The sequence below is a fragment of the Rousettus aegyptiacus genome, unplaced genomic scaffold (assembly GCF_014176215.1).
Source record: "Rousettus aegyptiacus isolate mRouAeg1 unplaced genomic scaffold, mRouAeg1.p scaffold_m13_p_1, whole genome shotgun sequence".
Taxonomy (NCBI): Eukaryota; Metazoa; Chordata; class Mammalia; order Chiroptera; family Pteropodidae; genus Rousettus; species Rousettus aegyptiacus.
Genome location: NW_023416284.1, coordinates 152,674,554 through 152,818,732, shown reverse-complemented (window position 1 = coordinate 152,818,732; position 144,179 = coordinate 152,674,554). Strand labels below are relative to the sequence as shown.

The following is a 144,179-nucleotide window of genomic DNA, read 5'->3' as shown; positions in this document are numbered from 1 at the left end:
CTTGTCATTAAGAAAGTCTCAGCATAGTGAGGAATAGAAGAGGTAAAAAATAGCTAAGGCGAAATTACTATATTACTATAAACACGATTGTATAAAATGCTATGTGAGGAAAGTTATGAAGATACTAAAGACCATAGATTAAAATACTATGAGTTGGAGGTCTGGGAATATATAGAAGTGTGAAATAATGTCCAACATAGACAAATGGGAAAAATTTCTTGCTTGACATTTATTTTGGATATTGGATAGTACTGAAGAATAATTTAGATTTACACAGACACAGATGAGGGAATAGCATAGACAGTAGATGAATCTGTGGAATAATAAGAAGCAGTTTGAAGCAGTAAAATAGTTGTATAGATAGACATATGGATAGAAATAAAGTGATGACAAAAAATAAATGTAAGAAAAGTAATCATAGCACGATTTCATTATTTGATAAAATATGCAAACAAAACAACAATAATTAATTTAGAAAAACATACAAATTAAAATACAGGAAAAGTTTTAGTATATGTGTTCATTAGTTGTAATTGGAGCAAGAACTAGAGGTGAAAATAGAATAAGCAAATAAAATGAAAAGGCTTTTGCATTTGTCAATTGTAAAAATATTTCATGAACTGGAATGTATAATTAACCATCTAAACTTCAGATTTGAGGTTAAAAAAAGATAAAAGATAAAAGTGTTTTAAGAGCTTTAAGTCTATACTAAGTGAATCTTGAGTCACAGGGAAATTATAAGCTAAAAGTGTAGAAAAATCAATAAGATGTGAAAATATTACATATATGACTGTATGATAAAATTAAAGCTGTGATTAAAATTATAATTGTAAAAACTCATGAAAATATGTGATTATAATGTATAAATAATTTTTTAATTTTTAGGAAAAAACAAAGTAATTTGGTTGAAACAAAAAAAAGAAATATAAAAGCGAAGTTAATTATAAGACAAAATTAAAATTAATTATTTTAATCAACCAAATTCTTGACATGATTTCAACCAAGAAAAAGAAAGAAGAATAATAGAGAAATAAATTATTGAATCAGAGTAGTAAAAAGAAAAAAAAATGGAAGATTAATCTAAGAGAAATATAAGCAAATAAACCTGAAAATCTATGCGAGATGATACATTTCTGACAAAAATTGATCTCAACTGAGCTCATAAGACCAATTTCATAGGAGTAACAAAGTTCTTACAGGACCATAACAAAAAGCAAAAGCCGAAGATGCTTTCATAGAATTCTATTAAAACATCGAGAGTGCTGATTTCTCAACATCCTCACCGACACTAATTATTTCTGCTTTTTTTTTTATAGTAGCCACCCTAATGGGTGTGAAGTGGTATCTCATTATAGTTTTGATTTGCATTTCTCTAATAATTAGTAATGTTTAGCTTATTATTTTCATATGCTTATTGGCCATTTATATATCATTTTTGGAGAAATGACTGTTTCAGTCATTTACCTGTTTTTTAAAATTAGGCTATTTGTTTATGGTCTGGAGATATTTATATATTACATGTGTGTGTGTGTTATATAAAAATATATAGTTATTTATACATTGCATATACGTGATACATACAAATATTAATGCATTATATCATCACATGTGTGAAACATGTATATTACATATATGTAACTTATATGATATACATATGCCGTGTAATATTGAGACCACCAATCAACAGCCAAAAAGCAAAAATCTAACTTTAAAAAACTGAACCATCTAACTTTATATATATGTAGTTCTTTATATATTCTGCATATTAATATCTTATCAGGTATATCATTTGCAAATATTTTCTCCCACCCCATGGATTGTTTATCTTTTAGTCTGTTGATAGTGTCCTTGGATGCATGAAAGTTTTTAATTTTTATGTTGTCCAGTTTACCACCTTTTTGCTTTTGTTGCCTGTGCATTTAGTATCATATCCAAGAAATTGTTGTCAAATTCAGTGTCATGAAGCTTTTCCCTATGTTTTATCTAAATTTTTATAGTGGCTTCAGATTTTATTGTAGATATCATTATAAACTTATGAATGTATATGTGTATTTCTCTGTACTGACAAAGCATAAAAGAAATGAAACCTTAGAGCAGTGTGTAAATTTAATACCAGAATTTAGTTTCCAAATAACATTCTCTACTAAAAGAAAATTGAGACTTGGCTAAGTAGCATATTATATAGATCTGGGTAGGAAACGTAACTGGTGGGCCATGGTCATCTGGTTTCAGAAACAAGGAGTTTCTAAAACTGATGGGTCCATAACAAAAGGGCAAAAGATTTAACTTAATGGGGCCATGGCTGGCCAAACTTGTAACGTTTAAGCATGAAAAAAATCTTAATGGTAATATGTCATAAAACATTAAATTTTAAAAAATATGAGTCTACAAAGATGGAAAGAATGCAAAAAAAAAAGCAAAGTAATATATTATTTACAGAAAACAAACTAGTGCAATTTGCACTAAAATCAAATCTGAAATTTATCATTTTGCAACCTCCAATGTAATAATTCTTTCATGAAACCTTTATCAATATTTATGAATATTTTTGTGTTAGAAACAAAATAGTCACTCAAAATATCAACATCTAATACAAAGGTTAACTTTAAAATGAAGATATGTCATTTTTATCATGTTAACAAAGAGTTCAAACTTTGCATTACCAACAGTATTGATATTATATTTTGTATTTATATATTGTATTTTGTATTATATTCTAACAAATAAAATATATAATACAATATATCACAATAGTGAATCTAGCAATGATACTCACTTTCTGATGTGATACAATAAGGAGTACAAGTCATTACCTGAATAATATTCTCACTACAATTGTTGGAATGAGGGGGAAAAATACAGAATATAAGACATTCTGAAACAACTTCTTACAAATTCAATATCATGGAAAAAATAGGAAAAAAATGATAATTATTCAAGATTAAAAGGAATCACATAAATATAACAACTAAATGCAACAAATAAAGCTTCATGCATCCTAGACCTAAAGAAAAAGTTACCTATACATACATTTTTAGAGATAATGAGAAATTCAAATATGCATTATAGAGTAGATGATATTATTGAGAAAATTTTATTTTTCTTAGGTGTGTTAATGACACTGTATTAAGGTGAAGAATGTCCTTATTTTTATGAGTTGCACACTGAAGAGAAGTATCATAAAGTGTGCAATTTTTAGTTGGGTTAAGGCAAAAATTGTGAGAAAAAAAAGTGTTTACTGTGCTATTCTCTCAAGTTTTTTGATGTATGAAAACTGATTTAAAGTTGTAAGAAAATAAAAAGTACAGTCTAATCCAGGTAGCCAGACCTGTTAACTCCCTTGATATGAGAGCCTGGAAAAGTTACTGAACCTATCATTGGCTCTGAGTATTTCCAAAATAGGAAAGATAATGAAATTTACCAGAAGGGATTGTGGCAGAGATATAAATGACATAATACATAAAAAAAATCCCAGAACATTGCCTGACATATAGTAAGTCCTCAATAAATGTTCATATTATTACATTTATTAGTAATATTATCAGATTCGAATTTTATTGCTTGGGAATTTATGGCTGAGGGGCTTGAAAGTTAGTAATCTGAAATCATCCATTAATGAGATATATATGGGCAACAACCAATATCACAGAAGTAAATATAACAATACAGAATTGATTTTATATATAAATCTATAAATAAGTTGCAATGTTTTAATGAAAGATTAAATCATTTTCAGCTAGCCAGCTAAGCACTCCTCATAATCATAAAATGAAATTTAATACTAGTGAAACCATTGCCATTGCCTTATTGACATCTGTCAAGAATAGAAGGCACCATCAGCAACCTAAGAAACAACTTGCAGAAATTACCCCACCAGAGGCCTTGGAGCCAAAGGGTAATTAAAGTTGGGCTCTGAGCCACATGTGGAAAGTCTGTTTTATCCTCTTAATTAATGACTGCATTACTACTTCATCCTGCTGTGGCATGGGACCCCAGAAGAATTACCACCACTATAAACCACATTAAAACACATTTCCATCGGCAGCATAACTAACACAAAGCTAGTTTAATTTTATGAGGCAATAAATACACATATTATTAAATATCAACATTGATGTTATCACTTTATAGGAAGAAAGCGGTTAACAAAACAGGAATTTACAACACACTTGGAGGTGCTTCAGTTCCGAAGATGTTGATAACTGAGAAAGCTGCATGCTGTACACCACTTATTTTCTATTGCGCAGATGCTGGACAATTTAAATTTATGTTGCATAAAATTTACCCAAATGATCCTTTCCATTATTGAAGAGTAAGTTAGGAAGTCTGAGATTTCTCTAAATATTTCATTTTTAGTTGTTCCATTTAATTCAAAACCATTCACTTTAGCACAGAGAAATTCTTCACCATTATCTCTATCTGTACAATTGAGGCTTATATTTACTGGAAGACTTTTTTGTTGTTGTTGTTTTGTTTTTTGTTTGCTAGGATGATTTTTGCTCCTTTCAAACATATTATACCCAACCAATGAACACAAATCTAAAACATTATATCTCTATTACAGTTTTTTTTTTTCAAACTCAATATTATTTTTTTGAATTTCAAGCTCAATTGATATTTAAGATTTGATACTTCCTTCAACAGAAAAACTTTGAATGGTTTTCCACAAAATAAAAATTAAAATGTACAGTCAATTCTGTACAGTCAGGTCATGCTTTTTTTTGAAAACATTAATTTGTTATAATAAAATTAATGTATTAGAAAACAATTTAAACATTACTGAATTTTCATTTGTTTATATGACACTTCATGCAGAAGAAACACCGGATGAATGGAGAAACCTTAATCCAGACAAACCAAGCTGAGTAAAAGTGCACAATATACACATACATACACTTCCAACATCTACCAGATACATTGAATTATACCAAAAAGAGGTGCATATGTGTTTAAGATGAAAATGAATGTAGCATGTATAAATGCTTATTGCGAGGACACACTACAGATAAGAAAGACGTTGTAGAAAAAGAAGAAATATCAAATAGGAATGAAGTAAGAATTCAGAAAGATGACAGAGTATAAGATACAGAGAAAGGCATTCTGTTCCATGCAACAGAAAAAGAAGGTGGGTAGGGTCCAAAGATGACTTATCATCTTGGTGGTAAATGTGCTGATGTAGCTTTTTTTTTTTGACTATCTTTGTGGAATAGAAGTAAAATTTGTCTGCAGAGAATCTTGACAATAGGAGGAATCAGAAGTTTGAGGAGGGTGAAACAGATCTGAAATATTGAAAATGGTGATTAGAGGGAGAATGTAGTGAACCTGCTGGGCAGTGCTCAGCTGAAATTGGTGAATGAATGGTAGTACCAATATGTTGGAAAATATAGTTATCATTTTAAATAAATATATATATATACTTATATAAATACATATAATTTTAAATGGTACACATTGGTATATATACATATATTCATATACTAATTTGAAATGATAATATCTATAAAGAATTTTCCATGTTATTAAATATTATCTTCTAACACTATGTTTAAGGGCTGCATAAATTTTTTTTTTTTTTTTTTTTTTTAGGCGAGGCAACCCTTGATTGACCTCACAGATCGCAAGGAGCTTGTCAGTTTACAATCCTTTATTTTTTACATCTACAACACCTGGTTTTCCTACGGGGTCTCCCATCCAAGTACTAACCAGGCCTGACCCTGTGGGCTGCATAAAATTTATTTAACTGAAACTTTATTAGCAGTTCAAGTTGCCTTCCAAATTTCCTTGTTTAGGCAGTTAGATAAACATCCTTTTATCTCTACTTTTGTACTAGATTGCAACAATCTTCTTAGGATAAATTCCTAGAAGTGGAAGTGCTAGATCAAATATAATGTTAAAATAATATAGGTGCACATTTTAAAAAATATTTTTTAGGGTTTATGATGAAAATAGTAATTCCTTGCCCCCAAACTTCCCTATCTGAATTCACACTTCCTCAGCAGAAGTTTCTATTCTTTTATTTTTTTCTTTTCCATTTTTACATTATTTAATGCTGCTCTGTGTTGACATTTCAATTTAGACATTTCTTGTCACTTCTTAAACCAGAAAATAAATATCAGGCTTTCTGATGTACTGCATGTCCACACATACTGTAGACAGATAGATTAGATGATTGATGATAGATGATAGATAGATGATAGATGATAGATAGATAGATAGATAGATGATAGATAGATAGATAGATAGATAGATAGATAGATAGATAGATAGATAGATGATAGATGATACAATATACACAAACTTCTTAAATCAATATTTAGTGTTTAGGCTGTTAATACAATAAAGTATTTTTTTAGTAATATATATTGCATGCTATAATTACATTTTATTTTTTATTCAACTATTGATTTTTTTCTTGGATTTAATTTAATAATCACTTCAGTCTCAATTTTCCTACAGAACCCTAAAATTTCTAGATATGGTCAAATATATCGGGTCATGCCAGTTTACCCACCTCCTTTTTGTACTTTTTTTTCCTCTTTCTTTCCTGCTGGGAGATTTTCCTTCAGTCACCTTATGGCTTTGCTTTGTGCTGCAGCGGTGGATCCCTTCATCTGCTTGACAACTGAAGACATGGGACGTCAGCATTCAGTAGGTTCCTTTGTCTTTTTCCTCAATTTAGGAAAAGAAGTTCTCTAGTTGCTTCCAAAGAAAGGGTGCATGAGAAGAAAATATTCTGAGTTCTTGCACATCCGAAAATTTTATCCTTTGACTTGATATATGTGTGTGTGTACACACAATTTCTTTCTCTATAACTTCTGTTTTTCCATAAATTTTTAAAATTTTATCTTTAATCAAATCATTGAGTATAGTCCTTCTTGAACTCTTTAAATTCATTTAAATTTGTTTTTTTTCTTTGTTGTTTTGCTTGTTTTGGGTTATACCTTTTAAATTAAAGGTTTCCTTCAAACATCTAGTAATTCTTAATTTTTTGTCATATTTGAGACTAAAGCATGAAAAATGTGACTGGGATTTGTTGACTGAAGGTATCTTGATATGGAGAGTCTCTTGTTCAATTGATATAAATTTGGAGGCAGAAATCTGATTTATGATATTCATCTATTAAGTAGATTCTACTTAATTGTTGCTCCATATTTTATTTTATACTTTATTTTCATAAAATGCTTATTTTTTAGCTTTAAACATCTCTATTAGCTTTTTAATCTATACTTACTATTTGCATTATTTTGAGAGTTTAGAATATTTTTTCAACTTTTTATAGTTCTAATTTAGACTTAATTTTGTACCATTTCATGTAAAATTTAATAATATTGTGCCTAGCTTCATATAGCCCTTAAACATCTTTTAAGCTAAAGTATAAACAATATAAAGTTATATATTTTTCTTAAGTTCACAGTTTAAAAAAAAAAAGAGAATTAATCATATACTTCCACATACATTTATCATTTCTGGTGCTCTCCATTTCTTCTTGAGAATCTGAGTCTTCATTTGGTCTCATTTCCTTTCAACCTGAAGAATTTCCTTTAGCATTTCTTATAATATAGATGTTCTGGCAACAAATTCCATAAGGCTCTGTTTATATGAAAATATTTTGCCTTCATTTTTGAAGGATACCTTCACTGAATTTAGAATTCAGTATTGACAGTTATTTTTCATTATTGTTGTTTAAGCCAACCCTTTCAAGTTATTGTTCCACAGTAGTCTAGAATTCTTCATATTATTTTTTTCACTCAATGGAACATAATTTTTTTTCCTGACTACTTTTAAACTTCGTACTTTCTTTTTGGTTTTTAGATGTTTAATTATGATGTACTACAGTTGGCTTTCTTTCTATTTATAATTTTTTGGTTCTTGTGTGCTAATGAAACTTAATTTTTTTCATCAAATTTGGGAAACTATTTTATATATATATATATATTTTTTTTTTTTTCTGCCCCACTTTCTATTTTGTCTTCTCCTGGAACTCTGATTATATATAAGTTAAAATAATTGATATTTTCCCACTAACCACCAGGGTTCTATTTATTTATTCTATATTTTTTCACATTTAAAAATTTCTATTGATATCTCATCTATGTACTACTCTTCCTTTTGTCATTTCCAATGACTTGTTAAACCTAATACAATATTTTTTTAAGTTATATATTTTTTATTTTTTTTAGAATTCTAATTTGTTTCTTTTTGGTAGTTTCTCATTCTCTTCTGATATTCCTTATTTGTTCATTTGTTATGAGCATGTTTTCCTTTAAGTTCCTGTATATGATTACAATAGCATCTTTAAAACCTCTATTAAATCAAATATCTCATCTTAGTCATCTCTGCATGTTTTCATAAATTGCTCTTTTCTTTTTCTTGACAGATCATATTTTCTTTTTTTCTTTAATTGTCTATTTTGTTTTGGATTGTGTTTGAACAATGAAATTATACATATAGGGATTTTATATTTTCTTAAGTTTTTTATAAATATTATTACATTTAAAAAATTTTATTTGGACAATGTCAATTCCAATGCAAATCTTAACAATTTTTAGAGACAAGAAAAATATGCTTGGAAAAGTAAACCATAAAATAATTAAAGCAAGTTATACAAAGGGACAGTAAGACTCAACAAGGGCAGGTACTGATAAAGTAAACCCATGGTTAAACCCACTGTGCTGGTTAATTTTATGTCAACTTGACGGGGCCACAGGGTGCTCAGACATTCTGTCAAAGATTATTCCGAGTATGTCTGTGAGAGGTTTCTGGATGAAATTAACATTTTAATTAATAGACTAAGTAAAGCAGATTGCCCTCTGTATTGTGGGCAAACCTCATTCAATCCACTGAAAGCCTGAATTTGACTCTCGCATGAATGAGAGGAAATTCCTTCTGTTTGACAGTTGATCTGGGACATGGGACTTATCCTGCCGTTGGACTTGAACTGAAAAACAAACATTTTTTTTGGTCTTGATCATACCAGCTCTCAGTCTGGAATTTACACCATTGGCTCTCCTGGTTCTCAGGCCTTAGAACTTGGATTGGAACTATACTGTGAGCTTCTCTGGATCTCCAGCTTCCCAATCTCAGATCTTAGGATGGAGCAGCCTCCGTAATCATCCATATAATAAGTTTTATTATATAAAAATATATTATTTATAATGTTATATAATATATATTACACGTATATCCTGTTGGTTCTATTTCCCTGGAGAATCGATTAATACAGATTTCGGTACCTAGAGGTAGGTAATAAATAGCCTAAAAAGGTGGAAGTGCTTTTGGATTGGGTAATGATTAGAGGCTGGATGAGTTTTTATATGCATGCTAGAAATATGGACATTAAAGGTGATGCTGGTGAGATTTCAGACAGAAATTAAAAAGAGTTTATTGGAAACTGGAGAGAAGGTGATTCTTATTATAAAGTGACAGTGACTTTGTTGTATTGTATTCTAATGTTTTGTGAAGGATAGAACTTAAGAGTAATAAAATTAGACATTTAGCAGAGAAGATTTCTAAGCAAAGTATTAAAGATACAACTTGGGTCCTTATTTTTTATAGTAAAATGTGAGAAAAAAAAGAGATGAATTTAAGAAGTTGTTAGGCAGAAAGGAACGAGGAAAACAAATAATTTGGTGTGCAGTTAATTAAGCTCAAACTCCAAACTGTATTCCTTGTGACAGGAACCAGCCGAAACTTTTCTTGGTTCTTTAAGCTTCAGTGGATGCTTTGAGTCTACCACATTAATATATAATTAAGAAATTTGACATATATTTGTTTAGAACTTATTATAGTTCTCTCCTTTGTGGATTTCCCAATCTTCTTTTGTGTTGTCCTAAAACTGTCCTCTGATTCCTCAACCAACAAGTTGACAGTGTTCTCCCTGAGTCTTGGCTGTCCCCATAAGACACTGGTTGCAGATTCCAAAAAGCCATAAAACTGGAGAACTCATCCTGTTCTAAGTCTTCCTATTGTCAATTTCCCAATTGTCAATTTCCTTTCCAATTGTTAGTTTCTTTCTTATTTTGTTATGTTTCAGTACTTTCACATTTGATTTTTCTTAATTTTGTTCAGTTATAATTACTATCTACAGGAGAATTGATATGATATAAATGATTTCACTATTTTTATGTAAGCTACCATATCTATCCAGTAATTCAATTGCTAAACCTAAAAACTGTTTTAGCTTTTTCTTTCAGTCATGACTACTATTTCATATAATCTATTAGAAAGTTATGTGATTTCTGTCTCCGAAATATGTACCAAATTTAACTGCATCATTTCCTGTTATTTCCCCGACCCAAACTACTATCATCTTTTTTTTATTTTTGGCTTATACAATAACTTCTTAATTGGTATCATTGCTTACATTTTTTCCCTACTACAGTGTGGTCATTTCTGTTATCCAGAATAATCTTAAAAAAAATTATATCATCTTTCTGCTTAAACCCAGCCCTATTTGCTATTGTCATTCAAATAAAACCCAATCTCTATATTGTAACTTTTAAGTCTATAGAATTAGTATATGTCCATGTCCATGATTTAAATTTCTAACTCTCTTCGCATCTTCATTATTCTCTATTGGCATTTTCTTTTCCTCACATTAAGCCAAATCATACCTGCCCAGGACTTTTACTTTTTCTCTACTCTGTCCAGAACATTCTTCCACTGGATGGATACTTTCATAGCTGCCTCTCATTATTCCTGTTGTTGATCTCAAAGAAGACCTGAGTACCCTGGTGAAGGTAGATACTGCAATCCAGTTTTCTCTACCTCATTTTCCTGTTTTATTTTCTTCAAAACAAAAATAATTTTCTGGCTTCATTTATTTCTTTGTTGTTGTTGTTGTTGTTGTGTGTGTGTATGTATGTGTGTATGTTAATATACTTATTATCTTTTTCACAACTTATCACCAGTGCATAGAACACAGCTTTGAAGCATGATAGATGCTTAATAGAGATTTTAAGAATTAATTAAAGTCTGTCACACTGGTGTTATAGTAATTCATAATTCTATAAATTTTGTTTAAAAATTATTTGTTTCTTCACTATTTTGAATTCTTCAAAATCATTCAGTGATCTAGAGATATAACTATGAGTATCATATTATTTTATCTTTTATTGTGTTATGTCTTCATAGGGAAAAGTATTAACTATTAAAATGAATTCTAATAAATTCATAGAAAAATTTTATATTCAAATGATCACATCTAGGTTTAGTGTTTATAACACGTATCTGGTAGTTTTCCTTAATTTTTAATTATTTTTTATTAATAAACACAATTTAAGATTCTAAATATTTACTTATTAAATAAAATGAAAATCTATTAAAATATATATTCATTTGGTAATTTGAGATGTCCCTTGAAATTGATGTATCAAGTTCTATTTGTTCAAAGTCAACTGCCAAATCAATAGAAAGCAGAAAAAAAATATAACATAAAGCCCTTCGACAATGAACATATAGTACACACACTTATTTTCCCACAATTTAGCAAAAATATTTTAATTTATTTTTTAGATTGCAAATATAAAAATATTTGCAGCTATCTTGGCATTTCTTCTTGAGAAAATTATGAGGTAATAAATTTTATAGGGTAAATAAATTAAGAAAATATCCAGAGACATAACATAAACATAATATAATTGATTTACCTAGTTTCTAGTCTTCTAAAGCAGAGCATCAACATTTAAAAACTGATTTCATTTGTTCTTCACAAAGCATAGTGTATTCCCAATGTTAGTCTCACCGGACATTAAAATGTACTGGCAAGTATTTTATAACATTTCACTCTTCTCTGGAAAATTCTCCCATTTTTGAATGTGTTAAGATAAAGGTATGTAAATCTCTTCATTGGTGAGTTGATGATGATACATACACATACACACATGAACATACACACATATATTTTGTAAGACAAAATAAGTCATTAACAAATATTGTTCTGCCACAGGCATTACCTTTTTTTAGAAGTATTTCCCCTATACCATTTTTATGTTATGAGTGGTAGAGAAACCTCCTTTGCCTGGTTTTTAAGTTTTTCAACTGTTGGTTTTGTACTTGAGAGCAGAGAGAAACTCAGTTTAATGGCAGTTTGACAGCTTTTCTCCTGGTGATAAAATAAAATTGATCAAATGTACATTAGAGCTCTTAGAGTCTGAAACATTCAGTAACCCACAGGGAATTCTCCTTGAATAGCATATGATTTATCAAAACTACTGCATTTACAGACAGATTGTTCGTACTAAAACTCCAACCTACCTGGATCATGTTGTATTTCTTCTTTTTTATTTTATTTTTTTTCCACAATGACTTATAATGCCTCTGAAGTGAGCTTTTTGTCTCATGAGAATTTGAAGTTTTATTTTGCAATGTGCAGACGCTAAAAGGACTGAAGGCATTATCTTCAAACTTAGAAAACAGGTGATTCAATTCCACATAATCGTACTTCAGTTCTCTAATAAGTTCTCTTAAGATTTGCTAGACATACACATTTATTACCTAGAGAGATAGAGGTAAAGAAAAACTACCTAATTATATCTGGTGATATGCTTTTGGTAATATTGCTAAGGGATTATATGAACTTACTTTATAATTTACAAATAACCCACTTCATTTATATAAACCCTTCACTTCTAGCATAATTATGCAATAAACATTCTAATAATAAAACAAAGAAATTGAGAACTGGGTTATGTGGTGACATCACTTTTGTCATTAGACACTCTTTAAAACCATTTTTTAACACTGTCATTTAAGTAAACTTTTCATGAACAAGGTATTATTGATGTGAAGTGATAACAGTGTGTGGTATTTTACAGGGTATGTTTATAACTTACATTTGTAATAGACACAGCCTTTGAAAGAGAGATGGAAGATCTATTATTCAGAAAGATATCCTTCATTTATGCGGTATTTTCTCTTCCCATTATGCTGACAGAATCATCACATTAATACAATGGTCTGCATTATGATGACAAAATTATGGCATTATATCAGTAGACCATAAAGAGATTGGTCTATTAGTAAAAATATTTCTTTACAAATTGGATTCCTTTATTACCTTTTGTAGAAAGGATCTCTTATATGAAAATATTGCAAAGTACTTCCAAATCTAATGACGTTCTTTACTTGTGTTTAACTGAGTGATTATTTCCATCACAATAGTAATGAAAACATCCCTTCAGTATTTATAACTTTATAACGCCATTTATTTATACACAGCTTTAAAGATGATCCATCAATTGTCACACTATCCAAAAGACAAGTGTCGTTCTATTTTTTCATACCAATCTCTCTCTTACTTCTCTCAAGAGAAATATTTAGGAACTTCAGAGTATGATATTCCTGGATCCTATTACATTATGGTCCTCAGAGAGCATATTGAAAGGATCTGATTTTTAAAAAGATCCAGAAGGAGATTGTCCAAGCTTTCCAATTTTCAAGTGAATGAAAAATGCCTTTTCTTTTTCAAGAAGGTTATCCATATTATTACAAACTGTGGACAATACAATTAGGGCATGGTGATGCCTAAAGATCTGGACACACCAACACACTGAAGTGAAGACAGGTAAGAAGAGAATTTTTTTCCTGAGTTAATGGTAGCTCACCTCATTCAGTTACCTATATCTGCAACGACACTGAAAATTCTATGTGCAGATGTTTTAGATTGACAGAATGTCAGAGAAAGTAAATTTTAAAACATTTTGCAGTTCCATTATGTGCCTGTGTTGGAAATTTCACTCTTTTTCTGCTTAGCTATCATTCTGCCCATTTTCTGATAAATAAGTTGTGATCTTGACAAAGGTAAAATCACAAGATAACTAATAATTGTCCTTGATTTTTTCTCAAATTATTAAAAGGGTAATGCTCAATCAATAATACAAGGTATCATTTAAAAATTTGGATTTGCAAGTAAATATTCATATACTTCAAGAAAGTACATATGCCTTTGAAAAAAACAGTTTTATTATAATGCAATATTCTTATCATCAAAACTGAGTAATAAAATAATTTTTATTAAAATATTTTATTAATTTTCTAAAGATATAATAAAAATACAAAAAGCATTGCACATATTATAAATACCTTTACTAGTAATGACATTTGTGTGCTTTGAAAGTTTCAAAACTGAATGAATTTGATCTGGTTTAAATTGTTCATAAGTTATTCTATTCATTTCCAAGCTCTCTTAGAAAATTTGTTTTACTCTAAAACGATAAATGAGCAGAAACAGGATACTGCTGATTCCAGCCTAGTTTTCTTCATTATTGCATTTATCACATGTATATCTAGTGCCTACTATTTACTAAGTATAATGTTGGATATATGTCTATTTGGAGATAAGTAAATTCAAAAGACAAAATTCCTAAACTGTGAATTCAGATGATATATGTAATAATGGAAGACTCTAGCTAGATTTATGTGATATGTTCCATGTGGCACTAGCAGTAATAGCTTCATCAAATATCACACAACCTTGATATACTGTTTTATCAGTTAACGAGAAACTGAAGTTTATGTTATTTCTTTAATACAAGTCATCCTGACTTCTTTACATTTTCTTATGGACTCAAAATATGTTACATATACTTGTTTACTTGGCCATTTTTGTTTTGAATATTTTCTTTTAGATATCCTTCTTTGAAGATTTTTTTTTTTACTTGTAATTTTCAAGTGTTATTTGTGAAGTTCTCACTCATAGGTATCAGAAAGTACAAAATGAATAGAAAATGACTAGACGTTTAAAGCAGAAATATAAATAACCATTAATAATTTAGTCCACTGAGTAGAAATCTATATCCTCTTGACATGTAAATGCTGCCAATCTCTTCCTGAATAGTAAAGAAGAAAGAATGAAGAAAGGAAAGAAGAGGCTGCTGGTATGCCAAAGCTATTTAATTTATGACTCATAAGAGGGTTTATGTTATTTTCAAATGTACTTAAAATCTTACAATGTTTAAATAATAAAATGTTACATAAATCTTGACACTAAATTTTCTCTTAAAAACTAATTTTAACTTCTATTTTCCTCCAATGATAATTTCCCTTGTAAGTTTTCTAGAAGAATTTAGATGTGTGATTTAATTCTTTTTTATAATATAGGATAAAGGCCAGTCAGCCTAATCATAAGCATTAAAGTAAACTTTTAATTTTGGCTTAATTGGTAATTCAAGGTCGAGATAGTTAGATCCAAAGATAAGGTGCCTTGTGAGTAAATCATCCATGAGGCAGAATAGAAATTTGAAAACCAAATAATGTGCACATTTAACAAGATATAGATAATAGAAAAGATTAAAAAATATTAAAGTTAAAAAGTAACATTTAGTCTTCTAATCCAAATCACTGTGAAAACAAAAGATAGCTTTGGGAGAGAAAAAGGAAACACTTGATAAAAGACAATGTGTTAATCCCATGACGTGCTTGAACTTGCTTCATTTCAAAGGTACTCATAACCTATGTGAATTGAAAATGTGTCTCTCCTTAACACCATGTTGTAGGGGGAAAAAAGAGTAATAAAAAATAGATGAGAGAAAAGAGGTTTTGTTTTGTTTTGTTTTGAGATGCAAATAGTTCTAGAGGTAAAGGTCAACAAGCCTGTGAAAGAAAATCATTTGGGACTATGAATGAGTGCTACAAATTTATTTTAAACAGTTTTTTATGTGTATAAAACATATCTTTTAATATTCATTGTCCATAAAAAATAGAAATCAAATTATCTCCTTTCCTCCAGGAGTGTTTGCTAAAAGAGTAAAACCAGAAAATGGTATCTTGAAATAATCCATGAACAAGCTATTCTAATAGAGTACAGCTTGGTTGACTCTGTAAATAGTTTAACCAAATATCCTTGAATTTCCTGTGCAATTCTGCACTTCAGTACTTCTGGTCTGTACTGTAATTTGGGCAGTATGATGAGGATACTATAACTTTTTTAAGTATGGTTTACCCAGGTAAAACAAATAGCAAAGGAAACATACTACATATGTTCATATTCTATGACATAGTATGTTCCTTTTACTATTTTAATTACTTGAGTAAACAATACTTGAATAAGTTAATATATTTTTCTTATTATAGTAAAAGTCATTATATAATTTTTTTCCAAGGGAAAAGTGTTATTCTTCCACCACTCTATCTACAGATTAATCACTGCAATAAGCAAAATGCCCCCCGACTGCTTACAAAGAAGATTCAATTGTCACTGTCATGGAATTCAGTCTCACATAATCTAATCTTAGATTTCTTTCTCAAATGATGTTTCAGACCCACATATTCCAACCACTATCGATTGTCCCCTTTTTTCTGTATACATTTCTATCTCTCTACAACTCACTGTAATTTTCACAGAAATATACTTCACTCCATTGTCCTCCTATTAAAATCCACCTATCTATCAAGACCTCGGTCAAGTTTAATGGTCTCTCTGTTATTACCTCAGCATAATTCTTTCTTCCATATTTTTGACTCACAGTCTTGTGCACTCATACCATAGTATTTAACGTGCTTTTTTTTGTTTTTAATTGCGTTACTTATGCTTATGCCTTTTTCTATTAGGAGAATGCACACTGTCGAGGGTAGAGAATGCCATTTATGTGAATCTCTCAAAGTATTTAGCATAGTGTCCATAGGAAATAGTAAATTAATTTATTTTTATATATATTATATGGTGAATATTTAGTTTTTAGGAAATCCTTTTCCTTGGTATGACATTCCAGTTTTTGCACCTTTCTCTATTTGAAAACACTTTTGTTTGTGGATATTTTAGTAGAAATTCTGAAGAATCCCATGAAACTGATTTTAACTGCTTAGATGCACCAGCAAAGTGTTTGATTAGAGATAGATTTAAAAGATTATAGAATGAAAAAAGTTTGAGATCAACTATAAATTACATATTGTTCATTGTAGTAAGGAGGTCTTGCTTTTGTTTTTACCTCTGGGGTGGTAACCTTTAAACACTTTGAATTTCCCAAGTGATAGAAATATCTCTGTAATTCATGATGGGACCACACCTGATAGTTTATGCTAAAGAGATGACTCAGGGTGGCGCCATACACATACATAGGCTTAGAATGAGGGCTAGCCATGACAGAAAGACCAAGTATATGATTAGAGGTTTGGGGCTTTGGACTATGTGAGGTTAGTCCAACTTTCTGGAAGAGTAGTGGGGTGCCCATTTGTATGTAATCAATCAATCAATCAATCAATCAATCAAAGCCCTGGACATCCAAGCTTGGGTGATCTTCCTAAGTTGGTAATACTCCAGATGGTTATCACATATTGATATAAGTGAATAATGTGTTTTAACGACCACAGAATTTTGTATTTGGAATCCTTCCAGACTTTGGCCTATGCAGCTCTTTCTTTGGCTCATTCTAATTTGTATCTTTTCCCTGAAATGTATGTAACCATGAGTATAATAGGTTTCATTGAGTTCTATAAGTTTTCTAGAGAATTATCAAACCCTAGGGAGGTTTGGAGAAACCACCCAACTTGCATTTGGTGTCAGAAGTGAGTGTTGTCCTTTATAGACTCTTCCTTCTAACTTTGTAGCTGGACCCTAACTCTTTGCAGTTGGGGTCAGAAGTCTTGGTTGGGCAGACTTAGTCTGGGGTCTAGATCCTTAACCTCTCAGTTTCGCCAACTGCAGATAATAGTTTATAAAGGCGGAGAGTCTCTGAAATATACATCTATATCTTATAAAATTGTATCTTTTGTTCCCCCTCATAATTTTTATCGCTTATGACCTTGTTCTGGGATTTATCTGTTGATATATTTGTTCATCCCACTAAACTGTGACTTCTTTAAAGCAAAAGATGGTTTCAAACTCATTTCCATAATGAGTGCCTAACTCAAAGTAGGTGGTCAATAAGTGTTTACTGAATGAATAAATTATTGAATCTCTTGAATGGCACAATTTTAATGTAATTTACTCAAGATTGCTACACTTAGTTTCCATCATTAGTATGTTGAGATTTTGTGGATTGCACTCACAATATACCCTCTCTTAAATAAATAAAATTAATTCACATAATTTTAGAACAGTTATTATAGAGCTAAGTGTCATCTTTTAATTAAGATGGCACTGATTTGAGATTCAGAATAATAGAGAATACTGAGCTCTGTTATTTAACAGTGTAGCCCTGAGGAAATCACTTCACCAATTTAAACTTCTTTTTTTTTTTTTTTTTTAATCTGTAGAAAGAGAGAAATTAAGGCTTTCTTTCTTATTGTTTTATATGCTTTTTAAAAAATGTCTGGGGATATTAATATTCTATTTTATTTTGCCTTAATTACAGAGTAATTAAAACATATATGCATTATTCTATTTGTTTCCCCTAATTACTAAAAGTGTAATTAGAATATGCATGATGGAATATGCATTGGAATATATATATCTAAGTATAAATATTTAGCACTTATACATTTATACAAAAATCATATATTTCTCAGTGTTATAAACACTGCAGTGAAGGTAAATAATTGATAAAATATTTATTAGAACTTATCAAGGGTGGTTAAACATATCGCCATTTTTGATTACCTCTTTCAAAAGGGTCTGAAATTTGAAGAACCATTTTCCACCCAAAAAAATATGTAACTAAGGCTTTTACTAAGAAGTTAAAATTAATTTCAACTCTAGGCACCACTGTTCCTAGTAATGTAAATTGTTGGCTGTATTAGAAACCACAGACTTATTTTCTACTCCTATGGACTTTAATACCTATTCATTTACTTACTGACTCATTTATGCATTTATTTATTCAGTCATTCAGCCAAACATATATCTAGCATCTAGTGTGCCTCAGGTACTGTTATACTTGGTGATGAGGTTACAAAGATGAATTAGATGGTCTTTAGCTTCAGGAAGTAACCAAGTCACAGCTCACTTTGTTGACTTTTATTAAGTTCAGATACATAAATGATAGCTTATACATATGCAAATAAACCTACTTTAGAATTTGTAGCCTTTTGTCAGCAGTTTTGGTGAAGAAAGCCTGAGAGAAATTTACAGAATAACAAAGTTGAACTCCCATTGCAAGACCCAGAGTTAAACTTTCTTTAAGTCTACTAAAATCTTGAGTTGTTAATAAATATTAAATATGTGGATGTTATCTCTATGAGACCAAGTTAAAATAAAAGTGTATTGCTTATAGATGTATATAATTCATGATAATAGTTCTCCAAATGACATTTAATAAAATCTAATGAATTAAGCTAATTCACTGGCTGACTTCTTAAACCCTGAATGTGTGCTGTAATATACATACATTCTCACACAAGTGAGCAGATGCAAAAGGTAAGCCCAGCTAAAGTAGATTATAGTAATGGAGCAGCCTGAGAGGGCAACCGATACCAAAAAACAACCATTTCTCTATTGGTCTAGGGTTTTCCATTGCAATTACTACAATCTGTATTGTTGGGAAAGTGAATGTCACATAGCAGAAACAGAAGTGTTGGGATTTACTAGCACTAGATTTTTTTTTTCACCCTCTCTCCCAAATCTACTTGGATTCTAGTTAAGCTAAATAAAATGGTCTGATGTGTTCACTTTTATGTAAATGTGTATAACTAAAAATTTTTGAAATATGATCAATAGTTATTCTCAGTGCAAAAATATACTATTTTACTAGTCAAAATTCTTTTTATAGTTAAATGAGATTTTTGGGAATCCTACATTTATTACAGCACTCTAAGTCAAACACATATAACTAAAGAGTTTAAATTTATATATATAAAGTTATATAAAAAGGTTTGATTAAGCAGTATTTGGCCATGAAGTCAAATTTTAACAAGTTATAAACCCATCAGATTTTTTTTAAAGACGTAAACTGTAAAGAATAACTAGATATATCAGACTTTAAAAAGCTTCATGTAAGTTTTTAAATCGTTATAAAAAATTCCACAAATATAACTAGGTTAATGAAAATTACCTAACTGTAAATGTTTCATAAAAAGGTGAGGAAAAGATAAATCCTCTTTTATCTCATTCGATATGCAGTATGATGATGTAAACATCATGATTGACTTTGGATTAGAAAGTGCTAAAAGGAAAAAACATTTTCTAGAAAAGAGAAGATTTTCACCTGTCTCAACAAGAATCAGCCAGCCACTTGGGAGTTAAAGATATGTTTATCTAAAACCAGAAATATTCGTCTTGATGAGGGAAAATAGTAATCACGTGTAGGTTGCCTTCACTGAATCAAATATTTAAAAGCATCTCCATTATTACATAGCAGCATTCCTTTTATTTACCACATAAATGTGTATGAGATGCGAGGTAATAAGCAAGTGACTAGTTGCATTTCTTTATAATACAGTAAAATTTAAAGTCTGCTGCTTTTTAAAACCATGGATTTTAGAACTTGACAAAATAGAAAGTTTGATAATTATTTTTATTGTTTCATTTAAACATATATGTAATATATTTTATTAATTGCTTCTTTAAGTGGACTAAAAAAATATGAAATAAAAGTTTGTACCAAAAAAAAGAAAAAAATAAAAAAACAGTTTATATGGTCATTAAGCTAGATTCTGTTAGGCTATAAAAGAGAGCTTCACCTCTCAGATATTTGTGTTGCCACATGGTAAATTTTATTCTAAAACCATATCTTCTGTTTGATTTTAATATTGATTTTATTTTTGTTATTTGAAATCTATATTTGGAGAATACTAAATGTTAGAGTTTTCATTGTCTGTTATTGCTGAGTGTTCTTAGACAAGTCATTTAAGCTCTCTGAACCTGAATTCCTTTATCTATAAAAATGTCTGTGTGACAGGTATATTATGAGAAATACAAGAAGTAAATGAATAGATTACAAACATGAAGCTTCTAGTTTTAAATTATCATTCAAAATAATTTTAAATAATTTAAATATTTATAGTCTACATGCCTTCAAATATGATTTGATATGTTTCATCAGTAAAGCCACATCACTTAAGCTAATATGATTTTAAACATTAAGTTTAAATAGTTTTATGTGATTCCTATACATTAAAACAAAAGAATATAGAAATTCTCTCTGAATTTCTTCATGAGACACTGTGTTTCTTGATCTTCAAATATATTTTTATAGATAATATATTTTTTTATTTATCTGACCACTTTCAATTTGGGGCATAGCATTAAAAATACTACCCAATGAGGAGGGTTTGTTTGTTCATTTGTTTGTTTGTTGTTTATTTGTTTGTTTTAAAGATATTAAACAGATAAACTCTAGGTAGGTCATGTGCTTGTTCTAAGTTAATGAAAAAAATGTTACATAGATACCTGTCTACCCTCAATGAACAAATGTTAACTACTTCTGTCAGCCAGAAGTTGACAAGGACTCTCTTAGATAATTCAAGTTTAATTTCTCTGCTGAGCTCCTAGTTCTCTAGTATCCCAATAATTTACAGTGCTTTTAATGTTTTTCCTGCCTGCCATTTTATTAGTTAAAGATTAAATAAATAGAAATACAATGAATATCTAAAAAGATGTGATCAGGAAAAAAGGATAAAATGGTCACATACTATCAGTCAAAGTACCAAATCCGAGTCAGCAGGTCATTGCAACTGAAGTGATTCTAAGTGGCTATGTGATTTCCTATGAAACCAGTAGAGAGGCAATAGTTGAAGTGCCCGGGGATCCCAAGGCACTGTGTCTGCCAACTCTTACATTTCCGCTTGCAGAGTTCTTGCCTAAGACCTTCGTATATGTATTTAACACCCACAGAGGAGTGGAGTCTAAGCAGCTTAATTTTAGTGGAGACTAAGGGCATGTCCTGCTGAGCCTTCCTCAGCAGCTTTAATAATCCAAAGACACTTCCAAAAGCCCAGTACCTTCCACTTGGAACAGGACACTGCCAAGGACACAGCGGAAAGGTATTTTTTTTTTATTTTATATTTTGAAAGAAATATTTTAAGGTAGGCTAGGATAAATTATTGGAATCAAAAATAGAAGAACATTAATTCACGGGGAAAAAGACTACGGGAAATCAAAACAGAAAAAGTACAACAGCTGGACAAAGACAAACTGCAGAATCTGCCTGAATCTCCCTGCAGAATGCAGAACATGCGCATCCATGTGCATTGCAGTACAGAGGACACCATGACCGCTGCATCAGGCATCTAAATATTTAAATGTTACATATAAATTTACATCCATGCTCCTATCCACATTCCCACTCCAAATTCCCAGCCCACTCCCTGGTGATGATCTCTGCAGTCAGAAGCCAAAAAGAGCTCTTTTCTGCTGCCTGTGACTCAGTGAATTGGGCCTGCTGAGATAAGACAGGGCAAAAGCTGGACTCAGATCCAGGTCTCCTGGGCAGTGACTGAACCCACTTGTATTTGGGGCAGGTGACAGAGCCGACAAACTACACAGGCAGTCAAGGTCAGTGTGTTTACCATCCTCTTACTTCTTTTTCTTAGCTCAAGATTTTCATGTTGTCCTAATTGCCTCTAAAAGCAGAGGAGAAGGAGACACAATTGTCTGGCTGTTGACAGAACCCAGTTTGACAAGGCACCCATCATTTGATGACTTTGCATAGCAACTTTATATAAATTCCCAAGTTTTCCAAGGCAGTTGAGATTTTTATCCCACCTCCGCTGGCCCCTCCCCTGGCCTAGGGTCTCTGTTCCTCTGAAGTAATCTTCTCAATCAATTAATCAGTTACCGAACTAAACAAACAACTTCCTCAATCTTTCCCCCACCCCGCCAAAAACAAACAAACAAACAAACAAACAAACAAACAAACAAACAAACAAAACACTTCTGAGATGACTAAAAATGTCTTTAGGTGTCTTGTCTTTGTGATATGGGGCTACTCTGAAGTACAAGGCATAGGAGAATCCTGCTCATTTGCTCTAAGGTCAGTGCTATTGCAGCAAAGCATTCATCTTTAGTTTTATTTTGCACTTTTTTTTTGACTTGTCTTATATTGTTGATTTATTTCCAAAAAACCTTGTCATGAAAATGAAGAATGTATTTGGTCCCTTGAAAAAAGGGGGTTTATTCTCTAACAGGGCAAGCCTCCAGATTTGATGTCCTTGCTTTTTGTTATTTGAGGTCAACAAGAAATAACTACAAGAAAGTGGACCTAAGCAAACTCAAACTGTTATTAAATCTTAATCCCATGTTTGAGTTTGCAGACCTCAGATAACCAATAAAAATAAAAAAGAAACTCTCCTGTTCATTTATTACAGAGAATGTTCTAGGTGTAGGATTTTAATATCATTGTTTTTTTCCCCCTTTTATCTGCCAGTACCATAGAAGGATTTATAAAGAAACACTGGTGAAAACCTACCTTAATTTTAGTAATAAGTTATAAGTAGAGATTTTACCATTATTTCATACCAGAATTTATTTCCATAAATTTTATAGTATTTTACACAAATATAAAAGTGAATAGAATGCTCTTTCTTGAGTTTCGTGTTCCTAAACTTTATTACTTCATGGTGAACTTCACTATATCTTATCTTTATAATTATATTTTTAATTGTGGTAAGAACACTTAACATAAGATCTAGCCTCTTAAATTGTAAGTGCACAGTACAGTATCACTAACTAAAGACAATGTAGTACAGTTGATCTCTAGAATTTATTCATCTTGCATAACTGAAACTTTATGCCTGTTGAACAACTCCCTTCTCCAGCCCCTGAAAATTATTATCCTATTCTCTGTTCTATGAGCGTGACTATTTTAATTACCTCATATAAGAGGAGTCATGAAGTTTGTCCTTCTGTGACTGGCTTATTTCATTCAGCGTAATGCCTTCCAGGTTCATCCATGTTGTCACAAATGGCAGGATTTCTTCTCTTTTTTTAAAGCTGAATAATATCTCATTGTGTGTGTGTGTGTGTGTGTGTATTACATTTTCATCATTCATTAAGGGACATTTCAGTCATTTTAGTTTACTGGTTATTGTAAATAACATTGCAATGAATATGGCAGTGCAGATATCTCTTTGAGATTCTGGTTTGATTCTTTTGTATATATACCCAGAAGATTATATAGCTGTTCTATTTTTAATTTTTGAAAAATCTTTATAATGTTTTTTTGTAGCAGCTTCATCATTTTATATTCCCACCAACAAATACCAGGGTTCTCTTCTCTCTACATCTTTACCAATACTTATCTAGTTATTTTGATTAGAGCTATTCTGACGGGTATGAGGTGATATCTCACTTTGGTTTTAATTTGCATTCCCCTGATGATTAGAGGTGTTGAGCATCTTTTCATATATCTTTGGGCTATTTGTATGTCTCCTTTGAAGAAATGTTCTCTTTAAGTCCCTTGTTCATTTTTTAATTGGATTATCTATGTATCTATGTATCTATGTATCTATGTATCTATCTATGTATCTATGTATCTATATATGTATCTATGTATGTATGTATGTATGTATGTATGTATCTATCTATCTATCTATCTATCTATCTATCTATTTATTGCAGTTGAGTTTTGCAAGTACTTTATGTGTTTTGCATATTCCTTTTTTATCAGATTTATGTTTTCTCCCATTCTGTTGGTTGCCTTTTTTCTTCTGTTGATTACTTCCTTTGTTATGCAGAATCTTAGTTTGATGTAGTCCCACTTGTCTTTTTGCTTTTGTTACCAGTGCTTTTGGTATCATATCCAAAAAGTCATTGCCAAAATAAATTTCTTGAAGTTTTTCTCCCATGTTTTTTTTTTTTTTTGTAAAAGTTTTATAGTTTCAGATCTTATGTATAAATCCTTAATCCATTTTGAGTTGATTTTTGTGTGTGATGTATGATAAGGGTTCGATTTCATTCTTTTTCTAACAGATGTCCAGTTTTTCCAGCATCATTTGTTGAAGAAACAATCCTTCTATAATGTATATTCTTGGCATCCTTGTGGAATATAAATTGATCATATATGTATGGGTTTATTTTGGGGTTCTCTTTTTTTCCCATTGGTCTACATGTCTATTTTCATGTAAATACCATATGTTTTAATTACTGTTATTTTATAATATATTTTTAAGAGGAGAATAAAGTTGGAGGCACCAAACTTTCTGATTTCTAAATAATCTTCATAATTTTAAGTAAGCAAACATCCCAAGTCTCTGGGATTTACCAACACCAAGAAGGTCTACAGAGTTTGGAACTAAACATTGGACTAAGAATGGAGTAGAATAGCACTTTTTTTAAAAAAGAAGTTATTCCAAGGTCAACCTATTTTTTTTATTTTTTTTATTTCAGCTTTTTAGATTTCTCAAAGATGTGTTAAAGCAAAATGATGTCCTTTATAAATGCAAAGTCTTTAAAACATACATTCTTTTCATAGTAAGTCACATTCATTTTAAGACTGAGGTGTTCCTTGAAAGTAATGTATAAATGAGGAGGGAGGCTCTATACCATATATTGGGTAATGATAATGACATATTGCCATATTAACCTTTAAGTTGAGCTCTGAATTTAGTAATTTAGTAATCTAGAGAGACATCATCATCAAGAAATAAGTGGGAATAATAATCCTGATCTCAAAGGAATTGCATTTGATTGTCTATATAAAACATTTTCAACCTTCTCTAACACTTAGAAAAGATACAATATATAGCAACTGCAAATATTGTCGAAAGAAGATAGAAAATGTGTAGTTTGCCTCTAGTCAACATAAATAACTGCAAAATCAAATTAAAAAGAAAAACATTTTAGGGGCTATGGAGTAGTTTTAAAAGCAGTGGGTTTGGAATGCCTGAATCTGTGTTAAAGAAAAAAATAAAAAAGAAATGACTAAGCAATTGTTTAAAACTGAAGGCTATACCTGAATTAATGAAGCAAATTTCATTATGGACTATCTAAAAATTTCAGGCTACTTTTTATTGATCCGTTGATGCTTTTTAATGAGTGTGTAATTATAACCTGAGAATGGGAGGTTTTTCAACTTTCAAATTTACCTTAAGTCCTAATCACAATATGGAATGTCAAAGTAAGCTTAGTTATTAGTTTAAATAAATCATTCTATAAATTAAAATTTTTATTGTTCTCATGTTTATATTTGATATTATATAGTTTGCACCTACCTTGGAGTCCATTTCTCCTGTCTGCTAATTGCCAATATTAGAACTTTAGCATTAGTTTAATTTTTTAAAAGGTACTAGTTTACATGATTTTAAAAATAAGAGTACATGTAAACTCTAGTAATGGAAATTTATTTCTCTAAATGTGTGCTATATCTAGGAGATTCTTCAGAGATCCCAAAATACTTCTGTATTCCTTTACAGAAATACCCTATTACCTTTTACTTTGCAAATTCAGATTAGATCCATTTCATTTTTTATGGGGATATAAAAGTATCTTTAGTTTTCGGTTACAATTCTACCTTTTCATTTTACTTTTCTGATGATGATTAATCCCTTTTTCTAAATGTTTAAGTACAATTCTTTCTTTTTTATACTGATAAGAAAATATATGTCTTAAACTTCAGTTAGAGGAAAAACGCAAACTTTTCCCCAAATTTTAAAATTTAATTATGAAACAGTTTATAAGTTACTAACATATTAAACATACTTTTACACATTTATTCAGTCATAATAATATAGAATTAATGTCAAATGTTACTGACGTTGTCTTGCTCTCACCTTTGATCACATTATTCTACTTAAATTATTTCTACATATCTTTCCATGTTTCTAAATTTGGTCTAAACTTTTCACTGAGATCCTCAGATTTATTCATATTACTGCTCTGTATTTTTGTCATAATTTCTCTGAAAAATTATAGCTACCATAGGGAATCAAAATTGACCATTGACCATCATGTCCCAAAGCAGCTCTTCATGTGAGCCACAACTTTCTCTCATGAGGTTGCTCTAGGTTCAAAATAACAAATAAAAATACAATAGTTGTGGTTAATTCTCTCTTTTTCTCTCATGTCTATTCCGCTGAGATTTCAATCATCTATGCAGAATCACACATGGCTTCCTATATATGATATGTGGAATTCGTCACAGTTATTTTGCCCAAGTCTATTTTAATTTCATTTTACTGTTGAAAACTGACGGGCAATGCATACCTCAGAGTTCTCTGTTGGTTTTGATTAAACAGATAAACACTTCTAGTTGACAGATAGTAAATTGCAAGAAACTTGAATTTTTCTCTTTTCCACTTTCATCATAGAAAATGTAGTAGTTCATAAAGTAGAGAAAGCAAGAAAGAGTTCAGAGCTTTGGGCTTAACATAGTGATTGAAATGGAAAGCCATGTAAATCCTCCAACAATGTGTTCTTCCAAGAAAGGCAGAGAATTGTGGAGACACTTTACATGATGGGATATATAAGTAGAGCCCTGGAGGTTCAAATGTGAAAGCAAACTACTGGAGTTAAGCACTTAGCTGAAAATTGCTTTCTATCATCTGAGCTAGAAGTAATCAGAAGCCAGGCATAAAAGATTAAAGTAAAATGCTTTAGGTGTATATTTGGCTTCTCAAAGTGTGAATTTTATTTTTTTCTTCTTTTAATGCCCAGGCTAATAACTGACTCTCACAATTTGCAAAATTAAAGTGTTCCTATGATCATTTATTTTAAAAAATCAGGGAAAGGAATGTATTCGCATTAAAAACAACTCTCCAGAACTTGTTGACTGTTGTGGAATATTGTATAATGTTGGTACCTTTCATCTGAAGAATCACATTCCTAAAAGAGATTAACAGAAGCACATGGTCCCAAGCTATAATGTGATCTATAAGAAAAATGAGGCCCAAAAGTTCGTGCTTTAATCTTATGCCCATCGTCTTTAATCCTGTAGTCATATTATTCAGATCATATTATTAGGGGAGAAAAACAAAACAACTAAATCAGAATTTTGCCTGGCAAGGAATAATAGATAAGAGATCACCTGATAAAGAGCCAAGGCTGTGGTAGCCAAGTAGTTTTCTAGTCAATTCTGATGTCAAATATTTGTCTCTGTTATTGTTATATCTGTGATTTGTACTTTGAAAACAAGTCATTCTCTACTCCTAAATAACCATGACCAGATGACACTGATTTAAATAATGCACGATTCTCTATTATAGGTTCTTACTTTCTTCTACAGCTTTTAAGTTGAAATGTCTTTAATTAATGCCTCATAGTATAAATTAGACTTTCTAAAGATATCTGTTATTAAGTTATAGTATAGATCCTATTTAGTGGCCATTTAGGGAAAACACTTTGCCAGAAGTTTCTAATTTGTTACAACCATTCTCTGAGGTTGTAACAAATTTTTTCCCAATTTACTGACAAAAAAACTGAGGCTTAGAGAGATCATGTGACTTGTCTGTGATCACACATATTGGCAGAACTCTCCAACTTCTTTTTAGAAACTCTCCTCTCCTATTCCATATTATTTGGATGAGACTGTCATTGTACTTGTCCAGGTTACTCACTATGGAGCTGAACACATTACCCTACCCAAACATTGGAGCCTTTTGGGGAGAATTGATGTGAATACTAGAAAAGGAAGGTCTCACCCTTTCTGAAAGGCTAGCTGTTAACAACTACATAAACATGGGGTTTGCTGAGGTCCATCTCTCCTGTATATGACTTGAGGAGAGCAATTGCCAGCTAAGAAGAAGGCAATACTAAGAAGAAAAAGAAAAAAAATTATGATAAGAGCATTTTAGTCTTTGGCATAAAATCCATTCCAATCCTGGGACACCACAGCCATATAAAAACAAAAGGCAAAGTCCTAACAATATACTATTACATCTTAGCCAAGGTATTGTTTTATAGTCCTATGAGATTAAAAGCCAAATTATAGCAATGTTTTACTTCACCTCATACAATGGGCTGATTGTAAACTCTGCTCTGACCTTTCTCTCTAACTGTATTCTGAGCCTCAGACATGCCAAATCAGCTCCTGCCCTAGAAACTTTGCATTTCTTATTTATTCTGCATGAGGCATTCTTACACAGTAAAGCTTATTACTTGACTGTGTAAATGAGCCTGAATGAGGCTCATTCCCTCATTATTGTATTTCAAATATTATCTTCTCTGTTGGCTTTCCCCGACAAAACTATTTGTCATTGCATCCTCCCTAACTCTCTCCAGCCTCTATTATCATTCTCTCACTCCCTTCTCTGCTTTATATTTCCTCACAACACTTATTATTATGTCATAGCTTATTTATCATGTGTATCGTCCCCTTTATCACCACGATAATCTTCAGGAGGGCAGGAATTTTGTTCTCTGCTAAGTCTCTAGCATCTAGTACCTGGTCTGACACATAGAAAATGCTCAATAAAGATTTGTAGAATGAATGAATGGAAGTCAATAAGCTATATTTTGGTTAAGAGTAGGGTGGGGTAGTTAAGATAGTTTGAAGGGGTTCTTGTAATTTACAGCTTAAAGATTCCTGACTAATAAACAGGCATAACAGTGGATCCAGGATTCAAACAGATGTTTGATTATATGATTATATTAATCTATATCGTTGTTAAACATTTTTAATGATGACATTTTTTACAACACACTGAACAAGTTGGGTCTCCAAGGAAGCCTTAAAAAGATAGCTAGAGAGCATTTAAATATAATTATCTATTTATTATTGCTGATAATAGAAAGAGTGCTATATACCATAAAGATTACAAATACTTTGTAATGATCTTATTTATTATCAACTATAAATGCTGCTGAAAAATGAAGTAATTGTTTGAAAATACATTATTCTCTCCCCTCAAGCAAGTTGTTTTTGAGAGTTCTTAGCCTATGATACAGATTTATTTTTATACACAATATTTGTATGCATACGAATTGTAGTTCAAGTAAGAGCAAACTGAGTCATTCCTCTTGAAATTATTTCAACACAGAGGAAATTGTGTATTGAGAACAGAGAAGGGAAATAACATAAATGTTAGATAATAAAAGATTTTTTAATTTGGAGTTTTGAGGAAGAACTGATGAAGGAAGTAAACCTAGAGGTTATAAATATCTCCAGTGGTGTCTGGAGAAGAGAAGAAAGATGGAGGTACAGAAGAGGGGCTCACAGTAGGAGTTCCAGCATGAAATTTCTCACCAAGGTTCCTCTGATGGCTATAGACTGTGAGTGCTGGCAAGGAGGACTGTTTTCGTCCGCTTGGACTGCTACAACAAAATACCACAGACTCGGTGGCTTATAAACAGCAGAAATTTATTTCTCACAGAAATCTGGAGGCTGGAAGTCCAAGATCATGTTTGAGTTAGGGTCCTCTTTCGGTCTGCAGACTTCTTGTTGTATCTTTACTTCATGGAGGGGAAGGCATCTCTCTGGAGCCTCTTTTATGACCTACTGATTCTATTCAGGAGAGTTTCATTTCCTAAGAGCCCCATTTATTAATACCATTACCTTTTGGGTTAATATTTCAATATGTGAAGCTTAGGGAAATGTAAACATTCAGACCATAGCAAAGGTAGGCAGAGATTATGGGAACTCCATGTTCCTAACATCTAAGTTACTTTGTCATCTGAGAAAATATTATAACCTGGAATGGAGGGGTTTACATGTAAGAAGGCCCCAAGATGTAGAATAGCAAAAAGGCAGGAGCCAACAATTCAAGCAAAATGCAATCGATGTTAACTTTAGTTTGCTAATTTTTTTTTATTTTAGTGGGTATAAAAAGTTCTAAAAATTGCCATGAAAAATTTTACTTTATCACCCATTTCCATTTTTCCCATAAAGTCTTATATGATTTAAGACTCAGTAGGTTTAAGTAAGAAAAGCAACCAAAGTGTCTCAAGGAGACAAAGGAGCTGGATATTATCATAATTCTACCAGGTTGCCTTAAAATTTTAGAATCCCAGGGGAAGAATATTCCCAGGACCCAGGGTTGGATGGTGACAAGAGATAGGAAACAATTAGGAACATGGGTAGAGATCATGTTTCTGCTTCTCCCATCTGCCTGCTTGCTGTTTTCTCTCTACAGACACCAGCTTTCTCCTCCATTTTTCCATCTTTACAGTAGACTATAACTGCCCTATAGTTCCCTAGATTACATGTTAAAGTTCTCACCATATACCATGACTAACCATCTGTTTTGAGTCTCTGTTCCAAATTTAACGGACTTTATTTAAGTATTTGTAGATGGGAAAATGGCATTGCAAAGTGTTTGAATAGCTATTCATAGCCCAACTCTGAGGGGTAAGAAATTCAGACCAAAGAAGACCTGGGTACACATTCCACAGGGCACGATGCCAAACATTTTCAATTTTTTTTGACAGGCCTTTTCAGGTACCTAATCCTTCCTGATTGTTGACATCTACTATAGCAGTGTTCCTTTACTTTATTGTTTGTATATTTCTTAATTCAAACTATTAATTTATTAGAAAACTAGTTTTGGAGCAGAAGACATTTATTAGTAAAATCTATTTCAACTGAAGCAATAAAAAGTTTAAATCATAATGTGAATTCAGAAAAGAATGATGAAAATTGGAGTTTTATTTAACTAATTTTTCATGAAACTATAAGATAAAGATTTTTTTTTTTTAACAATGGCACATGTATTAAATAGAGATAAATTACAGTTACTTGATGTGGTAACAGTTTTTACGTGTAATATCTTAGGTACTCAGTTAAAGTTTGTTAAATTTTGTAAATTATGAATATCTGTGTGTTTTAATTTAACATGTATTTTAAGTGTTTATTAATATGATTGGCTATTTATGTCTAGCCCACGGAATTGAAAATGAGTATAAATGCTTAACCCACATTTCAGATATAAATTTTAAAAACTGTCACTAGCTATGGGAAACAATATTTGCCAGAAGCTAATGGATGTTTTTAATATTGCACTAATGTAAAATACCAATATGTGTTATGTATTGAGACACAATTTCTTTACTCAAATACTGATTCTGACTTTGCATTACTGGTAAAGAGTTTAGTGGTCAATTCTGCTGAAGTTACACATAGCTGAAGTCCTGTAGTTCTTTTTGAATTAATTTGTTTTATTAAAATTAATTTGTTTTGTTAAGATAAATCTTAACTTTAGAACTGTGACAAAATTAATGAAAATGTATATGTGAGAGCCTCCCTGTATTCTAAAGGAAAATAATGATATAATTAAATATTGCATATGCTTCATTAGATCTTGAAATGATCTTATTTAAATATTGAACATCCTTTAAGAATATCGAGATAGCAATTTCCCATGATTAAAAATGCTATCTTCATTCTTAAAACTTTAATTCCAATCATCATGCTGTTTCAATCATCGTTAGCTCTTTTTTTCTTCAGGGAACAGCACAAAGTTTATGAATAACTTCTCAGATAAAGCTTAGAATCCATTAGATCATTGTGTGGAACAGTTCTGCTTTAATGAGTGTTCATAATTTTTAGTATTTTCCCTCAGGAGAAAATGTTCTGTGAGCAACAGCATGAGTACTCCATTAATTCTTTGGCAATGAGTATAAGGAGGTTATCAAAGATATATTAGATTATTTGTAATCAAATGAATAATGTTATTCTGACTCCAGAGCAATATTGCTTGATGATACCAAGATGACCAATGTATTTCCAACCTAAGGGAATCTTTAAGAGAAGCATGAGATATAAATAAACATGTATTTTTCAGTTTTACATCTCCTTTTCTTAAGCAATTTAGAGGAAGCAAGGTTGTTTTATTTTTATTCCTTATTTTTCTAAAAAGACAATTCTCTTTCCTCAATTTACTTCTCAAGTATGCTCCTTGCATTTTCTGTGAAGGCTCCCCGATGTGATACAACTCTGACTATGTCCTTCTGCATGTGGGCAGTAATGAAATCCCTTTTCAGACAGAGCAGGCTCAAAGGGCCATTGAGTACCTAGGCCAAAGAAGGGTTACATTTCAACCTTCTTGACCACTTCTTTCTAACCCTTGAAATTTCCTTAACAATTGAGGCAGTATTTTATTACACATGAGGTACAGTATTTTAAATAGAGCTATCTTAAGAGAGGCAGCTTTTAAGCCAAGGATCACATGAATAACAGCTCTGTCTTTCCTTGGGAATAAGCAGCACTATGTCTATTTGAACAAAGTGTTCTTGGCCTATTCTAAGGATAATGCTTCAATATTATCTGAAACTATAGTTTAATTATTTCTACATAAAAGCATTATAGTTTCTTTGAGTCTCTCTAGAAAAATAAGAAATTTTTCACAGGCCATTTGACTCCCTTTAAACTACAGAAACAGCCAAACATAGGTTGCAAGGGCTTGTTTGATAGCAGAGCCCACAGGTTACAAGTTGAGATAACTACCAGCAGACAGTGCTATTGGTTTATTTTTGACTGAGGCGGTGACCTGGTCTCTAAAATAAGAATCCAAAGACAACACTGTTAGTTCTGGCAATTAAATATCATAGGCTCCGACCTCTTTGAACTTCAGTTTCTTTATTTTAAAACTGAGGTAATAGTATTTGCTCTCCTACTTTATAAATCTGATTGTGATTACTCTATAACAACAGATATGTGAAGACAATCTGAAATATTAAATATGATTTAAAGGTGAAGAAATAGTTAAAGCAATTGGATGGAAATCAATTTACTCACTTTACTATAGGGATACCCCAGGAAAAAGGAAAAGAAGGCAGGTAGCCTGGTCTAATTTTCTTGTGCACAGGACTTCTGGGAAAACAGACTAATGATATTTGCCAAAAGGAAGAAGTCTTGTCTCCAAAATGCCATGGCAGATTGGTTACCCATGGTAAATATTATTCATAGTAAATAGAACACAAGATTTGGATAAGATTAACCACAGTAAATAGAACACAAAGTCTGTGAGGCATGGCTCCCTGGAGGATGCCACATAGACAGTACAATTCTCTGGGGTTATAAAACAGATGTTTGATAAATTAAATGATCTCTCCTGTGTGAGGAATGCTGCAGACCTCATTGAGAGACTTCATCTATTCTGGGCCAGAGGTACATGACCTTGCAGAAAGAAAGGGCCTGGGAGAAGCTCTCAATGTCCCAGATCTCTATCTGTTTCTTCTAAACTATTTTATTATTAGTATCCTTAAAATTATTTAGTAAAGCTTAATGAGTAAAATTTCTCATTTCCATGAGTTTGATTTGAAAATACTGTCCTACATGATTACAATATTGTTTTGGTAGCAATATATGTAAGATTTTTTCTTATTAATTGTAAACATTTAAAATTTTATGTGAATGGTATTTGAAATAAGTAGAATTTTGACCCTGAGCTTCAAACTTAGGGCTATTTGTGGGGTTTCTTTTGAGAGAACTGTCTGTACTACCTTCAGTCCATCTTACCTCTAATATATCTTGAAGAGATTTATTAAATTTCTGTATGTAATAGTTGCCTTTTTGGAATTTTTATTCTTTGTCAGATTATTTCTACTTTTATAATCAATTATTGTCTTAGTTGGTGTTGTGGTGAGTGGGGATCTGCAAAGAGAAGTGTATATAGTTAAACATGTAATCTTAGTTCACTATTTTGAATTAAATATTTTAATTCCATTTTATCAGCTAGAAAATTAAAGCTCATTAATGTTGTAAAAGGCTCAAAATAAAACAGCTATAAGTAGTGGAGCCAGGAATCAAACCCTTAAATTTATTGGCTTGAAAATCTATGTTCTTTTCATTATATTACATTATTTCTGCCCACTTTTAAAAAATCAGGAGAATAGATAGTTCTTTAAATAGTAATAATAGTTTGATAAGGTAAAAGAATGGACATTAGAATATTTTAGCAATAATACAAATAAAATAATAATTGTGATTTTTTTATATATTCAGAGAAAAGTCTGAAATAATAACTGATGTCATAAAATAATACTGATGTCATAAATTGAAAATTTATTATAAGATTTAAATAAAATTGCTGCTATTCATATGAAATACAGTTTTTAAAAATTTAGATTTCTTTCTTTTAGGTATTATGTTTATTTTTAAGTGGCATGTTTCTTGCAGAGTATTGAGTATGAATTGTCAGCTAAGGATTCTTTAGAAACCAGAGTTTAAAAGTATTAACTCCTAAAGTTAGCACTGAAATCTCTCCCTCTGCATTAATCCATGTTTGTAGGCAGGGATGCATGTTGTAGACACTACTGCAATGGGCAAAGGATGGTGTGATTGATCTTTATTGTGGTAGAGCCCAATAGACTACATGGAGCATTTAGAGGTTGAGGCCACTCATCACAGTGCTCCTATGCTGGGGTTATGGACGATGGCAGAGATCCTGGGAAATGGTGCAGATGTTGGAAATAAATTGTCTGTCTGTCTGTCTGCCTGTCTATCTATCTCCATTGTCTATTTTTTCTTTCTTTTTATTTATCATCTATATATGTGTGTATATACATATGTGTATGTGTGTGTGTCTATATATATATATATATATATAATCTATCTATCTATCTATCTATCTATCTATCTATCTATCTATCTAGTCCTCTTCCTTCCCAGTCCACTACATCTCAGTTAATTAAAAAAAAAGGAAACCTGTATAAAAACGACAAAACAGATTTTGGCATTAAAAAAACTCACAAAGAGTCTGTGCTACTCTCCATATTTCTAGTCAAAAAAACTGATAAAAGAAAAAAGAGTAAGAAAGCCGACTCAGAGTTATGGGATAATTCCTTTTTCAAGTAGCGAAGTATTGAATTTCAGACTGGCTTTTTACCACTGTGTGATACTTTAATCTGGGAGTGATCATAATGTCTCTGTATAATGTCTATCATATTAGATCACCTCACCTCCCTGATTGGACAACTCATCAGCATGTCAATTGTGAAGAAGAGAGTGCCTCTGGGAAATGACATTCTTAGATATCATACGTGAGAGAAAGTCTTATTTGTGTGCAAGTGAAAAGAAGACATTGATTAAGAATTAAAGATAAACTGTTTACCTCTGAGTAAATATTTTAAAGGGATCACTGGAAACAGAGGAAGGGAGGTGCAAGTGTATCAGAGATTAGATTGGTGACAAAAATAAATGATTTTTACTTTGAATTTTTAATATCAGAAGGCCCATTACCTTGGCATTAGAAAATCGGATGTCACAAAGAGCAAGTGAACCACAATAAGATTCGTTTTGTGTTTCATACTCTGCCTTCAAGATATTGCAATTATAGAACTGTAGTTATATAACTGTTATGTGATATAATGTAGTTATATAACTGTAGGTTACACTTTTAATACATTGTTAAATTGAAAATTAATAACTTACTATATCCAAAAGATATTGTTGACCTTTTGTCATTACTTAGGGCATTTTTAGCATGGGAGGAAGCAATTTTATCAGGAGAAATATAGTAGAATCCTCAAACTTAATAGTATTAGGAGCAATACCTCTCTAATATCCTTAGGCAATCGCCAATTACTCTTGTTCTATCCTGGATGACCAGAGGGGCCTGTAGCCTCCTCAGGCCATATGTTCTAAGTTTAATTCCTAGAAGAACAGAATGTGGCAGGGCATTTTAGGACTTGTGGCTTGGTTAAGGATAGTTCCTTCTCCTTTGACTCTCTTTTCCTCCTCTTTTTCTTTATCCTCCCTTTTCCTTATCCTCCTGCTCTTATAGGTAGTTCTATAGAAATCTGGCCATTTATCTAATCTAGCAGTCAATCTACTAACTCAGATGGGTTATTAGATGCAGAGGACCTTTCCCTTTCTCAAAGTTATTTCTTTTTGGTCTTTTCAGGTATTGATATGAATGACCTATATTCAAAGACTTGAATTGTTCTATGATTTGTAAGGCGGGCTGTATCTTCTATGCATTTTCCCTCATTTTTTTTGGCAAGATTACTTACATGTAGAAAGCACAAAATAACTTTTGTATATATTTTTGGTTTACTTTAGTAGAATTTTTATGAATCAATCTAGTACTTTCTATTTATTTAATGGTTCTACTGTTATAGAGGCAAAACAATTTATGAATTTTGTATAAAATGCACAGATGCATTAAAATTCAACTTTTTCTTGATTTTAAATTTTTAATTATTTAAAAGAAAATCTGGAACAGTTTCCTTTTTAATGCAGCCAGAATTTCTAATCACAAGACGGTGGGGAAATCACAGAATGGCATAAAAGGGAGATAGGAATGTTATTTCTGTGCCGGAGTACATCCTAAGATCTGCCACAGAGATGACTCATCATTTTCAAAACATTTAATATATTTCTTTTGTATGAAGTAAGTTTCCACATCTGGTAAGTTTCTCCAAGAACAAGAACAAACACTATCCAATATTTCCAACCCCAGAAAAAATGAAGAATGTCCTTTTCAATGTCCTTTCACCTACATTTTCATGCCAATTAAACTCATTGAAAAATAGCTATTATTATACATGTCACTCACTTATAGTTCAGCCTTCTCTGGAGAGTAGTAGGTAGTTAATAAATGAAGTAATTATAAATAATAGGAATATACTTTGCTATTTAAAAAGTATAGATTATCATTGTTCTGTAAATGGCTCATATTTGGAAAAAATGGGAATCTTTGTTAAAATCTGTACTTTATGTATCCTGAATACTCTGAATGTAAATATCTTTAAAACTAAGAATTATGGTTTTTCATGGAGGTTTTTAAAATCTTTATTGAGGCATAATTAACATACTATAATATTCACCATTTTAAAAAGATGGTTTTTAGTATACTTTTAAAGTTGTTCAAGCATCATCACTACCTAATTCAGGATTTTAACCATCAAATAAAGAAACCCTTTACTCATTAGCAGCCATTCTGCTTTTCCCCTACTACCCAGACCCTGGCAATCACTAATTTCTGTCTCTACAGATTTGCATATCTGCACATTACATATAAATGGAATACAAATGTGGCATTTGTGTCTAGCTTCTTTCACTTACCACAATACTTTCAAGATTCATCCATGCTACAGCATGTATCAATATTTCATTCTTTTCTGTGGCTACCTAGTATTCCTTTGTATGCACACTAGTTCCCCTTTATCTACAGTTTCGCTTTCCACAGTTTCAGTTACCTGCTGCAGTCAAGTGTGAACTGTAAATATTAAATGGAAAATTCCAGAAATAACACTTCATTAGTTTTAAACTGCATGCCATTCTGAGTAGCATGATGAAATCTCATAATGTCCTGCTGCTCTATCCTGCCCAGACATGAACGACTCCTTTGTCCAAATGTATTCGCGCTGTATATCTACCCTTTCATTAGTCACTTAGTAGCCAGTTGGGTTTTTCAATTGACCATCATGGTATTATAGTGCTTGTGTTCAAGTAACCCTTATTTTACTTAGTAGCAGCTCTAAAGGACAATTTGAATTGCTGCCAATTCAAATATGCTAAAGAGAAGCCACAAGATGTTCTCTTTAAGTGAAAAGGTCAAAGTTATTAACTTAATAAGGAAAATAAAAACATGTATGCTGAGGTGGCTAAGGTCTGCAGTAAGCATGAATCTTCTCTCTGTGAAACTGTGAAAATTAAGAAAGAAATTTGTGCTGTTTTGCTGTTGTACCTCAAACTGCAGAACTTATGGCCAACATGCATAATAAATGCTTAGTTAACATGGAAAAGGCATTATAATTTTTGGTGGAAGACGTGAACAGAAAACACATTTTGACTGATCGCAAAATGTTGCATCTAAAACCATCAAGCCTATATGAAAACTTCAGCAAGGGATCCCCTGAAACGAGTGACACCAAGCCATTTTACTGCATGTAAAGAATAATTATAATAAGATATTTTCAGAAAGAGAGAGAAGAGAGACCACATTCACCTGTTTTATTACAGCATATATTTATAATTGTTCTACTTTATTATTAATTATTTAGTTCATCTCTTACTGTGACTGATTTATAAATTAAACTTTATCATAGTTATGTATGTATAGGAAACTCATAATATATGATTCAGGCTCATACTATCCGTGGTTTCAGGTATCAACTGGAGATCTTAGAATGTGTTCCCCCCAGATAAGAAGAGACTATTGTATATACCATATATTTTCTATTTATTCATGAATTGTTGAAAATTTGAGTTGTTCTCATTATTTGGAAATTATGAATAATGCATATTCAGGTGAAGAATTTTGGGTGGATATATTTTTAATTTTCTTGGAGTAAATTTACAGAGTGTTCACTCTTAGAATAAAGAGTGATTAAATGATACCTGATATTTTTATACATATTTATGAAAATATGCAAATTTAATAAAATATAAGTTTTGTACTAAAAATGCTAAGAATAGAAGTTGATCTTAATTGAACTATACTAATATGGAAGTTTGAAAACAACCAGATATAATTTCTATATTCTATGCAGACCAATAAAAATATATCTTCTTTAGTTACATAGATAGATGATAGATGATAGATAGATAGATAGAGCGAGAGAGAGAGATAGGTAGATAGATGACAAATAGATAGATGAAAATCAAAAATATACTGAACCATATATAAAGAAAAAAATAAGAGAAAGTATAACCAATTTTCAACATAACATGTTTCTATGTTGAAAGATGAGCATATATTCATTCAAGCATTTATTGATTTCATATTATTTATAAGACATATATAAGTGGAAGAGTAATTAAAAATTAACAAGATATTGTCCTTGTTCTCAAGGAGTTTAAAATCTAAGTGGAGACAAAATATTAATCTAAGTAGTAGTTGTAGAGTTATAGAGTGTGGATCAGCTGGTACAAATACAAAGCTATAGAAATTCAAAGGAAAGAGATAGTACTTCAATTTGCAGTAACTGAAGGCAAAGTGATATTTCAATTGTATATTCATTCAGTGGGAAGTAACAATAGTAAGGTAGTTGGAAATGCCCATTAGATATGCAGGATAGAAATCAGACTGGGAGTCACATAGTATGGTCATTTTTGCATAAAATAAATGAGAGTCATAATGGAATGTGTTCCCCCCAGATAAGATACAATCTTCAAGAAGAAAACAGAGTAGCAAAAGAGCATAAGATCAAAGATGAAGCTTTTCTGAATATCTACAAATAGGCCATGAAAAGAGAAGGAGCAGGAAAGAAAATAGAGAATATCTATCCTAAGGATGAATAAAACACAGCAAAGGGCCATGTTTCAGAAGAGTTACAACAGAACTTTCAGTTTAAAGGCAAGAAAAACACAGCATAAACATGCGTGCCCACACACATTTCTTTTTAAAATATAGGGAGTCTCCTGTGAGCCAACATTGTACAAGGCATAGGGAAAATACACAGGGAGGATAAAATCAGGTTTTCATGTTCAAGAGACTGGCAGGTTAGTCCAGGAGACATATAAAAATACATGCCAAACAGTACAGTTACCATACAATTTATTACTAAATTACACCTAGTTACTACAAGTGCTACAGAAGTATGGAGAAGATTAATGGAAGTTGGTATACGTGGGTAAAGTATATTAGTTCATACTGTTTTCTTCAGTATCTAGTAGAAAATTGTCAAACTGAAGAGCTTAAGTAATAAAAACATTTATTATAAAGAAAAGTCTGTTTAGACAAGCCAGGTTTTTTATTAAACAGCATAGACTTCGATAAACATCGTATTGTTTCTATTCTGGTTAAAAGATGTCTAGAAAATGAATTCATAAAGTTTTATTCCTGCCCTTCCATGAAGAAAAGAAAGTATGAGTAACATGTTTCTTGAGTAAAAGACAGAGGAATCTTCTCAGAAGATTATCAGAGGACTTATTTTACCTCATTTGGAATGCATATGACATCCCTAGGAGCAAGGAAGCCTGAAAGTAAATATCTGGCAAAAGGGATGTCACGTTTGGCCATCCCCTAAGGATGTAGGAGAGCCTTATTTTGCCAGAGATTAGAGGATATCTACAGGGTTACCTATATATAAAATAAGGAATCTATTAGGGATGGTCTTTGGGAAAGATGTAAATGGTGTTCTTCCATTTTAGTGGTCATTTGTCCTACCATGTTTTATATTTAAAAACTATATTTTAATAAGAATTTTTAGTATATGTTCAACATGAAAGTATCTACAATTTTTATTCAATATTTGTAAACCATTATTTATGTTATATGATTATTACAAACTTTATAAATGGGAAATTGAGCTATTTTTAAAAAAATATGAACATTTACCTAGAAATAAAACCCCAGAGGGTTTTAGTCTAGCAAAATAGAACAATAATCTCAAATTCAAGCTTTGTAAATTAAACAGAGTTGAAAAGTGGACTTTAAAAAAAAAATAACTGAAACTACCAATGGTGTCGTTTCCCAACAGAAAAAAATAATAATAATAATAAGCAGATACAGGTTTCCATTCCAAAATGGCATTATCTCAAATAAATAAAAATGCTGCACACAATAAAAATTCTCAGTAATTCAAAGTAAAGGAGAAGCAGTCAATAGGAATAAAATTGTTAGTTTTCTGTCATTATAGAAAACTTTTAACTCTTGTGATTTTCACAATATAAGAGCAAAATCTTTTTTTATTACAGCTTTATTTTGAGCCATTCTGTTATTTGCTGAAGAACTAGCACTGAATTTATTATTGATTTGTATCCATGGCTCGTGGGGTAAGCCTTCAGAAACTGAAACTAAGTCTAGATAGAGAACAATAAATAATAAATAACAACAATAATTTGCATTTCTCCAACATCCCCCAGTGTGGAAGTTAAAGTGGTTCACAAGTATTAATTAAGCTTCACAAGATTCCAGTTGTCCAGATGGGATGAATAACGAACTGAGAAGTTAGGTAACTAGGCGAAGGTCACACATAAGTTAATAACAGACTCAGGAATATTCCCTATGGTTTCTTTCATCCAAAATTCTGTTTCCAACTTTCCTAACTTTTCATTATGTCTTTTTATGTTTTCCAAATATTGAGATTCCCGCTGTGAATGGAAAAAATCCTCTAAATTTATTTCACTCTTAAAATCATTGAGCTATAAATTTTGGAACTTAGCCCCAAAATTTTGTTTATAATGTTCTGTATACCAGTTTCCATGGCTACAGAAATATATAAAACAAATATTCTTTACTCCATGGGTGGTGGACTCTGAACTTGGAAGGAAACAAACTCTAGGAAAAGATAGATATATTACATTTGCTGTGTTACAATTGGCAATGAGCTCAGCAGTTGTAAAGGTGCTGAAGCTGATAGGAATATAACTAAATCCAAAAAAAAAAAAAAAAACAAGGAGACATTGAATAATCTGAATTTTCACTTATCTTATGACTCTGCCAATGTATCAACTGACAACACATATTTTGTTTCATACATTTCATAATCAGGTGCTAATCTTCTGAACTGATCATATCTAATCGAAATACTTTGACAAATCCATTCACATATTTCAGAACAACGCTTTTTTGTGGTACAGGGAATTCTTAGTTTAGTTGCCAACGCTTTTTTTTTTTTTTAATTCTTATATTTTGGATGTTGAGATTCATCTTTAAACAGGGATTTAGTGTCCTTATGTTTTAACTATGGTTTGGGAAGTAAGAAATATGGGTGTCTTTCATTATGCAATTTGCCCTTAAGAAATCTAAAGACTTCAGCTGGATAGACATTGTCATTTATCTTTTAGTGTTTTATAGATAATCTAGCTAGTGAGCTAATTTACGTAGAACATGTTTTCTATTTGGATGGATTCTTTTATCACAATAAAAGATTCTATTCCATAACCAAGTTTACTATAAGCCCAGTCACTTACATGAGATGTTTGGTGTTGAGGCTTTGATCAGGCATTTCACAATTGTAGGAGCCATTAGCTGTTCAAGGATTTTGGTTGGGAACAGTGAATTTGAATGTTTATATTCTACTTATATTTGTCAATGGTGGCAAAAATATGATGAAATTTTCTAAAAAAACTTCCCCTGATACTAAACAACAAAAAAAGAACAATATTCTCATAATGCCTATGCATACACACACAAATATTCTGACAGCTTTAGCAATTAGTGCATATCTAATTAAGAAGAATCGAAATAAAATAAACACCTGTCAAATAAGATAGTGTAATATTTGTAATTACATTTCAAATTATTCTAAAAGACGTCATAATATTTTTCAATATGTTTTAACACTAGCATATCTAATATTTCATAGAAAATAAATCTCTAATTTTTTTAGATATCATTAAGCATAGGTTTTATAGATTACCAAGGAATATTCAATTTTAGTAGAATATTTCCAATAAGTGACAGCATGTAATGTCATTGATATAACAGATTCCAGTTTGAAAGTTTATGCCATCTTTACTCCAGTGTAAACTTTGCATACCTATTTCGGCGATGAACACTTAGAATGTATTTGGTTATGTAATGTCACACATATAACTTAAATGGTAAACTAAGCAGATATTATTGAAATTCTGGAAATCCTGTACAAAAGCACCCAACATTTTAATGATGATAATCTATAAATAAGCAGATAAATGTAAGGATATGTACTATAAGTATCAAACATACATTTATATAATAAATACACATATTTCTGGAAAGTGAAAGGGAGACGAAACTCTAAAATTTAGTTTTTTGAAAGTGTTTATACAATTTTTAATGCTGAGAAAATGTTAATTGCAACATTATATTTTACCTAAAATTTTCATGGTACTCATCAGAAATTTTTAATAGCATACCTGTTATTTGAGCCTATTCAGTGTTTTTTGCTTCTTTTCCTGCATTTATGCCTCAAACCCTAAACATTAGGGCCATTTTTCCCGTCCACCTAAAAGCATGTCTTCTGCCTGGACACAGTAGTCTCACATTGATGGCCACAGCAGCTGCCCACTGATATGATCATCACTGAGCTAATTTAACCAGTTCACTGTGTCTAATTAACAGCACAGCAAGCATATCAATTTTCATACTGGGGTAGCCTCCTCAAACACCTTTTTTTTTTTTTTTAATTATATAAAATTTGGAATCCAATTGCCTTAAATGTTTTTTCATTGTCTTTGACAAAATCACTACATGCTTTCCTGGGTATATGTAAATCCATGCATCATCTTTTTTTTTTTTTTTTTTAAATAAAATATATTCAGGGAAATATTAACTTCTGCAAGTAAGTTGAGAAATAATTGAATTATAATCAGAAACACAAAAATCGGTTAATGTTTAGGTTCTGCTCACTATCTAAGAATATTTTATCTCCTTAAGACATATGTTTGTGACCTAAGTTTTTTGGCTTATATTATTACTTTATTGTACAGTTGCCTTTTGATTGTAAAATATAGATAAAATATTTTTACTATTTGTAATAGAATTTTTGAGTCATTCAACAAGTATATATTGATTTGCGTCCGTTCTCACTGAAAATCTGGTTTGGTTTCTGTGGCAGGCCTCATTCTGATTATCACCAAGCTGATGGATCTGCTTATGGGAGGGCCATGCTCATTTGCTATTCTCTGCCTTGACTTTTAAGAGATAATGGTTGAGTCTTGATGGAAGATGTGACTCTTCAGATCCAGGAAACCAATTCCTTGCAGTAGAATTAAAAAATAAGTAAATCTATCTATCTCTAGCATAGTTTGTATAATACAAGGTAACATCTTATAATCAAATATGAAGAAAATACAAGTTTATAACAATAGAAAACAATTAGACTCAAAGTTAACTTCAGAATAATAAAAGGTAATTATAGTAATATAATCTTAATAGTAGTAATAATAATAATTAATGATAATAATGAAATTACTAAAAGCACGAACATTAGCATCCAGAAGACAACTAGGTTAATATCTTAAAAGTACTATAGAAAAATAATTGTCTAGAATTATATATGTCACTAAATTATTACTCAAAAATAAGGATAAAATTAAGGTATTGAAACAAATAAGATAGGGCAAATTAACAATCACAACCCACTAGTGAAAGAACTAATAGTGAATGTGATTTAAGGGAAAAAAAAGAAAAACAGGAGGAAAAGCGAGATGTAAAAGGGAATGTTGAGCAAAAAATAATTGATAAACATGTTTAAATAAGAACGTTTTGAATAATGCACTCATAATAATTATGACTATTTCAGAAATAGAAAAGCAAAATGAGTCTTCTTGTGGTCATTGTTTTAAATTTTTATCCAGAATTTACAGTTTTCTTTTCAGGATAATAATCAGGAGACACCCACTCCTAAGTTAGATTCATTGCAAACCTATATCCTCCACCCCTTCCAGAGGGTCAACCAGTTTGGCAGCTGTTAGCTGTTTAGAAAATTTACTTACATTCTGGTGATGTCACAGGGAAGGAATTATATCATTCATACTCGGCTTTCCACTATCTTGCCAGTAGTCCTACTGTCCTCCAAATCACTTAAATCCATTATATCACGTCCTTACTCCACGCACATCACAAAAGTGTACTCTGGAGCCTCAGGCTCACAGCTCCTTTCAAAAAGAGAAGTTCATAATTTTTCTTAAAGTTTCAGCTCCCATAGGCCACTGTATTATCCCTTTGGAAATGAGAAAATAAAATAATCTCCTTCTGGATACAGATAACTCTCTAGGAACTAAAGGTGTGCAACTTAATAAGGCAATTTCTTTCCTAAATTAAATTTATATAATCTATTAATCTCATATGGGTATAAAAAATGCGGGCCCTCTGCCTTATATAGTGTCTCCAACTTTTCAGGAGACATACCTTGGACATAATTGCTCCTGTTTTCTCTCTCTTTACATTATCCGCCTATAGAGGAGCATAGTTTGCTTCTGCAGTATATCTAATTTCTTATATTAACCAGTTCATTGGTATTACAGTTGACTTAAATATCCCAGTCTTCTCAGGGAAAATAAATACTATATTAAACACTTTTTTTTTTAATGTAAGATACATCTAATCCTATTTCCCTGACAATGATTAATAGCAACTTTGTAGCATTTAGTTTGAAATATAGTCAGGGAGAAATTATTTTGAAATATTTAACAGCTTGTGTTCATGAGTTTCAGTTTTACTTCTTTTTCCCTAAGTCACAACTCAATACTCCTTTTCAGCTTGTTTATCTGCTTCCCTGTTCTTTTTCTATATACCTTCTGCTTTCACTATAGATCAGCTCTTGTTTCTCTTTAATTTCTTTAATTTCTAGCCAATCAGAGTCCTTTGTTTCTCTTTAATTTCTAGCCAATCAGAGTCCTTTGGGGGAGGAGGGCGTTATATCCTCATTTGTAAGTAATGTGCATAAGAGAGGTCCTACCTAGAGACATGAGAATTTATATTAATTGGGATTTTTTTTTTTTTTTTATAGAGAAAGCAACAGAAGGGTCCTGTATCCAATTGGTATGTGATTGTTTATGTTAGTTAGGAGCAGTTTATGACATTTGAACATTTTGTGCTCATGTCTTAAACTCCGACGTCAAAGTAAATGCTCGGTCAGTAATAGAGGCCTTTTAATCAAGATTCTGAAGTTTGATTTCACTGACATCTGGCCTTTTCCAGTCTATGCTTTTGTGGAATCACTTTTAGAGATATTGGGATCACATTATGGCAATCACGTCAGCATCGCACTTTTCAATTGAATATGGAATGTCTGCTTATACTCCCATAGTAGTTACTCTTTACAGGAAAACAATATAGTTTAATGAATTTTAGTTTCAATTCACTGAAACATCAAATTATAATCAACTAAAATAATATAGAAAAATATAGGGTTTTGAAAATAAAAATAGTTTTTAAACCACTGAGAAAATCTTCAGACACAGTTCCTGAATGAATGTTATGACAAGAAAGTTGGCATTTATCTCAGGCTATAGGTGTCCTAAAAATTTTTTTTAATGTTATTGGATGCCTTCTCTGGATTAGTATCAAAGAAAATATTCAAGCATAATAAGAACATAGTAAAAAAAGGCTTGAATGTTATCTAATTGAATAAAGGTTGAAAATGAGTAGGTGATATAAATGGTTACTACCAGGAAAACTTTCCATAAGCAATATTGCTTATCTGAACTGTCTGTTCATTACATAATAAATAATATTAATTTGAATGTTTAATAAAAGAAAAGGTCTTGCAATGTTTAAATCACGTAAACCAAATAGGACATTGTCTTCTGAGTTGTGTGTCTTACTATCATTGATCATTTCTTATGCACCATTATGAGCTCTAAGAGTTTGTGCCATTAGGTGATTTAAGTTAGGGAATTATTCAATGAGAAAACATTTAAACTATAACATCTATAACATATTATTATTTGCACTGTTTTTATATAAATATACAAAAATAATAAAGTATAAAGGGATACCAGTCTCATGATTCTTTTAGCTACTCTATGAAGATATGAGATTCTCTCAAGGGATCCACCTTAAATACTAATATTGCCTGTGATATATTATTGCCCCTCTTTTCCATCTTTTGTGATAATCTCTCTACCAAATTTCATCTACAAAAAAGGTTTTAATGACTGCCAGTGTATCTATCTTCCTTGAACCTTCTTCTGAGTTAATTTCTGATCATCTCTAGGTTTTTTCAACTTCATGGCCTGTAGATATCTCAAAATTATGAAGTTGACTTGAGCTCATTTGTTTCCTCTACCTACTCAACTTAAATCAGCCCTTGTTCCTCCAGGTCATCTTATTTTAGTGAATCTCAATAACATTTATTTATACACTCAATTCCCAACCTGGAAGTTATTCTGACTCCTTCTTCTCCCTCATATCCAGTTAGTAATAAAGTCTGTCACTTTTATCTCTTAAATGTTTTTAAATTGTCTCTCCTTTTTCCTCTACCCACCACTATTGTCTTAGTCTAGTTCCTTGTCCTCTATCACCTGTATTACTTCGATTGACAGGAAACAGTAACTGTTCCAGTTCATTCCCTTACATATCAAGTATTCATTGAGCATCCATCCTGTATCAGATTCTGAACAAAGGCTGAGAATAAGATAAGGAAATCAGCCCTGTATCTGTTGGCAATACTAAAGCTTTCTATGTCACAAGAATATCTGGGATTTACTGTCTAGGCAATAGAAGCCAGAAAAGCATTAAACTTAGTATCACTAATCATCACAACGGTTTTACAAAATAGGCATGATTATTAATCCTTTTCCGAGGGAGATTAAATAATGTTCTCTATTTCAGAGATAACATTCAAACACTTGTTTGTCTTTAATGGTTTTGCTTTTTTACTACATCAGTCAAGCTCAAATTGCAATGCTTTTCTACGTCTTTGTACATTTGAATAAACTATTCAGGCAGCCTGGGATACATTGGTCACCTGGTGAACTCTGATTTGTCCTTCAAAGCTCAGCCTATGTGTGATACACTATAATTAGCCTTTCATGATTGCACCAGGAAAATTTACATAAATTCTTCTAAGTGTGTCCTAGCAACTGGAGCTTATACCTAGGGAAAGAAAGAAAATGTATCATAATGCATTATAATTATGTTCTTGTTTGTCTCACTATCAATACTATGAATTCCTGAAGAGCGAGGCATTTTTTCATTTAACTATCTACTAGCATGGAATAGGTCATAATAAATTATTTTGGCAGATTATGAGCCAAGAAAGTTTTTATAATGTACATGATCTGTTTTTGGTCAGTCCATTGTGCCTTTCTGATCTCATTTCCTACCTTTTTTTTTTTTTTTTTTTTTCCAGCTCATTCAGTCTGTCCACATTGGTGTTCTTATTCTTTTTCAAACATGCCAAATTCACTTCCACCTCATTCTTTGCCACCATACTATTTTTTCTCATTGTCTAGAATATCGTTTCCCTTTGCTTGTTTTCTTTTATTACTCATTTACATATGTTCATGTGTTACCTTATTAGAAAAGCTTCCCAGAAGACCCTGTATTTTAAAACACACTCACACTGTCCTTTTCTCTCTTGATTTGAGGTACTTTTATTCCTGCAAATTACTATCATCTGGTGTGGGACATATTTTATTTTTTGACTTATTCTCTGTCTTTCAAAATGGAATGCAAACCCCACGAGGGAAGGACATTGCCTCTTTTGTATATTGCTTAATTTCTAAAGTCTAGAATAGAGCTTAGCATATGGTAGGTGTTAGATACTGTTTGCTCAATAAATGTTGAATAAACATGATACTCAGACAGTGAACACACATTATATTATACAAAATTTATGTGGAGGATTCCACTGTTTTCATCTGATGACACTAAAGTGCTCTGTTATGTTTATCTAGTTTTCATGGGTATTCCAGTATTTTCTCTCCCTGATTCATCCACCCATATCTGACAAGACAGCTCCAAGAGGTATACACTCAGGAGTCCAGGAAAACTTTCTTACAAGACTAAACATGTACATCTTATTGGCTATGAAAACCAAGTTTTACTTAAAAGACTGACTCATGGGAATTTCAGGAGGAGAAACATTAGTAAAAGCCATTGAGAAAACAGTTGAAAGCGAAAGTCAGATATCTTCCTCATATTAACCAGATATCACACCAGAAGGAGCACTGACTTTAGAAGGGAGATGTAGGGGAAGACCCTTGGGCCTCTGGTCCTTACTAATTGTCCTATAAAATATTGGAGCCAGGTTATGATTCCAAATTCCTCAAAAGTGCAAACATTCTGAGATCAAAAAGTAGACTTTTAAAAATCTATATGTTTGACTGGATTTATTTTTAGCATTTTATTTTATTATTAGTTTTAAATATATAGTACATTGGTTAGGCATTTATATGGTTTATGAAATGATCTCTCTGATTACTCTATCTTCCCTCTGGCTCTACACATAGCCATTACACTGTTGCTGCTTGCATTCCTTATGCCATGCTCCCCATCCCTCCAATTTAAAAAAATCTTTATAATTCTGAATCTTACAGTATTTATAACTTGCAATCCACAATGAGTACAATCATATGTAGTCATTGTGTTTTCTGTTGCATTTTAACATGTGTCTTATTTATATTTAGTTCATTAATTTGTAAACTTCAGATGGAAAAATTCATGACTTAAACTTCTTTGCCAGGTGCCCTACTCTCCAACAAATGCAGTGACAATGTACCTCATGCACCTTCTCCCAGTTTGTTCTTAATTCTACTTCTGGCATAAAGAAGTGGGCAAAAGAGTTTATGAATACAACCTTGGCTTTATAAAAAGTCCATACGTTACTGTGTTTAGAGGAAATATTTGTATCAAAACATTTATTAGTCAATTCAGTGACTGTACTTGACATCTATATGTAATTCTCATTTAACCTTGTATCCTTCAATCTTTTCTCAATTGGTTGCAAATAAATTTTGATAATCCATCATTTGTTTAAAATTATTTGTTGAGTTATATAATTATTCAGAGTGGACACAACTGGAAGTCACTCGGTCAGTTTCAGAGAATAGTTAGCCTCTTCACTGAATTTTCTAGGAAAACAAACCCTATTCAGGATTAGCCCCAAATAAATATCCTGTGGCACAAAATTACCTCTTTTTTGAATAATGTTTAGTCTCTGTTCCTTCTTCAGGTGCAGACCTCTAATAATTACAAGAAATGAACATCAACACATTCCTTCACCTCTTGGACAATATTCTTCATTAATTACTGCAATACAAATTGGTCCTCAAAGTCCTCTTTCAATTGGCTTCGTTGGAGTAACTAAAAAGATGGATTATCACTTGGCAATAGCATTTCATTTGCCTTTCTATTGTAAGCACTGTTTAGATGAAATCCTTTCTTTTGTCCTACAATGCTGAGTGAGATAAAGGAAGGATGATAGAGCTTCCTTGTAATAAAACAAATACAACAGATACATCCTCTATAAGAGATACGGTCCTGAAAGAAAAGATGAATAGCCCATATCTATAACTCTATCTTAAATGTATTTCATGGCATGATACAGTATCCTGATGGAGAGACTTCATTTCAGGAGAAAGAAAAGGCAGAGAAGGAAGGGGAAGTACTGGCTTAGTGTCTGTGATAACTTACCCTGGAGTGGAATAGCACTCACATGAGATGGCTTTCCTCTAAAACACAGCACCTTCTCTTTGTAGCCAAAGCCTGAGAGTTCTAATCATGCTGGGTTGAAAAGCAGTCACACTGGCTGCTTTCTTCATGCTCTTGAACCTGCTAGTCATTTTCCTCCACAAGCAATGAATTCCCTCAATGTGATTTATAAAATAAATGTGAGAGGCTAAAAATGCATCAATATTTTTTTAAAAAGAAAAAAAGTAAAACTAACTTGTCCTTTCTGATTGCAAAAGATATTTTTACTTGGTTTAAAAAATTACCTTGGAAATCTATTTTGTTTGCCGAGGGTGGATGCAGTTTTTAAATGTTTCGAACATCTGTTTGCATCTTCATTGTTTATGAAAAGCTTAGTCATGGAGGCCTGACGCAATAGAAGCAAAACAGATGGGAGTAGTCATCACTTCTTGCCTCCTCCCTGTTATGCATCCACACCTGGTTAAACTGGGAGAACTGTTAGAGACTTGACAGAAAGGTAGATTATTAATATAGATGTAGGTTATTGATATAATTAATTAATTGCTAATGTATATGATTGAAATAATTTAAGTTACTATTCATTTTCTATTCAGTCAATTTTTCAACAGTTATTGAAGATCTTCTATATGCTAGCCATTGCATTGTATATATAGAGATACAGATAAATTAATAATAACTTATCTAAAAAACTAGCTGGTAAAATAGATAGCAAACTGATAATCATAACACAGCAATAATGCCAATAGTAATATTAAGTCTTGGATGCTGGTAGTGCTATTTATATCATCAAGGACGATGTCTCTAATTTGAAAGGGAAGCAAAATCTAAGCAGTATAAAAGGCAAGGAGAGCGATAGCCAGGGCGTTTCAGGCTGAGCAAGGAGCGTGCATAAAGACATAAAAGCATGTGAAGACAGGGTAGAACACTAAAGTGTAGGGTGGATAAACATTTTGATGAGTATATAACTGGAGACAGGCAAAAGCAGTTTTAATGGTCTTATTTGTCATCCTAAGAATCTTGGGCTCTCTAGTGAAAATAATCAAGAAACATTGGTGATATGAGTGTGGACTGAGTGGTGTATGAGATTACCTGTGGGGAGACCAGGAAGCTCTTTAAGAAATTAAAACAAGTAATGATAGTGTTTGAACTAAAGCATTACCATGCAGATAATAAGTAATACTGAATTTGAGAGACAGTAAAATTGACGGGACTCAATGATTTCATGTGGAAAGTAAAGGAGAGGAAGCATACCATATAGGAATATTTTTGTCTGCAAATAGTAGAAAATACAACTAACAGTTTCTAAGACATAAGGGTATTTTGTTGTTGTTGTTTGTTTGTTTGTTTGTTTGTTTTCATATAATATGTCCAGAGTAAGGATTACAGAAGCTCAACCAAGCCATCGAAAATCCAATTTTCTCTAGCCTTTCTTTTCACAGTCTTTATGTTTCTTCTTTGCTCTTGCCTGTAGCTTCATAATCATGTGCCTACTGTATTCTAGGCCTCACATTTACCTTCCCAGGAAGGAAGAAGGGGGAAAGGGAAAGGTGGTAGCTTGGAAATACTTTATATCTCATTGGCCAGAACTGTGTCACATGATCAATCAATGTTAAAAGAGAAGCTAGAAAATCAAGAGTTTTTAATCTTGCATAGCCTTTAGAGGGAAGGCAGGCAAGAGAGAAGAGAGTTGGATAGATGATAAGATTTCTCAACCTATGGTGCTTGTCCTGGAGACATACAGGAAAGTGGACAATCACTGACATGGAAGCCTTGGATGAGTGGGAAGGGATATGTGATGTATAAGCAGAATGATAAGACTTTACATACTGTGGAACGTGTCCTCTACTAATGTAGAAGATGGTAGTTATGGGTGCAGATACAGTCAAAAACAATTAAAGAAACCTAGCTCCATGTTGCAATCTCTAACTACATTGAATATCTACTACTAGTGCTATTGTTGGTTAGAAAAAGGAATTCACTGTCATCATCTCTAGTTTCATCCTTGTCTTTATCACTTTCTCTATAGTTATAGTAAAGGTTTGCTACTATTATTATAGTACACTAAGATAATATAATTTTTCTTTACCTTATTACACACGTATAGATAATTTTTCTAATAGATAGCATTCAACTCACATAAAATCGACTCTGTAAATTGTTGCATAAAGCACATAAAATGGATTTAGAGATGTGGGAAATTTTTGCATTATATAAGGAAAACAAATTTGCAAAATAGTACTAGCTGAATGCAGTGTGAATCATGGCCTCTGGTGATGTATAACATGATGGCTTTGAGCACAACACACAGTACCTCCCCAGAGGAAATAGATCCTTGCTTTTAATTTCAAGAATGTCTATGTTTTCTATCAGTTCAGTTCATATTATTTTGGTATTATTTGTAACATTCCTTCTTTTATTACATGATGATTAGAACAGTAAAAAGAAAAAGGTTTGAAATCTGTTTAACCAAGTAAAAGAAAAATAATACTAATACTGTGTTTGTAGATAGACGGGTTATTCTAAAAATGCCAATTTTGTAATATAAAAGTGTGTAGTGATGTTACCAGTGCTATTAATGTTTAGGGGAGGCATATTTCTGAAGCGCACAACTCCGAAGTTGTCTTTCATTAAGTTTCATGTGCAGCAAACATTGCTTCTTTTCCAGCCTCAAGAAATATTTAGGAAAGAGATTTTATACTACACGACGAAAAAACTAGAAATTTTAAAAACCTGAAACTGAACAAGACAATAGTCTCTGTACCATAGATTTTTTAATGTAAATAAAAATTAACTTTTCACAAATACATATCTTTAAAGAAAAAATAAAAATATACAATTAGGTGTTGAAGGCATAATAAGCAGCGATAATTTGAAAAAGTTAATAGAAGCATTATTATTTTATTTTATATAATTGTCTTAATATTCCGGATCTGCCATATACTGTTAGAAGTAGACATCACCCAATATACTGCTAAATACTTACATTTATCTTTATAAATCATAAGCTCAATTACTTGGTTAATTTGAAGCTGTTATAAAGTTCATGAGCAATCCTCATTATTAATTTACATATTTTATTTATTTAACAAATTTTTTAGATCTGTTTTTGGTTGGAATTCTTGAAAAACAGACTTTGAGATGGAGATTTTTGTGCAAATAGTTATTGACAAGTCATCTCAGGTTCAGTACCTGTTGAATAGTGAAAGAAATAAGATTGGACAGAGAGTTTGGCTGGGATGCAGTTGTAGTAATGGCCTCAGCTGATCCTATGGAAAGCTCTGGAGTGTGATAGCCTTTCTACATTGTCCTGAATTGAGGGGAAGTGGTAGGACCATTATATTCTCAATTCGACCAGTCAGGCGCGACATTGGCTGAGGGCTAGTCTGGAAGAGGAAATGAGCTGAGCTGCATTTCCAGCACTCCCAGCAGCTGGTGAATAAGGATTTAGTATGGGGTGGGGTTCTAGGATCTGTGGGATACACCACAGAATTCATTACAAGAGCTACATTTGTGCCAAGAACACTTCTATGTACTCGGGATAGTCAGTAGACAAAATAGACATAGACATAGATATCTGTCCTTATACACTTTTCATTTTCACAAATATATATTGCTCCAATTTAATGCAATTTTTTTTGTATATTAGCACTATAGCTTGCTCGCTTAATTAGTTTATTATAATTGTACGGTATACCTTTTCTGTGTTTGCGCCTTTGCATTCTGGATTATTTTGTTTGAGAACAGTTTCTAAAAATGAAACATAAGATATGATTTGATTTTATGAAAAGAATATTCTGTATGAAATAACTTAATATTTTAACTTATATTTTTGCGATATATAAAATTGTATTTATCTAACTTTATTTTTGTGCACTTTTTTCTTTTTGGAGTCCTTCCTGATTTATGTAATTTTTTTATCTGTATGAGTAAGATTTAGACGATAGAAGTTCTGTCCTTATTTCTATTTGTGACTGCCATGGAGTTTATAAAATTCATATTTAAGCTATATTTCTTTTATTACCAAAGATAAATAAAATGCATTAAGTAATTGATGATACTTTCCTTGCCCTTATATTTCTCTTCATCTTCTTGTCTTTGATAAACTAATAATTGATAAATCTAGATTATTCATGTAGGTTATTAACAACAGATATCTGAATTTAAGTAATTTTGCTTGAGTTCTATTTTTTGACTATATTTACAATTACTTAAATAGTTTTATATATTTCACAGTTTTATGAGTACCTTCTATGTGCCAGACATTGTGTCATACTGAGGAAAGATCACTCAACAAACAAGACACAATACTTGCTGCCATGGAATTTTCAGTCTAATTGATCTTATTGTATACTTCTGATCTTTTTATGTGTTCAGTTTTGTCTATCTAAATTTATAATTTTGACTTACTCCTGGAAGAGGTGGATATTTCTCTGAGTAGTTATCTTAATTTAAAATTTAAAAATTCTTGTGCTTTAAGGAATTATCCTTTGCTTTATATGTCAATAACAAACCCAGAATATCTTGAAATTGTCAAATTACCATGTTTTTCTCCATAATTCTCTGCAAACTTTCTTTTAATATTTAAAGTTGCAGAGAAAATGTCTCAGATTAGCTTGAATTTTGCTTCTTGGTAAACTATATTTTCTCCTGCTAGAACACTTGCAAATTGTTCTTTTATATTTGAAATGATTCTTAAACATATTGCAGCAAATATATTGTTGGCTAAGGAGTGGAGCAGAGTGTATCTCTGGTTAATACTAAGGGTACCATAAAAAAGTCTTCATTTGTTTATTTAATTACCTTAGCCAAAAATATGTTTCCCTCATTGAGCAGACATTTGTATCAAAATTAGAGCACCTGTCCACACAAAATGGAATGTTTTGGATAGTCAATGCTTAATTAATTTTGTTTAACTGATGACATTTATACTTCATAAATAAACGAATGACAATCTCATCAAATAAAACACTCTAAAAACTAAATTATTATGGAAAAATTCCCACATGCATTAACTTAATAATTTGATCCATGAGACAACTTATCATTAATTATATGCTAGAATCATAGAACATTTGGAAGCAAGATCTGTAATTTCATTGATGGTTTAGAAGAACTCTTTAATTTAGAGTAGTTGAAAATCAAATGTCGTTGATTAACAGTTTTGCCCCCTGACCAATTTAATCATTCTTGAAATTCTTTTCTTTCTCAAAAAAATTTTTTTTTTTTTAATCTTCTGCTTATTCTCCATTTTCCCTGCAGCAACTCAATTCCAGGATCAGATTATCTTATATGCAGACATTTGTCATAACCTTTTACTTCTCTTCTTGATTCTCGTTTATCTCTACCTGCACACTGCCAACAAACTTACATTACTAAAAAATTTTTTATTATAGCCTTTCCTACTCAAAAGCCTACAATAACTCTCTCTTTTCTTATAAATTAAGTTCTTGGGGTTTTTGTTTTTTGTTTTTGTTTTTGTTTTGTCCTGATAGGATTTTTTCTCTCTTTTATTTATCTGTTGCTGATGGACTAGTAACTCAATTATTTTCAATATAAGTAGCCCAAATTTTTCACAACACAATTAATGTAATAAGTTCAGTTGTCCTTCCCTTCTCCACTTTCTGCCTCTTGCACAAGTACTTCCTTCACTTTTTATCAGTGGATGTTAAGCATCACTACCTAATTTAATTCCTTATGTATTATACTATCCTCTTTTCTTTCTTTCCTCAATTTCCTATCTTTCCCTACTATTTATTTATATGTGATCCGTTCCCTTGCCTACCTTCCAAAAATACTTTAATTGCCAAGAGATGTACTTTAATATCACTTATGATATACTGTGTTTAATTATAATTAATTTTATAGCTTTATTTTCACTCAAACAGAATAAGTTCATAGCAGGCAGTGACTATTTGTAATATTACTTATATCCTCCAGTGTTAAACATTGGACCTTATATACAGTAGTTTTTGCAATAAATATATACTATATGAAATTGTGCACAAATGTGCTTCCTGATTATATTTTATAAATATATACTTATTAGAAAAAATAGTAGTTAAATTATTCAAAGAAGAAAAGAGTTTTAATAGCAGTGCACATTAAAAAATAATATTTTTTTGAATGATTTTCCAAGTATTACTTCTGGATTTGTTAGCATAATGTCAGCCGCTAAAAAAAAAACAAAGCAAAACAAACAACCACCTCTTAAATTTTAGAGGTCTAACACAAACCATTGCATTTATTGCTTACATTTTAAAGCAGTGTTATTTATAATCTGAGGTAGAACTAAAACACGGAGGGCTTTGCTCCACGTAGTTTTTCACTGATTCAAAGTGATGGATATTGTCATTTTCAACAGATGGTTTCTAACTTTTTCTTGGGAATCGCCTTGTACCTGGTGAAGAAGAAATATAATAGAAGAACAGAACTTGGAGGAAATTTTTATGAGTCAAGCCAGAAGTGTTGTGCAGAAATTCTGCTCACATTCGATTGTCAGACTCAGTCGTATGGCTGCACCTAACTTAGGGGTGTCTGGGAAATGTAGTCGCTTTCTGCACATTCATGTCCAGAAAAAAAACTGCACTTAAGAAACAAGAAATCTGGATTTTTGATAGCTAACTCTTTTCTCAGGTACAGCATTCATCCAAAATTTATATTAAAATGATGTATATTTAAATATCTGGGAATAATTAACTATTCCAAGATTAATATTCTTTTTTTTAACAAGTCAGCGATACAAATACATTAACCTTGCATTCAGAGAAGGGCATTCTGCTACTCTTGTTTTTGCAAAATAATTTTAATAATAATAATAATAATAATAATAATAAGTAATTAATTAACCTGAAAGCACTATTTTTTCTTTAGCAGTTTCTCATTACTAGCTTATTGTAGACATTGGACCTTATAACAGTAATTTTCTCTTAATATAGACTGTAAGCAAGAAAAAACTAGGTGATAAAGACCAGAAAGAAATGGAAACTTATCAGCATGATAATGGAGAGTTTGTGCCAAGAAGCAGAAATACTGTGATAACGCTCATGGAACCAAAAAAAAAAAAAAAAAAAAAAGAGTAACTGATCCTTAGAGCTGCCTCACTCCATCCAATTTTTCTATTGTAACTCCAGTCCACAGGTTTTCTTAAAATGCTTGCCGCCCTTTACTTGAGGCAAAAGAAGGGAACCTACCTTTCTTGTAATGTATTTCTCTTAATTATGAGAAATGATTTAAGATCTTTCATATGTCAAGAAATATGTGATTGAGAGTATCTTTAACCTGTTTCATAAATTTAAAATAGAATGGAGCAGTTCTGTGCTAAAATAGATTTATTTTCAAGTGTCTTTGGTTATTAAAGGGTATAAAATGCATAAACTTCCACTTGGGTTTAGCCCAGCTCTCTAATAATCAGACTCCTTTCTACACTCAGAAGCTTCTCATTCCTTAGCTCCTTAGGAAATTATGTTCCTCTTCCACCCTGGCCTCTTAGGCTCTGCTAAATATAAAACAATACATGAGTTCTTTAGAAAAGGAAGTTAAAAGTACAAATGGAACTAACACCTAAGACACTTAATTTGCTTTTATGAAGGTGATTTGATACACTTGACAAATAAAGTGAGATAAATTTTATTTTTTAGGCTTGCAACTAATCAAAGCTCACCAGGTCCACAGCCTCAGTCTGCAACAACAGAAGCCTGCTATTTGATATGCAACACTGTCCTCAATAGATAGAGATAACTAATGACCTATAAAGTCTTGGTATTTACAAATGACGATAAACATAAGTGTACCTTATTTGAATCTTCCAAATAACTGATAATCAAATCTTACTTAGGTTGACACTTTTTGTAAAGAAGTCTGAATTCAACTGAAGAGGATTAGGAGAGGCAAATTTGACTGGAGTTTGTCTTTAGTCAAAAGAAAAATGAATAATATTTAAGATCATTGAGATACTACTTTGTATAAAATTAAATGCTGAGCCATAACATAACATGCTAAATACTCTAGTAGTTAGATATATTACTGACTTCAATCCTGAATAAAGCAATTTTACTTCTTTTATCCTTATATATAAAAAACAAAAATCTGTTTACAGTCACAACACCAAAGGATCAGATACCTTGTTTCTTAAAATGCTTACCACCCTTTTCTTGAGGCAATTTTAGGAGGGAACTGTTTTATACAATGCAAATAGGTTAACTAAAAAGTTATTGACTCCAGGGCCTTTAAATAGAAGGAAAGCTTGCTCAAGTGCATTGATCCTCTTACATTTGCCTGAGTGGGTCAATAAATTGGATGTATAAACCACAGCATCATATATGTCTGATTAGCAATTTTGAAGTAAATATTGTACTAAGACATTCTCCAGGAAAAGTATATTGCAAAATGTGGAGACATTCTTATAAGAAGAAACATTTTTAGATTAAGATAAAAGAAATATAAAATGTGTTATTTCAAATCTTGTTCAAAGGGATTTATTTATGTATGTATTTGCTTCCTAGTTAATGTGTGAACAATACTATTAACTTCCTTCTGATATTAAAAAAGGATATAGAATGGAATTTTTCAGAGGAATCTAAACTCCTTTACCAAGAGTATTTCAATAAATAAGTAAAAAAAAATAAAAATTTTGAATTAGTGTATCTTTTAATCCCACATAAGTTTAGCATTTTAAAATGTCAGTTATCTGACAAAAGAATAATGTTTTGTAGCTGAAGGCACAGATAATTGCATCCAATTTTATTAAAACACAAAGCTAATTAGATTTCTAATTGTTTCAATATCTATTTCTCTTCCTCTTTCTACTTTCCCCTTCCATTATCAGTTTAAAGTTTGCCAAGGAGGAAAACATTGGAGCTGCTTGAAATAATAGATACACATTTAGGCTGGACTCATCTGGGTTCAAGATTTTATTCTGAATTTTTAAATTTATTTTATTGAAACATAGCATACACAGACAAACATATACAATGTTGGTATACAATTCAATGGATTTTGCAAATAGAGTATACATGTAATGACAATCTAGATAAAAGATAGAATATTACTCCTTCTAACTCTCCTATTATCCTCTTTTAGACACAATTTACCCCACTCCCCAGAGTTAAGAACTATCCTGTCTAAACACCACAGGTTAGTTTTGCCTGGTTTGTTATGTAAATGCAGCCATATAGTATATACTTTTTAGTGTCTAGCTTTTTCCCTCAATATTATGTTTGTTAGAGTTATTCACCTTCTTGTATGTAGTTGGAGCTTCTTCATTCTCATTGCAACTACTCATGATTTAACTACTGTCCGTCATGGGAATATCTTACAATGTATTTATCCATCTCCTGATGATGGGCATCTCTTTACCCAGGTTTTAAATCTATGTGGCTAGGCATACATTTTCATTAATTTCACAAAAACCAGAATCTCATGGTCAAGCTCTAGTTAGATCTTTTCAAAATATTGAGTAGCTAAACAACTGAGTACTACCTTGTAGGATATTGATCAGATCTGGCACTATCAGATAGATACCTATTAATACACATAATTTAGGTCCAACTTACCAACTGCCTCACTATGGCTGCCTCTTCAAATTATTATTTTTTTATAAACAAACAAACAAACAAACAAACACACCTTCTTCTGGAATTAAAGGTTTGATCTAAAAATTATTGATTTTTCATTTGAAAACTTCTATTTGTTTATTTTTTAATTTAGAGATTTAGACTTTCTTCCTCTTTCAGAGAATAGTTTCTTCTTGCTTTCTGGAACTAAACATTTCCTCCATATCAAGTTTGTGTACCTTGAAGTGTTTCCTTAGTAATGAGGTTACCTCATTGCTCCCTGTGTCTCCATGGGCTGCTTTCCTGTTCCAGTGCTCACTTCTGGCCACCAAATACTGGGCACACTGAGCTGTTGCCACTTCTGCACTGGAACTTGTGAGAAGAAAATTTGGTTAAGGTCTCCTTACTAACTGCACTGTTTCTTCAGATAACTCTACCAACAAATGAAGTGTTTCTTTTGGCAATGGGCAGGGCAATTTCAGAGAGAAACTACAATATACACGGGAAACATAATTTGAAGAAGAAAGGCTAGGTACAAAGTGTAGGGAAACAGAATCTAATACAGACTGGGTTTGAAACCACGCTCAACCTTAGGTAAGTAATTTTATTTCATGATGTGTCTCAGATTCATTCAGACTGCAATTCCAATTTTCAGAAGGCAATTGAAGGTTAATTCTTCATCTGGAGAGGTTTCTCTCCCAGATGCCTCTGCTATTGATTAGATATGTCAGTCTCAGTTTCCTATCTTCTTCCTTGTAGAAACCTCCTTTCTTTATAAGTTCTTTTCCTAAAAATATTTACCCCATGGAAAAACAACACAGTCATGAACTAAATACAATCTTACCCATAAGGAGGGGCTCACTCGTTGGATCCTTTTGAGCCCCCTGATGTTCAATTGTGATTCATGCAGTCTGAAGGAGTTACTTTTAGAAATCACCTGGAGAGCCAGTGATGAGTAGTGCCAGGGAGGAGCGTGTGGTATCCAGGTTCCAGTGACTGGCTTTCAGGTCAAGGGCAGCTGTGATATCTTGTTGAATTTCATTATTTGTAGTACCATTAGTAAGTACTTTAAGTAAATTGATTCTGTAGCTGGTTGTTGTTCTGTTAAATTAAGCCTGTACAGTTCACAAATAAGCATTACTTTTGTCATAGTTGCATAATTTAAATCCATTTAGAAGAGGAATATTTCCTCTTTCAAAATAATGACCCATACTTTCTGTTGAGCTAAGTAATCCTCATTTGTTGAAAAAAAAAATTATATTTTCTGTTTTGCTAAAAGTACAGGTGTCTACAATAATTATGAAATAACTAAATATGCTTCCTGTTGTTTCCCCAGGGAGAGTGTTAGACTTTATTTTTAAAATTCTATAGTCTTCTTTGGTTGTCAATTCTCATTGCATTTTATACCACGTTAATGTTATCATTAAATTATTATATTATCTAATATTTCAAATGTTGATAAACTTAAATATCCATAAAAGTTAGAAGTTCTCGATTGCATCATGTATTTTCTTTTTAATCTACTAGTGTCATGTACAATGTAGGTACTCAATACCCACTGGCTGATTGACCTATTCAATTTCCTTTTCTCACTAATCTGTGAAACCCAGCCTCAAAATTCACAGATTTCTCTTGCTTGCATTATTTTTAAAAACATGAGGATTAATAATCAAGCTACTTTCTAAATGACATAAAGTGGTAAATATGCAAATTAAATAAAACTTTTTGTTCTAATATTAATCTCACTTGTTGGTTATTAGATGGCAACACATACAAGTGAATATGATCTTTCATGCATAAACTAGTCTCCCCTCCAAATCAAGAAATGGAAACACTTTTGCAGAATGTTCTAAGCAGAAAATACTCTTTTTAAAACATCTACTCTGAGCTACTCACTGTGGTAGTTGCAGAAGTATGCAAAGATTAAAAAAGCTAGATTCCAGACATCAATGATATGGGCTACAGCTCAAGACAAATAACCAGTTTAATTAATTAAGTGAATCTGCATAATGTTAGCTTGGTCACTAGAACACCTATATTTGTTGGAACAATAGAGGAATCTCCCAATATAGGTGGACCTTTAACTGAGAATTGAGCCATGATTTGGCAGGTGAACTGGTGGGAAAGCATTCCAGGCAGAGAAAAATATGCATAAAAAGGCACAGAAGCATGAGAGAACATGGTATCCTCAAGGGAAGATATGAAATTCACTGGCACTAGTTAATACTATCTATTCAAGATGTGATTCCACGAAGCTTGTTATGTGGCTTCCTGAGTTCATAGATTTAAAGAGTAGATCCTAGTTAGAGAGTGAAGCTGCAATTTGACCTCATTCTTAGTCTACATTATCCACTGTAATAATTGGAAAATACACTATTTGAGATTATAAGTACATTATTTGCACCAAATTGATTTAAAAACCCTAGAGTCTTATTTGGCTAGTCAACCTTGCACTTATTCTCTATCAGGTCTGTTGTAGGAAAGGGAATATTAGTAGTATACAGGCACCCTGATCTAGGAAAAGAGAAAATGAGCTCGATATACCAGACCAGAGAGTTAAAGAGTTTGAAAAAGATAATTATCATGGCCCAATTCAAACTACTGGTGATAGTTCAATGGGTATACCACTCAAAAAGCAATTCTTTATATCAGGGGCTGGCAGTGAGAACCTAATATCATGATTATGTGAGAATCTAATGTGTTTATCTCAGTTACAGTGGGCTATATTTTGTGCAGCAAATCTAATACCAACCCCCATAGCTCTGAATGATAGAGCCCTAGTATTGGCAATAGATATATTTTCAATTACCTTTACTACATAACTATGTCTCAGTTCCTTGGACATCCATGAGGTAGTGTTTTCCTCGATTATCTTTTAAAAACTGCCACTATTTTAGGCTGACTGTGTGAGCTATGGTTACTTGTGACTCAGAGTATCCAGCATGATCAATATAGTCAAGTTTCATGGATGAAAGTGTGTATCTGTTTCTGCAACTGGGACATGACTCAGTACTGGGAGGCAGAGTAGAATAATAGCTCTACTGTACCACGCTCATTTAAGAAATAAAAAGTGTAAAGTTTTATGGAGTTAAGTGAATTATTTGCAAACTTTGGAATATAAAGTAGGGCAAGAACATAATCCCATTTCCTAGTTCACTCAGTCATATTATATTGGCTGTCATATTTCAAGTTTCTGTTTCTGTTATTAATGTTGTTATTTTTGTTGTTATCATTATTACTACATTTATGGAGAACTTTTCATCTTCCAGGATCAGTGCTTTAGTGCTTCGCATACTTTGTTTCAATTGTTAACAACAAAATCTTGAGGAAAAATGATTATTGGATTTTTACTTTTTTAGATTCTGTATCACATCTTTATTGAAGTAACAAAATATTTACAGTTTTAACTTTCTGTTTGAAAATAATTCCTTCTCATTCATTTCCATGTATTTCCCCTAGCTAATAGTTAAACAGCTAATATATGACATAGGATATTTTGGCAAACATACTTTTACTTCATTAGACATTATTTTGAGTCATCTTAGGTACCACAAGTACAACACTGCATCAATGATATGACTTTTAATATCCCTTTTCCCAAAGGTAATGAAAGTAGTAATCCATCATCTACTCTCATTTGCCACCCCCAGTAACTTAATTTTCCATTCCAACTTAGAATAGTTTAATTTCTTTCTTTATTGATCCTTTGTTCTTAAAGAAAATGGATTTAACTTCACTGCGAGATGTTTTATAATTTCAATTGTTGTTCATTAACTATTTTACATTGTTAAACTCTTTTTCATTCTGAACTCGCAATAAGCTCTTATTCTTGTGTTGTGTTTTTAGGTTGAAACTTCTTTTATTCTTTTTAGTGTGTATGCTCAATTTATCAACTCTTGACTTTGTCTTCAAGGTTGATCTTTCTAAAGTTATAAGATTTGGTGCTTACTAGTTTGTCGTTTTGATTTCTAGATTACTGTATGTCAGATTTAATCATAATGCTGTCAGCTGGTTGAATGACTCAATTCCATTTATCTACTTCACTGATTTTTCCTTCATTCTGGTTTGTCATTGTTTCCTATAGGGGATCTGGCAGACTAATTCTAGAACTAAGATTTGCGTAAGCCCTTATTTCTGTGTCTGTTTCAAAATGGGCCTCGAAGGGTTTTTGAATTAATGTTTAGATGATTTTTATTACTTATAATTTTTGTTTGTATTTTTTTCTTGCTTTAATTGTATAAAATGTTGGGAAAGTAGAAATTCTTTGGTAAATTTGTTAATAAATTTTAAATCCTCATATGATACATTGGTGTTGAGGAAAGTGATTTTGGGAGATGTTGAACAGAAATTTTTGAAATATTCATTAAATTACAATTGCTTTTACATGAGAAATATTAGGAAAACATAATCATGTATTTAATCTATTACGTGTATATTTTAAATGGTATTATCTAATAATATCTACTACTAAATTATGAAGATATTTTTCCAACAAAATTGCAGCAGGTAGGATAATTTCTCCCTCTTCAAATTATCATTAGAATTTTGAACAAATAGAAAAAACATTCTGATGTACCGGCTGTTTAGAATATGTGAATGTTTGTGTGTGTGTGTGTAGTACATGCCATGAAGTTGATATGCAGCAGAGCTTTTGTGCTCTACTACTTCTGTATTACCTTGTCTTGAACAGGTAGACTACTATTCCTTGCTCAGAGGATAGCTAACTTAAACAATATTAGTGCAATCATTGTTTATAACCTGATGCTTTGAACTTAAAAGAAGTTAAAACTGGCTTTCAACATCTGTAAGAAGCTGTAGAAGTAGATTCCGGTCCATCATCAGACACTGGGAATACGAGAGAGAAGGTAGAATAGAAATAAATTCTACTTGCTGTAGGTGTAGAATTGACCAAGGTAAAAATTTCCAATTTCTTTTGCTTTCCACAGGTATTAAGTGGTTGGCGGGAGATTCCTGAATTGAGTCAAGGAAACTCAGCATTTCACTAGGAAAGTTAAATATTACACAGTAACTAGTATTAGCAAATAATAATAATGATGATGATAATAGTAATAAATAAAAGTAAAAAAAAAGAAAAAGAAAGTAAAAAGAAAAAAAATATGTGAGCATTTGTGTGTCTATGTGTCTGTGTGGTGTATGTGATGAATTACATTCTAACACCCTGAAGAATCTGAAAGGAAGCTGATAATTCTCAATACCCAAGCACATAATCAGATTAGATGCTCAGTGTATTCAGATGCTCAGTCAATTGTATATTTTGGTTTAAAAGATACAGAGAAAAATAGATGGTTAGAGATTTTGGGCATAGCAATGGCAACAGAGGTAAGAGTCCAGCAGACTAGCAGCTTGTATTTGATGGAGAAGGTGCCCGTGGTGGTGGCTTTATAACTGTACCGGTCCTGAACAATGATCTGTGATATACTAAGCTGCCCAGAACCCCTGGTCATTTTCTTCAACCTTTTTGTTGGTTCTGTGAAACTACCCGTTGCCTTTATTAAATCCCCTTCTATTTGGATAACCAGAGTTGGTTTTGATTGCTTTCCAATCAAAAAGTTATTACTAGTAGTCCCATTACCTTGCTCTTCATACATATAAATAATCTTCTGAATGCTCCCTTTCTCTCTCATGGGCTAGTTTGGTCTATCCCTGCCTTTCTGTTTTAATTGCCTGTGCCAGATGCTCTAACTATTCAGCATATCTGTTTTGTTCTGTGCTTTAAAAAATCTATTTCTTAGTTGCGAGGGCATAATGTTTCAGTCAGGTACACATATATATCTACAATAAAGACCAGATATCTCAGATTTCATTACAGCTAAGAGTGGCTATATGTCTAAGGTGTGATCAATAAGATGTGAGTAGAATGATGTGTACAATATCTGGTTCCTTCCCATAACAGAGAAGGACTGCCCTTAACTTCACCTCATCCCTTTTCCCACTTGCTGGAACGCATGTATGATAATGAGTCATGTGTGTATTTATACTAGCAATAGTGAAGCAACAAGTTCAGCAAGCCTAATCCTTGTTGACTTAGCAGAACAGAGTTTCCATATGTACTCAACTTTCAAAGTTATGGAATAATCTCTGAGTTAGAAGGATATATAAGTGATATACGACCTCACCAAAATTAACTTCACCACCACTCACCTCTGAAGAAGACTTTTAATCCTCCTCTCTGGGTTAAATGCCACCTTCTGGGCATTAATATATCACATATTTATGTGTTTTTGTTTGGTGCTACGTTTCAGGTAATAAGGCTCTAAATGGAAGATGTACACAATTTGTAAGATATCAAAAATGTCACAAGAGCTTAAAAAGTTATGACCGAAACACATGTATGTCTGATATTTACTCCCACCAACACCAACTATATATTTTGACATATCCTAAGTACTCAATTTTAAGAATGAGCAGCAGTGTAACTATAATAAGAGAAATCTGAATCTCTGCACAAGTAGAGGATGTGGACCAATGATGATTCTAATAGGCTCCTTACTAGCTAAGAATTACTGAGATTGTCTTCTTGAGACTATTAATAGATACTTTCTCCAGATGACATGTGTTCTCTCCTAAGCTTTTGATCAGATTATTGATGAGAACCATCCCCAGACTAAAGAGGCTTTAGTACTTACTTATAAGGTCAAATCATTATTATGATAGTCTGGTGCTGGTGATTTTTCAATATTCTGTACATAAATTTAAGTGGTCTGGTTACATGCATGCAAATGGAGGAGATGGTATACACAAATACTTGTGTTCTACTGGAAATGAAAAGTCACTTTTTAACAAGAGGCAATCTTATTCAAGTAAGACTAGTTCCTGAATATTTAAAGATTATTATCTAATGAACGTTTAAAAATGAAGAGCTCTAACAGTTTGAAAAAATTTTATATTTATTTTGATGACAGTCTCTGATGCAGTTTGAATGTTAACAGAGAGTTTAATTTTTCAGGATAATGGTTAGCATGAATAAGTCATAATAAGTTTAACAATTCAGGGCTCAAAGCTATTACATAATTGCAACTGGATTGCCAATTGACTTTACTCAAATCTAATAGGGACCTATAATGTACTTAATATTTTGCTGAAACATAATTCAGTCTCAATGACTTTGAAAGGGACATTAATAGTTTTCTGAAAATATAACCTTGAAAATTAAATCTATTATATATTTCCAAGATTATGGATGAAACTACTCTGTCAAATAAGTCATTACATTAGCATAATGAGGTATGAGGGAAGATAATAAGTGAGAAACAGCAAGTAAAAGGTACATTGTACCACAATTTGCTTACGTTTAACGAAAATGACCTTTAAAAGCAGAGCTGAAGGGTCAGGTTTATCATCACTTTTCCAGCCTTCAAGTAATATATTTCTATTTAGCAGAACAATTTGCTGAAAATTGCTGTTGTAAGAATTATGCTTGGTCGAGCTCCCTACCTGCAAAACACAGGGTTTGATTGGAAGTAACCTCTGAGAACAGCGGTCAGCCAGCCAGCACACCCCTGAAGCAAAACACCTGAAGTGTACGCGGCTATCACTTCCCTCGAAAAAAGCAAGCAAATCAAGAAGCGAGCGGAAAAGTCACTAAAAACATATTCTGGAACAAATATATGTCGAAAAAAAAGATAGCAAAATGCTGAAGAAGTAGCATGAATACGTCTGCCACACTGAGGCTGGCATGTGTCAACTTGTCTGGTCATCCAGTTTTGGATGTGATTTTTAAGCTTTTGCCCCCCAAAAAGTATGTTTGCAAAATCAAATGAAAAAATATTTGAATGAAGGTAATAGATTAACACTTTCAGATGCATTTCTTGTTTTTCGTGTTCAAATGAGGAGTCCCCACCCCCTCCCTGTTCCTAACTGCCTAAGTATCCTTTTACTTGAGAAATTTTCTTCAGCTCAAAGACAGCTAAGGGAAATAATGTCCAGTAGAGTGCCTGACCTGCATCAGACATAAGTAAATATTCGTTCAGTGAATATTGAATGTATGAGTACTGATTAACTTGAAGTGCAGGCCTCCATGTTCAAATAATGCTTTAGTTAAACAAATGATTGACAGAACTCTCTTGGGCAATCATTTAAAAAAATTTTTATCATTTCTTCTTTTTGTAAAAATTATGCTAGGAGTGTCTTTCCTTCTATTTGGTAGCTCTGATGTGCTATGGTTGTCAAACATCGATTTTTTTTTTTTTTTTTTTTTTTTTTTTTTTGTATGTCAGTGACTTTTTAAAGAAGACAAAAATTGAAACTGCTTTAGCACAGGGTAATGGTGTTGATGTTTGGGTTAAAAGAGATCCAGTGAAGCCGTTCTCCTTGACCTTTACTGGAAGGTTTTCAGTTAAAAGGTAGTCAGTATGGGAATCAATATTGTCAAAGTCTAATGAGAGCTCAGAGTCAGAGGCGGCAGGACCCATATTGCTCATAGATTGTACCTATATGGTATTGGTATTCACTCTCTTATTTAATTTATGCTAGAATTCAACATTGGGCCTGAGGAGATGGATTAAAAGAGCTAAATGCAAATTTAAAAAATGCAATACAAACTAGGTGAAATACAAGTATCTGAGGAACCAATCGAATGTATAATTCAAAGGATTTGTTGCTAGATGCCACTCTTTTCACCAAATAGTATAGGTCAGTGGGCTGAGTAGCTTCAAATAAATAAAATGTAGTAAAATTAGAGTGATAATTCTATAAGCTAGAGAAATGTTGCTACTTATAGTCTATAATAAATAATAATAATAAATTAAATAACATAAAGAGTAAGAGTTTTAAATTATATGACACTTAATTTGCCTTCTATTCTGTAAGTAGTAGTGCTTAACTGATATTATAATCCATTGTGGTTTTATCAAACGATATTGTAATAATTACAGTTAAGTTTCTGAACTGTGTGAGTGTGTTTTTTGTTTGTTTGTTAGGATACTTCTAAGGTAGCTCATATAATAATTCCACTTGTCCTCTTGCACATTTTTCTGAACTTTCTTTTATGAAAAAGAAAAGATAGAGAAATAGAGATTGATACATCCTGTGGTCTTTTTTACCTCTTCGACATCTTGTAATCTGATAAATTCATGGGACTATTTCATTTATGCATGTGAATATTTGGTATATGTGTTGCAATAGAAAAGAAGTTTAAGAACTTCATACTTTACACACCCATTGTCTCTGTGCTATTATGCTCAGTAAAGAAATGGACAGAACCGAATTCAATTTGAAACGCACTGATAAGTCAGGTTAAGGTTTTACCTGACTTATCAACTTCTTTACCTCTCTGTTTTATTGCTCCTGATATCACTCCCTTTCCTTTCGAACTTTGCTGGCCTCTTAAGACGAGCAGTTGTGAGCCTGAATCCAAATTATCATAACATTCATTGCACTTTAATGACTATTTTATTAATTACTATTAAACAAAACACAAATGTTATAAATTAACCTGATGCTTTAAAAAATGTTATTTGTTATATTCTAGACTCTGTTCTAGTGTTTTTGACCTCTTTTTAAACCAGCATAATGATGTAAAAATAATGTAAATTAAGTTCTACTGGTTTTTAATTGAAACATCTGAGACTCAGATTTATCCAAGTTCACAAAAACTACCAGACTTGATACTGAAATTCATTTCTCTATGGATTATAGAGGCCAAGCTTTTTTCAACAAACAGTGTGAGGAATAAAAATGTCCTTTGAACTTTTCTAATTACTTCTTTAAAACTATAAAACCAAAAGTATGAATCATGAGAATTTTCTGTTAAGTAAAAACAGGCAGAAATTTGGGGGTTACCTTGGTGTCCTGTGTTCCTTCCTTTCTAATGTATCTGTAAGATCTGTGGCCTCCTGCTTTATCTGGCAAACCCAAGATATGTTATTCATAATGATGACTCATTTTTTTTTTTTTTTAAGGCTGGTGAAATGTGCCAGCTCTTAGCTGACTTTGACAACCGTTAACTACCTACTAGTAGGTTGACCACAGTTCTAGTAAACTGACTGTAGCATAATGAACAACTGTCAACTTTCCATTAAATAAGTATGTAACAAAATATACTTATGGAATTGTAGGATCCAAAACTCTGAAAGAGAGAAACCTTTTCATTGTTGGTGCTGTGATGAAAAAGTGTGGGGACAAATCCCTGTGGCTTTTTTTCTCTGTCTTTAGTTATGATGCAGCCATAGAACTGTGTGACAAAACCAGGTTAATAAAACCCCATCTCTCTCTTTAAAGGGAAGTAAGGGGATCCTCAGAAAACCACAAAATACCAAAGAGAGCATTAAGAGGAAGGAGCACAGGCAATAAATTCTGTAAAATTGTCTATAAACTCATTAATGGAGCCCTGAGCTACACATGAATGTATTTGATCCTAATTAGCATACCAAAAATATAACAGCCTTTAATGGGAATGCAAATATTTGCTTCAAAATATATGAAGCAAAAAACTGCCAAAACTAAGAGAAGAAATAGACAAATCTTCAATTATGAATGGAGAAATCAACACTCCTCTCTTTTATCAATAGAACTACTGGACAGAAAATCTAGAAGGTTATACAAGAAACAAACACCACCATCAAACACTTGAAACAAACTGATACCCAACAACCACAGATACTTGTTCTTTTCAAGAAGAAAAGAATAGTATCAATAGTCGATCAGTCCTACAGAAAGAGAATTCTGGATTATTGTCTTTTTCGGTGTCTTTCTTCTCTATGTCCTGCCTAAAAAGCCTGAAGTTGATTTATAGATGTCTTACCAGTAGGTAAGACTTACATACTTTGCAGCCAGGGATTGAGTGCTCCTTACCAAGGCTGTGGAGCATATTCCATGATCCTTCTTCCAAGGGATACATGCTAAATAAGCATAATTTAAAGATTGGGACTTGTCAGAAGTTTAAAATGTGAGCTTTGTTCTGCGGTAGGGTTTATTTTAAGTTGAATTATGTCAATCACTCAATTGTATTAATATAAAGCTTTTCATTTGTCTAAGTCTCGATTCTTATCTTAATTTTAATTAATTTGATAACGGGAATTATGTGTTACTTTTCTAGTTCCAACAACACAATTATATGCCCTGTAGACAGCAATAAATTTATTAAAAGTAGGTAAAGGTGAGATACCCTTTTCTGAAATACATGAGGGGAATTCAGTATGTTTCTTATGTTGAGAACTCTACAGTGTGGGAATTTCTTCATAGAGATCTATACAATTGTTTTCCATTTTCATTACTGTAACACTTAAAAATAAAATAAAAGTAAAATATCAGTTGAATTGTGCATTTTTATGAGTATTGTAGCAAGGAATTATAAAGTGAATTAAAGTTTCAGTCCAGTTCTTTGATGTGAGACCAATTTCTGTTATTCCAATATCAATAAGAAATAAAAATATATAATTAAAGTGCCAGAGTTAAAATCAAAATAGAAATCTCTGTTTATAATTATTAGAGGACATCTTAGTATCAGTGATGTGAAGAAATAAAATAATGTAGTTATTAACATAATTGTTTCATTTAAGTAGAACAGCTTAAATGTTTGACATCATTTTTCATAAAATTATTTTATTTTGTTTTTTTTTTTAGTTTCCAGAGCCATTTATTCATTAAAATCTATTCAATATCTCATCAACAGTTCTTCTGTGTATATTGTGCTGATAAACAGACACTGAGAGACTTTGAAAAGTTCATCATTTAATAAGTCTGAATTCACTTTCACCACATGGTATTTATTATACACGGTCTTCTGTTGAAACATATTTCTTTTTAACAGATGTTAGTTTTAAAAAGTTATAGATTCTGTGAGTTCTGTGTAAACTTGTGGATAGTAGGTTAATTTCTTTATTTTGACTTATAAGCCTCAACTTCACCACAAAATAAAGAACGTAGGTCAAAGAAAGCATAATTGGTCACTCACATGGAACAGTATTGTTTCTATAATTTGAAGCTTTCTAAATGGCTGGATCCAGGCCTGATAAGCGTCTTGCGGCATTTGGCTTTTTTTTTCTCTGCAAGCTTTAAAATCTGAAGAAAACATATTAGTGTTTTGTCCACACTCATGGCACCTGCATTATCAAACTCTCCACTGGATGCAGAAAACAGAATGACCAATTGCCTCTTTGCAAAAAACTCACATTCGTTTTCAACCACCTGATGGGCTCTACATATAAGATCCAAATCATGTTTATGGAGATATTTTGCAAAGCTTCTGCACCAAACGTGGTTTTCACCCCAGGCTAAGACATCTTTACTGGGGTCAGACAACAAAAGGTCACAAAGTAGACCTTGATCTGGAACATTGGTTGGTGCATAATTCCCTGAATCCGCTCCACAGATTGAAGATCTGGTGATAAACCTCCATGACAGCAAAATATTTTCTCATCCATAATGGCTGCTATTGGTAAACAGTTAAAGCAGTCACTGAAAGTTTTTCATAATTTAATGTTATCTTTTCTTTTATATTCATCATAGAAACCATAAATTCTATTGATGCAGACGCATTTATGGTTTCCTCTGAGAAGAAATTCTCGAGGCATTTGATATTGTGCGCCAATAAGAGGCACACAATGATTGCTTCCCTCTGTCCGCATAGTCCCGAAGAAACAGGTAGTTCCTTTCGGGTGGGAAATCACCGTACTCCAAAAGTCGAAGCAAATCATACTATTGCCCTTGGATATTACCATGTATTTTGAATGATGCTTTAAGTTCTAGTAGGATAGGCTGACTGAGGAAGATCTCTTGGGACTTTAAGAGCTCTGATTTCACTCCCCTGCAACTGAACCTCTCACCTCCAGCAGCTGTTGGATGATGGTGTGGACATTGAGTTTATATCCGCCATCACCTTCTCCCGCAGCTGCGCCACTTGTGACTCACGCTAGGTTCTCAGGCCTCCTTTCCTATGCCACGAGCACAGGGACGGTGACGGTGACGGTGAGGGTAGCAGCTGTGGCAGCAGCCATGGTGGATACCACCCCCCCCCACCACCACCAAAAACAGCCCAGCTCCCAAATCTTCCTACTTCCATCTCTTCCCACTGGAACCACGAGCTCCACAAAAATATTCTTTTTTCTTCAAACTGGTCTCAATCTGTCAAATCTATGTTTGCACACTTACATTTTTTTTTTAAGTGTCAAGAATGCTGACGAAAAAAATATATGTATGTGTTGAAACACAAGGTTCAGTTTCAAAGATGATAATTTGTAACATATGGGTACTGGTTTTGCTCCACTCTCCCACAAATAAATTTTCTATTCTTGTCCACTCTCTTTTGAGTTCAGAAATCTTAATGTGTTCCTTTACTAGTCCAAACTCCTGTCATGAGGCCTCTCCTAGGGTTACAGCATTTGCCCAGTTCTAGTCCTATTATTGTGACCGCTCCCTATAAACCTAGAGATGTTCATGGTTCCTCACTGTTCTTAGTCACTGTGTACTTCATAGCATCTTATCGATTCTCTTATTTTGGGCCATATCATGGTAACTAATTTTTTTTTGTACATTCTCCTCCATCGACACTTTGAGTGTACTGTTTCTTGCTGGATTCCAGACTGATAGCGTCTAGCTCTACCCTGTTTAATAATTTCTTCCTCTATACTTCAAAACATTATTTTAAATGAAAAATATTTTGGAATTAGAACATATGTCATTTAATTATAAATATATTATTTGGAGTTTAAAATCTATTTTATGGGGGAAATTATTGCAACAAATCTTGAAACGAAGATCCTTCTAAGCAGCAAAAGTGGCTTTTCATAAATTGCCAGCATTTTCTTTTACACTGGGGTAAAACTGACCTTTCCTCAAACCTTTCTCTAATAGATGACATTATAAAGAAAGGCATCTTGAGTCTCAAAGGGCACTGTTTGGTCTGGTCTTCGTTCAAAGACTATAGAGCCCAAGATGAAAGTAAACCTGGCACTTTTACCTGAGTCACTTGGGAGAAGATGTCATTTAATCTACTTGATAATAATGGGAAGAAGTCCCAGAGTCATTTCCTAGAATTAATGAGAAAATGGCGTGAGGGCACAGAAGTTCCTCCCTTTTTTGTATTGCTTAATTGGCAGACACATTTGTTTGGGAGATTTTTAAAAGAAACTTGGCAATAGATATATGACCACATCAAAAGGCTGGAGTTTGGATTGCTTACTCTTCCATGAGAGTTAAAGTTGGCAGAAGTACTAGGTCCATTTTACTGCAATTAGTTAGAGCCCAACAAAGAAACTAAACCTTCTTTTATATCTTTCCAGTTTTGTGTGTTCTCCTGCTAATAAGCTTCAAAGACTACCACTATCCTTAGAGTGGTAACATAAATGTTTAATTATTAATTAAGTTGCTTAATTTAAATAACATTTAAATTTTGCATAAAGCATACAATAATATTTCTGAGAGCAGGATCTCAATGTGATGTTTCAATGTGTTTTCTTAGATCTAAGTGGCACCCATTTACTAAGGAAATATAAGCATGCTATTAATACTCAGCTCCTCAGTAGAAATCAGGTGTAAAGTTGCAGAGAAATTACATAATATAATATATTATATGTTTGTATTCTTAACATATATGTACAAATGATCAAGTTGAGTTAAAATTATTCTCTTAGCACTATATTTATTTAATTATGAGCACATTCAAGTATATTGTTTAAAAAAGTAAGCAAAATTTTAAATCCTTATCAACAAATTCTCTTTAATGGCCTATATTTCTCTGTTTTATATATACATCCAACCAAGCTAATTAAACTCGTAAGTATGAGACTAGAATAGTAATACTGCCGGTTGAATTCTCTACTGGTGTGATTAAACGGTTCTATCAGAGACTAACCTTCAGATATTTAGCTAGGGACAACCTTTCAAAGAAATGATAACGATAAGGCTTTGAGAAAGAGAGACTACAGTGGAATAAAAGTTCAACATGCCCCAAAGGATTCTGCAGTGCGTGATGACTGGAGACCTAAAAGCTAATAAAAGATAAACTTTCTACAATAGTGCTGTCAAAAAAAAAGGTGACTAAGAAATAGACAGCACTAAGAAAGAAACCTTGGGCAAGTTCTCTTTTTACAGTAATACAGAGAAAAGATTAGAATAAAGATACATTTATACTATCATATGATTTTATGTCTTTTAAAATGCAGTTTTTAGACATGACCTTTGCAAAGTTTATTTCTAGTTTTCGGCAAATTGAAGAATGAAAGATCATTGATAGAGCTATCGTAATCCTTCAGTCTTTTGTGAAGGAAGGAATAATGAATAAAGTTTTTCTTATGCTATATTTGGAAAACAAGTTTTAATGAAGCCATAGAGAATGGGTCAGCTGATGGTTGGATCATTCTCTCTTTTAGTAACTCCAGGACAATTCAGGCCTAAGACCAGGAAGGGATGGGCTGCTGGGCCATCTCATCTATATACACCTGATAGGAGCAATCAAAGTTGAATTTGGTGTGCAGGAGACTTGGATGGGGCTGGAGAACATTTCTCTGCTGACTAGTCTTGGAAGTATCAGTTCCATGGGAAGGGTGGTGTCCTGCGTTATTAGATTGGAAGAATGGACAGGACCTCAGGAAAAATTGCATCAGTGTTGAGAGAGTAAGCCTGATCTGTACCCCCAGATTAGTGAAAATCAGCATTTAGAAATGGTGAGAAGCCAGACCAACCTCATAGGTGTGCAACCTGTACAGTCACACAAGGTCCCATGCTCAGAAGGGTTCCAAGCTTAACAATGTTTTCTTCTTGCTGTCTTGAAATACATAATACTTTTTGAATAAGAGGCTCTACATTTTCACTTTGAACTTGGCTCTGCAAATTGTCAGGAAGGTCTTATGAGGGAGGGATAATTTGCTTTTGTTTAAGAGACTATTCCTTCCTCCTCTCAAATACAAGCTAATCTGAACTTCAGAAAATTGTAAGAGTGTTGCCCAAAACAGCTACTCATGTCTCTTTCTATACTTTACTCAAAGCTCCGGCATCTACTTAGTGTCACGCTGGCCAGAGATACATTGGAAGATATAATCTTTAGGCACTTAAACTAAACCTTACGACCTAAGCCATTTGCCTTTCCTTATCACATTGCAGTGAGCATCTGATAAGAATCTGATAAATCACAACATCCTCAGTGAAAAGTCACATTCCTTTTTAAGCTAAATGAGAGAAGAGGCAGTCAATAAGAAGTTATTGATCTTCCTGGGCTGTTCAGTTTTGTAGTAAGTGCTATCTCTATCTGTTTATTCTTCTTTCTTCTATGGCCCTTTCCCATTAATGTTTTATAGTTCCATAAAGATCCCACTAAGCAATGAGGCAGTACAACACACAGCACATTGGTTAAGAGGCTAACTCTAAGCTAGATGACTTTAGTACAATTCCTTGGAACAGGACTTCTTGACTGTGTAATTTTTGTAATTTGGAGGAAATACTCTCTTCTCTTTGCCTGAGTTTCCTTAGGTATCAAAGAGAGTGAATATTAGTACCTACTTAGTAAGTTTATTACAAGAATATATTATTGAATGTGTTAATACATTAACGGCATTTTAAAAATCTAGTTAAATTTTACCCGCTCTTATTATTCTCTCCCTTATGGAGACTTCAGATAGGAACTTTACGTACTCTTGATGCCCAAGAGCATGTGAAAATATGCCTACCTACAAAAAAAATCAACCTCCAGAGAATAGAATTAGAGTCAGGAAACATCACAATTCTTAGCAACTTATAATACTAAAGACAACCATATATCTTAAACTTATTAGTAGCTTCAGGCCCAGAAATTGAAGAGTTATAGTTTGAACATAAAGTTAATTCATAAGGCCTCTGCAAGAGGGAGAAAAAAGTGTCTCTTTCACCACTCTGTGGCCTGTAATTGACTGTAATTACTAGTTTGTAAAGGACCGTATTGGTAGGAGGGTCAAAGATTACAAAGAACTTTCCCATTGCTCAGTAGCTAATGGTACACAGCTGCAAGGGAAATAAAACCATATAATTAAACTTTAGTCTTTTTTGTTCCTTTCTTTAAGCAACATAGTTTCAATTTTCATGTCACCAAAGAATTATAAAAGAAATCTTCATATGCTACAGGAAGAGCGGGTCTTCTGAATGATGAAATCTTATTGATCTTACACTCCAACTGGCTTTACCGTCTTCTTTATTGATTAAAATGTGACCTTAGCTAAACATTACTTGATTGGGAGATGTTCCTTAAGTATATTCATATTTAAGGACACTATGAAAAAGATAAAGAAAAGGAAAATCTTAATATTTCAACAGATCCTCCCTTTTCTTCACTGTTTATTGTGCAAATTGTACCTAATTTCTACTTTTCTATGATTTACAGGATAAAGGGCAAAAGGACTACATATGTCTTAGGTATTTTCTAAGTGTTGTCTTATTCCTTTTTTTTTTTTAATTTATATGTGTTTCCTCTCACACTAAGGAAATAATTTTTTTCAGAAAAAAATATAAAATTTCTTACATTCATTAATTAAAACACCTGCACTCAAACAAGAAAATGATACAGTTCACCATTGATTTTTCCAGGTATATCTTATTCTCATAATAATATGAGATTACAGAACAAATCAGTTAATATCTAAACTGTGTTGATTCCTACAGAGTTAGCTAGTTAAAAACAAATATTTTCTATAATAAATTATAGTCTTTATTGGATGCTCACTTTATAACCTTGTCTTATGTTAATAATAAAATATATCCATTGTAGTAAATTTAGAAGTTCTCTGTCTCAAAAAAAAGGATAAGAAAAATCATTTATAATTTTCCCACCTAGAGAAAACCATTTTTATTATTGAATACATTTCCTTCATACACACACATGTACACAAAGCCATGCGCACTCACACACAAGGGTTTATAGTGGGTGTGTAAAATATATATGTTTCCAAATTATCGTGATTTCACTATGCATCCTCCTTTGATATTTATAGATTATACTAATTATGAGATAATGCATGAAAATGTATATAGAAAATATATAATTTTTCTCTGTGAAGCTATGCAAACAGGAGTAGAAGTTACATAATTTTTATTTGGAATCAAACATCATGAATTATTAACTCAGTCTCAGTAAGGCCTCAGTCAGTGTAAATATTTTCACTTTACACGCCCAGGGCTGTAGGTAGACTGCTCTGAAGAACAAGAGAAAATTATGGTAAGACTTAAGTGGCTTTTGTGACATCCTTTACGTAATATTGCAGCCTATTCTTTTTATTTTTGATTCACAACTCAGCCCTAGTCTCCATTTATTAGTAACACAAGGTCTTTATTCTATCTATTGCTTTGCCATAGTCCTAATAAGGACCTTCCTGGTTTCCCATAGACTTGTTTTCTCAATATTGTGCACCTTTACCTCTGCCTTTTCTACATCAAAATTTACATGGTTCTTTCTTATCCAGTGATACATAATCATGTTAAGAAATAAGCATCTCTTAGAATTAACAAGGCACTTGATCAAATGCTATAGGATTTTCAGAGATGAAATAGTCACAATTCTCTTCTCAATAAGCATGGATAACCACAATAGAAGAAAGAAGGTGATCAGAATATCAAAGGACAAATACATTTTTATGAAAGTCACACACCAGAGATTAACTTTGGTTTGATGAATGTGGTGGGAGGATGTTTTCATGAAAGATGCGCCATTTCACTGAGTTGCACCTGGACTTGCCCTCTTTAGATTTAATCCTCCAACTGTGTTTTCTACCTACTACAATCAGGCTTTAGATTGTACTTTATTCTACTCCTCCATATTCTTACCAGAACTGTTTATAAGTTTACTGATGACTTTCAAGTTGCTAGATCCTACAGTTAATCATTCCTCATCTTATTGATCTTTCAGCAACTTTTGTTTTTGATCAAAGCTTTTTTCTCTTGGTCATCTCATCCAGTCTAAGGCTTTGAATATCATTTGTGTAGTCATGTCTCCCCAATTTATACCTCTAGACTGTATTTCTACAGTGTTTGGCATTTTAACTTCCTATTTTACTTTTACCTGGAAGTTTATTAGGCATCATAAATGTAGCTTACTCAAAACTGAGTTCCAGATACTTCTCTTTATACCTGTTCTATTTACTCTCTTCTCATCTTAGTTAATGGAAACTCTGTCCTTTCAATTCTAAGGCCAAAATCTTCATTTTTTACTCTTCATAGATGTGAGTAAAGATACTCACAAGTGATATCCAATATGACCGGAAACTTACTGGTTTTAGTTTCAACACCTATGCAGAAACCAATTTGCTCTCAATAACTCTTCTATCCATTTCACCATTCTCTCCCACTTAGATCACTGCAATTGCCTCCTAAGTGCTCTGCCATCTGCCCTTGCCCTTCTAGATAAATGACCAGGGCAATGGCCAGAATGACCTAGTTAGAAATTGAATCAGATTACATCATTCTTCTGCTCAAAACCCTCCAAGGTTTTTCATCTCATTTGGATTGAATGCAGGTTCTTTACAATGTCCTTTAAGGCCTTATGTTACCTGCCCATCATCTCTCTGACCTCATCTCCTAATGGTCTTCCCTATGCTCATTCCATCTCAAACCGTAAGCACAGAAGGCTGGTGCCCGCTTCAGAGCCTTTCTAATTTGCAGTAATTCTCCCTGCTATGTTCTTCTCCCAGATAAACATATGGCCCACTCTTTCACAATGGCAAATTTTTACTTAAATGTCATTGACTCCAAGATTTTTTCCTTATCACTATAATTAAAATCGCAACCTTTCTCTTTATTTTCCCCTTCCTGGTGTTATTTTCCTCAATAGTAATTAACATATCTAACATTTTATAGTGAATGAAAATTATTTGAGCAAACTTTTATGTATAAAAGAAGAAAATATGTATTTTAGAATATAAATTATAATTTCAAAACTACATCTGACTTGAATCTAGAATTAATACATATAGGAAGATGGTTGAGCATGGCAGGTATTAAATATAAACTGGAAAGGGGGTGTTAAACTTGGATTAAGAGACGTCGAAAGGATTTTATTTTATTTAGTAGTCACTAAGGAACAACTATACATTAGAGGACAGTGATAAAGCAGGAAATCTTCACTAATATGCTACTTTAGGAATATGTCTATTAATATATCAATAGTTACGGAATGATATAACATCATCCCTCCAGAAGTGATTTACGGAAAATGTTGGAAATGAACTAGTGGCAATATTTGAGCTATTTTTATGAGCTAGTGTGAGAGAGAATTTGAGAAAGAAATTTTCTGACATTCTTCAAGTCATGTCCCAGTTGAAGAAAATGACAGAATGATATAATTCTGAAGGTGACTGAGACAGAAGGGTTTTCACCTCAGAGTGTGGATGGGTTATCAGGTTCACAGGAATGGAAAGCCCACCACAAACTCTGTAAGTACAGCTCCATGTTTAGCATCGCCTGTCCTTGATGTGACTTGTTTGCAAGATGCCTACAGGACCAATTTTCATTAATTATCTACCCTTTTTCTTCATATTTACACAGAATGTCAAATTACTTATTCTTACCAAGTTGCCTGTGATATTATGCTAAATCTTAGCTGTGACTTCTGCAAATCTTCCGTGTAGCTGGCATATATATAACCTATGTTTCACTAAAATGAAATTGAGTCGGTGGTGAGAAAATTGGGGCTGTCGCAGTTAGTATCCTGCCCTAGGACTTGGACTTCGTGTTACTCACACAACTAAGCAGTGGGTCTTAACAAAGATTGTAATGCAAGCATTCATAGAATACTGAAATTAAAGGTGCTTCAGAGATCATCTCTGGCATTCCATTTGAGGCTAAGATTTGGAATGACGTTCAAGTTTAGTGATAATTAGGGTTCTGAAAAGGTAAAACTGAAAAAAAAATGGTTTATTTCCATTCAAACCTCATTTTTGCTGACCCTAACAGATTTTCCCTGGAGACCTATAAATCTTTTTTTTTTAAAAGACTTGATATATTTTTATAGTATCAGAATATATAGTGGGTATGAAAGAGGTAGAATATTCATATTTAAGGGACTGGTCTATTGTATTAGTCTGCTATTGAAATAACAAACAACTCCAAATCTTAGTGGCTGCCACGGCAAACATTTATTTTCATTATAAGCACATCTGTGGGTCAGTTGGAGCAAATTTTCTTCAGCATGAAACCCAACGGGGCTTTATGTGAGATATACTGATCTATTCCATGTGTCTGTTCATTATCTTTTAACCAGAAGTTATGAGGTACAGAGTGTACCCATTGCAATACTCCTTATTTCATTCAAAATTTTCTCCTTTTCCCCTATTATGCAATTTGTTAATTTTATATCTAAAATAAATAGATCTATAATGCGATTTTTAAAAATGCATGCTTATCATGCTGTCTACTGAAAGACTAGTGATTAAACAAAAATTTTAGGAAATCTACAAAAAATAATTTATATCAGGTTGAAAAAATATTTTTATTTTCTCCTAAATGTTTCTTTTGTTCAATATATTTAACAAGTCATAAATAGTGCCTATTCTCTAGACTCTTATTTCTTCCAATTTGATTACTTTGTTTACCGTTTTTTTTTCTCTTGAAAAAACCTACCCCTGGTTTGCCTACCCTCGTTACTCATCTAGCTTTCTCAGAAAGTCATTTACTAAATGGTTAGGCCTTAATTTTAGTAAGGTTTCACAATGAAAAACAAAACAATTTCCCACAGCCACACTCTGCAAATCAAGATCCAGCTCTTTACGCTAATCACTCACACTTTTGTTTGTGAATAACGAATGGCTTAATCTTAACACAGATCCATCAGAACCACTGGAAAAGCATACGTTCCACTGAAAAGAGATCAAAACTGTCACCTGTGGAACCAATTGACAGAGAATTTATTATTCCGATGATCATCCCTTGCCATTTGTAATGTAAATTCACCTCACTCTGAATGTAGAAGTAATTTTCTATATAAACCACGGAGCACAATAAAAAAGGTTTGTAGCTGATATTATCCATGCTCTGCACATATACCCTTGAATTCTTTGATCATTTTTATGCACGATGCACAATAGGGCTTTCATTTTAAAAGCCAGCATCAGTACGTTTTTGTCAGGCTGTTAGAAACCACTTTACCTTTGCCCACAGAGCCAAATTTGCCTGGAAATTTACATATTCCATTTAATTAAGCGGGGCAACTTTTAACTATTACCTGTAGAGCATAAGAGTATAAATAATTCATACCTTTTCCCTCTGAGTTGACAATTTGGAGATGGGATTTTACACTATTTCCACAACTCTTCTCTCAAATTGAGCCAGAGTTAACTTTAACAGGGCTTTGCTTGATGTTGCAACCTTACTTACCCCTTTCCCTTTCTGATCCTACTTTCCTATTCCCCTCTGAGAAAGGCAGCCTCAAGATCCGTTTCTCAGGCACGCTCTGCCATCTCTTCTATACCATTTTAGTCTGGCCCTGTAGCTCTTTCAGTCAATAATTTCTTTATTTCTTTTACAAGGTCTATCTTTCCCAACTGGTCTTGCTGTAACTTGACCTGGTTTTTAGTTTAGTAGCAAGGGGATGCCAGATCTTGAGGAAGGAAATTATCGTTTTACAAGACATCCACCACAATCGAATCTTCTGTATGATCCTCAAATTTATCCTATTCTTGCTGCCTTATAGCAAGTCATTCTAGCAGACCAAGAGGTCCAATGTTCTTTTGGGAATCTATTCAGATGTCCCAATCCCAAGTCTCAGAGTCTTACTTCTTTCTTATCTGGCCTGTGACTCCAGCATAGGGGACTTTTGAGGCTCTGAACTTAGGTCTTTTTGTAGTTCTATTACTCAAACCACAAAGCCTATGCTTAAAATTATTGATCTGATTATAATAATTGGCTGTAATGAGGATGTCTCTTCAAAGCCTAGCAAAAGTAATAGTTCCTATTAAGTGAAGCAGTGTTGGCAGAAATTCCCTGGCTGAGTATTGTGGAAGGTATCTAATGGTGCCCTAAGAAAGGTGGTTATTCTAACTGGATCAATTATGAAAGACCCAATAACTTCAACCTCTTCCCCCAGTTGTCTTTTTTTCTGTAATAGGGATCAGAAGATACAACCTCCACTAAGGTTATAGGGATTACTTTGATGGCAGAGACATTGACATTGTAAAGAAGCTCGGTGTGAGCTGCCCTATATAGATTAGATTAGGGTTAATGATAAAGAGTGCATTTATGAAACTGGGCTCTCCAGTAATAATGAATAGAAGAATACAGAATAGTAGACACTAAGTGACCACATTAAACTTTTAGAAAACAGGAACACTGAATTACTGTAATACAAACACAGGACACTAATCCCTAGGTAGTTCCAAGAAACAGAGCCTATACATTAAAAGAGAATATAGGAAGGATCCTATTACACAATGGTAGGTATATATGGTAGTGGATTCCTCCAGTCTTTCCCCAAAGGATTCTATGGCCATTTACCCACATTGCTGTTTTAGATGTGGCAACTTTGCTAAAACAGACCAGCAGGACCTCTGAAACTTGGTATGCAAATTGAATGTTCTCTTTAATACTCATTAGGAAAAGGAATCAGAAGCAGTTTGAATTCATTGGACAAGTCTGCATATTTATAGACTTTGCTTGATATTTTACTTTTATTTAACCTCATTCTTTTCCAAGTTCCAATTCCTCATTTTTCTATTTTTTTTTTTTTTTTGGAACACTTTCTAATATTTCACTTTCATTTGATTATTCATCTCAAAATCTGTTTTGAGGAACCCAACTTAAGACATGTTCCACTCCATTTGGGTCTTTTTGTAAATTAGCATAAATCAATTTTGAAAGAATTTGGGCAATGATGGATAAGTGAAAAATGAAACAAAACAAACATTATCCCACATTTCATGAGACATTTCTGCTCACACTAAATGTATTCATTTTGGTCTTTTTAACAGCATACTCATGCTCTGAATCTTCGTCTACCATAGAAAATGTCTCTAAAAGATAGTCCCTGAAACCAAAGAAATATCTCCTAGTATATTGCATCTCAGAATTAAAGGATGCTTTCTTCTCCTGCATGCATGCAAATGAAAGAGACAGAACCAACCAAATTTAAATTGGCTGTGAGTTCTTTTAGGAAGCAACAAAATTTCCTAATTTAAAAGAGAGGCACCATTATTAATGAGTGAACTGATACTGCATCCCTTGGGCACTGCAGATCTCATCAAGTTTCATTTGTCAGTGCAGATAATAGCTCTGCGAGGACTGATAATTCTAAAGTCAAAAACAAAATATAAAATACAGAAGGGAGAAATGGTGACATGGCCTACCACCATTATTACTTTATTTGAGCAGGCTCTCAACAGTCAGCCAAGTGTGCCTAGAGATGGCCTGAATGCCTCCAGCATGACCTTGAGCAAAGGGTACTGGCCAAGAATTCAGTAAACATAAATGAGGCCACTTTTCCTCCTTCTCATTTCCTTCTGCATTGCCTTCATACACCCGCAGAGATTACCCCCATTTTCTTTCACTTGACCTAGCAAAATAGATTTCAAAGAAAATAAAGGGCTATGTAAATAGGCTTGCTGAGGAAAATTATTTGTTGTCTTACTTAGAGGTCTTTATAAAAAGTTAATTATTCTAGGCATTTATATATATATATATATATATATATATATATATATATAATTTATTTCAGAATTTTCTGCTTGTGTCCTTCAAAATACTAATATTATGCATATTATAATTGAATTAAATGACATCATTTATCTAGGTGGCTGGCAAATGTTAAAATAAGTTGTACTGATTACTGAAAGTTTCAGGAACAAAATGGGGTTACAGTGATTTTTTTTCTTAAAAAACAAAACAAAACAACAAAAAAAACTAAAGCAAGTTGTAAAGATTAGGCATTATCACATTGTGCCTGAAGGTGTTCTTGGTGTCTTGTAATGAGTTTGTTAGAATTCAAGGAATGTTTTTCAAAAGAGGAGGATTGCTTTCTTTTTCTTTCTTTCTTTCTTTCTTCCTTCCTTCCTTCCTTCCTTCCTTCCTTCCTTCCTTCCTTCCTTCCTTCCTTCCTTCCTTCCTTCCTTTCTTTCTTTCTTTCTTTCTTTCTTTCTTTCTTTCTTTCTTTCTTTCTTTCCCTTTTGCTTTTATTAGCTACTTATGAACCTATAGGTCCAGTGTATACAAAGCTCCAAGTCTTCGTTTATAGAACTCGTAGTTACATTTCTACTGAATCAGACCTCAAACTTGTATAAAAGGGTTCACTCACTTCTGTGACTTTATGGTTTCTTTTTGGTTCAAAAGAAAAATGTGAAGATTTACCTGGGACAGCAATGGCAGTAGTAAATCCACATTATAGCTAGTTCATCCTTTTTTCTTATAAAGAATCATTTTCTCACAGAAAAGAAAATACTGGTGTATTTCAAGCTTTGGTGCATGAATAAATTTGGGTTATCCTTCACATTTACTTATGTTCAGAAATATTAAATACTGGTACTTGGGCATGTGGTTTTCTTTGACAATAGTAATTCTAGCTTCCTGAGAACTATTTGTTACTATTTAATTCTACTGTAAAACTTATTAAGGAGAGGTTTCATGCTCTTCTCTATTACGTATAAGGGTAATAGTCAGCAGAAGAAAAGTGAAAAATAAACAAGAAATCTTTTATTGGTTGCCGATACAACTTTAGCTATGCCTTTGTTAGACTAAATGTTCACTGTGTTGGAACACACACACACAAAAAAAAACAACTTTAATATTTAATGAACAGATATTAAAATATTTTTATTTTGTATCATGCAATATTTACTATCAGAGTTAGTTTAGTTATAGCTTATGGTAAGGAATGCTCTTATGCATGCATTACCTTATTCTTATAAACTCATATGGAAAATAGTTACATCCATATATCAGTAATGTTTGTGGAAGGCATGCTAATCAGTCATGAAGCACAAACAAGGAAGCAAAGCATGCGATGCACACAGCAGGCCTCTCCCAGAGCGATGCCTTGCTTCGGTGGAGTAGAGCATTTGCCTCCACCACAAAATGAGTAAAAATATCCAAGAAAAAACTCATCTTTGTTTTCCTTGCAAATTGCACAATTTATCTCCAGTAACACACACATTTACCGTCACCAAAGCTCAGTGGAATAATTATGAGTATTTACTGAATAGACCATGCAAAGCCATATGCTCTTGGTGGAAAAAATGTGGAAAAGATACTGAAAACTAGAACAAATAATAAGACTGCAAAGTCAGCCACTTACAGTCAAACGGCATTAGAAAATCATAGATGCAATGAGAGTGTCCTCAGGCTGTAAATAGAGTACAGCTTTCCATGAGGCAGAACCAGTTTGATAGGAAAGGATAGGCACCCCAAAATTTCAGTTCAAAGTCATAGAATTTAAAAAAAAAAGTTATTGAACGGAAGTGTTAATATAAGGAATGGCACTTTATACATATCACTGTATCTCCTTTAATCTACGATGAGGAAAATTTTCAAAGAAAGCAGGTGTCTGTGGCCGCACTGAATGAATCTTATTCAATTGGATTAATGTTAAGAAGTGCTGACATGCCACTGCAAGATAACATGTAAAAAAACAATAATCTATAAAATTTCATTGAATTTCGCAGTTTAAAAAACAGTTGACTACATCAGTTCTCGTTTGATTTTCAATGATTGCTGTTAGACCCTTATCCTCATTTTATAAATGATGAAATAGATTCCAAGGGTTTACATGATTTGTCCAAGGTCACAAATTAATGTGGCAAAACTTGGGCAGGACCCTGACTTAAACCCAGATTTAGAAAATGCATGATAACTGAGATATAAAAAGAAATGAAGACTCAGAATCACAGACCTGTATTCAGTACAAATCAAAACTCTGTGAGGAACCAAGATAGAAAGAGATGATTGAGGACATTATATAACATGCAGGAGAGAAAACACAAATTGCCCAAACATAATATTGGGGTTAGCGGCCCAGAGAATCTGATATAATTGAGGGGAACATTCATAGCCAGAAGCAGTACCATTGTGAAGACCCTTATTTTCCATGTTAATTCCTTAAAACGATACAATGTTTAATTGCCTTTCATCTTTCTTAATTTTAAACCAATTTCAAGTTCTTTTAGAGTGTTAAATCAAATTATTTTAAAATAAGTTAGAATTTAAGAAACAGATAACTTCTGAAATACTTAAACTATCTTTTATTTATCACTCCAACTTCATTGCAGTTTTCACCATCTCACTTATTTATGATTATCTATTATCTGTCCCTTCAACCATGACATAAGCACCATAGAACTAATTAATTTGTATTTTTATCTTTTCAGTCACTGTTGTAACTTCACCACAAAGAGGTATTCCTGGTATGAAGTAGGAACTCATTAAAAATCCTTTAATTTATTAATAAGTACATAATTAGTTGAATTATGATTTCCCCCACCTCTTTTACCAGTTCCGTCTTTTCCTTCTTCAGCTCCTTTATTGTGGAGATGCTATAATACTTAATCGTTTGGACTTTAATCTCAGGATTTTCTTATTTTTCTTTGCCAATGTTAATTCATGATTAATTCTACTGTATTTTATTTGCATTATCTTTTCCATTCTTGCTGCCTACTCTTAATCAATGTGCATGCCCTATGATAGGAAATTCCTTCTTTTTTTCCCTAACTTAATTTTTCTAATTATTCAATGCAGCCTACATTTCATTACCATATCACTATTCTTAGAACGCCATTTTAATCAACTCACTTGATTTTTTTTTTTTCAGGAATGGCTATCAGCTCCTGATTTTTATCAGACGGATATCAATTGGAAAAGACAACATGCCATGCCCTATTTCCCTGCCAACACACAATCCTTAAAACATTAGTTTACTCTCTTGATTTATCAACATAAGGGTATATCATTTTATAAGAACTAGAGAGGTACCAGGGACAGATTCAGAATAAATAGATCCCATTCTTTTCTACCCTCAAGACTCAAAAAGAAATATATTCAACTTTTGGTGACATTATTCACCTTATCAGAACTGGAAATTTCAATTATTCTGTGACCTCATGAAGTTTACATCAATTAGAGGTTATTTTAGTTCTCAAATAAAAGTAGGTGCCAGCAAGTTCAAATCCACGGATTGTCGCAGATTTACTGAATAATATATCTGCCTTTAGTTTTCCTGCTTTGTAAAAATTACATTTTTCTGTAGTTCAGCTCTCAACTCTGCTATAAAACCCTCAGATCATAAAGGTTCTTATACTGTGTTTTGCTAAATAATTCATTTTTGCAATGTCTATTCCTTTGAAACTTGGTCCGTCTTATGGTATCATAGATCCATATCCAGGGGAAATGGGGCAGCATTGACTGTAAGATAAGTACACAGTGAATACTTATCTTACTCACTGAGTAAGAGTGAAGCTGGTTCTACCATGAGTAAGGTTGGTTCTACCACTTAATAACTGTGTGACTTCAGGCATACCTCACCACCTTCAACATGAGTTTTCTCTATCTATAAAAATGAGAATGATAATGCCATACATCGTATAAAACAATTGTATTCTTTTTAAATGAGTATTATCATTGAAATCAGTAGTAATGACTTCTCTAATACTTTTTATATTATACATTTCTTTCCATCATTATATGATTATTTTTCTATTGAATATCAATAATTTCAGAATATATTATGATCAAAGATCACTTTCTTGCCATAATGGAGCACTTAAAAAATAAAACCATTCAATGAACAAGTCTGAGCATAGACAATAATAAGGACATGGTCTGAACCATAAAGATAACCTAGCTCATTTGAGAGACTTCTCTCATGAGATGCTTTTCTTTTCTTTTCTTTTTCTTTCTTTTTTTTTTAGCCTCACTATGTTTCTTCCACCACCTAGATTAAAAAACAAAGAAATAAAACAAGGATGTATATATGAAAAAACCCAACCATAGATTTTTTTTTGTTAAGACTGCTCAAACTACAGAAAAACCACATTTCATTGAACTCTCTCTCAAAACACCTAATATAAGCCTAATCCCTATAACAAGTCCCTTCTAAAGAAAAAAAAAAAAAAAAGTCCTCTTGTTTATGTGCCCAGGACCTATGTGGTATGTAGTAATTCTCATTGTAAGAAGTCAAAACCTAACTTGGTAACAGGTATGGTTCCAATCATCTTTGTCTGGTGGGCAGCAACTGAAGTTTGAAAAAGAAATATTAGAAATCATAGAACAAGAGGTACTCAGTGCTTTTCTTGCTTAGGAAATTACAAGGGTTTTAGGGAGCTCCGTGCTAGAGACTGGGGGCAGAGACCAGTATATACATTTTCTATTATCTCACAGGTCCGATATAAGCAAACTCTGATCCCACTGAACACTAATTTTAACCTGTCAAAAGTTCAGAAGCAAAAATAAAAATTGAAAAAAAAATAGGTAAAAACAATGAGTCCCTGAAGTAGTAATTAGTAAAAGTTTATTGTGCACACACCAAAAAGACAGTTTGCAAGCCGAGAGTACTCAAACCAAAACATGAAATGAGGCTGAGAGATACATTGTTATAAAGCAGCTTGTATAGTGTGAAGGCAGTGAATATTTCTTCTTCACAGTGATTGATTACAATACTAGAATCTTCTGAAATTAAAGGGAACTGGTTATTCGTTATAAATTTGAGGGAATACATTTCACTTACAATTTTCAGAGACAAAAACAAGAAGCAATCCAAGTTAAGTTAGCCTTTTTTGTCTTGCAAAGTGAGTTAAATTAAACTTTGCTTGTGTGACTAAGCTGGTTTTGCCTGCTAAGAGAATTTTCATATCTGATTTCTGTGATTTTAACAAACTCAATCTCTTTATGTTGCAGATTCTTAAGTAAAGAATTCTGTGAGGGGGAAATTTAGCACAAATATTTTAAAACAATGTTATTCTAAGATAAAACAAATTAACACTAATGAAAAGAACACACTACTTTGGAACCAAGCTCTTTTTTTGATGCAAAATCACACATGGCCAATTGGATCAATAAAAGGGGCAGAATTTATCAGCTATACTCATTTCCTCTTACATTTAAATCCTTCAAATTGATTTCGTTTCTGCCTTATGAGCGAAGGGCCACTCATACCCTTGAATTTTGAATTCTCTTTAGAGATCCTTGATAGCTCTTAATGATTAGGGAGACCCAAAAATTAGATTAATTATCTCATAATCATATATCTCAAATCCCCTAAATACAAAACCCCTATAAAACCTTCCTCAAAAATTCAATGCCATAAAAGCCTCTGCCAGCTAGTCTTTAAGAAACATTCTGAGCTCACTCTTCTCTCCTATAGCTATCTGATTCTTTGAAACCTAACCATATGAGTCATAGTTGTGATGCAAAACCCATTTCTGATACCAACTGAGGCAATTCAGGTAGTTATGGATTAATAACTCGAGGCAATACTTATATCCCTTGATTTTAAGCACCTCATCTGAATAGCCTGAGATAGAAAATCTCAGCAGAAGTGTGGTAGCTACCCAAAACAAGAACATATTTATAGCATCTTAAAATAACTTTCTTGCTCCCTAAAACCTCTGACAAGATCGCACAGCTGAAAGCTAATTCTTATATGTCACTACTGTTTTATACTTAGATGTTACATCAGCAATCTGGAAAATATCTTACGCTAACCACTTTCCATTTGAGGGAATGTATGAAAACATAAGGCTCACGTCATAATTAGGAAGAAAAAAACAAGGAAGATCCAATGCTCAGATGACTCTGAAAAATAAATTTCCATCATCCTAAAAGCCATTTGCCTGAAGATCCTTATGTATCAGAAATTTGACACTATTCTGTGTCCCATTTAAAAATCAAAACTTTTAAGTGATGGGCATACAGCAATAACTTACTGATTGACCAATTAAGTACACCTTATTTTTCTTATGAATTTCAAATATATCTGAATGGGCAATTAATCTAAGAATTTTAGGAAAAATCTAAATAAATTTTTAAAAAATAAAAATTAACATATATACTTTTCTTTTTTCAATAACATGGAAGTGCATTCTGTTTTATGTATATTGACATACTAGCCATTCCCCCATGTTGAAAACAAACAAAAATTCTCCCAGTTAAAAACCCAAATTAAAAAAAAAAATTATATACTCATATTTTTTAAATTAACTTCCTTAATGAATAGTAACATGCTGATATAGCAGGAAAGAGAGGAAAATCTTTGGAGACCGAAAAATGGCAAGTGCCAAGGCATAGCATTTAATGAAGTCTGAAGTTCACTGTTGCCTTATATTCATCTGATGCTGGTGGCTCGGAGCAGTTTTTATACTTCCAGATTACACTAAAGCTTTCCAGTGGATGTGGGCAAGAACAGCAGCTTTAAGCAAATCAGTTTCCACATTAGCTTCCATGTGTATGTTTTCCTAAAATTCATCTGCTTGAGAATGTTCTTGTGGTCAAAGTTCCCAGCTACTTCTGATTTCCTCTCCTGCCCTTTCCTGATATAGTTCTTTCACTTTCCAGAAGAAAAAAAAATTAAGTCAAATATTTACCTACCTGAATTTGATTGCATTACATTTTCCAAAAAGGAAAAGGGAAAAAGAATTAAGATCAAAAAAAATGAAAAAGAATAAAAAGATCTAAACAAGATATCCAAAAAGGATAATCTAAAATAATCTTGTCTGACCAGTCTCTATAATCAAAGACCTGCCTCAGTTACTTCTTTTTTATGACTTCAAATAGGAGAAATAAAAATATTTATATTTTTTTCCTGAGATATCAATTATATATTTGATTCAAAAAACATGTATCAGAGATAATTTAGCTTAAATGTTTATTGAGACATATAAGAGGAACTTTCATTAAAATTTGGCAATAGATTATTGGACACTGAAAAATCCTTATGTGTTATTAATATTTTTATTTGGGTGCAAGTAGGCTCAATATCACTAGTCAACTAAATGCACAGATACACAACTAATGTTGGTCTATTTGTGCATTTACATACTTATTTGTTTATATTAATCTAGCTGGAATATGTTGAAGATTCCACTGTACATGATATACTTAACAACAGACATTAATTCAGGTTTCATAAGTTCTAAATTTATTGGTGACCCATATACTCTTGCCATTTGTTGTTAATTTCCATTGATCCTTGCTTTATTCTAGCAACAAGTCATAGTCATCTGTGAGTACATGAATTAATTTTTAAAAGACCTATCCATCTCATTAAGTAGTACATTTCCAGTAAAATTTTATTTTTTATGTTTTAATCAATCATATACTATTAATAATTATATAGTAATTTAATACAAAGAAACTTTTTAACATTTAGAGTTTTATAGAAATTGAAAAATCAATTTCAATTTATAAATGTAATTTACCTGAAGAGAATTATAATAGGGAAAGCCATAAAAAGTACATGTATTAAATATAGCATAATAGGATGAATTTCTGTGCAAAAAAAGATTGTTATATAACTATCAGTTGGTGGAAGAAGGCACGGAATTGACTGAAAATAATTCAAGGTACTCATGCAGGATTGCTTAGATCATGAGCTAAGTAGGATTCTTTCTTTCTTAAATAGGAGAGATTATATTAGAAATGAGTTTCCAATGTATCCAGTGTTTTCCCATTCCTCAGAAGGATCTACAATTTTCCATTGGTCTCAATAATTCCATGGGTGATGAACAGCTGATATTCCAGTTATTTTTTTGTAAAATGCTGTCATTCAAATCCAGACTCGCAGGTGTGTAAGTTATTCATTTGACTCTTCATTGATAAGGTTGTTCTACCATTTTCCCCATAAGAAGAAAAATGGGAAAGAATGGGAATATAATTCAATCTGCATTTCTGGCAGAGCACCCTGCCCTTTCAATGGGACAATGGGAAGAAGAAGCTCACAGCTTCTCTGTTGCTGACTTTGGTCTTGTTAGCTTCTTTCAAATAAAATGTACTGCTAACCCACACTACAGATTGCAGAACTTTTGCACAACAGTTGAGGCTATACATGAAACCACCTTAGCATAGAAGAGAATGTAATATTTATGAATGTTACACTCTAACATTATAATATACTTTTACAGGAATAATGGTGGGTATTAACTCACTTAAATTTTATTAAACACATTGAAAAGTGTGAAGCAACAGCTTTATTCTGATATTTCAATATTAAAACAAGAGTGGGTATTTTGTAACCACTTAAAATTTAGGTTAAAAAAATTAGAAACTGTAGATTTACAAGTTATCAAAATTCCTTTGGGCGCATACAAACAAAAGTAAAATTTGATTAGCAATAATCCAGATATGTAATTTAAATTAATCGTGCAAGGCAGGAGGTGTGGACATGAGAGGTTTAAAAACCATACAGAAAATCAGAACCATGAAGAATGACATGTTCAGTGAAAAGATCAATCAGAAGTAAACAGGAGCCAAAAAAGAAGACTCTAAGGTAATTTGCCTGACTTAGTATTGTTGCTATGTGTAAAGAGTTTATCTTCTCTTGAATAAATAAACACTAGCTACCTTTCATGTACTTTTGGTACTTCGATCATACAACCAATGTAATCCCCAAATCTCTAGGCTGAGTATAATGCTGAAAGTGGTTTCAGGTGTATGCTTCTCTAGGCACCCAGCAGTAGCAAATTGAAACACTCTAGTGAAGCATACTTTAAAACCGGTTTCAAAGAATTTTCTCTTATAAATCTTTAAGGAACCTGGGCTTTCAATATGAAGAGGCAAAATACCAATATCAGAATTTAACAGAAACAACTCAAAATGCAATGATTTTGTCAAAATGAAAATATTGGCATTATTAAAACCAAATATAAAATAAATGTTTAATATGATTAAAGAAATAAGGTGAAATCTCAAAAATATTATAAAAACAAGTGACTATCAAAATAAAAATGCATATTTGAAAATTAATGAAATGTCACTACTGGATAAGGGTTATATAATTATTGAAATTAAAAACACAAAAGATTAGTTAAAGGAAAGATAGGTGCAGTATATGAAGAAATTTTCCTGAATTCATCACAGAGAGACAAAGATATGGGAAATATGAAAGAGCAATTAGAAATATGAAAGTGTGAGGTTTGCATCCTTATAATTGAAGTTTCATAAAGAGGTAAAAAAAGAAGCATGATAAGTGTCAAAACCCAAAAGATGACTGTAATGATGTTCCAAAATTGGGAAGAAATATCTGTTCTAAATTCAGGAAGTCCAATATTTTTTTAGCAGGATTTTTTTTTTAAATAATTAAGGAGGAGGAAAAACAAAAAGAAATTCTCACTTAAAGATATTACTGTGAAACTGAAGGATACCAAAGATAGATAAAAGCTCCTAGAAAGAGAAGACAGATAATATATAAAGAAATAACAATTAGACTGACTCCTAACTTATTAACAACAAAGTAGATAACAAAAAGTAGAATAAAAGCTTCAAAGGCTGAGAAAATTTACTATTAACTAATAATTGTATAATCAACTAAACTGTATTTCAGGAATACAGTTTGAAAAACTGAGAAAGCTGACTATAAACAGAATTGACTAAAGAAACATCTAAGAATATACTGTATGGAAAAAAGGAAAGGAAAGAGATCCTAAAAGAAAGATTTTAAGCATAAAAAAGAATAGTTAGCAAATAATATTCATGCAACAAACAATGATCATTTCTAGAGATAACAATCTAATAACAGAACACTAACATAAGAGTTTTTTGCAGGCTAGATCATCTCATAAAAAGACACTGAATATGATTTGAGTGCAGATAGTTTGTTTTGGGAGGCAGTCTCATGAAATTCTGGTAGTTGAGCCGTGAGCTTCTTCCCATTGTCCCCTTGAGAGGACAGGGTGCTCTGCCGGAAATGCAGAATGAATTATATTCCCATTCTTTCCCATTTTTCTTCTTATGGGGAAAATGGTAGAACAACCTTATCAGTGAAGAGTCAAATGAATAACTTACATACCTGCGAGTCTGGATTTGAATGACAGCATTTTACAAAAAAATAACTGGAGTATCAGCTGTTCATCACCAATGGAAGTGACTTCCTATCACTTTTGCTATATTGTTTGTCAAAAGCAAATCATTATTATGGGACTACGATAAACCAAAAACTTTTGGCACAGCAAAGGAAATGATCAGCAAAACAAAAAGGAAGCTTAGTAAATGGGAGAAGATACATTTGATGAGTATAAATGCTGTAGACTAGTGTTTCTAACCAAGACAGATCCACAGAGATCATGTTTATTCTCCTTCCCATAACAAAAATTAGACAAAGCTTATGAATCAATAGATAGTAAGACTCTAGATATTAAACAAAGTACACAAAATAAAGAAAGTAAGTCTTATGATTGCTTGACTATAAAGATGTTAATTATGTAATAATTGATCTATGGATTCAATGCAATTCCAATCAAAATCACTATGGGCTTTTTAAAAAAAAAATTGACAAGCAGATTTTAAAATTTACTTGGAAATACAGAAGTTATAGATAGCTAACACATGTTTGAAAAGATAAACAATGTTGAATGAGTTAAAAATATCTTATTTCAAAGTTATGGTATTAAATAATGTATAGGTCACATATAAAATGAAAGATCAACCACAAAGAATAAATCCCAGAAATGAATCTATATGTAAATGCCTATAGATTTTTGAAATTGTGTGAAATTGATTCAATGGGAAATATTATCTATTAAAATGAAGTTGGAACATTTAGAGGACTTTTGCAAAAACAAAACCTCATTCATACATATACAGAAATTGACTCGAAATGAATCATAGACCTCAATAGATTAAAAACTGTAAAACTTCTAGAAGAAAATATAAGAAGAAATCTTTAAAATAATTGAGTTTCAAAAAAATTGCTAAATATACATAGAAAGAAAATTTTTGAAAGAAAAACACAATAGATTGTTAATCTAAACTTAAACTTTTTATTCCTCAATAAAGACCACTAAGAATAAAATCTGGATATTAAACAAAGGATATACAAACAAAGGACATGCAAACAAAGGACATATTGACAAAAGAAATTATATGTATGTTGCTATCAACTGAATTGTGTTCCTCCTAAATTCTCATGTTGAAGCCTTAATTCTCAATGTGGCTGTATTTGAAATAGTAAGTAATTAAGGTTAAATGAGATCATTTATCTGAAAGGATTAATGTCTTTATAAGAGGAAATAAGCAGAGAGTTTACTTTCTCTCTCTCTCTCTCTTTCTCTCTCTCTCTGCCACATGAGAACACAGTGAAAAAGTGACTGCAAGCTAAGAAGAGAGCTTTCACTGGAAACTGTTCGGCTGGTGCCTTGATCTTGGATTTCCTATCCTTCAGAAACCTAAGAAATAAGTTCTGTTGTTTAAGCCACCCAGTCTACTGTTTCTTGCTATGGCAGTCCAAGCAGACTAAGATTGGTGGAAAATAAACACATCAGGACATTCTTAACATTATTTGTCATTAAGAAAATGACAAATGTTCATAAACTAGAGAATTGATAATTGTGGTATATCCACACAATGGAACATTACATAATGGTAAAGAGGAATAGACTATTGATACATACAATGACATAAATGAATCTGAAAATAATTATACTAAATAAAAGAAGGCAAATAAAATAGTACTTGTGACCAAAAAAAGAGTACAAATGCATGATTCAATTAATACACAATTCTAGAAAATGCAGATCAGTGAGGATAAGGAGTCATTATAAAGTAGTAAGAGGAATTTTTGAGGGGTGAAGTGGTACTAATTTTAGTAATGTGTACATATGTTAAAACTTATCAAAGTATATGATTTAAATATGTTCACTTTACTGTATTTTAGCTCTAAATAAAGCTGCGAAAAATCAAATGAAAGATAACTAAAAAGGAAGTTTAAAAATCATGATAAAATCTAAATCTCACTACTCAGCAATAACCTTCAATACTATTTGGAAACAAATCTTGGCAAATACAAAATTAAAATAAATAAATTTTTAAATTTTTCATTATTCAAGCAATAATCATGTACAAAATTCTGACCTATTTGTTTAATAATTATTTTCTTTCTTAACCTCACAAGTAAGCCCCTATGTAGAAGTCTAATATTATTAGGATACGGGAGCAAAAATGGGTTAATTAATTCTATCAACTCAGACTCTCCCTGCTATTCTAGAAACGGAATTGGTTTCCTTAGGTTCTTGTTACTCACTGTGTGGATTTTGAAAAAAACAATGCCAACATCACCTGGAAACTTGTTAGAAATGCAAAATATCAAGCCCCACCGTAGACTTACTGAATCATAATCTGCATTTTAATAGAATGCCCAGTTGGTTCTATTCACGTTAAAGTTTGAGAACATTTGGCCGAAGAGCATTCCCAAATCCTAAGATGCCAGTCAAGGGCAATTATGACAAGCAGCCTATCTAAGGTTAGCTGTCTCAAACTATGTTAACTTTTTTTTCTGTAAAATTTGAAAAATCAATGATTTAATTAGCGGTCCTCCCCACCCCACCCCATAAAGACATACATGTATTAATGTGTTTCTATTCTATGGCAGTTTTATTACTGGGTAAAATTTGTCTTTAAGTATGTTAAATGTTACTCTTATTCACCACACTCAATGTTTTAGCTCTTTAGACTAATGGAGAAGTACAGAGATAAAGGCAGATTAAAAATAGCAGATAGTCAAAAGTGTATTTATATCTTTATGGATTTTTGATGTTATGTCTTGTACTTAAAGCGGATTTTTTTTTAGTATTAGCTCTAGAATTTGCAGTTTCCATGTAAAATCAGAAATATTCAAGGCGTTCTGACTCAGTCAAATCTTGATAGTATTCAGCATCTGTCACCTGTCCTTCCCCAAACCTTTCACTCATCTGTGTGGTATATTGGAATGCACAGCTTTTAATCCAAGGTAATTTATGTCTACCTGTGAAAGTATGCCATATGTTTCTTGAAATTTTTTTGCATATTATTATTATTCCTAGGTGGGACTGGTTACTAAAAATCTTGAAATTGCCAGTCAGGTGGTAATTGCATCAATTACTAATCTGATTATTTTTATTAATAGAATTAGAAAGAAAAATTTTGCAGGAAAAAAATGGAAGTACTATAAACAAATACTAGTTTGGCACTCCAAATGTATTCCTGTCATATTTTTCTATTTCTTCAAAAAGGTCAAAGATATAGGGATCAGTATTAAGTAAATACATAATAATTTAGGTCATGGGGGGGAAATCTTTATATATATGTTCTTTTTAACACTTAATAAAGTAATATTTATCTCTTAATGTAAATTTAAATGGTATAAATTTGATTTTGTTTAGAAATTTCTTCTAGCAATTTAAAATGTTTAAATTGCAAACAAATCATGTGGTCCAAATGTGCCAGAGACTAAATGTGATAACTGGGGATTTCTTACTTTTCACCTGATATTAATGGAGAAAACCATGAAAAATTTGAGAGATGGTCCCTCTGTGTGTATATTTGTTGTGTGGAATAACATTTTAATGCATGGAATTTTCAATTCGTGAGCATGACAAATTATATTGAATATATTTTGATTGTTATAAAAATTTAACCCAATAATTACAAATAAAAAATTACCAAATCTCTGAATTTTATGAACTGTTAAATTATTAAAATAAATATATTAAAATATACACAATTTTTTTTATCAGAATTAAAATTACAACTAAGGAAGAATGAGTATCAACAATCCATAAAGTTTAAATAAAATTAAGAATAAAATTAACCCCCCTATATTTTACTAGTTTAAAAGCACCAAAATCAACAGATATATACAATATATCCAATATATGTACAATATATACAATTATATATGCAATATATAATTTAGTATAAACTTAGTTGATTTTAATGGTATATTTGATTTTCTAAAGGTATTTGTGTGTGTCTAACTTTAGCAGAACACACCTTTAAGTGTTTATTTTTCCAAAATGACTAGTTTAACTCATGAAACTATTCTAGAAATTTTGGTATGTTTCCCATTCTTAATATCATCAACCAACTTAAGTAAGAAATGTTTCCATTTTGTTTCTCCAAAATATGTTCATATTAAAGCCTTAGAATGCTTAAATGTCTTCACATGCAATTCTGTTTAAACTTCCCAGTCCATATAGACATAACTTCATCTTAGTGAGAAAAATGGTAATGTTTAAATATTGTGTGTTTTAAAGAATTACTTTGTGGAGAGAAACAAAATTCTCTTAAAATGATAGATTATAATAGAAAGTATGGCATATAACAGTCAATAATAATCATTGAACTTTATGAAATGAAACGAGGGGAAGACAAACATTAAAATAAATGAAAATATATAAATTATTTATATATTTATTGAAATTCGATGAAATAACATGTTTAAATCACTTGTTAAGTTGACTAAATAAAATTAAGTGGATGTTGAGGCCATCTCAGAAGTGTGTAATGTTTAAGCATCTTCTTAAGGTAATTCATTTTTTGAGAACATTTTGCATTGTGGAAGCAAGAAAATATCTATAATCTTTTCAATCAGTGACTTCTCAGTTATTAACAGTAGTCAACATCAAAGATTTTTTTTTCTCTGTCATTAATTACTTTGGGAATGGCTGAGGGCATTAAAATAGTCACATTTAAATCCCTAGTAAACTTCTCTAACTACCTCTGCTCTCTCGATTGCTGCACTTTTGAAACATATTGTAGTCCCTTTATTTTTACAATTCTGTCATAAAACAATGTGTCCACATCTAAAATGCAGTAATGAAAGGGTAGATTTATTATATTTTAGTTAAGCTAGGGATTTTTATTTTAAAATTACTTGAACCTATCATGTAATTTCTAAATTGCTTATACACAATTCTAGCAAATGTCATGTCATAGGATGATCTTATATTTTTAAATTAAAATAATGCAAGTGGCAGGTTGAATGTTAAATGAGAGAAAATTTCAATGGCCATAAGCAATTTGGACTTTCACTATAATTTACAGTCACACATTGAACCATTTGAATTGGTTCTCTTGAACTAATGCTAAAGCTGTCTTATTATATGGTCCCAAATAATATGACAGGTTATCATTTGTTTCAATCAGTTTACAGTTATGACTGGCAAGCAGATTAGAATAAATCCAGAAACAAAAATATCTAATAAACATGGACTATTGCTAATGAACATAATTGTGCATTTTTTATTTTCCAGTAAACCAAAGACTAGAATAGACACAAGAGCTTGGTAAGTAAGAAGTTCATCATAAAAGCTGTCATTTTGTTATTGCATCTGGAGGCACAAGACAATTTTTTTCAATGACAGCATCTCTATGTAATATGAAATGTTGTATAATAAAAATAATAAATTGCTCTGTTATCTATGTATCACTAGGTCACTTACATGAAATAAAACCAGAGAAGCCTAAGTAAAAAATAGAAACCATATCATTCTAAAGGTCATTATAATCTCCTTCATTCTCTTTTAAAATTGCTCATATTAAAATAAAGTTGATTTTTAATATAGTCATAAACTTTCTGTAAATAAGAGAGCAAAGCTGTGTTGAAGCTGCTTGTTTGAGCATATGGAATACTTTATTTAATATATAGATTTTTTATTTCTTAATTAAATTCACATTTTTCTACCATAACGTATGGTGTTTTCTCCCGAAGATGATTTTTAAAGGGTCAGTAAACTAAAAAATTTTATTAGCATTTTCTTTAATAACTCTCAAAAATATTCTGTAGAGCCATTCTTCCATTCTTCATTTGCAGAAATAATATTAAAGCCTAAATATTATATATTTCAAATATCATATATAAAATATATTAAATAATATGAATACATATCATGTATCATGTATGTAGCCTGGAAAAAATTAAAAATGTATTTTCAATGTTATCGATAATACAGATAAGCATGATAAATAATAAATATAATGTCTTCATAGTATTTATAACATTTCTAAAATAATTTATTTAAGTTGTTTAATGTTTACCTCCCCATGGTATTGCAAGATTTATGGGTACAAAAAATGTATCCTTCTTCACCACAATACTTCATTGCATGACATTGTATGACAGTATTTGTTTTTAATATGTCTTCAATAAATATTTATTGAATTAATGAATGAAAAAATAGTTACTATTTATCAAAGCCTCATTATGAGTAAGTTGACTACTTAGTTCCACAGCTTGGTTGGTTCTCAGATCATGCATTCTTCTTTTCTGTGGACAAAGTATTATAATATGGTTGTTAGTTTACGATGTGCAAAAATCATATAGAGTAAGATAATTGCTGGGAGTCCACAAGGAATATTCACACAGGCTTTAATAACAGTAAAGGATATAATACAGCATGAGAAAGAAAGTGTAGGCAAACATAGAAAGGTTGAAAGTTTTCAAGCACAGCTCCCTGGATCCTTTATGTAGGATGTACTTCCTCTTCATAATATGAACTGCCAAGACACATGCAAGTTACTTTGTTCTCAGGAAAGCCAAGGTATGAGTTTCCTGAGGAGTTTTTATACACCACTTATCTGTAAAAAGAGGTAAATCAGGTGCAAAAGAGCATTCGGTAATTTTTCAAAAACCAGTGTAAACAATCTGGTACAGGGCACCTCCAGGGGACTCTCGGACTTTAAACAGATCATTATGAGTCACCAATTGCCACATTTTGCTTTTATTTTGGCCAGTGGTCAGTATTGTGGCTCCAGGGATTAATGAAGATAAGAATCTAATGCTTACTTGCACCAGGTGTACACCACATCCCATGCTGCATAGTGTCATCTCCAAGATGATACTTTCCAGGCAAACTTAAATTACTTTAATAGTCTGGCAGCTTCTGGATTACGTGATATTTAATAGGACCAATGGGTCATGGTCATAGCTGCACTCTGCACCTCATTTGCTATAAAATAAGTGTTTGCTCCATTGGTCCAAGATGCTTTGACATGGTACTTCGTTTCGGTGAATCAAATACTCTGTAAGTGCTCTGCCATTTTAACATCTTTGAAGCTATTTTCAGATAAATTTGACTTGAGTCTTTGCTCCTTTTCAAAGTCTGGAGTTGCATATTTAAATAATCTTTTGGTTTTTTCTTACTGACCATTAATCTTACTTATAATATACAAATCTTATTCAGAAGTATGAGTCATAGAGCGTAAAATGCATATTTTCTCAGAGTTTAAGATAAAAAAACAATTTTAAAATTTTGCACAGATATTTCTTTACTATTTCAAACTATGATGTTAATTTAAGCTTACTGAAACAAAATTATCGTCCTTGCTAGAGTTGAGTTTAAGGATGTGAGATGTAAGTGATGGAAGAAACTGAATGATATAAAGTAAGGATGGGATAAAAAAGGATGCTGTGTATCTCACAAAGAATCACTTTGTGTGGTTAAAAACTAAATGCTAAATTACAAATATTAGAAAAAAATAACTTTTATAGTTATTATAGTTGAAAAATGTGATGCATGATATCATATGGACAATTAATATGTGCTCAATAAACATTTATTAATATTGCTATGTATTTTTTAATTTGTAAAAGTGATCGTAATGAAATTTTACCAAGATCTATTTAAAATAGCCCGTGCTTAAAGAAATAACAATAATAAGCAGCTTTCAAAGCTTCTTAAAAGTGTCAACATTTTATCTACCTGTGTGGATTCTCCTTAAAGTTATTAAAAACGAAACAAAGTTGTAAACCTTTAAAAAAAGTGTGCATTGGAGGCAAAAATCTCTGAGTTGTTTTGAAGACATCTCTAATCTTCAAACGCAATGAAGCAGAACAAATGAACTTTCAGTCTTTCCTTGGAAAAAATAAAGGATCAGTGGTAAGCAATGTTTCATAGAAAAACACCTTAGTAAGAGATCAAAGAGTACAAGCCTCCAAGAGCCTTCAAACATTTGCTTGGCACTTTTCATCCATTATACCTCCCATTTCATTCCCTTTAGTCACAATTACAAAATTTAAGCTCTTTAATGAAGTTTATACTTGTTTTTTTCTTAAATACTAGTCCAGAGTCTAGGACCACACAAAGTGAACAAATATACATTCTTCAAAATAACAAAATAAAAACTTCCCCTCCTCCTGTCCAAAGTACTGTATCTTATAAGGAAAGTGCAAATTAAAATTGGTGGTATGTATTTTTTGGGTACAGGATGTCTCTTAAATGTTACTCTGAATGAAAGTGCTGATTTAGAAACACAAAAGGGTGCAATGCATGTTTTATGCTGCCATGCTCATTAAACTTTGTGTTCTATAAGACCAGTCTTGGTCAGTTTGGGGATAAAATGTAGTCAAGGCAAATAACTAAAATTCTTAGACACAATTATTGTACTTTTTTACATGCTCCTGGAGCAGAATAGGCTGTCCTTGGAAAGAATTTGTATGCAGATGATCTGGAAAACTCAAATATGCTCGATTGTGATCATTAAAAACACTATTGGGCTTCTCATAAGAATAAAAATTTGCCTCCTGGCCTGACTCTGATGAGGATAATTAAATTCTGCATACCTAAGACACTTCTCTGATTCCAGCTTGAAGAAGTCATTTCTTTTCTATATACTGTTCTGGGATCTGAAACTAGCTTTTGTTCATCCCACAGATAACTGCATTTCAGTGGTGGGCCAAGTATTATGCTTCATATGCTATGTAGTAAAATGCTTTCTTATGAGAATTTGTATCATAAATCTGCATTATTCATATGACTATTTTATTTTATGGAATGTTATAATTAAAATATTATGTATTTACTACATCTTGAGGAAATTAAAATCAACTAAAATAGCAACATGGTAAATTTTGTAACTGTCATCTCTATTTGATATAACTAAAACAAGTTATATTAAGGACCACATCGAATTGAAAGCATTTCCCTATTTTTTCTACCACAGTGTTTGATTTCAGATTCTCATTCTCCCAACATCACTGGAATAGCACCCCGTTTGCAACAGCTATGTTTTCTCCCCTAATTCAAACCAAGACTGATATTAAAAGAGAAAAAAAATAGCCTTCCAGCAGGTTTCTTTCTCATTTCTACTTAAACCAGAAACTGTCATTTTTAGCAAAGTTAAAGCAAGTGAGCAGTGAGAAAAGTCGACAAAATCTGTTTCTTTCTGTTTGCATAAAGCAGTTCCTGTTATCAGTGCCTTGTCTTCCATTCAGCCTCCTATTTCTATATGTTGGTATCTTGTTATGATGCTTCCCTGCCTGAAATCCTTGGTATTATTGAGAATGCAGCTTTTGTCTGTGAACATTGTAGTGTTGCTCTATTAATCGACCAGGTACATCTCATTAGGATGATTGACACATGAGTAATGGAGCTTTGAGGGGAATAGTGACAGCTAAGAAGGCCAGCCACCCAAAACACAAGTTCTCCTTCCTTTCCCACTTTTATCTTACCACCCAAGAGGTGTAGTGAGCAAGCCACTGACATATCTGCCTCCTGAAGGAAGTACTGAGTATTTAGGTTTAGACTACCATATATAAGTGTAATTATACTACACTTATACAAGTGTAATTATATGGAAGCTTGGGGATTATACTTGCTCTTTTCCTCAAGAGTGTCACCCCCATGCTATTGCGAGTCTGATAAAGTCACCATGGCATGAATTACACTATGTTCTCAATTCCACAAATGTATGTGTTGTCTAGTTACAATTCCATTTGCTTCGAATTTCAGCTTTATCTAAATCATAGGTTAAAGAGGACATTCAAAAGCAGTTTTATTGTATTTTGAAGTTTCCGACAAGGTTAATGAAGTTCAACACTTCAGTTGAATCTGAAAATGAAGGAAAAAAAATATGATGATTATAGTTTTGTCTTGAAATCACTGCATAGTGATCATATAATCCAGGCAAAATTATTATAATGTCTGCATCCTATAAACAAGTGCACAGTAATTACTGAAATTTCTTTCTTTTTAAAAATATCAGTATACTTTGTTTACCTACTGTCCAGAAACAAAGTAGTCTTGAGTAGAGAATAAGATGCATTTTCTCAAAACATTTATTTAGAATAGTAAATTGTCCTCTGCCACTTTCTTCAAATTGATTTCTAATGGGGTCTCTGTGGATATCTATTTTTCCTATACTTTTGGTTAAAATACTTTTGCACTTAATGTAAGCGATTTTTAAAAGAATTAGAAAATTCATGTACATATAATTTGTGTTGCACAATGTAAGTTGTAAATAAGTAAGAGTGGGTTATACCTAAATTTCACCAAATCTTTATGGACAACTTTATAAACCATAAGATTCAGAAGGGTATTCATTAAAACAATCTGTCACATTCAAAACTCTTATTTATGTTGGATTTATATAGTACCAATGTCAAAAGCAAAAAAAAAAAAAAATCACATAGAGGAGTTAACTATTTCACATGCTCTAGTTATCAACTGAATGAGATTCCTAAACATCATGCTGTTGTTAGTAAGGCATTAGCAGATGCTCTCCTATTATCACAAGTTTTGTTCTTGCTCATCTAGCTGTCAACAAGATACTAGGATTTTCAGTATTATTCTCTGACAACTATTATAAATAAGGCAGAATTTAGAATCACAATGATAGAGTTTTTGACATGTTTTAGCCAATAGAGTGCCAAAATCAATCTATATTTTATTCTCTGGCATGAGAGAGCAGGACGGTATAGGAAACCAAAGGTTTCCTTTTTAAGAAACTGTATTGAGTTTTTGATTAATTTTGAGTCCCTAGTAAGTTTTAAACTTAGGTAATTTATGAGATAAATTGGTAGAACAGCTTCACTCATGTGACCTGGTAGAAATATTACCATTTTATTTGCATAGAAACAACTCTAATACAGTCTGAAATATTTACAGATTGTGCGACATGATGTTTGGGATCGGCTTCTAAACAATACAGGATGGGAGACATGGATGGCATGTAGATAGGACAGAGCTAGCCAGAAACTGATGTTTGCTGGGCACAGGAAGTTCTTTGTACTAGTCTCCCCACTTTTATGTTTGAAATACTTCTTAATAAACATTTTGAAAAACAATCTTTTACCTTAGAGATTGCAAACTAGTGGTCTGCAGGGTGGATCCAGTCAGTCAGCATTTGACTTAGATAGCCTTAGAGCAGTCTTAATGTGTCATATCTGCCTGACTTCACTTATTTACTTCACCTCCCTGGCTCTTGCAACCATTTGAAATGTTTAAGTCAGGAAAAGGTTTTCACTTTCTTATTGAAAGATGCTACTACGAGAACCATTCAATTATTTAACATGAAGAATGTGGACTCAATGTTGCTATCTTCTGATTTTTCAAGTAAATCTAGAAACTCAGCTTATATGAAATTTCCCAATTTACTAATACTGTCTAGATCAAATGTCAATCACAAACATGAATAACAAATTAAAATGTTTTCTAATGTTCTTATAGGTGTACCCAAAGGAATATGTCTGTGAAATACAATGGAGAACCCCAAGAAGATACTTTAGGTCCTGAAATACAAAGGAGAAAAACCTTCCCTCTTATCATCTAAGATTCACACTGTGGGCATGTAAGCATTTATATCAGTTACTTACTCATTCAATATTTGTGATAATTATTTATTCCTGAACTCAAAGGTTAATCATGCTATGCTCCAATCAAAAACTCTAATCACTACTCTGATTACAGTGATATAATGACATATATATATATATACACATAACATGCACACACTTTACTGCATATTAAAATATATTTTCTAGTTCAAGAAATTGTAAGTCAAGCACGTAAAAGTGAAAAAAAAGAAGAAAGAAATACACCACTGTTACAGTGAACAACTAAAAGAAGAAAAATGAGTTATGGGTGTCATTATACATCATTCATATTTAAAAGAACTTTTTGTAACATGAATATTCAATTTACAAAGCCTTGTTATAAATCAGCCATCATCAGTGAGAGATTTATCTTGCTTGCCTGTGTGACATCATAACTCATTGCTTTACAGGGAGAAAATCATAGAGTAAATTGCTAAATTCATTAAAACCTTATATATTATTGTCTAGGAAAAGACCAAGTGATTGAAAACTGCTAAACCATCTAATAGTCAATTCTTCCACATAGAAATACTTTAATGAGTCTTTATTAAAATAGGTATTTCAGATGCAATTATAAGAGATAAAATGATGCCATCTACAATTTATTGTAGTTCACAGGAAAAGCTTTTGGGGAGTTCAACGCAGAAAGAATATTTTATAAAATTTAGTGATTTTTTATCTCATCCAGGCTAAGGGACTTTTATCACTGAGGAGATACATAGCAAACGGAATTTTAGCAGCAACACTGAATCCCATGCTTACAACAGTTTCACATTTGGATTAAGCCTAATAGCAGTGAATTTTAAGTTTTGTCCTCTTGCTTTTTGGGTTCAGGGAAATCCATTAGTATCTTAACATAGGAGGAGAGTGAAAAGCTGCAGGGTAGGTTTCTATGTATTCTTTCAAGAAATGAATGAAATGTTAACTGTGAAAACTTCCTTTCCCAGTTTACATAGAACAAATGGCATTAAAGGCAGATATACATCTCCTTTTAATGTCATGTATGTCCCTCAAGTTACTTTTTTAAAATAACCATTCACTTCATAATAACAGCTAGTCTCTTTTTCTAACCCATTAAAAATATTAAAAATTTACTTAGATTGTAGTATGATTGTTTGATGTTTAGTTAGAATTAAATGATTAGAACATATGTGCTATAATTTCTTTTGCCTCTGCTGAAGTCTAGGAATTTGGAGGAAATAACTGGAAATCTATCCTCCAGGATTAAATATAAAAATACAGCTTTGTAATATAGCAAAGATTATAAGCAAGTCATTTATTCTTTGAGTAGCAAGGTCAAGGTTACCTTAGCAGGAGTATACAAATCTTTTAGGTACATTCTGTAAGAATGATTGGAAAGCAACTAAACTTTCAGTATGATGTAGTTTCAAAGCTCGATTTTTTCACCTAGAAGTTCCATCTTCCTTCTTCACCAAAAAGCCCTCACACTTTAGAGGTTATTTTTATCATCAGAATTATTAAGAAATGAGCTACTAGTTGAATCTTTTTAATAATTCCTTATGAAGTTTCTCATAGAGTTTACCTGCCTAAGTCAATGACAGATATCTGAAATATTTTTAGCGGCTATCAGGATGACAAGTTGTGTTAGTGATTTTCAACTTAACTAGAGACATAGGATATTTAGTTCTCTTTTCACCACCATCCTCAGAAAAAGAGCAGCAGGCAATTTCAGTGGGTCAAATATAAGGATCGTGTGATAAAGTTTATAGTCCTCATGCATTTTCTGTTATTTTACCATTTTGCCCCAAAAAATGATTATATAATCTTTTGGCCACATCTCTCATGGAAGATAATGTTTTGAAGGAATGTTGTTTTTTTAATAGTACTATTGACAGTAACCTTGCTGGGCAGTACACAAGCATTGAGCTAGGAAGATGTTAAACCTGCTACTTACCATGTTTAAAATGGACGAGGAAGTAATACTATGTAACTGAGTGAGTAGTGTTTTGTTGTGAGCATTTAGATCACCTTATATTCCCTCTTTACTAAAATATTCCATTACTCTAATGATTCATTAATCGAACATCCTTTGATGACCCTGATAATTTTTTGTTCCACATTCAGCCCCTAAATTTCCCACTTTCCAACCTCCATCCCTGAAAACATTCAGGATTTATTTCTTACAGAAAATTCTTTCCTATTCTTATTTTCAGTGTGACTTTTTTTTTTCAAATTGATATATTCCTTCATATTCAATAAATAAAAACTATAAGGCTCCTTACAACCATATAACATCATATCCCTAATATAAACCCTTTCTCCTTCACAGACCTAAAAAAAACTGAAAGTCTGAGAATTTTTTAAATTAAAATTTATTTAAAAATGCAAATGAATTTGTTGTCAGGGTTTGCTGGACAGGATAATAGGGAAAATATCTAGAAATATAACTTGTCTACAGACAAGACTTAAAAAAAATAAGTTTCTTCTTATACTTCTTGACCATTTTTAACATTGCTTTTCATTTCTCAGATGTTTCTGTTTAGGCATCTGATGGAGTGAGGTCAGCATTATCAAGACAGGATAATGGTTATTTTATACTCTCCTTTGAGTTTACTTATGGATTTCAAACTACTGAAGGGCAAGGTCAGAGGCTTCTTCACATTTGTATCTCCATCACCTAACACAATTCTGGGTACCTGTCAAACACTAGTTAAATGTGAATTGAACCGATGGCTAGAAGCAGAAATAAATAAGTGAATTACAATAAATGAATTGTCAGATGCTTTTAAGATTGGCGACTAACGCCGGTGTTTCCAAAGATTGTGATGTTTATCAAGACATGGATAAATAATAGTTGTCCAACTATTGCCCTTTCAGTAATTCACTTTAAAAATAAATGATATTTTATGTTTTATATCAAGGATACATTTGTAATACTTACTTGAACTCCCATGCCCTGATTAACTCCTGAGATAGAGAGGCCTAGAGTTTAAGTTAGTGAAGAATGTTCAACTGTGTGTCAGACAGGGCCATCTTCTGTCCTAGGTAACTCACTGCAAACATTGAGAATCCTTTCCTTCAGGATAAGCTCTTAGAATGAAACACATACATCCCTATGAACAAGTGACAAACTTGACAGCAGGAGAGGAGCAGAAAGAAGCTAAAGAAGGAAATCTCCAAGTGGAGTATTAGAATTATTCCTGAGTCTCACATTTATATACCATTAGCTAAAAACCTTTCTTTTCATACCATAAAACTAACCAGAAGAGTTAGGAGAACTATTCTAAAGAATATAAAATGTTCCTGGAGGTAAGCTACATTTTAATTTCTTAATTTCAGGATGAATTTTAAGGCAGCAGTGATACACAGGTCATTTAACTCTGTGATTCTCTTGTCCCTGCTTTACTGTCTTTAGCTTGGTTAACTTTTACTCCTTGTTATGATTGAATTGTGTTTGCCCCAAAAGGATAAGATGAAGTCTTAACCCCCAGTACTTCAGAATATGACTTAATTTGCAAACAGAATTTTTACAGAAGTAATTAAGTAAAAAGAAGATCATTTAGGTAGGTTTATGCTAACATGACCACTGTTTTTATAAAAAGAGGTAATTTGGACACAAATAATCACGGAAGGACAACAATATGAAGAGCCACAGGGAAAAGATGGCCAAGTGGCTGGAGCAATGTATTCACAAGCCAAGAAATGCCAAGGATTGCCTGCAAAACCTAGAAGCTAGAAGAGGCAAGAGAGGATTCTCATGGTGCTGAAGACACCTTGATTTAACACTTCTAGCCTCTAGACTGTGAAACAATAAATTTCTGTGATTTTTTAAGCCATTCGGTTTTTGGTACATTGTTACAACAGCCCTAAGAAACATAAATTTACTCCTTCTAGTCTCACCTTAAATGCTACTTCTTCTGGTAAATATCCTCTAACAACTTTTACCCCAAATAATAGGTCTGTGTTGTCCTCTAGAGCATCATACTTATATGTGGTGTATTCAATTCAATACACGTGAATTGAATGAATAAATATGGATAATATATTATCCATTATTGGAGAAGCTTGGAATACTTGTGGAAAACATTGGTGTGTTAAGCCTCATCCCCATCAGTCATTTCTAAGAAGTTAAGGACTGTGTAGCACTTAAAGTAAAATGTACAGTTCCATTAAGTTAAACAATAATTTTAATAGTTACTTTTTATTAGCTACAGTTTAATTAAAAATAGAAGTAATTATTTGCTATCATTTAGCATTAAGCCTAATTCCAGCTGGAGGGAATTTTTTTTTTCCCCCCAGGGGGAGAGGGAGTGTATTACAAGGTTTATTCTAAAATATGTCAGGGAAATAAATAACAAAATATGACAAAGATGTTGCCTGAAAACCAAAAATGAAGATATTATTTACATTTTATGATAGCATATAAATAGGAATTTCTGGAAATCTTGTTTAAGTGTTAAGTCTTGAAGAGTCAGTTTTTTTAAATTATAATCAAATTAATTAATGAATAAACAAAGAAACAAACAAACAAATAAATAAATAAAATACATTATGATCAAACAGCACTGTAGACCTACCAAGCTCTTCCAGCAAAAATAAAAAACAGTCTTATACTATGAAACTATATTGGAACCTGCATTTACTCAAGACCATCCTTATTTTCCTTAAGAGATCTTAAAGAACAGAGCTTGAGAGATTTACTCAGGAGACAAGTCAGTGGGCATCTCCGGACATGAGTCCTTTGAATGCATTGTATTTACGTTTTCTACTTCAAGTTATTTTCTCTTCTAAGTACAATGTTTGATACACACGTTAGTTATATTTAACAACCTCGTGTCCTAAACCCTCTATTACATGAGGTAAACCATTTATCCCATCAAAAAAATAGGAAATAAATTTATTTTTGAGGAACTAAAAAGCAACCATTAATTCCTAATATGTTTAGACTATGTCCACTTCTCTCTGTTTCTTTCTGTGGCCATAGTTTCAGATATCATTATTCTTCACTTGACATTCCATACTAAACTTTACCAGGCCTGTCTGCTCCCACTTTTGTCTCTACCATTGTCACCCTCCAACCCAATGTCACTGAGTTTTCACACAGCCACCGGTGTTCTTTCTAAAAATCTATGTTTGATCAGGTATTGTCTTGCCATTATTTTTGGAATAATGATCAAAATCTTTAACCCGACATTCAGAGCTTGAATGATTCCTTGCCCCTCCTCCTACACATTGTAAATTTACTTGGCACAGTTCTCTATTGATCTAGTCACAGTGGTCTCTGGATCTCTCAAAGCGGCAAGCCCACTCTTGCTAACTCAGAGTCTAGATGCATTCTCTTCTATGCGAAGTGCTTTTTCTTGTCACCTAATCGTATCCTGTGCTTTCTTTACTTGGTTAGTTTCCATTTATTTTTGTATGGTTCTTTCTTAAATGTCATTTGTCAGAAGAGCTTTTCTTGACCCTTGAAAATATTGGTTAGGTCTCTCATATTTTTTTTTCACAGACTTATCATTCCCAATTATAATTATATTTTATTAATGTTATCATTTAGAATTTTCTATCACCAAAAAACTATTATCTCTTTGAAGGTATGCACCGAGGCTGTTTTGTTCAGATACACCCCTAGCACCATGCAGGTGCCAGACTGGATAAGTATATATTGAACCAACAAATAAAAAGGAAGACAACATGAATTAATTGCAATTTTTGTATTAACATTATACTTTGTCATTGCTCCCGAGGCCATTGCATGAGAATTCCCAGACATCTATGCTAAAAAAGAGATTATGAGGCCTCCCACCAGTCTACTGACTCAAATTCTCTGGGCACAAGGCCCTATATCGAAGAAGAGGTTCTGATGTGCTGCTTAGTTTGTGTAATCACTCAGCTAAGCAATGTTTCCAACAGTCACAGCATGTGAAACTGTATAAGCTCCAAATTCAATCTCTTTACAGGAGAGTGAGTATAAAATTATCCAAACAATTTTCATAAATGTATGATGCATGAAGAATTACTAGGCTAGGTTTACATGATGAATAAGATAGGACTAATTTATTTGAAGGAGACCACAAACTTGTAAATTAGATTTATTATCAGACAGATTACAAAACATCAAAATATATTTTCAATATACTGAGATGTAACTTTTAGTCCTGATTAGAAAATAAGAAGTAAAAACTTTGGGATGTCAAGACTCAATTTGAATTGAGTCTTAATAGATGAATAGGGATGGAGTAAGGAGATTTCTGGAAGATAAAATAGTTTAAAGTATTGAAATCATGAGAAAGCAAGGCTGTTTCAAGCTCTAGAGTCAGAATATGTAAGAGGTTAGTTTTGAGAAGGCATTATAGGCCAAACCAAAGAACTTAGATATGAAAATTTTAATTGATATGATAATGTTTACAAAGAAAATGATGCTGCTTTTAGGACTTTGTGATGAAAAAATAGATCTGTTAGCTGATTTCAGAAGCTAGTTATTTTTTCCAGCCCACTCTGAGTCGTTACCATCTAAATTGAAAAACATCGTTTGCCAACAAAAACATTCGTATTATTATGTATATGAAATTGAAAGCTCCAGTCTTCTTAATTCTCTGTGTAAAATTTCATGTTGGACTTTAAATTGATATTTAAAGGTATCTATACAAAAGCATGCCTGGTAACCTTCAAAAGTTTGTTTTATGTGGATTGCTATCTAGCTATGGAAAATGCACATTTGGTATCATTGTCATAGAAATCTATTACATATGTTAACAAAAAAAGGTTCTAAAACAACAGAATGAGCAGCCTCTAATTTAATAGTTCCCAGTCCTACTTTCACCTTAAAACGCCTAAAAAGCTTTTTAATTAATTGATATTAGGCAACCAGTATATGTCTTTTGCGTCGATTTAGTTTTTTATTAGTTTAAGAGACTGACAGTAAATAATTTAATCTGTATTAACTATGATAATCAGCTAACATCAAGTGAGAGAAAAAGATACCAGAAAGGAAATCGATATCAATATTTTCTGAAACCTAAAGTTTCTGTAAAAGCACACTCCTTTTGTGCATTCTTAACCAGCCTCTTTCAGCTGACTAAAAGAGATGCTTAAGCACCTCCATGATAATATTTGAATTTTTACTTTTTATCTTTTAGTCAAAAAATATTTGCTATTATTTCAAGAATTATAAATAAAATTATTTTGTACATTATATTTTGTTCTTACCAAATTACGGTAATCGTTGGAGTAACCATCAATGTTTTTCTTCATCTTTACATTTTTGTGCACAAATGTCAGCATTTAGTATTACAATAAAAAATAAAGAGGGGTGTTGTCCGAATGAATTTGTTTCTTTAAGAACCATGAAATTCAAGTCTGCTGCACATTAATGGTTCTGCCTTGATGTGTATGTGAGCAAATTATTATATGCTGTGTTAATATTCACCCCTAGAGAACAGTCTAGAGAAGCTATCCTACTCAACTGACCTGCATTCTAAGTGATTATAACTTACATTTAATCCTGGGAACTTTACCTCTCTCCAAAATTGTAAGTACTTTTCCTGTCTCTGAAAGTCCTTGGGCATATTAATTAGGACATTTAAAAACCACAGTTGTAAGGACAGACATATATTTCCTGGTTTAGAAAGAAAGCATGGAATGAGTCAGGAAACTTTTTAAAATTCTAAATGATAATGAATAGCTATATATTTCTATGTACTCTAGCTCTTGATTTTTTTTTTCTGCCTATTAAGAATAATAATGTTTGCCTTACTTATTCACAGAGTTGCAGTAAGAATAAAAGACTCTACACATACAAGGTAATAATAAATAATATAACACCTTCAGCCCCAATTCACTTGAAATCTACCCATTCAGTAAATATATTTTGAAGATGTACCATGTGGGTATATTGTAATAGTTAAAATCTTGAATTTGAAGTCAAACTTTATTACCTTTTCCTGGTTATATGATCTTTTGGAATTAATTTTCTTTCTCCAATTCTCAATTTTTCATCAGGAAAATAAAAGGAAATAGTAATATGTACCTCAATAAGTTGTTGGGAGAATTTAATCAAACAGCATACATTAGAATTAACTTACTACTAAATACTGGGTGGGAATTGAGTGATGACAACATGGAAGGATGTTAAGGACAGAGTTAGCATAACAAGGCTGACCTTAGAATGGCCTGTTTGCAGAGCTAGCTCTTGGATGGCTTTAGGAAACTTGGCTTTAAATATTCTATAAACTGATCGGGTCTCCATACCACCCTGCCTATACTGTCTGTATAGATACTGTGATTTGTGGTGGACATCCACTTTCCTTCTGAGCATCTTAAATTTTGATAATTGTGACTAGCCTCAGTAAAACCTGGAATTCTACATTTCAAACAGGCTTTCCTGTGCAGAAGCAGTATACATTTCACTGGCAGAGAAAGAAGTGTGCTGTGTGTGGCCCCTTCGAAGAACACATAGAAAATCTATGGCAGTATCCCTCCGTACTGCCAGATGTGTCTTTTTCCCTTGCCGATCCTCTTGTGTATCCTTTCTCAGAAATAATTTGCGGACTCTAGATCCCCTGAGTTCTTCCAGCAAATTACCAGATATGTGAGTGGACTTGCAACCCCCAACCCAAGCAGTAGTCTCTCCGTTTGCAGGAACATGACTAAAGTGTTGTTTGGGTAAAAGAAAAAGGAAAAGGTGAGGATACCAAAGCCCTGATGCGTAGCTATCTAGGGAATCACTCATATAAAACAGATGCTAAGCTGTGATCGGTTATAAGAGGTAAAAGTTATCAATGAAGTTGAAAAGTGATCATTCTAATCCTGAGAGAGTTGGCTCAATAGACGCCTTGGTTTCTTCTTGCTGCACTAGCTGAGGTGGCAAAATACAAAGCAAAAAAAAAAAAAAGGAAACAGAAAGATTAAAAATCCTCAGGGTTATACTTTTTAAAGCAGAAAGGAGAAACTTACATTTTTGAAATGCTTACAATGCCTTTACGAGAATTAAGTTAGTATTAATCTGAACCAGAATTGTGATGAATAAATGTATATTATAATCCCCACAGCAGCCAGTATGAAAATAACTCAAAAAATGTAGAGAGAAAATCAGTGAAAGAATTAAATGATATATTAGGTACTAACTTAATAATTATATATTTACATAATGTATAATATGTATCTCTTCTGGAACATTTAATTAAATATAATTGTTCTTCTAATGTTTTAAAATTATAAAAACAATATGAACTGAACTGTATGAATAAAGACAACTAAAAATTTAAGTATAATGTATACCAATAATGTCAAAACAAAACTTACATCACATTCAAACTAGATATAAATTTATATCTATTCATAACAGATACATATGTATTTAAAATATAAAATTTCATTCCTGTTTAAAAAATAAAATAGTAATTTTGCAACTGGAAGAGACCTTAGTAACAAGCTCATTTGCAAACAAGACCTGTCAGAAAGTATCACAGCATTCATAATGTTTCTAAAATCGATTTGTCTCCTGTCACATCTTTTTCCAGAAAAATGTGTACCTCTCGTTTCACGGTAAACATATTCTTTAAAATGTGTGTATATTTACTTTATTCTCAAAATATTTTTAATAGTTCTACAAAATTAATATTTCAGCATTAAAACTCTCTTGCCTTATGCCCTTTGCCACATGGTTAATCAAATGCAAACACCTTCACTAAATTTCTGCTTTCAAATAATCCTGAAACATTTTTTATAATGAAAATAATAAAACCTTAATGTTTCTGTTTTTAGAAAACTCATATTTTATGGATTAGACTGAAGTAACCTATCTATACTTAGAACCAAGCAAATGCTAAATACTGGCTGCAACTCTTTAGTAAATAACATTAATGTAAAACTCATCAAATTACCTCCACAAACTTATAGCATTTTTTGTCTTTAAGGTTTTTTGAGAACATTAATTAAAATATAAAGTGCCCTTTTGAGCTATCACTACATGGACATTCATGACTTGAATTTCGTGAGGTAGAATAATTTGGAGTTGATGTGAGAGGAGCAGTATGTATGAAGATATACTATGGCTTAGACTTATAATGAAACACCATTCAGAATGTGACAATTTCTTCCCTTACAAATCATGCAATTTCCAGTACCATCCTTCAGGTGGATGACACTGCTCAGTTGGATCATCACTCATGCAGCTTTCTGCCAAAAAAGATTGGTTCTTGAGAGTTATAAAGTTTAAGAGGCTGAATAAAATGCAAAAGAAGAAAAGAGGAGAAAGGAAAAGTTTTAGAGTGTTTGTGAAGCCCTCTCTAGCCCATTTGGATGTAGTCAGAGTGAGACCTATATTTTTTACTGTGCCTCAAGATAAAAGAGGACTCTGGTAGTCACTAGAAAATGTGTGTGTAGGAAGGCTAAAGTCCTTCTCAGCCACTCTGTGGTTGCTAACTCTTTAGCCTGTCTAGTTGTAATTTTTAACAGTAAATGGAGATTGTTAAATTATATTTGTATCAAATAGCTTAACTAATAAAATCCACCTTTGAAATCTTTACAAACTGGTAAGATTTTAAAATATAACATAAATAAAGCAGATAAAGCCCTGCATAGAGAAATTTATAGCTTTTAAATGCTTATATTAGAAAGTAAATAATTTTAAATTCATAACTTAAATATTCTTTATTAAGAAATAGGAATAAAAGTAAAAATCAGGCTAGAGAATGCAGAAAAATTAAATATAAAATATTAAAGTGAAAATAAATGAAAAAAGTAGATAAAGAAGAGATAATCAATGAAACCAATACTTGATACGCTAAATGATCAATGAATTTACAAATCTTTATATTTTAAAAGAGAGAAGACACTATTTTAAAGAGTTTTGTGTGCCAGTGCAGCAGAGAAAAATTAGACAAAAATAAAACCAAGAATATTTAGGTCAATACTAGGCATTCATGAGTACTTTTTTGTTCCTTCATTAAAGAAACAGTGGAGGAGCTGAGAACTGATAGCCAGTCAGAGAAAAATTTCTTGTGCATTTAGCATACACCATTAATTTTGTTAAGAGTATGTTCTAATATATTTTAGTCATACTTTGGACATGTTACTTGTTTTTAATAAGAAATCATTGAATAAAAAGAGGTATCGAAAATGTAATTCAGTTAGCCAATTTAATTAATATATTTTTGATATTTCTATTGATATTGGTATAACATTATTTTGCTTTAATTCTTTTACTTTCTGAGAGGAAAGAAACTCAACTCAAGCTGATAAATTGTAAAGAATATTAAATCATGATCTCTTCAGATTATTCAGAAAGGGTTTCCAAAGAACAGAATGCTAAAGTCTGTCATAAGTAATTTAAAGCAACATAGACCATCAAGAATAGAAAAACTTAAAAGTGTTATTACAAAGCATTTGGGAACTTCAGAGCAACAGTTATGCTTAACTTGGAGACTTCTTATTTAATATATTTTTTTTCTTCTCTTTCTAAAAAGAGGCTAAAATAAATCTATTAACTGGCAATAAGAGATTAGTTTCTTGGCTAAGATCTCAGTGAACATGAAGAGCCAGGATCCTGTCCAGAATCTATGTAGTAGCCAAATGATGGAGAAGGAGATAAGGATAAAATTAAAGACTCACTACATTTTTCAAGTTCTCTAACGGTTGGTATTTATATGTATTTGTTTCACTTTGCAATGTGCTATTGTGTGAGTACAATAATGGACACTCCTTCTGTTATAAACTGGATAAATGGAAGGGCATTGCTGAGAAAAAAAAAAAAAAGAGGTGAAGCCACATCTACACTACTTGAATTTTACACCCAGAGTTACAATTGGCTCAAATTCTAAAGTTTTTATTGGCCACAGAGAATTTACTTTCCAAATTTAAAGACACCTTCGATTTCACTAATTGAAAGTACACTTGCCGCTAGAGAGAAGGCGGGGATAGTCCAGGGCTGATGAAGATTGTGAGCAACTCAAAGCCAGGCTTAATATTATGTTGATTTTTTTTTTAACCCAGCACTCATTAAATATTACTTGACTGAATGAATAAATGGATGAACATATTAACAAATAAATTAAAGAGAAAAATTATGCTTCAGAGAGTATGATTTTATTTACTTCTGATTTATATTCAGATGTATTTAACAGAATTTTGAAATTTATCTTTCTCTGATTTTATATCATTAGTTTCAAATGATCTTAATACCATTTTAAATACGTATATGCATACATATATACATACATATATACATATGTTTTTAATAAGCATGCTTCATATTTTTTCTCCAGCATGCATTTACTCATATTTTGATTGTGCTAGATAGCCAGATGAAAATTAAAAAGATCTTTTCTAAATGTTCAAAAATCACCAAATTTGAGTATTTGCTTAAGTTGTTCAAGAGTATTAAAATTTGAGATTTAACCCTTGGCCCAGATTTCTGTATTTAGTGTCTTTGACTAGGTCAACTAAACAAGTTCTCCATGCGTTTTGTGGCTAGTTTCTTAAGGCAGCTGTGAGCACATATTTGCTTTGAGCATGGTCTTTTGTACTTGGTGCCTTCCAAATATCACAAAATTGGCTAGTATTGATCAGGAAAAAAAATCTCAATCATTTAAAATAGTCACTCGTAGATCCATTATGTTGCTCAATTGGGAATTTTGTGGGCACTTTAGTTAAGGTTAGTAGATCTAAGGATTTCTTTCCCAAGTTCCTCGCAATCCAGAGCCACAATTTTAAATATAATTTAATCAGAAATCAAAAATCAAAAGCGTTTAAGACCAAAATTAAAAAAAAAAAAATTCTGTCAACTGTGACCTCAACTGAGGTGTGGCTATTAGTGTGAGCAGTTGAATATTCATATATTTTGTTATACAAATAATCTGATTCGGCATATTGTCTCAGATCCCACAGGGTGCATTTCATAATAAATGTAAACACACCCTATATTCTACAATACATCTAGTGTAGAGTTTTAGATATGTCGCAGTAAACTATGGACCATACAACAGCACTTATTTTGCTTGCTAATTTTTGAAGAAAGACCGATTTAAATAAACCTAGAGGCCTGACTGTAGCTTTGGATTATCCTGAGATAATCATGATTGACTTTTAAAAAAACTCAGATCTGATATTTTTGAATTATATAGACATACCTTGAAAAGTATGGGTAGAAACAAACAGAATGGTCATAAGGGACCCAAATAGCATGACTGGAGATTTGTAATTTTTATTTCTTTAAAGACCCAAGGGGAAGAATCTGCAACAAAGATTAACTTTATATGAGACTGGGTGGTGCATCAGGGGTGGGAGAGCTCCATATACTTACTAGCCCGATCCCCACTTCATGCAAGGTCATCATACCTAAGCTCAACTTTATCAAGCCCCCAGCATCTTCATGCACACTTGGTCTTCATCAGATACTTTGGTGCCTAACACTTGTTCTGTTTAATTCATACAATTAGCCATTTCTAACACTTGCATTATAAGAAGGTAAAATGAGAGGAAAAAAGAGTTCCCCTTGCTAATGCTCTAAACTCTAAACGATTACATGTTCCGCAGTATAAACTTGATCCAGTTTTATTCCAGGAAATATAGTAAGGAGAAGCTGGATCCCTTCACTTGATCTAGAGTGTTCATATGAGCCCTATTTGAGTATCACAATGGATCAATTGTTTAGATTTTTTTTTTTTACTTCCTTGTGCTGTATTTTTCCTCATCAATACTGTCCTATTTAGAGTTTTAGAGGGAACCAAGAGTAAAAGATCCATGTCAGTGCCAGTACGTACATTTATCTGCCCTAGGGATCTAGTCACAAAATAAACACTAAGAACTTATTCAGATCACCTAGTCAAAAGATACTAAATACCAAGTAACCATATTCTTCTCTTTCCACTATGTGATTTTTCCCAATAAAAAACTTGTTAGACCTGTGTGGGCTTATTATTATACCAAACCAAAAAATTTAGTCCTGGGACATTTATTCCCTTCACTATTATTCCATAAATTATAATTTAGTTAATAAATCTATAATTGCTAAATAAATCTGCATAATAACATACACAAATTTCATTTTAATAAAACTACCATCATATCTATATTGTCAAACAAATGTTAATTTTTAAAGATCATGTTTAGAATTAATTTTGCTCATCTGTAAAACTTTTCTTTAACTTGTGTAAAGAAATGCCTATAGTATTATTTTATGAATTACAGAACATTAGTAGCACTACTTCATAGTTAACACTTATTTTTATAATGGTATTACCAAGATTAATCATCCACATTGTGATTCAGTCATTAATTTTGATGAAAAACTAAATTTCCTTCAGGGAGAAGAATTTGTTCACATTAAGCCTAAGAAGTTCTTACAGACTTAAAGCATTTCTAAAAGTAGACCAGTACTAATACTTCTGTAGTAATTTTGTAAATATTCTCCTTATGAACCATCTAAATGCAATATGAGATCATTCCTCATTATTGTTACCAGAGTTTCTCCTGCTACTGCTTTAGAAATTGTTTCCAGAAACGACAGGACCAGGAGTCTACCAACACCTTTGCAATAAAATATGGGATCCTCACTTCCCATTCATTGCAGTTTCCTGCTAGAAACTGTGGTAGCAGCCTCCTGCTAGACCAAAGCCTGGACTTAACTATTTCCTTTCTTACTTGTGCCTATCTCTGCCAGTCTTAGAAGATTCTCCAGGCTATATATGCCAACATAAGATGCAACCCATTTTTGGTTACGTTTAAAGTTTTTTTCCTTCAGATCTTCATGTGAATATGTAGATGCACATAGATTAAAGGGAAAGAAGATAGTTCATCTAACTTTATACACCAAGTGTATTTGATCTTAGATCCAATCCAATTGTAAAATCTAAAGTATTCACATACATTGACATGAAAAACATAAATCCTATCTATAATGACACTGAGAAGTGACTTGCAGGCTTTATACTGAGCTCAAATGAGAAAATTATAACAATTTCTATGTCAGTCACTGTTTCAAGTGTTTTACGCATATCACTATGATTGGTATTCAGAATACTTGCTGAATAACATATCCAGATAAGAAAACTAAAGAACAAAAAAATTAAGTAACTTACTTAACTTGTAGCTAATTAAGTAGTAGAACCAAGATCTAAAGCTGAGCAGTCCAGCTCTAGAATATGCACTTTTGGTCATTATACTACAGTAAGTTATTCTATCATCTGTCTATCTATCTATCTATCTATCTATCTATCTATCTATCTATCTATCTATCTCTATATCTATCTCTATATCTATCTATCTATAGCTGCTATCTATCTAAATTGTTATTGTAATAAAAAATATATAATTAACAATCTAGTACATTTGCCATTTTGCTGCTCAAAAAGTTATTCCAGCTCTATGTCTTCCAGAAAACATTGCTTTTTCTGGCTTCTTTATAAGTGTTTGATGCTTCCATGTAGTTCTGGCGAATCAATTCTGTATATCATTTTCAGGACTAATATTTCATTGCTTGTGTGAGACTCTGACACATAGAAGGAAACATTCTAGATGGTGGATATTACATCTGTTTGAATTCTTTAGTAACTACAATGCTTGTTAACAGTAAAATCTAAATACATGTTTCTGTAATGGGAATGCCAAAAAAGTAATAATAAACCATGATAATAAATATTAATCCTTCTAGAACTTTCATCAGAATTAAAAGATGACAAATAATTTTATCATATGTAATTTTATATTTATTTTTTAATTTTATGTCTCAGTACCTTGCTTGTAAATGATTTTTTGATTCTATCATGATTGCTGAAGTGAAAAATATAAAGTATTATGACAAAAGACTAAAACTACAAAATAAGTAAATAGTTTATTATCAAAAGTCTAGCTCACCTAAAACATAAATTTTTACAATATTATGATATAATATAAGCCATCAACAAAGATGTATTAGCTGCCTAATAAATGCTCTTTACTGCTGATCTAGGATTAATATAGATTTAAAAAATTTTTAGAAAAGTAGCCAGATAGCCATAATTTATTTCAAATCATAATTTACACATAAATATTAGATATAATGCATCTGGGTTTGGAAAACAGTTTCTGGAGCCAGGAAACTTATCACTAATAACTCAATATATCATTGTAGTTTGAAATATTTTATAATTTATTGTTTTTAAGTAATTTAAAAATGCAATATGTATTTGTTTAATTTTAAAGTGTTAGCTTTACATAAATTATAGAATAGATCATTTTTCCATAATGAAGTAAAAATGATGGATCCCCCAGCAACTGTAACTCACAAACTTCTATATTTTATTATTAAGAATGAATAATTAGAAATATGTTAACATTTCTTTATCTACTTAAACCCTTATTTCATGGGGAAATATGAAAAACTGTTGTTGAAAAAAGGGCAAATTTCCTTATTACATACAGTCTATGTAAAGTTGTGTAAAGCATCAAACACTTATAAAGTACCTGTCAGCTAATAGTTTTTATGGACAGAGATAAGTTATATCACTGATAAAATTCAGGACACCATATTCATCCCAATAAGATAATAAGTTTATTTTTCTAGGAGAAAACTGTTGGCAAATAAACATTGTATCTTTCCAATCCCACAGAGAAAACAATTACCATGTTTGTTGTGAAAATAAGAATACCTCTCCAATTTTCCCACAGCTCTGTTGTTATTTAGAAGCAAGAGCTTTATGTGTCACTATCATAGCCATTTCCTTAAATTCTTTTTAACATTCACTCTTACGATGAAATATATTCTACTTTTTACTTTTTTGGAGAGAAACATATAGTAACGAGAGAAAAGTTAATGAAGCTAGAATTCACATAATTAAAAAGAAGAGAAGATAGACTTGAACTAAGTTAAAAAATGTGAATATTGAACTTCTATTAGTGGAACTTAGAATCACATAAATATATTTATTATTAGATAATCATATAATGGAAAGGAAATTATTAAAAAATTTTAAATGAAGTTAGAGAGAGATGAAATATGTTCCTAAATCTTCTTTTTTGGAAAGTTTTAGTTTTATTCTCTTTCTTAATTGTCTTTTGTCTTTTGATCTAATTTATTTTTTTGTACACAGGCATTGTAGGGAAGAAAGAGCAGAAAATAATGTTAAAAAGTAAACTGAGGCACATTAAAATTTTCAAGAGTTTATTTGAACATACATTGATTTAAATCTGGTAGTGTCAAACCAAAAGTGGTTAAGAGTGCCCCGCTGACAGGAGTTAGGGGCTAAGTTTTTATAGAGGAGACATGGAAGCAAAGCAAAGCAATTATTTGACTGGTAATAGCTTGAGCAGTTGCCTTAGTTGGGAACACCAGTGACTATTCGTGATAGATTATTCTTAAGTTTCAATTTCTGAAATTCTATTGCTTTGACTCTGGTTTAGAAGTTTTGCTTTGCTTATGTAGGCTACCAAGGTATTAGAGCCACCTCAGTGTCATGCCCTCCTTATATAATTACTCTAACAGTTGATACCTGTACTGTAAACAGAGGTTTTTTAGGAACAGAAGCAGGAGGGAAAAAAATCATTCCTATATTCGTCGTTTTTCTCAGCGTTGAGCAAATTTTTAAAAATTGTTATTTATACAAGCAATATGTTCATCCACTTCATTTGGATTTTCACATAACTAGATTGAAAGAGTATCGTGAAACTACTTATTTAACAAATATTAATAAATACAATTTTACCAGTGAAATAACCAAAACATGTTGCCTCTTGACTGTGCTAGCCCTGTGGGAAATGGAAGGACCCACACTTTCTGGCCTAGAGGAGCTTCAGTAGTTTGGAGAGATAAAAACCCTAGTTATTACCCAACCAAAGACTAAAATGGATTACTCTCTGAATGCAACGTTGCCACGCCGACAGCACATCCTGTGATCCTAAAAGGCTTATTTTCTTGGGTCATTCTGACACTGTTTCAATCCAATCTTCAAACAATACATTATATTGGTTAAAATAATTGGCTTTAGATACACCCAGACCTGTATTTAAGAACTAAAATATCACTTCCTGAATATATAAACTTGGACAAGTTACTTATCATCTTTAAATTTTAGCTGCCTCATCTGAAAGGTATAGATAATAATAGTACTCACCTCATTTGAGGTTTGAAGAATGAAACAATAATAATTGAAAAAAGTTTAGCTCAGAGCCTCACATGTAGTAAATATTCAAATAACTATTAACATCTATAGCAATAATTAATAATAGAATGATGCTTTTATTTACTTCCAGAATTGATTTCATTCCAGATGAGCTTGCCCTGTGCATAGGGCAAAATGGGTATTGAATCACCATAACTGCATAATGCTTTAGATAGCTATGCTTAAGTCAACAATGTCTCCTCAAGGAACAATCACTTGTCCATTTTCAGTTGTTTTTTTTTGTTTTGTTTTGTTTTTTGTCCCAGAGATATCTTGTCACTTAGCCAATGGTAGCCAATCTATCAGATATATGATAACTGAAAATCTAATTTTTCCTACTATTTGTATCTTTTTTTCCCTGCCTTCTATAATGGGGGCTTAATTATTAAAAAAAAAAAAAAACTGAATCATTTTGAGATATATCATGTTTATTCCACTTGTATTATGCTCATGTTAAATTCTTCATAATGTCCTACCTAGCATTTCTATGGCATCTCAACCATAAGCCAGTTATTTTATGAAGTAACACTTAATTGGATGTTTATTTATACTAGATATTCTTTGTATCAGTGAAACAGCACATCAGACATAAAAATTTTAACACATTAGAAAAGCAAAGAATCTGGAGATCTTGGCTACTCTATCTGCAATGTAGTCATCTTCAGATCTTTCTAACAACAACAACAAAAAAAATTGTGTGCCAAATAGTTAGCTTTCAAGTTATTGGATATAAAAATTTTAAAAGGTGGCATTTGAAATGAGCTTGCAAAGGATATAAATGGGCACAAATGTAGCTAATACAAAATTCATGGATTAAATTCAAATGTTTACTTATTTGCAAAATAGTAGCAACAATTTTCTTCAATTCAAGGCACATATATCTTTTACATATTAATATATGTTTTTAGATTTACAAAATTTTAGAGCTGGACTACAAGGAACTTTAGAAACAATTTTCTTAAATCTACTCATTATGCAGTGAAATAGATAAACTCGAGACTTATGAGAGGTGACAAAGGTCATATAACTAGTACGAGGCAAAACTTGAACTGTAATCGCAATTATCTGACTTTCAATTCCCTGTTTTTCTCTTTATGCAATACTCAGAATGAGGGCACAGAGATGGATGCTTTGAATGTTTCAGAAAGGCCATGATTCCAAGATTGTTTCATGGTTCTCAGTCATTAATCTCATTTATTGCCAAACTTTTCAGGGGCACTAGCATTATAGGAAGAGTATTTACACTCAAAAATGGCAACTGTAACCACGATTGTTTTTTAGGAGGAGCAGAAATAGAGAGCACTCCCTATAATATGCAGCCATTATCTAAGATTATTTAATGTAATTGCGATGTAACCAGAACATTTCATGAGTTACCAGAAATGCCTAGGATCTAAGTAAATTAGATTATGTTAATCATGTTATTCATCTTTTCCTCTTGAGATATTTACCTGAAAGAGTCAAAGCTGTCAATATGAGACATTATCTAATTAGTATGTGACCACTCAGACAGACACTATAATAGTTTTTTTCTGTGTCCACTAGTTGTGAGCTGAAAATGGTCCACTTTTTATATCCATTATCGTAGAAAGTCTAAATTCAGATACTTGATTTTTTTTGATGCTAAGTATTTATTATTTCTTATTCTTTCTGAAGAGCTATTTTGGGTTCATATATGGTTTTATAAAGAATACAAATTGAAAATTCTCATTTGTAATTAATTTGGTAGTTAAAATATAATTTTTCATCAGCCAAGTACTCTATTTTTCTAATCCACAACACAATACTGTTTTTAAAATACTATTAATGTACAAGTATTTTCTTGTTCTATATTTGTGGAGGAAGAGTTTGATATTTAGAGCACTTATTTCTCAAAATTCTTCATATCAGTCAGCTCTTCTGTGTAGAATATATTCATAGATATATACATGCATGCATACATATATACATAAAGTCCTGCTTTTTTCTATAATTGTTCATCTACTACTTCCTTCAAATAATATTTAAGAAATATTCCCTGACATTAATGCAGGAAAGAGGATAAAAAGACTAAATGAAAACTAATTTCTAGTAGAGTGGTCAAAATTAACCTAAAATGGTAATAGGACAATGAGAATTGCCTCAGTTGAACAGAATGAACAAAACAGAGGGAGATCACAGCTCCAAAATAAATCATAGATTATTTGTAGCTCATAAGAAGCCCACCCATGATTTCAATTCATTCCACTAGTAAAATTCAGGAGAGATGGTTTTCAATCTTTTTTTTTTTTTTTTTTTTATTGATAGGATACATTGTTAAAATGTTTATTGTTTAATGTTTATCAATCTCTATTATAGGGAAGTAAGTTATTATCAACCTAACTCACATGAATTTATGATTTTTTTCTTTTTATGGTTTTCAATGAAAATCTAATCACATGCATATGGTAACAGATAACTAAAAAGTCTTTCCTCTAACTTGTCAGAGTAAAGAAAAATCCTAATTTATCTGAAATCCAATAAAAGCAAGCATCCTCATGGAATATGCTTTTTATTTGTTATAGCTAAGCAAATTTTACAACTCATGATATTCGACTGTGTTTTTACTTCAAAGTATTGAAATGTTAAGCCTTCCAATAGAGCAATTATTTATATAAGAGCCTATTTCATGGCTAGAAATAAATGGAGAACTTTATCTGAGTTTATTTATTCACCGCTTTATTTTAAAATGTTTATTGAGAGTCTACACAGAACACTATGGAAAATATGAAGGTTGAAAATATAAATAAGATGTTTCTTTATTTAATAAGCTAACATATCATTAAGAATATAATTACAGTATAAACACAGAGAAGAAGCTGGACGTGATTACAGTAGGGAAAGCAATCATGTCTGAAATGACCAGTGAGCTTTTTAAATAAAGTGGAAAGTTAGAAAGAATTTCAAAAAATGAAAGTAAAGTTTCTGTGTTTAATAGGAAAAAAAATGTATAAGGTCAAACTTATAAATAGAAATAATTAAAGTTTGTATAGAAAACGACAAGGAACATAGGTTATAAGAAAAAGTAATTTGTTTATTTTCTATGAAAACATGTAGGGGTCTTCATTTGTTTTAATGTGGATTTTTGAGGTTTAAAATAAAGTTTAGAAGATGAATATTTTCAATATCAAACAGATTTTTCTTCAAAAATTTTTCTTAAAAAATTTTAAGCATTTTCTCTAAATATTTTCTTTCCCCAGTTCTGTATAGTTACTCCTTGTGGAAATCTTCCTAAGTACAATTGAAGCTTCTCAATCTTTTCTTCATATCTTACAACTTTTAATACTTGTTATCGCTTTATTTCTCTCTGATATGTTTTGTGGTACATCTTTATTTCTAAATTCTAGTAATTAATTTTCTCTTCAAGATTGTCTACTAGTCTACTATTTATTTCATATATCAATTTTTTAAAACATTTTTTTTTATTTCCATGATTTCCAAGAAAAAATGTTTGCATGTGTTTTGTTTCTACTGTCTTGACTAGAACCTCTCATTGACATTTAAAATAAGTTGTAACTTTCCTCTACAGTGCTACTACTCCCAGTTGGTCATTTCAAATACCTTCAAAGTCACCTAGGTTGTCAAGTCACTATGAATTATTGCCTCATCTTCTGATTTGTCACCAAATATCTTCCACATTAGTTTCCTTCATACATTGATGAACTATATTCTTTGTTTTAATTTATGAGAACCATAACAACGTATAATCAGCTAATTAAATTTATATTCAGCATATCCCTATCATATTGTGGCTGACATTTTAAAAGTCATTATGCCCCCGTGTCTTTATTAAGTTTATGCAGAAAATTAAATTAGAAAGGTTCTTATTCTCCAAAAATATTAAATAATTATATGATAGACACTGAACTTACACAGTTTAAAGAAAATGGCATCATAAAATTTGCTTTAGTACAATCATATTCAGTGACTCATGCTATTGTGCCTTTTAACCCATGCTCTTAAAAACAAGCCCTTAGAAGGTCATTGTAACCTTAAACAATGTTGATTTTCTTCAGATCATGCTGTAACTTGACAGGAGCCATAAAAAGGGCACATTGTAAATGATACATTTTGGTTACTAATGTTCTTTTCTGCTGACACTCAGGCAGCTCTTTCCAAAGCTCTTAAACCAGATAATTCTTTTCTACTCCCTTAAAGGATAATCTGAAAATGTTTCCTAGAGTGCTATCAAAATCCCAGGATTGTTTTTCTATGGACAGGTCATCTTTTGAAAAAAAAAAAAAAAAAAAAAAACTAAAGAAATGTATTTTCTTACTTTCTTACTTTCTTACTTTCACACACATACATGTATACATACAAACATATTGTAATTAAATTCTAATCTTATAACTTTTTTTTGGTTGAGGAGTGTTTCTTTCTTTTTTTTTTTTTAATTTGTGTAATTTAAACTAATGTAAGTACACCAGAAAATGTGGTCCTATTTTCTTCCTGAAAATTAAGTTATAGTCCAAAAAAGGTGACGAATGGTGTTAAGCTCTCTCCATAGTCTATGGACAGAATTTAAAAGTGCTGACATGTATTTTAATGTGTTAGGTTAATCATCTGCTCTTATTCTTTGTGTGGATTGAACTAATTATTCATAGGGTATTAACATTGATAGTACAAACTTTAACAAGCAAAATGGTCAGAAAGAATGATGACTATTTTAAATAAATAATTATTTAAAAATTCCTTACTACAAAAAGCCCTTACTTTCTAAGTTGACAGTATAGATCTTTGAGAATTTTTTTCATAATATCAAAGGTGAGAATGTATGTTATTCAACACTGCAAGCTTTCATAATGTCTTTAGGCTCAAGAATGTAAAATCTTTGAGGGCAGTGATATTCTCTTTCATTTTTTGTATACCTAGAAGAAGGTTAGGTAAAGTAGGTGCAAAATAAATGCTGTTTGGTAAGTTAAACAAGAAAAATAATATTCCGGCTTACTCCATTATTCAAACATAATTAAAGGTGTTTCATGCTAATATATTTTTAGAAAAAGGTCAAAGAGCATGTGTCTGGATCATTTAAGGGGAAATTAAGAGAACAGCAATAAAATTAATTTCCACTGAACAGCTATAAACTGAGTTTTTCAGAATGAACAATAAATTCATAGAAACCTCACAGACATTTTAAAAGGACATTCCACAAAACTGCGTGTCATAGGCTTATAAAAAAGAAATAACAACATTTTATAGATAAATTAGTCTATAAAGAACTTTAGTTATCTTCTAGTTTTGTTTCAAGCACCTGAAAGACCTATCTTTAATTCGAACTGGCAAATAAATTGAGCATTGCTGAGAGGTCAAATTACACTTTGGTGAAGTCAGAAGGTGTGATGAATAATAATAATGATTGCACTTTACATTTATATAGCAGTATATGCCAATTAATCTCTTTTTATATCCATAGCTCTCAAGAGCAGATTGCAAAGATTTTATAATATCAAAATTATGATCCAGCCTTATCTTCCATCTATCTACTCTATGCAGCTTACATGCTTTCCATACTGAGTGTCTCTTTTTCCTGGAATTCTCAATACTTAAATTAGTGCAGGACTCAAAAATCAAACTTATGGTTGTAGACAGTATCATCTCTGTAACTAAATAAAATTTATCAGTATAATCAATCGGCGATCATCAGATTGAAATAGATGTATTTGTATTGATTTTTATAATGATGGAAAACCAAAACAAGGATCATATAAAACTTCACATCAAATATAATCCCCAATGTAGCCCAAAGGTATATATTATAATATAAAGATAACATATAAATATATATAACATAAAGATAATAAAGAAAATAACTAGAAATATAGCAGCAATTATGCTAATGCCTCTTTGCTTCTGCCCACTGTCAATATTCAAGCAATGTCTGCATAGTTGCTGCTCTGGATGTTGTGTTAAAAATCAGAAAGAGGAAAAGAATGGGAGTTGGAAAAATGATAGTTATACATTTTATGAATTTTACGAATTTACAATTATAATAATTTTATGCTGTTAGAGGTAGAAAACTATTCCATATTCTTCACCATGGATAACATTCATGATAACAAATAAATGTTTATTTCAAATATTTCAAATGCTTATTTTCACTAGAACTTTATTTAAAGCACTCAGTTACAAGGTTACTACACAATTCTAAGCCTTCGTGGAATTATTTTTGACATTTTCATCACTAATAGCTACATTGTCTCTTTTAATGTATATTTATTAAAATATTTTCTTCACCAATTTCCAGAATATTAGATGATCTGGAACAATGCTCTTTAAGACAATTTTGGTTAAAACAGAAAGAAGTCTCTCAAAGAGAGTAAAAGGAGGATCCTCTGTGACAGATATCAAATGCTATTACAAATGTTATCGAATTGGATGTAATGCTTTTTGAGCTATGGAATAACACACTCAATTCACAGGTATTGTAAGCTAGAAGTGGAGACTTCCTAGAACTTTCTCACTGCGGCAAATGTACAGCCTTGGGGCTCTCTAGGGAATATTCAGTCATTTGAGGGTACTTGGGTACAGAAGTTTGAGAAGCATTCACTGACAAATTGGGCCCTTTGGGGTACAAAGTATGTCTCATTCCTCTCTGCATCCTCATGGCCAGCCACAGACAGCGATCCCGGGGATGCTTTGGTCTACGATCCACCGTCCCATCCGCCAATCCATTCTTGTTGAGGAACAAGCCAAAATGGCAGCTTTAAACTGGTGGAAAGAGCTCAGTTTCAGGATACTTCAGACAGCTGTGGTTCTGAATTCAGACTCTGTCCCTTATTAGCTGTGTGATCACCTTTCTGAGCCTCAGTTTTTCAATTTTAAATGAATATAAAAGGACCACTACAATGAGCCCAGGCAGAAAGGTGTGGCAGTGGATGATGTCTTCTCCAGTTCAGAAGTCTACTTTGAGATTAAGAAGGCAGTAAGGAGGTGAGGCCACAGGAAGGAGCTCCTGGGCCTCTTGGATGAGAAGGGACCATGTCGAATCGTGGCTCTGGAACCCCCTTCGTTCACACTCCGGGGAGGTGGTGTGCAGTCCAGAGGGTGACTTGGGTGGAGTGTTGGAAGGACCAGATGTGTCTCATACACCCCGGGTCTCCGACCAGATGTGCTGGCCTTTTCATGTCTGCCAGTGAGCCTCTTAGAGGCCCAGCTCACAGCAAGGGTCATTTGGCTGCAGGGGCTAAAGTACAAGCAGGCTGGTACCAAACTCTGTGAACCTGGGCAAGTGCCTTCTCCATACCCTCGTTACCATACTCTTAGTTTTGCAGAGTAACAACACATTCACTGCCTCTTGCTTCCCAACAAGGGCTATGTGTTTCCCCTGGGCCAGCTAAGCAGAACTTCTTGGAAGATGTTTTCAAAAGCATCTGCTTGGAATGGCCCATCTTCCTTAAAAGCTCTGGGCGCAACACAGCCTTTTTTATATAAAAACTATTATATATCTATATCTATATCTATATCTATCTATATCTATAGATATAGATATCTATATCTATCTATCTATCTATATATATCTATATCTATCTATCTATCTATCTATCTATCTATCTATCTATCTATATCATGGTGGCTGTGGATATTGGTATCTGCCTAATGAGTTCCTTCATGTATCCTCCAAAACAAAATTTGACTACTAGCACCATTAATATGATACAAAAAAAAAAAAAAAAAACAACACACACACACATCCTGGCCATAAGTACAAGCCAAAGCACACTTACATCTACAAACCAAATGTAAGCATTAAAATAAGAAAACATCAAAACCCAGTAAGTTTCCTTTCATGATCTTGCACAAACTGTTATATTTGGCATTCCAGAGACTCCTCTTCCCAACGGAGACACCAGTGACATTGGGGTCACCAGTAGGATCATACCACAGCAATCAGTCAGGGAAGCCTCTGTGTCTCTAGAGACCTGAGCATCTCCTCCTCTAAAGGGAGACACCAAGACAGGTAGGTGGCATAGACACTGACAGCCTCTTCAGTATTCAAATCTGAGTCTCCACTCTGCCATCTGGAGATACTCTGACTTTGCCTGAAAAACCCCTCCTGCCCCCTCAGGCAACTCCAGCAAAGACCAGTAAGCACTATAATATTGCACCATACAAATAAACTACCAGGCTAAAATAACGCTTCTTCCAGTGTATGCAAATTAAATAATAATTGGAACCACAGTCTCTAAAGTAGTCCAGAACCATGTGATAAACCTAAACAGAGTGACTTCTCACTAAAATAAAAAATGTAACAATGACTCAGAGGCTCTTAACATAAAAGACGAAATGTTCAGGATACAATTAAAAATCACTTGTCATATCAAAATCAAGAAAATCACAACTTAAATGAGAAAAGAATCCACTGACACCAATACCAAGATGAGTCAGATGTTGGAATTATCTGACAAGGAATTTAAAACAGGTGCCATATACAGTTTCAACGATAAATTATAAATTCTTATTAAATAAATAAAAAAATTAAAAACAATCTTAGCAAGAAGTAGAAGTTATTTAAAATGGAAATTACAGAACAGAAAAACATAAATAAACATTTTTAAAAACCTGTTGATAGTAGAGTGAAGATCACAGGACAAAATCAGTGAAATTGAGAACAGATCAAAGGGATATACATAATCTGAACAACAGAGAGAAAATAGACTAAAAAAAAGGAACTGACCTCAAAGACCTGTAGAATAATAAAACATTGACATTTCTATTATCAAAGGAAAAAGAAAAAAAAATGGCTTGAAAGAGTATAGCTGAAAATTTCCCAAATTTGGAATACACCTGTTTTCAAATTTTAACATACTTGTTAGCCATTGGGATGTCTTTTTTGGAAAAATGTTGGTTCAGGTGCTTTGCTCATTTTTTAATCAAAGTCATTTATTTATTTATTTATTTATTTATTTATTTATTTATTTATTTATTTATTTTGTTATTGAGTTGCATGAGATCCTTATATATTTTGGATGTCAAGCCCTTATCAAATAGATGGTTTGCAAATATTTTCTCCCAATTGCAATATACAGATTCAACACAATCATTATCAAAATTACAATGGCATGTTTTTACAGAAGCAAAAAATCAATTCTACAATTTATGTGAAACCGTAAAAGACTCTGAATAGTCAAAGCAATTTGAAAAAGAACAAAGTTGAAGGCAACACACTTCATGATTTCAATTTATATTATGTTACTTTTATGGCTCCTGTGTGCATTTAAATTAGTAACCTCTGCACTTCATCATGAGGTTAAAAATATTTCTTAGGCCTCTGACAACTGACAACCTCTGAACACTTAGCAACTTGGACCTTGATCCCTTTTACTTCAGTTTTTGGCACACTGTGTTTACCGCTGCTATAGTTTCCAGCACAGTTCCTGTTCTATCACACCTCGGGCCTTCTGTTCTAGACTCTAAAAAGAACTTTTTGCTTTGGGGCTGCTTTGCTTAAGATGCTGTTTCTCTATCCTTTCAAAGAGCCTGAGAGAGAGACTGAGAATGTCACCACCAGGGCAGATTAAGGAGGTAAACGGTCTCATCTGTTGTAGTTCTAAATGTTTTTCTACATATTAAAAGGAAATCTCCATCTCTGGGAGAAGAAAATTAGAGTGGTTTTCTATAGTTGTGCAAGAAAGGCTGTTCCTGAAAAACACTGGAAGCCCTATGACCTCCCTCATCCATGAAACTATTGTTTTTCCCCACCTCTCCCTGGAAAATCTTATCATGATAAGCAAAACTGGACCTTTCTAAAATCAACTCTAAAAAAAAAAGAAAAAAAGTAAATTCCTGCTCTAGCGAAAGGAGTGTGACTCTTTACCAAACTACTAAGATTCTGTTGATATATTCATATCTGAAACATATCTCTTTTTAACATTTGTACAAAACTAAAAATATATCAAATATCCACCCCTGAAAAGCTTGAAGTAAAGTAATTGGTTGCTAAAACAAAGTGAGTTACTTTTTTGGCCTATAAATCTGAAATGATCAGTTTTTTAAGTTATCTTTCACTTCGTAAAAGTGGGTACATTTAATGAGTTCATCAATATGAAGTTTACTTAACAAGTTCAGCATTATTAAAACAAGTAATAGATTCTAAGATTAAGTTAATAGAGTATCAATGTATGTGAGTAAAATGGAAATCTATTCACTTATGCCAGAAACACTTATGAAAATGTGTTTGAAAGATATTTCAGGGTTTGGGTGAAGTTAATTAGCATCTAAGTACCACTTAAGAAAATACTTCCTTACAAGAGACTACTGTGTGACAGCTCTAAGAAATTTATAACACAGAAAGATTCAGATAGTACCTGTCTTTTAGCTTATTGAATCCAAAAGAACTGGGCTTTACTCCTTTTCCAAAAATGATGGGTTGCCACTTAAAAAACACTTTGTTTTTTAAATTCCTCTGATAAAGACTATCTTTTCTTGGATATTTTTAAGTAAAGCATGCAAATGCAAATAATTTATCTCATAAATGATAAACTATGTACTCTGTGATATATAAAATGCAGAGGAAGATAGGATTTACTTCTTGTTTGTCATGTTCTTAATGTCTTTATGAGTTTTTCGTTCAGTTCTTCTTTGGTTTATAGATATATGAATGTGTGTACGCATGCATGTGAGTGTGTATGTGCATGTGTGTGTATGTGAAGACTTTATTTGACCACATTGCTGTTACTGACTGAAGGAAATGTGAATCTTTAAGGGAAGATTTTTGTATCCCATAGTACCTAGCATACTGGGTACATAAAGGATCTTTAATAAGACTTAAGGGAAGGTTTTGCTTTCTCAACGAGGCAATTTTAAAATAACACTTTGCATGAATCTGGGTAGATGTGTGTGTGGAGGGGGGGGAGTGGTATAGAAAGCCTTTCCACAGCATTAGCTGAAAGAACATCAATACCTTGATGAGGCAATATCTTATAATACCAACTGCTTTGGAGTCAGGGAGACTTGTCTTCTCATCTCTCCCTTTATTCTGCCAGTTCTGTGGCCTTAAAGGGTTCAGGAACTTAAGTATTTTGTTCTTGTTTTTGTTTTTTATCATCTGTTACTTCTGTTATTTAAGGACAATGAAACTCGCAAGATGGTATTATAATTAAAGACAATGCTTTGTTGTTCGATGGCTACAGTCATGCCTAACATATACTAGCAATTATTTTTTAGCAATTTATTGATGTATAATGTATATATAATAAAGTTTACCCTTTTAAAGTATACGATCGATGGATTTTAGTATGTATACAGAGCTGTGCATTCTTCACCATAATCCAATTTTAGAATAATTCACACAACCCCAAAAAGAAACTTTATATTTATTAGCTGTAACTCTCCATTCTCCCACCCCTCACTCAAGTCTTAGGCAACCATTAACCTACTTTCCATCAATATAGATCCACCTATTCTGAACATTTCATATAAATAGAATCATGAAATATGTAATTTTTGTGACCGGCTTCTTTGACTTAACATGTTTCTGAGGTTTATTCACCGGACATACATGAATAGTCACATATGAAAATGAGACATGTAATATTGAGGGAAAAAAGTAAATGGAATCCAATAAAACATAATTAGTAAGAAAAAAAAGAAAATAGTAATAAAGCATCTTCTGAAATTACTGCATAAATCCGGATTGGCTTCTCTTCTTCCTGGAAATAATTCAGTAGCAAAAAGGAGATTAATGAAAAAAAGCCACACTCATATTTCAGCAAAAATATATATATAGAGAGAGGACAAATATAAAACCAAAACTCCAAAAGGTATCTAAAAGATTCTAGTATAGAAAAACCTCAGCAGTAACTGTAGAAAAATTTCAGCAGTAAAAGGATCCAATGGCAGTAGTGCTCAGAACGCACAAGCAAAAATCCATTGCCTAAAGTCATCCTTAGGCACAATTTCAAGTGTAAATCCAAACTTTATACTTGCAACAATTAAAATAAAATGATTTTGTTCAGAGAAGAGTTTCTGAATACACAAAATATTACACTGACAAAGCTACATAAAATAAGACAACTAACCTAGTAATAAAGAATAAAAGCTATGAGTTTTAAAATCACCTCGTTGGGTACAAAGCTATAGCCTCTCCCCCGCCATTTTCTGCCACACAGGAAATGTGCAGATAATTGATCCAGGAAAACCAACACATACAATGATAAATAAAAGTTAATTAACACAACTATACACAGATACTTAAAATCTCTCCTAAGAACACTAGTTCTGAGACACAAAGTAATTTTGACCAAAGAGGAACAGCTGAGGCTGAATTTTCCCATACCTTATAACTCAGAAATTTCACTTGTAAGAATATACCCAACAGAAACATGAACAGATCCTTACCAAATTTCATTTATAACAATCATTTTCACCAGTTTCCACTAGTTCAAATTACACTGTTTTTCTGGTATTTAGAGGACAACATCTTATAAAGAAAAAATGCCAAATAATTTTAAAATAGATTAAGAACCTCTTTGGCAAATGTCAAAGACATAAAGTTTTAAGAATTGTGGTTAGCTTCTCATTTCCTAAGGCTGATAATTTTTAAGAAAGTGCTCAATAGCTATTTGGTTGTTTGTCCTCACTGATTATAGTTGTGTTATCCTAATTCGTACACAATAACTATTGGCCAAATTTAATTTAATTGAACTATGCTTTTTAAAATATGAAGCAAATTTTTTTCTTTCAACATCTTTTATTTCTCTCATTCTTTACAATTATATTTTTCAGAAGACTTTTATAACTTACCTACCAGTTATATTTTTAAAATTTTGCATACCAATTGAGGAAAAAATACATTTTAAGTCATTTTACACAAAAGCAATTTGTATTATGGTTGATTTTTTTTATTTGATATCTTGAGAATATAGTTCAACAGAGTTTGGAAATTTTTCATTACTCTTTCTGGCAACTATTCTGGTAACCTCTGTATAGCTGACTTAATTTCCTCAGTCTTTTCATTGAGTTTATGACTTTGGCTGCTGTGACGAAATGCAAAAGGAATAGGCAAGGACTCAAAAACAGATTTTATACAGGTTAAAAAAGTCCAGCATTCATTACAACTTCCAGTAATGTACTGTACTCTATCAGGCATGCTAATTCAGAAATCCTTACCCTAGTGCCAGACAGTTAAAATGAATATATCATCATGAATATTCATGATTTTATTGAGAATGAAAAATTGTATGATGTTCAACTTTTAATAGTTGCTTTCCAAAAATTGTACTTGCATAACCTTCTTTCCTTAGGCTTTATTATTTGAAGGGCAAAATTAAAATGGTCTATCATTTTTAAAACTTTTATTTGTTTAGCAGAATGTAGGTAATTTGATATTTCCATTGGTTCTGTAACTTAAAAAGATAGTTTTCTCTCATTTAACCCTTCAGGATGGAGTCAAAACATACTTTTATATAGAGAGACAATAAGTGCTTTACAACTTTGTAAGTGAAATAAATTAACCCATTTTGCTTCATTTTTAGTATATGCTTTAGGGTAGAGCATACAAGGAAAACTGCTGTGGCAAAATAAAAATAAATCACTGCTCTTTGACAGTTTGGAGAAGGTAGAAGAGATTTCATTTTTTTTTTCTCCTATTAAATACTTTTTTAGGCCAATGGTTGTTAATGATTCAAAGTAATATCTTTGAATAATAGGAAGGCCAACGTGAAGGGATTTTTAATAATTACACTGTTTACTTGCTTCCATTTTACTCATTCTTATTATTTAAAGATAATTATTTTTTCACTTTCTATGCCACATAGAATCCATTTGTCTCATATGTCAATAAATAAACAACAACAAAAAATGGGTCTTGTGTTACATGGCCTTCTTATTGAATGTCATTTAACTTAAGAACAAACATTATTTCTTAATGTATGTGCAGTTAGCTTTCCAAAGAAATCTATAAAAAAATAACCCATTCATAATATTCCTCTGTTAAATAGACATTAGCTAGTGATTAGGCAGCTTTTGATGGAGCATGACTAAAGTTGTTTTTAACAATTTTAAATGTTTTCAAAAATAGAAGACAGAAAAAGAATTACCCTATTTGGGTAGCTTATTACTTCACTTATTAGCTCAAAATACTCTATATGTGAGGTAAATTATTAGTAGAGCAAGCAAAGACAAACTCATGTCTAGACTTATTGACTAACATTTTTAAGGGTAAATTTTAGATATTCAGGACTATAACAGCATAGAGAAAACCATACTAAATTAAGTCACTGCATTTAAAATAAAATAGCAATTGGTAATGCATTCTGTACTAAGTTATTGGTTTAGCAATTTGGAATTTTCAAAAGAAAAATTAAATGGGCATAATTAAATTTGGATCTTAAATATGGATTTCTGCATTAAAACTTGTAAAATTTAATCAACAAGTCTTCTGTCTTGGAACTACATTCAGTTATTGAAAATTTTAATTAAAAAAAACTGGGTTTCATATAAATATTTAGCACATCATTTTCTTTTAGATCTTCCTTAATCTTTTCTTCCCAATTCAAGATATGCTGCTCTGTTTAAATCAGTTTAAGTCCACTTCCATGGTCATTAATTAACTAAATATAAAGCCTATAATGTATGACTCAGAGCGATTTTCATTTTACTGTCTGTCTAGGAAAAAGGTTTAGTATCTTTTGTTTTGAGATTTATTGGGTGATTAGAGGACATTTGGAAGTTAATAAGAAACTATTTCTTAATAGCAGCTACTTTTTGACATCAAGTACAACAAAACATTAAAACTTATGAGACTAGCAAAATAACAAACTTATTTATAAAAAGACACTTTTGATAGCATCTAAAACTTTAAATCTGATTTAAACACCCTGTTTTTTCCTGCTGGCTGAGCACCAGCACATTTCCTGAAGGCATCTAACTACTGCTTTTCTTCGTTGCTAGGTATGTTTACATAAAACTGCTAATTAGCTGGCTCTTCCAGTTATTTACCTTAATTTAGTAAAATATCTAAAAAAATGATCGGTTTCTTATTTTCTTGTTTTCTTTTATTTTTAAACTCAAACATTTCAGGGTCTTTAGCAACCTAGAACTCCAAACATATGAAGTTTAGAGATTCAAACAATAGAATTTTCTTATGTAAATTAACCCATTCCAGTTTTTTCTGTGTTAAGCTCAATAGTGGGAAATCAGAATTATGACCTAATGTAATAGAAAAATTCTGTTGATATTAAGTCATCTCTAGTTATGTAGGTTGTATGTAGTACTAATTTTTTTGGTCCTGGCAGCAGTTACCTCAAAACATAAAGCAATGTTTATCACGCAGAAGAAATAAAAATGAATTTAGTGCTTTTCTGTATGCTGTTTCCTAAAAAAAAAAAAAAAAAAAAAAAAAAAAGAGCTCTACCACACATTAATTTTTTTCTGTTTTTTTCTACTTTTATTTTCACTGCAGTGAGAATAAAAACCATTTTTTTCCTCCACACTCTTTATCGGCTTATTTTATTTTTGTGTTTCTATGGATACTTATTTTGTTTCCACAAGTATGTCCTTATTCATATGTTTTCAACTACTTTAGCTTCCCTTGGGGATTCAACTGTAGATTATATCTCCAAAAAGGAGCTATAGTCATTAAGTCACTATTAATGACAATAATATGATATTGATTCTCTGTTTTGATCCCTGATTTTTTTTTTCTTTTTTAATTTTCTCATCTACTTACAAGTACACAATCGCAAGCCAATGACTCAGTGTGGGAAGAGATTTTAAATGAATACCTGGGCCTTGGTTTCTCATCTATTTAGGGATTTTAATATTTGCTTCTCTGATATCTTTGACTGTGTCAGGCTACTACATCATGCTCATGAATAGTAAGGACTTCAGAGGCCTGGAAGAACCTTCAGACCAGCTTTTATCAAGAGGGAGCTCATTGCTAAAAGTAATCTTCCCATCCCCCATCCCCCTTTTCCAGTGTAGAGATGTGCCGAAGCAGAGAAGGAAAATGCAGGGATAGGCTCAAAGATGATGTGTGGAGATGTATAGTGTAGCAATGAATAAAACAGAGAATGAAAACATATAGGCTTCGTATTCTTAACCTGGTAACCATGATTTGTTGAGCAATGAAGAGTGCCAAATAAATATTAAGTGAATATAGTAATTTTTTCTTAGATTATTTTCCTTCTCATTCATCAACACACTAGCTGTAAAACACCACTGAATTAGACATATCTCTATCTATAGATATATGATTATTTGTTATCTTCTAAATTCATGTAAATAATGTTTGTATTGGACAATTTACATATGTATTACATACATCTACAGTGCAATTGAACTGTCCATGGAATACTTTATGATGTTTCTTTATTCATTGCCACTCTCTCTATTGCTAGAACTCAACCTAGCACCAGGTAATGAAGAGGATAAAAACATCATGTCTGATGAATGAGTGAATTTATCTTGATAATTAAGTGAAATATAGAAACACCTTGTGATTCTATTCTATTTTATTTTGCTCATTTTATATTATGTAGTTTCAATGTAAACATGATAATATAAGATCTTTAAAGACACTAATTAGAAAAGACATATGCATCCCTATGTTCATTGCAACATTATTTACAATAGTCAAGATATAAAAGCAACCTAAGTGTACATTGCTAAACGAATAAAGAAAGAAAAAGTGGTACGTGTGTATATATATGCGATGGAATATTACTTAATTATAAAAAAAAAAAACAATGAAATCTTGCCATTTGTGACAATATGGATGGACCTAGAGGGTATTATACTAAGTGAAATAAGTCAGATAGAGAAAGACAAACACCATAAGATTTTACTTATAAGTGGAAAATAAGAAAAAAAAAACAGGGAAAAAAATCATAGGTATAAAGAACAAATGATGGTTACCAGATGAGAGAGGTATTAGGTAGGTGAGTGATAAAAGGGAAGGGCATAAGATGTACAATTGACTGTTATAAAAGCAATCATGGGGATATAGAGTATAGTATAAGAAATATAGTCAATAATATTATAGTAACTGTATATGGTGTCAGATGGGTATGAGACTTATCAGAGTGATCACCTTGTAAGTTATATAAATTTCTAATCACCATGTTTTACACCTGAAACTAATATAATATTGTATAGCAACTGTAATAAAAAAATTAAAATTTAAAACTTCATTAATTGCTTGATACAATTGAAAATGGTTTTTTGTTTTAACTTTATCTTATATTAGGCTTAGTTAAGATGTTGACCTCTGATACATTTGACACACAAAATATATATCCACTAATATTCAAAGAAGATAACAAAAATGTAATAATTTAGTAAATTTAATCTTGAAGACAATTACTAATAACAATAAAATAATATATATCATTTTTTAAAACTTTAGTTTCTTAATTGCTGTCAAGTGGTTTAATATTGTCTTTGTGGTTAGTGAAAAGCACTCTATTTAAGCAACGCTTGAAAACAAGAATGTAATAGCTTTACTGTATAAGAGATTTGAGCTTACTGATACCTCTGACATCAAAAGGAATTTGATGTGATTTTTTTTTAACTTCTAAATATGCTATTTAAGCATGTGTACTTCAGTAGATAAATAAGTGAAGAATCTTCCTAAGTATTATATATTTTTTTGAACAAAATGAAACATACAACCCGCTTATCTATTTATTCAAATTACACACTAAACTTTGAGTAAGAAAATTAGTACAAAATGAAGCAACCAACTTTTTGGTCCAATGTAAATTAAATACAAACTGGAAGAAATTGTGTTTATAGTTCCCTTACAAAATCACAATATTTTTAATTCTTAAAAAATAAGTTTCTACATGTTTTTATGTTTCTACAGTGTTATAGAACTTATTTATTTTAAGAGCTTTAGAATTACAATTGTGTCCTTCACGTTTTAAATCTACTAGCATCTCTATAGTTTGATTTTTATTCTATCTCCAAGGTAATTTTATAGTTCTTAACTTTAGAGGCCATTCTAAGTTAAAGTTAGTGTTGACCACATCTATAGCCATAAAATAAATAAGTTTATCCATAGCCTTGTAGAGAGGTCTGTGTGTAAAATTCAATGATATAGTTCAAGACGTGTCTAGCTTTTCTTCCTAAGAATTCATTTCACATATGATTTCATTTAAAATTGCATCACAGTGATTCCACCCTCAAATTTTTGTCAAATGTTTGGATCATTACAATAGATTTAGTGTCCAATAAAAAAAAAATCTAGTATTTGTTTATTCTTATAAATCTTAATTACAGTTGTGTTATTGTTAGTGTGAAGAAAAACAAACCAATTTATTATGATAAATAAACTATATATGGGCAATATATTTTGATTCATACAATTAAAATGTTATATATAAATATTACAGAGACTTAAAGTTTTTACAAGAGACAAATTCAACATTTTAAAGGTGATGAAGTGAGAGAACTTTAAATTGTTTATAATTTAGGTTTTGGAGCAGTTATAGAATGTTAAGTTTGAATAACTAATGAATCACTTTACATTTCCCCTAAACGCAACAGTTATTGACATTTTTAGATATTGTACTTTTTCTTTCATATCTTTATTTATTTACTTAGTTACATACAAGTTTTATTCATCTTGGTATGCCTATAGAACTTAGCTAACTACATAAATATGTAGAGTAAATGTTTGAAAGATGAGGATCAATTGTATCATTATAACTCACCTTTAAAATAAGGAAAGAGGCACAGAGATGGTATGTAACTAGCATACGGTTATCATATCTCTTACTTAATGCACCAGGTTTCAAACTGAAGCAGTCTGACAACAGATTATATTTTTCTGAATTTTTAATATTTTTCATTTTTCAGTTATAGTTGGTACATAATTAATGCCTCTCACATTAAACACACACATATGTAATATACAAAATATTATAATGTAGAAATAATCCAGGAGGGTCAATAAGTAGAAATTTCTTATGGTGACGGCATGTCTTATGATGTCTTTCCAAAAACTATCTATGAGGAATACAATGATATTTTCTTTTCAGCTGTGCTACACATAACATTCCAAACCATAAAGTATACTTTAATGAGGAAATAGATCCTGGCAATTATGTCCTACTCATTTAGGAAAAAAAGTTTGTAAAGAATAAAGAATAAACTAATTCAATACCTAAAACCTCTAAGATTTTACAGATTTAAAAAATAATTTTATATAGAAGTAGACATTTTTCTAAATGTTGAAATATTGATCAACTTTAAAATTAGTTCTTCTACCGACTCGATGTTATAACACCCAAAAAGTTTCACAATGACATTTATAATTATGATTTTTTTCATTCTTGGGATAATTCAGCATTGAGAAAACCATAACTTTGTTTCAGAAAGAATCTAGTAGACAGCCTTGTATATTATTTCAACCAC

General features: G+C 32.0%; 1 pseudogene; it reads right to left on the bottom strand.

Moving 5' to 3' along the window:
• Positions 1–72,217: 72,217 nt before the first annotated feature.
• Positions 72,218–131,993, bottom strand: LOC107515578 (annotated as a pseudogene).
• Between the last annotated feature and the right edge of the window lie 12,186 nt (positions 131,994–144,179).